Source organism: Argiope bruennichi, chromosome 6 (genome assembly GCF_947563725.1).
Source record: "Argiope bruennichi chromosome 6, qqArgBrue1.1, whole genome shotgun sequence".
In the NCBI taxonomy this organism is placed as follows: domain Eukaryota; kingdom Metazoa; phylum Arthropoda; class Arachnida; order Araneae; family Araneidae; genus Argiope; species Argiope bruennichi.
In genome coordinates, this window is record NC_079156.1 from 97,489,372 (window position 1) to 97,623,455 (window position 134,084).

The 134,084-nt window shown below is 30.1% G+C and overlaps 3 protein-coding genes and 13 non-coding genes across 16 annotated transcripts; 14 read left to right on the forward strand and 2 right to left on the reverse strand.

Annotated features, from left to right (window-relative positions):
• The first annotated feature begins 9,144 nt into the window (after positions 1-9,144).
• Trnastop-uca (transfer RNA opal suppressor (anticodon UCA)) lies at positions 9,145-9,231 on the forward strand. The gene has a single exon. It is a non-coding gene; the product is annotated as a tRNA-Sec (tRNA).
• Positions 9,232-12,013: 2,782 nt separating this feature from the next.
• Positions 12,014-12,100, forward strand: Trnastop-uca (transfer RNA opal suppressor (anticodon UCA)). The gene has a single exon. It is a non-coding gene; the product is annotated as a tRNA-Sec (tRNA).
• Positions 12,101-14,574: 2,474 nt separating this feature from the next.
• Positions 14,575-14,661, forward strand: Trnastop-uca (transfer RNA opal suppressor (anticodon UCA)). Its single transcript has one exon. It is a non-coding gene; the product is annotated as a tRNA-Sec (tRNA).
• A 1,881-nt stretch (positions 14,662-16,542) lies between these two features.
• Trnastop-uca (transfer RNA opal suppressor (anticodon UCA)) lies at positions 16,543-16,629 on the forward strand. Its single transcript has one exon. It is a non-coding gene; the product is annotated as a tRNA-Sec (tRNA).
• A 4,059-nt stretch (positions 16,630-20,688) lies between these two features.
• Trnastop-uca (transfer RNA opal suppressor (anticodon UCA)) lies at positions 20,689-20,774 on the forward strand. Its single transcript has one exon. It is a non-coding gene; the product is annotated as a tRNA-Sec (tRNA).
• A 2,592-nt stretch (positions 20,775-23,366) lies between these two features.
• On the forward strand, positions 23,367-23,453 carry Trnastop-uca (transfer RNA opal suppressor (anticodon UCA)). The gene has a single exon. It is a non-coding gene; the product is annotated as a tRNA-Sec (tRNA).
• A 16,625-nt stretch (positions 23,454-40,078) lies between these two features.
• Trnastop-uca (transfer RNA opal suppressor (anticodon UCA)) lies at positions 40,079-40,165 on the forward strand. The gene has a single exon. It is a non-coding gene; the product is annotated as a tRNA-Sec (tRNA).
• Positions 40,166-42,946: 2,781 nt separating this feature from the next.
• On the forward strand, positions 42,947-43,033 carry Trnastop-uca (transfer RNA opal suppressor (anticodon UCA)). Its single transcript has one exon. It is a non-coding gene; the product is annotated as a tRNA-Sec (tRNA).
• Positions 43,034-45,737: 2,704 nt separating this feature from the next.
• On the forward strand, positions 45,738-45,824 carry Trnastop-uca (transfer RNA opal suppressor (anticodon UCA)). Its single transcript has one exon. It is a non-coding gene; the product is annotated as a tRNA-Sec (tRNA).
• Positions 45,825-48,301: 2,477 nt separating this feature from the next.
• Positions 48,302-48,388, forward strand: Trnastop-uca (transfer RNA opal suppressor (anticodon UCA)). The gene has a single exon. It is a non-coding gene; the product is annotated as a tRNA-Sec (tRNA).
• A 1,882-nt stretch (positions 48,389-50,270) lies between these two features.
• Trnastop-uca (transfer RNA opal suppressor (anticodon UCA)) lies at positions 50,271-50,357 on the forward strand. The gene has a single exon. It is a non-coding gene; the product is annotated as a tRNA-Sec (tRNA).
• Positions 50,358-54,415: 4,058 nt separating this feature from the next.
• Positions 54,416-54,501, forward strand: Trnastop-uca (transfer RNA opal suppressor (anticodon UCA)). Its single transcript has one exon. It is a non-coding gene; the product is annotated as a tRNA-Sec (tRNA).
• A 2,591-nt stretch (positions 54,502-57,092) lies between these two features.
• On the forward strand, positions 57,093-57,179 carry Trnastop-uca (transfer RNA opal suppressor (anticodon UCA)). Its single transcript has one exon. It is a non-coding gene; the product is annotated as a tRNA-Sec (tRNA).
• A 41,239-nt stretch (positions 57,180-98,418) lies between these two features.
• Positions 98,419-100,468, reverse strand: LOC129971850 (adult-specific rigid cuticular protein 15.7-like). Its single transcript, XM_056085825.1, has 3 exons — positions 100,457-100,468; positions 99,035-99,139; positions 98,419-98,880 (listed from the first exon to the last, which is right to left on the reverse strand). The coding sequence occupies exons 1-3, from the start codon at positions 100,466-100,468 to the stop codon at positions 98,419-98,421; spliced, it is 579 nt and encodes a 192-aa protein (XP_055941800.1).
• A 12,907-nt stretch (positions 100,469-113,375) lies between these two features.
• Positions 113,376-118,147, forward strand: LOC129971140 (fibroin heavy chain-like). Its single transcript, XM_056084636.1, has 2 exons — positions 113,376-113,419; positions 117,739-118,147. Exons 1-2 carry the CDS (start codon positions 113,408-113,410, stop codon positions 118,141-118,143), a joined length of 417 nt encoding a protein of 138 aa, XP_055940611.1. The 5' UTR covers positions 113,376-113,407; the 3' UTR covers positions 118,144-118,147.
• A 4,390-nt stretch (positions 118,148-122,537) lies between these two features.
• Positions 122,538-125,438, reverse strand: LOC129971121 (spidroin-1-like). The gene is made up of 2 exons (XM_056084610.1): positions 125,396-125,438; positions 122,538-123,065 (listed from the first exon to the last, which is right to left on the reverse strand). Exons 1-2 carry the CDS (start codon positions 125,405-125,407, stop codon positions 122,625-122,627), a joined length of 453 nt encoding a protein of 150 aa, XP_055940585.1. The 5' UTR covers positions 125,408-125,438; the 3' UTR covers positions 122,538-122,624.
• Between the last annotated feature and the right edge of the window lie 8,646 nt (positions 125,439-134,084).

Below are 134,084 nucleotides of genomic sequence, written 5' to 3' on the forward strand. Positions count from 1 at the left end.
GAATAATAGAAATATATTGAAAAATTCGGCTGGAGTATAAAATTAATATGTACCTACTTTACTTATGAAACTGAATAGAGCAGAACGAATCTTTTGTATAAAGTGTCTGCCTCTATCAAACATAACTGAAACAGTCAAAAGAACTTGAACATTGAGTAAATTAAAAAAAAAATGGTGTGAATAGTATTGCTTTAGATTAAAAGAGATTATTGAGAAGACATAAGTAAAATGTTCTTCCACAATGAAAAAAAAAATTTCAGCATTTAATGGAAGTCAGTGACAAATGAGAACAAATATTCAATAATATCACTCTTCAAATGATAAGTTATAGAAATATTGTGTAGAATTTTTATTAACAATAACAAACTTATACTTGTACTATATTCTTGAAAGGAAAGATAGCCATAATCAGTTCTACTGTTCATCGAAATATCAAATAAAATGCAAAACATCTTCCAGATAAATCCAAAAATTCTTCCAGACATTGAATTGAATTTTTAAATTTAAATATTTTAATAGCAAGGGGATATGAAGAGAGGATATTGAAGAAAAAAGGACGATTTAAAAAAATAAAAAGCTATGGTTTGGTAAGATGAGATAACATATGTTTTTTTTTCCTTATCATCCTTTTTCTTCTCTTTCCTTCAATACACCGGGGTTATCTCAGCTTATCAAACCATAGCTTTTTATTTTTTGAATTGAATTTTTAAATTTAAATATTCTAATAGCAAGGGGATATGAAGAGAGGATATTGAAGAAAAAAGGACGATTTAAAAAAAAATAAAAAGCTGTGGTTTGATAAGCTGAGATAACCCCGGTGTATTGAAGGAAAGAGAACAAAAAGGATGATAAGGAGAAAAAAACCTACGTTTTGCGTCATCAATATTTAGAATGGAATAGAAGACAATTTCAATTAGAGAAATACGGAACAGATGGCAAATGTCAAAATCATGACCCCGGAGCAGTGAAAGAAAGAGAACAAAAAGGATGATAAGAAAAAAAATATTTCTTTTGCGTCATCACTATTTAGAAGAGAATAGAAGAAGACAATTTCACTTAGAGAAATACGGAACAGATGACAGACATCAAGAATCATGACCCCGGTGCAGTGAAGGAAACAGAAAAAAAAAAGATGATAAGAAAAAAAAAACATTTGTTTTGCGTCATCAATATTTGGAAGAGACTGGAAGACAATTTCAATTAGAAAACTAAGGAAGAGACCTGAAAAGGCAAGAAAAATGACCCGTCGAAGTGAAGGAAAGACAAGAAAAAGGATAACAAGAAAAAAAACAGCAACATTTGTTTTGCGTCATCAGTATTTAGAAGGGAATAGAAGAAGACAATTTCACTTAGGAAAGCTTGGAACAGACATAAAAATAGCAAGGAACATGACTCTGGTGCAGTGAAGGAAAGAGAACAATAAGGATGAAAAGAAAAATAGAACGATTTCTTTTGCGTCAGCAGTATTTAGAATGGAACAGAAGAAGACCATTTAACATAGAAAAGTATGGAACATACGTCATTTTGCAGGAAACATGTTCAAAGCGCAGTGATGGAAAGAGAACAAACAGTATGATAAGAAAGAAAAAACAACATTTATTTTGCATCAACAATATTTGAAAGGGAAAAGAGGAAGATTACAATTTAACATAGAAAAGTATCGAATGGACGTCATTTAGCAAGAAGCATGATCTCAGAGCAAAAATGGAAAGAGAACAAAAATGATGATAAGAAAAAAACATTATTTTGCATCATCAACATTTGGAAGCGAATAGAAAGAACCATTTCACATTTTAAATTATGGAACAGACGCCGTGTAGCAGGAAACATGACCCAAGAGCAGCGATAGTAAAAGAACAAAAATGATGATCAGAAAGAAAAACATTTATTTTCAATCATTAATATTTGGAAGGGAACAGATGACTATTTCGCATTGGAAATTCGTCAAGTAGCAGAAATCATGACCTCAATGCAGAAATGGAAAGAGAATAGAAATGATGAGAAGAAAAGAAAAAAAAACCATTTATTTGGCATCAACAATATTTGAAAGGGAACAAAAAAAAACATTTCACATAGAAAAGGTTCGAACGGACGTCATGTAGCAATAAACATGACCTAAGTGCATTGATGAAAAGGGAACAAAACGGATGATAAGCAAAAAACATTTCATTTGCGCCATCAGTATTTACAAGTGAACAGAATAGTCAAATAACAGGAAATATGTCCCCGCCTCAGTGGCAGAAAGTGAACAAAAATGATGATAAAAAAGAGTAAAACACCCATTTATTTTGTATCAACAATATTTGGAATGGAACAGAAGAAGAGTGCAATTCCCATAGAAAATTATCGAACAGACGTCATGTAGCAGGAAACATGTCCCCGGCGCAGTGATGCAAAGAGAACAAAAAGGATGATAAGAGAGGAAAAAAACAAAAAAATTTATTTTGCATCAACAATATTTCGAAGGGGACAGAAGAGGAGTGCATTTCTCATAGAAAAGTATCAAACGGACATCATGTAGCTGGAAACATGACCCAAGTGCATTGATATAAAGGGAAAAAAAAGGATGATAAGCAAAAAACATTTGATTTGCGCCATCAGTATTTAAAAGTGAATAGAAGAAGACAATTTCTCATAGAAATGTACGGAATAGACTTCAAATAGCAGGAAACATGCCTCCACCTCAGTGGTAGAAAAAGAACAAAAAGGATGATAAGAAAGGGGAAAACCCATTTATTTTGTATCAACAATATTTGGAAGGGAGCAGAAGAACAGTGCAATTCCCATAGAAAATAATCGAACGGACGTCATGTAGCAGGAAACATGACTCAAGTGCAGTGATGGAAAGGGAAAAAAAAGGATGATAAGCAAAAAACATTTGACATTATTTGCGTCATCAGTATTTAGAAGGGAATAGAAGAAGGCAATTTCACTTAGAAAGGTACGGAACAAACGTCAAAAGCAGGAAACCTGTCTCGGGCGCATTGACGAAAAGAGGGAAAAAGGGATGATAAGAAAGAAAAAAAACACATTTATTTTGCAACAATTATATTTGGAAGGGAACAGGAGAAGAGTACCATTTCTTATCAAAAAATATCGAACGGACGTTATGTAGCAGGAAACATTACCCAGGAGCAGTGATGGAAAAAGAACAAAAAGACGATAAGAAAAAAAAAAAAAAACACTTTCATTTTGCATCACTAATATTTGGAAGAGAGCAAACATCTATTTCGTATTGGCAACACGCCATGCAGTAGGAAACATGACCTCAGTGCAGTAATGGAAAGAGAACAAAAAGGACAATAAGAAAAATTCATTATTTTGCATCATCAACCTTTGGAAGGGAATAGGAGAATCATTTCTTATTGGAAATTACGGAACATGTAATCATGTAGCATGTAGCAGGAAACATGAAACAAGTGCCGTGATGGAAAGGGAAAAAAAGGACAATAAGAAAAATTCATTATTTTGCATCATCAAACTTTGGAAGGGAATAGGAGAATCATTTCTTATTGGAAATTACGGAACATGTAGTCATGTAGCATGTAGCAGGAAACATGAAAACAAGTGCCGTGATGGAAAGAGAACAAAAAGGATAATAAGAAAAATTCATTATTTTGCATCATCAACCTTTGGAAGGGAATAGGAGAATCATTTCTTATTGGAAATTACGGAACATGTAGTCATGTAGCATGTAGCAGGAAACATGAAACAAGTGCAGTAATGGAAAGAGAACAAAAAGGACAATAAGAAAAATTCATTATTTTGCATCATCAACCTTTGGAAGGGAATAGGAGAATCATTTCTTATTGGAAATTACGGAACATGTAGTCATGTAGCATGTAGCAGGAAACATGAAACAAGTGCCGTGATGGAAAGAGAACAAAAAGGACAATAAGAAAAATTCATTATTTTGCATCATCAACCTTTGGAAGGGAATAGGAGAATCATTTCTTATTGGAAATTACGGAACATGTAGTCATGTAGCATGTAGCAGGAAACATGAAAACAAGTGCCGTGATGGAAAGAGAACAAAAAGGACAATAAGAAAAATTCATTATTTTGCGTCATCAACCTTTGGAAGGGAATAGGAGAATCATTTCTTATTGGAAATTACGGAACATGTAGTCATGTAGCATGTAGCAGGAAACATGAAACAAGTGCAGTAATGGAAAGAGAACAAAAAGGACAATAAGAAAAATTCATTATTTTGCATCATCAACCTTTGGAAGGGAATAGGAGAATCATTTCTTATTGGAAATTACGGAACATGTAGTCATGTAGCATGTAGCAGGAAACATGAAACAAGTGCCGTGATGAAAGAGAACAAAAAGGACAATAAGAAAAATTCATTATTTTGCATCATCAACCTTTGGAAGGGAATAGGAGAATCATTTCTTATTGGAAATTACGGAACATGTAGTCATGTAGCATGTAGCAGGAAACATGAAACAAGTGCCGTGATGGAAAGAGAACAAAAAGGACAATAAGAAAAATTCATTATTTTGCATCATCAACCTTTGGAAGGGAATAGGAGAATCATTTCTTATTGGAAATTACGGAACATGTAGTCATGTAGCATGTAGCAGGAAACATGAAACAAGTGCAGTAATGGAAAGAGAAAAAAAGGACAATAAGAAAAATTCATTATTTTGCATCATCAACCTTTGGAAGGGAATAGGAGATCCTTTCCTGTTGGAAATTACGGAACATGTAGTCATGTAGCATGTAGCAGGAAACATGAAACAAGTGCCGTGATGGAAAGAGAACAAAAAGGACAATAAGAAAAATTCATTATTTTGCATCATCAACCTTTGGAAGGGAATAGGAGAATCATTTCTTATTGGAAATTACGGAACATGTAGTCATGTAGCATGTAGCAGGAAACATGAAACAAGTGCAGTAATGGAAAGAGAACAAAAAGGACAATAAGAAAAATTCATTATTTTGCATCATCAACCTTTGGAAGGGAATAGGAGAATCATTTCTTATTGGAAATTACGGAACATGTAGTCATGTAGCATGTAGCAGGAAACATGAAACAAGTGCCGTGATGGAAAGAGAACAAAAAGGATGATTAGCAAAAAACATTTGATTTGCGCCATCAGTTTTTAAAAGTGAAGTGACAGAAAGAGGACAAAAAGGATGATAAGAAAGGAAAAAAACCCCATTTATTTTGCAACAATTATATTTGGGAGGGAACAGAAGAAGAGTACCATTTCCCGTAAAAAAAATATCGAACGGACGTTATATAGCAGGAAACATGATCCAGGAGTAGAGATGGAAAGAAAAGAAAAAGGCGATAAGAAAAATAACTCATTTATTTTGCATCATCAATATTTGAAAGGGAACAATAGACTATTTCTCATTGGAAAGACATCATGTAGCAGAAAACATGACCTAGGAAACATGACCCATGTAGCAGGAAACATGTAGCAGGAAACATGACCCATGCATTAATGGAAAGAGAACAAGAATGATGATAGGAAAAAATCATCATTTTGCATCATCAACATTTGGAAGGGTATAGGAAAAACCTTTTCACATTAGAAATTGCAGAAGAGACATCATGTAGCATGAAACATGACCCATGTGCCATGATGGAAGGAGAACAAAAAGGATGATAAGAAAAATACATTTGTTAATTATTTGGAGAGGAACAGAAGAAGAGATCCATTTAAGATAGAAAGTATCGAAAATACGTCATGTAGCAGGAAACATGACCCAAGTGCAGTGATGGAAAGAGAACAAAAAGGATGATATGAAAAAAAACCCCATTTATTTTGCATCATCAAATTTTTAGGGAATGGAAGAAGACAAACATTTTACATAGAAATTTAAGAAAGACATATCACGTAACAGGACATTTGTAGAGCAGTGTTGGAAAGAGAACAAAAAAAAAAAAAAAAAAAAAAAAGATGATTTGAAGAAAAAAAAAGAAAGAAAGAAATTTATTTCTTATCATAGATATTTGGTTGGGAATAGAAGAAGTATTGAGCAGGCGTCTTGAAACAGGTAACATGCTCCTAGTGCAATGAGGGAAAGATATTATAAGAACAAAAACTTTTACTTTGCATCATCAATATTTGAAATGGAATAAAAGAAGACCATTTCACATAGAAAGGTGCGGAAAAGACTCCAAGTAGTAGGAAACATGACACCGATGCAGTGATGGAAAAAGAACAAAGAGGATGGTAAGAAAAATGAAACATGTAATTTGCACCATTAATATTTCGAAGGGAAAAGAAGAAGACAATTTCACATAGGGAAGTACAGAAGAGACGTCTTGTAGAAGGAAGCATGTCCCAGGAACTGTGATGGAAAGAAAAAAACAATGGATAGTATGGGAGGTTTTTTTTTGCATTATCAATATTTGTTGGGGATAGATTAAGAAGACTATTTCACATAGGAAATTACTGGACAGATATCATATATGAAGAGAGCATGAGTTTGGTTCAAGGATGGACAGAAAACAACAGAGTGGTTGGTAAGGAACTAATGACATTTATTTTCAAACATTTATTCAGACTTATAAGAGGTGATTAAAATTCCGAACTTTTGCAGACCAAGCGTCTCAAACAACGTTGCATGAACAACTGAAGTTTGTGGATGGCGCCAGGAATTTCCTGAATGTTTGCACTGGCACTCAGTATCCTTGCTATGAAATCCACTACAGTGGAAATTGGAGTTCCGTATTCCATGTTTTCCGTATATACTTTACATAGAGGAATCGAATGTAGATAAATTTTGCGACCATGGTTTATAACAAATGATTTCAAAATGACCAGTCCATGGAATTCCAAATTTGCTGATGAAATAACCACGCATATCTTGAACAAATTCTGCTGGAACGTCATCATATTGAAACCATATTTATCGGAGAAGAACAGCAAGAACCTCGTTCATAATATCCGATAACATAGTCTGAAGAGACATGAGTTAGTTGCTTCGTTCAAACTGGGATGGCAGAAAATACGACCCTAGCAAACAGCTACCGACGATCTGAATCAATACATTGACAGAAAAACTTTGTTGCTTTTCTCCACTTTTCATATTGTGTGGGTTGCAATTAGCCTTCGCTAATGGTGTGTGTTGAAGATACCTTCATGAGAAGAACGATTTATCGTTGGAAATGATACATGCTATTAAATTAGGATCAATGGCTGTCCTGTTAAGGAACCACTGGCAAAAAGTAACAAATTTTAGCTGATCATCTGCTTCCAGTAACTGCTATCTTTTCAAATGAAAAAGTTATAAACTTTCCTTGTTTAATATCAACCACATTGTGGCGAAAGTCCAAACTGACTATCTGTACCTCATGTGCTATATATTAGTTATTTTTCGATACAACTTAGGTCTACTTCCTCTACTGAAACTGTCCGTGCCGATTGGCGCAATTTTCGATAAACATGAACACCAGAAAATGATCCTCAGTTGCACGATTGACAATGCACAAGTAAAAACATTTAATGCTGCGTCACGAGCCGTTTGGGGTAACACTCTGCATACATTTACGTTAATAGAAAACATTATTTTCCTACGGCACCTTAAGTTAGATGCATATACGCACCGTAAGTTAGATGCATATACTGCCAGATGACGACCGTCTGCACACGTCAAACAGCCTTTGGAGAGAATGGAATTTGTGATCACAAAGCACACCCAACTTCGTCATGTATTCTTTGATTTTCAGTGCGAAATATTCTTCTTTTCCTATTCCCCAACAAATACTGATGATGAATTCAGATATAACCTGTAGATACTAATGCTGAATTTAGTTGGAGTTCAAAGAGATGACTGTTTTATGAAAGAAAAACATATTGTTAATCAACATAAGTTATACAGAAGAGTTTCGGAATCGCTACTAAAAAGTATTTCTTATTCAAACTAAAATAAAAAAAAGGAACAGGAAAAACTTCAAAGTATTTAGAGAGCGCTAATGCAGCTACTTCTAAAACAAGATAAATAGAGACAAAAATAATAAAAACTAGTTAATAGGAAAATCAAATTAAACCAAATAAAAATTAAACAACAAAAAAAAAAGAAATCTTCCTGAAGACTTTTTCAAGGGTCACCCTCAGCCAGGGATTCAAAAACAGGGATTTGTTTTTTTTCTATGAAGGAATGTAGACTAGGACGACACTTGAGCAGGCATCTCCTCTCCAAACTCCCGCACCACAGAAGCAGGAGACCCCCACGAATTTGACGTGGACCAAGCCCGCTTACACGGCGGTTCTTCGGTGGAATCGTATCTCGACTTCGGAACCGTTTCGTCAAGGTCGAGACCTTACCACCAGGGCACCATGGTCCTTTCAGTACAAATATAATCTTGCATTAAAATCATAAGCATCTCACTTCTGTGCAAACTTTAATTCTATATACCTACATAATAAAACAGTGGTCTATTACTTCAAGTGGTCTAAAGCAAACACTAATATTTTATTTTGTTTCATTCTATAAATTTATATCAAAAATTTATGATTCCATCCTTTCATAGTTGCATTCTGTTCTGCCTGCTTAGCATATAAATTTTTCTAATTACTAATTATTAAAAACAACAGAAATTGGACAACTTTATACATACATTTTCAATATAGCTTCTGTTATTTAAATCATGCCGTTTAATCTTAAAAATTATAACATTAGAATTGGGTAACAAGCATACAACATGAAAGTATTTGAATTATTTTATTTTTAATGCTTATTTATTATGTCTTTCACCCTATACATATCAAACTATCGTTTCTTTAACTTATAAAAATGTTATCTAAATATCTTTGAGACATTTAATTTTATTATAAAATTATGTGAAGATAAATATATATTATAAATTTATAATAATAAATATACTTATTCGCATAATACGCAAAAATCTCACGTAATCTGTCGATTCCAAGCTGATTTAATAGGACAATACATTTCCTGAACGGGAGATGTAAATTGATTACATAATAGAGAAAGCAAAAAAGTTATGATGTTTAAAATCATATAAAATATGATTATAGTATTTATTTTTAGAAATATTGAGGTATTTATCATAGCTGGGAAGTCAGTTACACTTAAGAATTGTCATCAGAGTACCACTTTTTTTGTTTCCCAAGCTAACAAGTACTATATATAGCTCTCTTCTGTAACGTTAATATTGCCCAGATGAGCATCGGTGGTGCGATGTGCGGGCTTCAAACCCGTAGCTGATGAGAATCAGAGTGGTTCAATTCCACCTTCTGGGCAACAGCTAGCGTTTTTACATTTTTGTTAGTTAGATTTCGATTTTTAAAATCAAATAATAATAAAAAAATACTCTTCTTCCTGAATTCATTCAATTTTATTTGATTTAACCGTTTGATCCAGTGTAATGATCAATTAATTAGCCAATGATTTACGCAGTTACATATTTTTTTTGTACGCCAACATGATAATCATTCAATTTTGTATTAACATGTTTTGTATGCATATCATTTGGATTCTTGTAATTTAATTTATTAAAATATCATACTTACGTCTACAGTTTAGACTCCCTCATTAAAATGAAACAATCTTCCCAGTATGAATCTTTATTTTTAAAACTTCTTTCCAAATTGACAATAGATCATCTAAAGTGACCAAATTAATTAGGAGAAAAATTACTTATTAATTAATAACGAGTAGTGCAAAATATTTTTCATCACAAGGGAAGAAAGGAAATATATCGAATTGTTTGAATATTATTTATGCATAAATGGTTGAATTGAAAGTCCTATGCATATTATCGTCATTAATTTAAATAATATATTCAGATTTAATAAACTCCATGTTTTGCAAATGAGGATCATTTTATGGAATACTTTAAAAATTTGATAAAAAATTCGTTTGCTGATAAACAATAAATATTTACCATTTTACCAAGTTTCTTTACAATAAGAAGGTCTCAGATGAGGCAATGATTAATTTATTGATCTAGGCTGCTTTGTCTTTGAGGCGAAGGTACATTTTGGTTTTAATTCGAAAGTCAGTTTTACTAAACATATATATATGTTTATAAATTATAAATTTTAATTACTTACAATATAAGCAAGACATAATTTTCCCATTTCGACAGACTTTAAAATACGTTTAAACGACCAAAATAGGATGGAATTTTGATTACAGATCATTCAGATGACAATTATCAATATTTTTAGATATAAAAAAGACCGAAAAATTATTTCTTTGCACATTGTGTTCATGTTGCACCAAAAAGCATTATTAGCAAAATTTTTCAATCAGAAACTACAGAACCACGGCTCTTTGACTACAGTGTATTGTTAAAGATGATGTGAAATATATTGAACAGATTTAATGCTACTCTTTTACATTATTTATCATTTATAAAGCATATTAAATGTTATACCAGAATTACAGAGCACCTATCGGCGGATATTTCTATGAAAATTTTTATGTTAATAAATGTCAAGCGCTTTATTTTACTTTTCTTTAACTAAAATATTTTCTCATTTTGAAACCAAAGAATGCTTGTTAAAGAGGAAACTTATTTTTTACCAACTACTCAAATTTCGCTGATACAAATTTTCATTTTCGAAAATGCATAAACACGCCTAGGAGCATATTGTTGCCCGAACAAACATCTTATTTTAAATTATAAAGCAAGATTAAACAACTTGCTTCTGCTCAAAAAGGATTCTAAAAAGGAATACCAAAATTTACCACTAAAGGGTTGAAGATTTTTCAAATTCTATAAACCGAATTGGACATAGTTAAAAGTGGTACAAAATTTGCTTCCATATTTAATGTGTTTTGTTAAATAAAATTCAATCACTGTTACTGTTATTAATTCTTTCATTTTTCTATTTTATCACAGTGCTAAATAGAAACTAATTAAGAAATAACTCAAAATTTAAACCAATTAAGTATTTTACCTATTTTTTCCATTTTCCAACATTTTCTTAGTGATAAACAAGAGCAGATAATAAATTATTTCAACATAATGGAAATCAACAACAACTAGTGATTGATTCTGTAATAGCATTGTTTTAAAATTGTGTTATTTAATTAAAGAATATTCGAGAATTGCATAATTTTTGCAATGTAATTTCTGTAGTCGAAATTCAAATTCATAACCGTGAGCTCGTGTTGTAAATCGCGCTTATTTTTTATTTCAACAGTATCTCGCAATTTTGTAATTCATATAAACTATTGCCTCAAACATTGAGCATTAAAATAATCTGATAAAAATAGAAGAAAAATATTAAAATACTCTATAAAATATTGAAAGGTTGTTGTAAACAAAAAAATGTATATTACAATAATCTAATGATAAAACAGCGTTTTCAGTTGATCATAATTTTTCCTAAAACAGTTACTAATCAGATCTTTTCAACTTCAAGAAAAAAAAGGGGTTTTAAAATGTTGAAACCGTAAAAGAATTTTTTTTTTTTTGCTGAAAAGAGTATGGAATTTGATTTTAAAACTTTGGGAATTTTTAATAACACTGTAGCTTTAATTTGTAAATAAATGTATTATGAAAATTCTCATATATAACTTTTGATTACTGTTTTTTATAAATATGTTAAACTTTTTTTAACAAACTTTTTACAGCAGTACAAATAATTTTTTCTACGTTGTTTAGTTGATCCCTACCACCTTTCTTCCAGTACTTTCCTAAATTTTGTTATAAGGAATTATAATATCTTGGAAGTCAGAAAGTGAGGAACATTAAAAATTATGTCAAAAAGAAAAACTAAAAAAGAAAAATTAGTTACTTTTCTGTCAATCAAATAAATTCAACAGCCTTTGATTTTTTATGCCTTCAAAGAAAATTAATAAAATTGTTTGAAAATTTGAAAATTTTTAATTATATACTTCATGAAAATTTATTATTTAATAACTGGGAATATTTAAACAGCACAATGAAGAAATACCTTTATATATTTTGCTATGAAATAGAGAAAAAATTTCATTTATAAAAAAATACCACTTTTTTATTTCCTTAGCAAATAAGTGCTATATATATAGCTAAGTTCTTTAAACAACCGTTACCAAGATGAGCATCGGTGGTCCGGTGCGCAGGCTTCAAACCCGTAGCCGATGAGAGTCAGAGTGGTTCAATTCCACCTTCTAGGCAACAGCTAGCATTTTTAATTTTTTGTTAGTTAGATTTGGATTTTTAAAATCAAATAATAATAAAAAATGCTCTTCTTCCTCAATTCATTCCTTTTTATTTGATTTAACTATTTGATACAGTGTAATGATCAATTAAATAATCAATGACTTACGCAGGTATATTTTTTTTGTAAACCAACATGATAATCATTCAATTTTGTATTAACATGTTTTGTATGATTATCATTTGGATTCTTGTAATTTAATTTATTAAAGTATCATACTTACGTCTACTGTTTATACTCCCTGCTTAAAATGAAACTATTTTTTGAAAAATACAAAAAAAAAAGACTTTTTTTAAAAAAAATATTTGCAATATACTATAAGAGTTTATAAGAAAGATTCACGAGATTATAATTAAATTTTGAGTTGACTGATGAATTACTTATCTAATTTTTTTCTAAGAGCTTTTTAAATAGGGGTGTTCCTTGTGTTTTACTGATTTTTAAAGTCATTGAAATGTTTGAAGAATACTTTAAAAATTTGATAACAAATTCGGTTGCTGATAAACAATTAATTTTTACCATTTTTCCAAACTTCTTTACAATAAGAAGGTCTCAGATGAGGCAATGATTAATTTATTGATCTAGGCTGCTTTGCCATTGTGGCGAGGTACATTTTGGCATAGATTCGAAAGTCAGCTTTACTTAACAGATATAAATTTATGAATAATAAATTTTAATTACTTACAATATTAGCAAGAAATAACTTTCCCATTACAGAATCATTCAGAGGACAATTGGCATTTTTTTTAGATATAAAAAAGATAGAAAAGTTAGTTCTTTGCTAATTGTGTCCATGTTGCAACAAAAAGCATTATTAGAAAAATTGTTTCAGAAACAGCAGAACCACGACTTATTAACGAAAATGACTCGACCAATTACTCCGACACAACTCCTCTGCTCCATATTTTTATTTCCAAAATTACACAAACATGCCAAGGTGCATATTGTTACAGGTGGTAAACCACCGACTTAAAATTATGAAGCAAGGTTCAACAACTTGCTAATGCTCCGAAATTATACAAAAAGGGCTGTTCAAAGTTACCAGTAAACGGTTAAAGATTTTTGAAATTATATAAATCAAACTGGACTTATGTAAAAGTGGTACATAATTTGCTTCCATATTTATAGTGTTTGATTTAATAAAATTCAATCACTGTTACTTTTATTAATGCTTTAATTTTCGTATTTTATCGCAGTGCTAAAAAGAAGCTTATTAAGAAACAGGACATAATTTAAACCAATTCAATATTTTACCTATATTTTTTTTTCCATTTCACAATTTTTTCTTAGTGATAAACATGAACGCATAATAAATTATTTTCACATAATGAAAAAAAAATAACAACAACTTATGATTGATTCTGTAATGGCATTGTTTTAAAATTACATTATTTAATTAAAGAATTGACATTGTTTTAAAATTACATTATTTAATTAAAGAATAGGCGTAAATTTCATAATTTTTTGCATTGATCTAATTTCCTTAGTCGAAATTCAAATTCATACCGGGAGCTCCTTTTGCAAATCTCTCTTATTTTTATTTCAAGAGTCTCCCACAATTTTTTTATTGTCATAAACTATTGCCTCAAACTTTTGCATTAAGATATTTTAGTAAAAATAAAAGAAAAACTATTCTATAAAACATTAAAATATTCTAATAAACGAAAAAAAGTATATTAATATAAAAAGAAAACAGCGTTTTCACTTGATCATACTTTTTCCCGAAATAGTTAATAATTAGATTTTATCAACTAAGTGAACTAAAGTAATGTGGTGTTAAAATGTTGAGGCAGTGAACGAAAATTTGGAAATTTTTTTGCTCAATAGAGTATGAAATTTGATTCTAAAACTTTGGGAATTTTTAATAACACTGTAGCTTAATTTGTGAATAAATGTATTATGAAAATTCTCATATATAACTTTTGGTAACTGTTTTTTATAAATATATTAAACGTTTGTTTAACAAAATTTTGACAACAGTACAAATAATGCTTTCTGCGCTGTTTTGTTGATTCCTGCCACCTTTCTTCCAGTATACGTTCCCAAGTTTTGTTAGAAGGAATTGTAATATCTTGGATCCCAGAAAGGTTGGAACATCAAAAATTATGTAAATCAGAAAAACTGAAAAAGAAAAATGAGTTACTTTTCTGTCATGGAAATAAATTCAGCAAGCCGTGTACATTTTCGTTGATTCTTTGTGTCTGCAAAGAAAATTAATAAAATTCTTTTAAAATTTGAAAATTATTCACTATAAAATTCATGAAAATTTATTATTTAATCACTGGGAATATTTAAGCTGCACAATGAAAAAATACCTTTATATATTTTGATATCAAAGAAAAAAAAATTATCAATTATAATAAAAAATTACCACTCTTTTATTTCCCTAGCAAATAAGTGATATACATAGCTAGGTTCTTTAACGCGCGTTGCCCTGATGAGCATCGGTGGTTCGGTGTGCGGGCTTCAAACCCGTAGCTGATGACAGTCAGCGTGGTTCAATTCCACCTTCTGGGCGAATCTCCACGCTAATTATCCCAGAACCAGATACATTATATTCTTTTAATCTATCTTATTGAACAGTGTAGAAATTATCTTTTTTTGAGCTAATGGCCTGCAGTGTCCCAATGGCCTGCAGTTAATATGTGTACTTCAGATTCAAATAGTTGTGTGTCAGGAAATCAGTATATTTCATTAACGGCATTCGTTTAAAACATATTCTCCTGTTGTCTTTTAATGTTTAAATTTAGCGGTCAATATGTTTGTTAAGTTGTTATTATTTAAACAAACCCCTTACGGCTGACCTTCTTTAGGTTGTTACGGGTGTCCCCATTCCGAGGTTTCCTGGGATCTTTACTCTTTTTTTTTCCACTGACCTTTCTCTCTTCTTTACTTCCTTCTCTCTTTAAATTTACTCCCCGCTGCCCGTTCTCTCTGTTTACTACTTCCATCCCTCGACGATAAGCGAAGGAACTCACCATGAGAATCTGACACCACTCTATTTGCTTCTTGCTTCTCATGGACAGTCAAATGTCCCACGTGTTCGCCGTGAGTAGCGACCCATCAGACGGGTGGTACATTTCGGTCTCTGACGCATCAATCGTCCGGTATCCTAGATATTTGACTGGGCTGATCATGGAGATCACGCGAAGGGGTCATTTCTTGGGCTTGGCTTAAGGGTGATCATTATCTCCGGGGGTGACTGGTTATTTTTATAGGTATAGATTATGGGTAGCATTATGGCAAGTGTCGATGTTGCGATTTTCCAGAGCCGGTAGCTGCAATCTCATGTTGGGCTCAGTGGAGACCTTACAACCAGGCCTCCACGTCCCTTTCAATACAAATATAATCGTGCATTAAAATCATAAGCACCTCAATTCTGTGCAAACATTAATCCTATATATCTACATAATAAAACAAGTGGTCTATTAAAATTATTAAAAAAATATTACAAAATCATTTTTTGCTGAACCAAGCATGTTTTTTTAGATAACAATACAGAAAATAGAATAATTTGACATTGAAATCTTATGTGCACTACAGAATAACTTCCGCAATGTATGCAATATTTTTTTAAAAAATCAAATTATTTTTACAAAAATCATTTCCTTATTTTTCATAAAATATAATTTTTTTGTCTTTCTTTCAGAAGTATTTAAAATATATAAAAATTAATATTTTATTCTGTTTCGATCTATAAATTTATTTCAAAAAATTTTGATTCCATCATTTTAAAGTTGCATTCTTAAACTGTTCTGCCTGCTTTGTATATAAATTTGTCTAATTATTAATTATTAAAGAGGACAGAAATTTGACAATTTTGCAGATAATTTTCCAATATAGCTTCTTTTATTTGAATCATGCCATTTAATCTTAAAAATTCTAACATTAGAATTTGATTACTAGTATACAACATGAAAATATTTGATTTATTTCATCTGGATTAATTTATTTTAATTGCTTAGCTATTATGTCTATTCATCCTATACATATCAAACTATCGTTCCTTTAACTTAAAAAAATGATACCTAAATATCTTTGAGAAATGTAATTATATGATAAAATTATGTTAAAATAATGTTATAAATTTATAAAAATAAATATACTTTTTCACATAATTCGCAAAACTCTCATGTAATCTGTAGATTCCAAGCTGATTTAATAGGACAATACATTTCCTGAACGGGGGATGTAAATTGATTACATAATAGAGAAAGCAAAACAGTTATGAGGTTTAAAATCATACAAAATATGATAATAGTATTGATTTTTAAATGTATTGAGGTATTTATCATAGCTGGGAAGTCAGATACACTTAAGAATTGTCATCGGAGTACCACTTTTTTGCTTCCCATGCAAACAATTACTATATATAGCTCTCTGCTGCAGCGTTCATATTGCCCAGATGAGCATCGGTGGTCCGATGTGCGGGCTTCAAACCCGTAGCTGATGAGAATCAGAGTGGCTCAATTCCACCTTCTGGGCGACAGCTAGCGTTTTTACATTTTTGTTAGTTAGATTTCGATTTTTAAAATCAAATAATAATAAAAAATGCTATTCTTCCTCAATTCATTCATTTTTATTTGATTTAACCGTTTGATCTAGTATAATGAACAATTAAATAGTCAATGACTTACGTAGTTATATATTTTTTGTAAGCCAACATGATAGTAATTCAATTTTGTATTAATATGTTTTGTATGCTTATCGCTTGGATTCTTGTAATTTAATTTATTAAAACTTCATACTTACGTCTACTGTTTAGAATTCCTCCTTAAAATGAAACAATCTTCCCAGTATGAATTTTTATTATTAAAACTTCTTTCCGATATGACAATAGCTCATCTAAATTGACCAAATTAATTAGTAGAAAAATTACTCATTAATTAACGACAAGTAGTGCAAAATATTTTTCATCACACGAAAAGAAAGCAAATATATTGAATATGTTTGAATATTATTTATGTGTAAATGGCTGGATTCTAAGTTCTATGCATATTCTCTTCTTTAATTTAATTAATATGCTCAGATTTAATAAACGCCATGTTGGAAATATGAAAAAATCTGAAAAATATCTGAAAAGAGGCTACAATAATTTTTCTGATAATGTTTTATTACTTTCTAATTTACTTCATACTATTTTCTAGTAAAAGAAATCATATAACAAAATTAATTTTCTGAGAGAATTTTATGAAGGCGTGTCGTACCGACACACTTCCATCCATACTGACTCGTCTCTGAACGTAGACTATCTCAATGGTATGCATAATGTACATTTTAATTACTTGTAATGATTCATCCAAATTAAGCTTTATAGCATTATTAATATTTCATAAATACGATTAAATAAAAATTTATATGGACATTATTCCAAAGAAATAATGAGCTGATTTCATCGCTTTTGAATCATTCATAGGAGAGTTTTTGGTGAATAATGAATTTAAATGCGCTATCCAAGTTAAAAATTTGAATAAAATTGCTGTATAATAGTTTTAAAAGGTTAAGGAAATTATTTGAAAGTTTAAAATTCTAATGCACTCCTAATATCTTCTATAACTAATTCAAGACAAACTTTTCTGCTGATCAAAAGGTTTTTGAAATGAGCTTTCTTGCTGAAATAAATGCGACGATTTTCATTATATATTACGTATGTTATCGTCTTTTTGGAATAACTGAATGAGTGAAATTTGAATAGAATGCGGAAAATGAAATAGTTCCGCTAAGCTTACAATCAGCCTTAATAATTTTTGTATGGTAATTTTCGTTTATTAATATTGTGTAATCAACAAAAAAGTCAAATTTAATCTATAGAAATCGTTTGCATTGTGCGTGTGTGTTTTGTAACGTAGACATGCATCATCTTTATAAAAATAAAATTATGGTGATTTTTCTTCAATAAAAATTTATCATATAATTAAGATTAAGTATAAATAAATAATAATTTTAATTTTAACAAAAAAATAAAAAAAAGTAAATGCTAATTTTTACAAGAATAATTTAAGTGCAATTATCTGCAAATTTTGTTTTACTAGTTTATTTGAACAAATTTTGATCTTTATTTAATCATTATTTTATGCCTTGATTGGAAAATTTGATTTTTTTTTCGAACTTGGCTATTGGATATTTTGAAAAATACTATAAAAAAAAGACTTTTTTAAAAAAATTTTTGCTATGTACTGTGAGAGTTTATAAGAAAGATTCACAAGATTATAATTAAGTGGTGAGAGGACAGATGAATTTATTGTCTAATTTCTTTCGAATAGCGTTTTAAATACGGGTGTTCCTTATGTGTTACTGATTTTTAAAGATATTAAAATGTTTGACATATACTTTAAAATTATGATAAAAAATTTGTTTGCTGATAAACAATTAATTTCTACCATTTTTTCAAATTTCTTTACAATAAGAAGGTCTCAGCTGAGACAGTGATTAATTTATTGATCTAGGCTGCTTTGTCTTTGAGGCGAAGGTACATTTTGGTATTGATTCGAAAGTCAGTTTTACTAAACATATATATGTTTATGAATTATAACTTTTAATTACTTATAATATAAGTAAGAGATATTTTTCCCATTTCGACAGATTTTAAAATACGTTTAAACGGCCAAAATGGGATGGAATTTCAATTACAGATCATTCAGTTTACAATTATCAATATTTTTAGATATAAAAAAGACCGAAAAATTATTTCTTTGCACATTGTGTTCATGTTGAACAAAAAGCATTATTAGCAAAAATTGTTCAATCAGAAACTGCAGAACGACGGCTCTTTGACTACAGTGCATTGTTAAAGATGATGGGAAATATATTGAACAGATTTAATGCTACTCTTTTATATTATTTATCATTTATAAAGCATATTAAATGTTATACCAGAATTACAGCGCACCTATCGGGCGGATATTTCTATGAAAATTTGTATATTAATAAATGTTCATCGCTTTATTTTACTTTTCTATAACTAAAATATTATCTCATCTTGGAACCAAGGAATGCATGTTAAAGAGGAAACTTATTTTTTACGAACTACTCAAATTTCGCAAATACAAATTTTTATTTCTGAAAGCGCATAAACACACCCAGGAGCATATCGTTACCCGCACAAGCATCCTACTTTAAATTATGAAGCAAGATTCAACGAATTGCTTCTGATCAGAAATGATTCTACAAACGCATATCAAAATTTACCACAAAAGGATTGAAGATTTTTCAAATTCTATAAACCGAATTGGACATATTTAAAAGTGGTACAAAATTTGCTTCCATATTTATTGTGTTTTATTAAAAAAAATTCAATCATTGTTACTGTTATTAATTCTTTCATTTTTCTATTTTATCGCAGTGCTAAAAAGAAAGTAATTAAGAAATAACTCAAAATTCAAACCAATTAAGTATTTTACCTATTTTTTCCATTTTCCAACATTTTGTTAGTGATAAACATGAGCAGATAATAAATTATTTCAACATAATGGAAAACAACAACAACTAGTGATTGATTCTGTAACGGCATTGTTTTAAAATTTTGTTATTTAATTAAAGAATAGGCGAAAATTTCATAATTTTTTCAATGTAATTTCTGAAGTCGAAATTCAAATTCATAACCGTGAGCTAGTTTTGTAAACCAGTTCAAATTTTTATATCAACAGTCTCTCACAATTTTGTAATTCATATAAACTATTGCCTCAAACTTTGAACATTAAAACATTCTGGTAAAAATTGAAAAATATTAAAATACTCTATAAAATATTGAAAAGTTATGGTAAACAAAAAAATGTGTATTACATTAATTTAATAAAAAAACAGAGTTTTCACTTGATCATATTTTGTCCTGAAACAGTTACTAATCAGATTTTATCAACTAAGTGAAAAAAAGTAATGTGGTGTTAAAATGTTGAAACATTAAAAGAAAATTTGTTTGTTTTTTCGCTGAAAAGAGTATGAAATTTTATTTTAAAAGGTTGGAATTTTTTAATAACACTGTAGCTTAATTTGTGAATAAATGTATTATGAAAATTCTCATATATAACTTTTGGTAACTGATTTTTATAAATATGTTGTTTTTGTATAACTTTTGTTTAACAAAATTTTTTCAGCAGTACAAATAATTTTAATACGTTGTTCAGTTGATCCCTACCACCTTTCTTCCAGTTCTTTCCTAAATTTTGTATAAGGAATTCTAATATCTTGGAGGCCAGAAAGGGCGGAACAACAAATATTATGTAAAGCAGAAAAACTAAAAAAGAATATAAGTTACTTTTGTGTCATACAAATAAATTCAACAGCCTTTCATTTTTTATGTCTTCAAAGAAAATTAATAAATTTTTTTTAATTTAAAATTTTTTAACTATATAATTTATGAAAATTTTTTATTTAATAACTGGGAATATTTAAACGGCACAGTGAAGAAATACCTTTATATATTTTGCTATGAAATAGAGAAAAAATTTTCATTTACAAAAAAAAAAAAAAAAAAAAAAAAAACACTTTTTTATTTCCTTAGCAAATAAGTGCTATATATATAGCTAAGTTCTTTAAACAATGCATTACCTAGATGCGCATCGGTGGTCCAGTGTGCAGGCTTCAAACCCGTAGCTAACCGAGTCAGAGTTAATCAATTCCACCTTCTAGGCGACCGCTAGCATTTTTAATTTTTTGTCAGATTTTGATTTTTAAAACCAAATAATAATAAAAAATGCTCTTCTTCCTCAATTCACTCATTTGTATTTGATTTAACTGTTTGATCCAGTGTAATGATGAATTAAATAGTCAATGACTTACGCAGGTATATATTTTTTGTAAGCCAACATGATAATCATTCAATTTTGTATTAACATGTTTTGTATGCTTATCATTTGGATTCTTGTAATTTAATTTATTAAAACCTCATACTTACGTGTACTGTTTAAAATCCCTCCTTAAAATGAAACAATCTTTTAAAAAATACTAAAAAAAAATAAAATACATTTTTAAAAAAAATATTTGCAATATACTATAAGAGTTTATAAGAAAGATTCACAAGATTATAATTAAACGTTGAGATGACTGATGAATTTATTTTCTAATATTTTTAAAGTGCTTTTTAAATACTGGTGTTCCTTGTGTTTTACTGATTTTTAAGGGCATTTAAATATTTTGAAATATATTTTTTAAAAATTTGATGAAAAATTCGTTAATTTATAAATAATTAATTTTTACTATTTTTCCAAACTTCTTTGCAATAAGAAGGTCTCAGCAGAAGCAATGAGTAATTTATTGATCTAGGCTGCTTTGTCATTGTGGCGAGGTACATTTTGGCATAGATTCGAAAGTCAATTTTACTTAACAGATATAAATTTATGAATAATAAATTTTAATTACTTACAATATTAGCAAGAAATAACTTTCCCATTACAGAATCTTTCAGAGGACAATTAGCATTATTTTTAGATATAAAAAAGATTGAAAAGTTAGTTCTTTACTAATTGTGTCCATGTTGCAAGAAAAGGCATTATTAGCAATATTGTTCGGTTAAAAACAGCAGAACCACGGCTCTTTGACTAAAATGTAATGTTAAATATGATGGGAAATAGATTGAACAGATTTAATGCTAGTTTTTTACATTATTTATCCTGTATAAAGCATATTAAATGATATAATAGTATTACAGCGCAACCTATCGGCGGATAATTCTATGAAATCTTTTAAGTTAATAAATGTCAAGCGCTTTATTTTATATGTCTTTAGATCAATTTTTATCTCACTTGGAACAAAAGAGAGCATTTTAAAGAGGAAAGTTATTTTTTACCAACTACTCCGACAAAATTGCGCTGCTACAAATTTTTATTTCCAAAATTTCACAAACATGCCAAGGTGCATATAGTTACTGGATGCAACTTATGATTGATTCTGTAATGGCATTGTTTTAAAATTGCATTATTTAATTAAAGAATAGGCGAAAATTTCATAATTTTTGGCGATGAAATTTCTGTAATCGAAGTTCAAATTCATACCATGGGCCCATTCTATAAATCTCTCTTATTTTTATTTCAATATTCTCTCACAATTTTGTAATTCTCATAAACTATTGGCTCAAACTTTGAGTATTAGATACTCTAATAAAAATAAAAGAAAAACTATTCTAAAAAACATTAAATTATTCTAGTAAACGAAAAAAGCATATTAATATTATCTAATAAAAAGAAATCAGCGTTTTTACATGGTCATATTTTTTCCTGAAAGAGTTATTATTAAGATTTTATCAACTAAGTGAACTAAAATAATGTGGTGTTAAAATGTTGAAGCAGAGAACGAAAATTAGGAAATTTTTTGCTCAATAGAGTATGAAATTTGATTCTAATTTAGGAATTTTTAATAACACTGTAGCTTAATGTATGAATAAATGTATTATGAAAATGAACATATATAACTTTTAGTAACTGCTTTTTATAAATATGTTAAATTTTGTTTAACAAAATTTTGACAATAGTACAAATAATATTTTCTGCGCTATTTAGTTGATTTCTGCCACCTTTCTTCCAGTATACTTTCCCAAATTTTGTTATAAGGAATTGTAATATCTTGGATCCCAGAAAGGTTGGAACATCAAAAATTATGTAAATCAGAAAAACTAAAAAGGAAAAATGAGTTACTTTTCTGTCATGCAAATAAATTCAGCAAGCCGTGTACATTTTCGTTGATTCTTTGTGTCTGCAAATAAAATTAATAAAATTCTTTTAAAATTTGAAAATTTTTCATTGTATATTCCATGAAAATTTATTATTTAATCACTGGGAATATTTCAACAGCAAAATGAAAAAAAATACCTTTATATATTTTGCTATCAAAGAAAGAAAAATTTATCATGTATAATAAAAAAATTAAGGAATTATAATATCTTGGATCCCAGAAAGGGTGGAACATTAAAAATTATGTAAAGCAGAAAAACTAAAAAAGAAAAATAAGTTACTTTTTTTCCATACAAATAAAATCAACGGCCTTTGATTTTTTATGTCTTCTAAGAAAATTAATAAAATTCTTTTAAAATTTGAAAATTTTTATTTATATAATTCATGAAAATTTATTATTTAACAACAGGGAATATTTAAACACCAGAATGAAGAAATACCTTTATATATTTTGATATTAAATAGAGAAAAAATTTTCATTTATAAAAAAAAAATTACCACTTTTTATTTCTTTAGCAAATAAGTGCTATATATAGCTAGGTTCTTTAAAGGATACATTGCCCAGATGAGCATCGGTGGTCCGGTGTGCGGGCTTCAAACCCGTAGCTGATGAGAGTCAGAGTGGTTCAATTCCACCTTCTGGGCGAACATCTGCGCATTAAGTTTTTGACACGCTAATTATCCCAGAATCAGATACGTTATATTCTTTTAATCTATTTTATTGAATAGTGCTCAAATTACCACTTTTGAGCAATCTTGTGTCCCGATGGCCTGCAGTTAATATGTATACTTCAGATTCAAAAAGTTGTGTGTCAGGAAATCTGTATATTTCATCAACGGCATCCGTAAAAAACATATTCTCCTGTTGTCTTTTAATGTGAAAATTTGGCGATCAATAAGTTTATTAAGTTGTTATTCTTTAAACAACCCCTCAGGGCTCACATTATTTAGGTTGGTACGGGTGTCCCAATCCCGAGGTTTCTAGGGATCTTTACTCTTTTTTTTTTCTTTCCCCTGACCCTTCTCTCTTCTTTATTCCCTTCTCTCTTTAAATTTACACCCCGCTTCCTGTTCTCTCTGTTTAATCCTTCCATCCCTCTACTTATTTTTAAGGATCTCTCCATGAGAAGCTGACACCACTGTATTTGCTTCTTGCTTCTCATGGATAGTCAAAATCCCCACGTGTTCGCCGTGCGTAGCGACCCATCAGACGGATGGTACATTTCAGTCCCTGATGTATCAAACTTCCGGTATCCTAGATATTTGACTGGGCTGCTCAAGCGCATTAAGCGAAGGGGCCACTTTTTGGGTAATGATCTAAGAAATGTTTCCCCAATTTTGATTAACAAAATTGTCATTTCAATTGTGGGTGACGTAAATTCTATTAAAAAGTTAAATAATTCAAAATTACTCATTGAAACTTTGAATGCAAAACAATCTGAAAATATTACTAAACTGGAAAAAATAGGAAACATCGATGTAAAAGTTACTCCACACCATACTTTACATCACTAAAGAGGTGTAGTATCCGAACATGAATTGCAGAGAGATCTCGAAGAAGTTATATTAGATTGTCTTAAAGATCAAAATGTTACTGCAGCCCGCAGAATCACTATAAGAAGAAAAGGTCAAATCTTTCCCACCAAACATTTGACTCTTACATTCAGCACTCTAACACTGCCAAAATCAGTTAAAGTAGCATACATAAACTGTCCTGTAAAGCCATTCATACCAAATCCACTACGGTACTTTATGTATCAAAAATTCGATCACACCATAACAGCTTGTCGAGGTAAACAAATCTGCGCCAGCTGCTCTCTTCCTGATTACGACAAAAATAAATGCGCTTCTACAGAAACAAAATACCTTAATTGAAATAAGGGCCATCCCGCTTATTCCCGCTCATGTCCAAAATATAAACAAGAAATGGAGATCCAAACGGTTAAAGTTACAAGAAATATTTCGTTCCCTTAAGCTTGGAAAATAGTTAGCGACAGAATGACGAAATCAGGGATTAGTTACTCATCAGCACTAAATTCAAGCTGTCCACCTTCAGAACAAAATATGAAAACCCCGCAAGAAATATCCACTGCTAAAAATAATACTCTTGCAGTTGTAATGGTAAATTCTTCAGCAAACCATGAAACAATTACAATTAAAAAACCCGACTGTATCTCACTACTTTTTATTAAGAAAGTTTGGGAAGAAACTTCCACCTCTCCCTCTGTCTCTCCAACTCTTCAAAAATCTCTAACTAGCTCCACAGACATTAGTTCTGAGTCTCTTACAAATGCTGTTATACCTCCCATAGCTAATTCATTTAATACACAATTTTTTAAAACAAAACTGTTTCTCATTCCAGTAGACCGTCTACACAAAGAATACTCCTGCACTAAATTCTAATTCTAAAAGTTCCCGTAACAACAAGAAGCAAATAAAAAATCGGATCAAATCGAGAAAGTAAAAGAATACAAAGCTGCCAAACGTGCTGGTATACTTGCCACCAAAAGAAACCATGATATCTCAAATTCTTCTGATATCGACTTCATTCTAGAAAAGAATTTTTGAAATATTCGATAAAAGGAAAGAATAAGGACAATGATGATGATAGTGACTCTCTTTTGAAGATGCATCCGTCTGTTTTTTGCATTTAAATAAAGATTTATTTTTGCATAAAAAAATAAAAAAGATTTATTAAAAAGCTGTTTGCAAATTGTTTTATTAATTTGAAAGAAATTAATAAAAAAAGCAAAAAAAAAGCCCAGGATCGAACGTGTGTCTTTTTTTTTTGTTACGTCAGTGTCATAGCCACTAAACTATTCAAGCTTCGGCATTAGCGATAAATTATTAGTATATAAACTATGCACAATGTTTGAAGGCCATTTTTTAGAAATGGACTGGCTATTGCGCTTAATTTTTTTCATGAGTGAGCATCCTATATTACCATTATACTAAATCTCATTCAGAACTGAATTTTCAAAACCGTGCCCTCTCCTGGTAAGACCTTTAAATTCGGAATTCATTTCTGCTAATGATCTATCGTAATGTGAGACTATGGCACGTTCAATCTTATATCTTTGGACAGAAGATTCCCAAATAGTGAGGACAAGAAGTATGAAGAAATAGCGGTCATATCAAGTGTCGTCCGCATCCAATAAATAAAGTATAGAATTTCAATGTCCGTTCCAAAATATCCGTAGATTTTTCATGAAATTATTATAATTATATTTCAAACTGTGAATAAGCTAAACTCACCTTTTGCTTACTTTAATCGTTCCTTGAAAATTTTTTTATACGATAAATTATTATATATGATGATTCTTGAATAAAAATTTCAAATTCAGGAAATATTTGTTTTTTTTTATTTTTCATCTGAATACTTCCCTGTTTCGAAAAATTTTGATTATAAAATTCAGCATTGAATCCTTTTGCATTTTTGAGTATGTTTTTCACTGTGCAATGTCTAAATTAATTATTGTCTAAATTATCCCATTCGAAAGCGATATTTACATAGATGTGGCTAATGCAAAGTCTTATAGAATGTATTATTTTTTTTAACATAAAGTATACTATTTGCATATCGGAAGTATTTCTAACAATATTTATGATTTCTTGAAATGTATCCTAATATGAAAGAAATAGTCAAAATTAAATTGGACATTTTTCAGGTTTTAAAATTATTTAGTGCAAAAAGAAGAAGGAAAAAAAATAATATCTGGAAGCAAAATAGAAAAAGGTTTTAAATATACTAAATATATATATTCTAAAATAAGGTTTAAAAATTGAAATAATTTTGAAACAATTGCCTTCTGAAACCTCTGTTGTGCATACAACATTATTCAAATTCTTTTTCCTTTTTTTTGTGTGTGTGTGCTTTTTCTTAGAAACATTCAAGGTAAACAATGTTCTTAAATGAATTGTTTATACTGTGTTAATTATTTTGCATTATTGCAACTAATAAACGAAACCATTATTGAACTAAATTTTTCTCCTCATTGGTTTATTCCATCGCAGCGAATTAAACTGCGATATATTGAGCTATTTTGTGTATTTATATTAACTTTTTAATCTAATAACATCAACAACTTTATCCCTCTCAAGATAAAAATAATATTTTTATCGGAGGAAAAAAAAACAGTTATTTTCAGAACTAAGAATAACTTTTTGACCTTTAAAGAAACATTTTTTGATCTCCCAGTTCAGCAATTTAATATCTCAAGCAGCTATTCGAAATGGCATCCAATTTGTGGTATTATCTGAAACGAAAATTAATTCCTGTTCCAAGCATAAATATACCTGTTGCTGCACAATTCATGGATGTTTTCGCTAAAATCTACGCGGAGCAACTGACTGTATTGACGCCAAAATCTTTCAAAAATTTCGCTCTGCAGAACTACTTTATCCCCCTTTCGGACCAGTTGTCGCAGAATCTAGTGCTCATTTCAATCATGTAAAAATGTGGTGCCAGCGCACAATTCTATACGAAAGCTGCCAAAAACGCCGATAGAAAATTATATGCCATATTATAAAAATTGCAGAGGATCTGCACCAGTTAAAAAATTTTAATTTTATGATTGTAATACTTACAGTTCTAGAAAGCGAACCAATCAAGCGATTAAAAATTACATGGTCACTCCTTTCAAAAAAGCAAAAGCAATCCTATAGCCATCTTTCTGATCTGCTGTCTTGGAAACAAAATTTTAAAAATCTTCGGAACCATACTGCGAAAGTCTCTTGTATACCTTATCTTGGCATTTATATAAATGACATTCTTGATATTGATTCAGAATTTCCATTTAATGAAAACAACAGATAAGATTGTTCAAAATTGAACAAGTAATTAAATCTGTCACTTGTTATAAGGATTCAGATTACAGCCATATTCATATATAGCCAAATTTACAACATCTCTTGGAACCCTACCATTTTTCAAAAAAAGACATTTCGGCTATGGAAAAATTTAATGTGCGCTGGTTCCAATCTCTTGAAGAATAAAAATATATAGAAACTATAAAGAAATGCCAGTTAATGGCGATCCCACCTGGTAGTCTGCATATTTTATGTTCCGATAACAGTCATAAATAATTTGATAAAAATTTCATATAGTAGTTCTGCCTCAATGAAGACAAATATGGGACATTCAGAAGAATAAGAAATTTTAGTTATTAGGTGCACAACTTTGCTTCCACTGTTTTTTCGATAGTTTTCAACAGCGAAAACTGATAGTCGAAACAGGAAGATAAAAATTTCCATTGTAAGCTTGGATATCAGAGAGCGTAATGACAGAAAAACAATTGTAAACTTATTCCCAAACGAAGATATCAGATTCCGAATAATATTCTCATCAGCAGCGGGAAGTTTTTATTATTCTCAACATTTGCGGTTTTCTGCAATTGATGAAAACAGCGACTACGTCGCATCGAATGCTCACTAGGATTTATGGCAAGTCTTCTTTTAGGGACAGAACCTATGAATGTGTTAAATGCTTCGAGAGTGACGATTTGGAGGTGGAAGAGTCGAAATGTGATGAAAGAGACACAATTTTCCGAAATTCAGAATTACTTTGTGAAAACTTGTGCCAAACGGAAGAACAATTTTAAGAATCATTGATAGTGAATCAACATGCCATTTCGAAATGTCTCAAAGCCAAAGAGATGAACCACCTGCAAGAAAACTTGGTTCCGCACGAGTTTAAAACAGGGGATGTTGAATGGCATTTCTTTGCCTGAGGAAAACTACTCCAAACAAAAACAGAAAAGAGTTAACACGTTGCATTGTGAACAGCAACAATAACAGGTTCCATTACGTTAAACTCAAATACAGAATGTAATGTGAAATAATCGGATATGCCTCCACATTCTTGATCAAACCGAATATTCGTAACACCAAAGTGACACTCCATTTGGTGGGATCACATCGGTTTGATATATTATGAGCGATTGAAAATGAATGAAGTTTTATAGAAGATTGGTATCACAAGAAACTTATTGACATATGATGTAAAATGGCGACAGTATCAAGAGAGACACTAAAAAGGAATCTTCCAACACACGTCATGCACCTCATGACCGGTCAATTGCTATATGGAAATGCTTAAACGAAAGGTCTTACCATTCCCCCCAGAATACATTGCAGATGTTGCTTCTTCCATCTACGAATTATTTCGAAAGATGGGACACGTCCTGACTGATCAACCTTTCTACTCTTAATGAAAGAATTCCAAAATTTGATCGATTCATGGATCACATAAAAAGTCACATCGCGTTTTCGAAATGGCACCCCACAATTGCCAAAAAGCTGAGGAAATGTATCAGTTGGCAATGGACATCACTTCGCATTGTGAATATGTCACCACTTTTTTAAGAATAGAGACTCAAATTACGGAAAGAAAAACAGCGGACACAAAGTTGTGGAGCTAATAATTAAATACATCGTTAAACCTGAAAATTTAAAAAAAATCTGGAATCGATAGGGTTCGGAAAAGGATAAAACTCAGGAAAAAATAAAGATTTTTTTGGCAGAAAGAAAAATTATTGCATTCAAAAAAAAAAGATACGCGAAATTATTTCAACAGTCTACAATAAAACTTTTACGCTTAAAATAAAACATGTGAAGCGATTAAAAAATGAAATAAAACAGAAAAATTGGAGAAAAAACAATTAAATCAATAAATAATATTGTCAGAAAAAGGAAAGAATCCGAAGAAATATTGATTAGAGAGGGGAAAATTTAGAATCTATGGCAAGACCGAAACATATAGCTTGGTAAAATGTTTCTGAGAATAGTACATAGCCGAAAATAAAATAACGGATTCTTTAAGTAGAAAGCTTTACTGTGATAATGAAAAGGTAAAATAAAGATGTCGAAATAGAGAGAAATTTTTCTTAATTTGCTGAATCAAAATAAATATATAATAGTGCTCCACAAAAGATCGCGAAGAAATCTGAATAATGGAAATATAATAAAGAATGAAATATAATAAAGATGTTAGCTTTCGAGCAATATTCTTATAAACAGCGGGAAGTGTTCATTATTCCCAACATTGGCGATTTTCTCCATTTCAAGAAAACAGCGACTGCGAAGCATCGAATGGTCGCAAATACTTCCGGCAACTCTGCGTTTAGTGAAAGAATATGTCGAGAGGGGATAAAACATTTCAAGAGTGGAGACTTTGAGATCGAGGTGAGGCATGGCGACGGAATAGAGAAAATTTTCAAACTCCGAGTTGCAGGCACTATTTCATAAAAACTCGTGCTAAATGCGAGACCAATTTACAAAACTACGTGGAATCCATTACTTGAGAAATCCATTCTGAAATGTTTCGAACCAATACGAATGATTCAGAAGAAAAGATAGTTAGTTCAGTGCGAATTAAAGTTCAGAGATTATGAGATTCCTTTGCCTCAGAACGGCATATTCAAAGAAAGAACAGGAAGAAGTTTTTATGTCGCAATGAAACCTGTGATGAAAAACGGGTTCATTGCGATAAACCCAAATATAGAGAGTTATGTAAAATGATCAGACCTGCCTCCATGTCGAAAGCCATACGAAATGGTCATAGTGCCAAAGTGATGCTCCATATGGAGGGAACACTTTGGTGCGATATATTATGAGCTGTAGAAAACAAAGTAAATATTACAGGTTTGAAAAAAACTAATGCGTTTTAGTGGACATTAAAGGATAAATGCCGACAGTACCAAGAGATACAAGAAGAAGTAAACTTGCGGTATGTCAGTGCTTGTCCAAATACCAAATGACAGGCCAAGACATAATTAAAAACGATAGAATGGGAAATCCTATACGTCCAGACCTTATTTAGAGACGTTGGTCCTTTCATTTACTATTTATTTCAAAAGATGGCATAAGTCCTGCCAGCTCAGCATCTTCGCGCTTTTGAGGAAATCCAAAAACGGATTGATTAATGAATCACCTCAAAAAAAGCATCGTTTTTCTTTATTTTCGAGATAGAGCCCAACAATTGCAGAAAAGATGGTGAAAAGTAATGGCTATCGGAGGACATTACTTTGCATCATGAATCGATAATCACTTTCTAAGAATAAAACCTTAAACTTTGGGAAAAACACCGGAAATAAAAAACATGCACCTAATAATTAAATGCATCTCAGAACACGAAAAATTAAATAATCTTCTAAACTATAGGCTCTGAAGGAAGATAGATGCGTGATAAATAAAATATCTTTTGCCAGAGAGGAAAATTAAATCTGCTGTTTTATTTATGAAATAGAAGATATGCAAAAAAAATTTCTACAGAACCTCTACAATAAAGCTCTTCGCAGAAACAAACAAAAAACATGTGAAACAATTTCTAGAAAAGAGAACTGTGAGAGAAGTCTCAAATACATATAAATAATATTTTCCGTGATAGGAATAACTCTGAAGAAACATGAATGAGATTTAGGGAAGTATAGAATTACTGACAGGATTGAAATATACATATTGCAGAAATTTTCCTGAAAGTAATGCATAGCCGAAAATAAAGTAACAATTTTTCTAAGTACAGAGATTAATTATAATAATAATAAAAAAAAATTTAATTGTTTAAAGAAGAAGAAAATTTTCACCAGTTACTGAATCAAAATAAATGAATAATAATGCTCTCGATAGGATTATAATGAATTCTGAATAATAGAAATATATTGAAAAATTCGGCTGGAGTATAAAATTAATATGTACCTACTTTACTTATGAAACTGAATAGAGCAGAACGAATCTTTTGTATAAAGTGTCTGCCTCTATCAAACATAACTGAAACAGTCAAAAGAACTTGAACATTGAGTAAATTAAAAAAAAAATGGTGTGAATAGTATTGCTTTAGATTAAAGGAGATTATTGAGAAGACATAAGTAGTAAATTTAAGTGTGGCGATATTTTTTATTTTAATGTGATTCTGAGAATTGATGACGGCTAAAAATTAATGTGGTAGATTTTGTAAATAAAATGTTCTTCCACAATGAAAAAAAAAATTTCAACATTTAATGGAAGTCAGTGACAAATGAGAACAAATATTCATTAATATCACTCTTCAAATGATAAGTTATAGAAATATTGTGTAGAATTTTTATTAACAATAACAAACTTATACTTGTACTATATTCTTGAAAGGAAAGATAGCCATAATCAGTTCTACTGTTCATCGAAATATCAAATAAAATGCAAAACATCTTCCAGATAAATCCAAAAAATCTTCCAGACATTGAATTGAATTTTTAAATTTAAATATTTTAATAGCAAGGGGATATGAAGAGAGGATATTGAAGAAAAAAGGACGATTTAAAAAAATAAAAAGCTATGGTTTGGTAAGATGAGATAACATATGTTTTTTTTCCTTATCATCCTTTTTGTTCTCTTTCCTTCAATACACCGGGGTTATCTCAGCTTATCAAACCATAGCTTTTTATTTTTTGAATTGAATTTTTAAATTTAAATATTCTAATAGCAAGGGGATATGAAGAGAGGATAATGAAGAAAAAAGGACGATTTAAAAAAAATAAAAAGCTGTGGTTTGATAAGCTGAGATAACCCCGGTGTATTGAAGGAAAGAGAACAAAAAGGATGATAAGGAGAAAAAAAACCTACGTTTTGCGTCATCAATATTTAGAATGGAATAGAAGACAATTTCAATTAGAGAAATACGGAACAGATGGCAAATGTCAAAATCATGACCCCGGAGCAGTGAAAGAAAGAGAACAAAAAGGATGATAAGAAAAAAAATATTTCTTTTGCGTCATCACTATTTAGAAGAGAATAGAAGAAGACAATTTCACTTAGAGAAATACGGAACAGATGACAGACATCAAGAATCATGACCCCGGTGCAGTGAAGGAAACAGAAAAAAAAAAGATGATAAGAAAAAAAAACATTTGTTTTGCGTCATCAATATTTGGAAGAGACTGGAAGACAATTTCAATTAGAAAAGTAAGGAAGAGACGTGAAAAGGCAAGAAAAATGACCCGTCGAAGTGAAGGAAAGACAAGAAAAAGGATGACAAGAAAAAAAACAGCAACATTTGTTTTGCGTCATCAGTATTTAGAAGGGAATAGAAGAAGACAATTTCACTTAGGAAAGCTTGGAACAGACATAAAAATAGCAAGGAACATGACTCCGGTGCAGTGAAGGAAAGAAAACAATAAGGATGAAAAGAAAAATAGAACGATTTCTTTTGCGTCAGCAGTATTTAGAATGGAACAGAAGAAGACCATTTAACATAGAAAAGTATGGAACATACGTCATTTTGCAGGAAACATGCTCAAAGCGCAGTGATGGAAAGAGAACAAACAGTATGATAAGAAAGAAAAAACAACATTTATTTTGCATCAACAATATTTGAAAGGGAAAAGAGGAAGATTACAATTTAACATAGAAAAGTATCGAATGGACGTCATTTAGCAGGAAGCATGATCTCAGAGCAAAAATGGAAAGAGAACAAAAATGATGATAAGAAAAAAACATTATTTTGCATCATCAACATTTGGAAGCGAATAGAAAGAACCATTTCACATTTTAAATTATGGAACAGACGCCGTGTAGCAGGAAACATGACCCAAGAGAAGCGATAGTAAAAGAACAAAAATGATGATCAGAAAGAAAAACATTTATTTTCAATCATTAATATTTGGAAGGGAACAGATGACTATTTCGCATTGGAAATTCGTCAAGTAGCAGAAATCATGACCTCAATGCAGAAATGGAAAGAGAATAGAAATGATGAGAAGAAAAGAAAAAAAACCCATTTATTTGGCATCAACAATATTTGAAAGGGAACAAAAAAAAACATTTCACATAGAAAAGGTTCGAACGGACGTCATGTAGCAATAAACATGACCTAAGTGCATTGATGAAAAGGGAACAAAACGGATGATAAGCAAAAAACATTTCATTTGCGCCATCAGTATTTACAAGTGAACAGAATAGTCAAATAACAGGAAATATGTCCCCGCCTCAGTGGCAGAAAGTGAACAAAAATGATGATAAAAAAGAGTAAAACACCCATTTATTTTGTATCAACAATATTTGGAATGGAACAGAAGAAGAGTGCAATTCCCATAGAAAATTATCGAACGGACGTCATGTAGCAGGAAACATGTCCCCGGCGCAGTGATGCAAAGAGAACAAAAAGGATGATAAGAGAGGAAAAAAACAAAAAAATTTATTTTGCATCAACAATATTTCGAAGGGGACAGAAGAGGAGTGCATTTCTCATAGAAAAGTATCAAACGGACATCATGTAGCTGGAAACATGACCCAAGTGCATTGATATAAAGGGAAAAAAAAGGATGATAAGCAAAAAACATTCGATTTGCGCCATCAGTATTTAAAAGTGAATAGAAGAAGACAATTTCTCATAGAAATGTACGGAATAGACTTCAAATAGCAGGAAACATGCCTCCACCTCAGTGGTAGAAAAAGAACAAAAAGGATGATAAGAAAGGGGAAAACCCATTTATTTTGTATCAACAATATTTGGAAGGGAGCAGAAGAACAGTGCAATTCCCATAGAAAATAATCGAACGGACGTCATGTAGCAGGAAACATGACTCAAGTGCAGTGATGGTAAGGGAAAAAAAAGGATGATAAGCAAAAAACATTTGACATTATTTGCGTCATCAGTATTTAGAAGGGAATAGAAGAAGGCAATTTCACTTAGAAAGGTACGGAACAAACGTCAAAAGCAGGAAACCTGTCTCGGGCGCATTGACGGATAGAGGGCAAAAGGGATGATAAGAAAGAAAAAAAACACATTTATTTTGCAACAATTATATTTGGAAGGGAACAGGAGAAGAGTACCATTTCTTATCAAAAAATATCGAACGGACGTTATGTAGCAGGAAACATTACCCAGGAGCAGTGATGAAAAAAAGAACAAAAAGACGATAAGAAAAAAAAACACTTTCATTTTGCATCACCAATATTTGGAAGAGAACAAACATCTATTTCGTATTGGCAACACGCCATGCAGTAGGAAACATGACCTCAGTGCAGTAATGGAAAGAGAACAAAAAGGACAATAAGAAAAATTCATTATTTTGCATCATCAACCTTTGGAAGGGAATAGGAGAATCATTTCTTATTGGAAATTACGGAACATGTAGTCATGTAGCATGTAGCAGGAAACATGAAACAAGTGCCGTGATGGAAAGAGAACAAAAGGGACAATAAGAAAAATTCATTATTTTGCATCATCAACCTTTGGAAGGGAATAGGAGAATCATTTCTTATTGGAAATTACGGAACATGTAGTCATGTAGCATGTAGCAGGAAACATGAAACAAGTGCCGTGATGGAAAGAGAACAAAAAGGACAATAAGAAAAATTCATTATTTTGCATCATCAACCTTTGGAAGGGAATAGGAGAATCATTTCTTATTGGAAATTACGGAACATGTAGTCATATAGCATGTAGCAGGAAACATGAAAACAAGTGCCGTGATGGAAAGAGAACAAAAAGGACAATAAGAAAAATTCATTATTTTGCGTCATCAACCTTTGGAAGGGAATAGGAGAATCATTTCTTATTGGAAATTACGGAACATGTAGTCATGTAGCATGTAGCAGGAAACATGAAACAAGTGCAGTAATGGAAAGAGAACAAAACGGACAATAAGAAAAATTCATTATTTTGCATCATCAACCTTTGTAAGGGAATAGGAGAATCATTTCTTATTGGAAATTACGGAACATGTAGTCATGTAGCATGTAGCAGGAAACATGAAACAAGTGCAGTAATAGAAAGAGAAAAAAAGGACAATAAGAAAAATTCATTATTTTGCATCATCAACCTTTGGAAGGGAATAGGAGAATCATTTCTTGTTGGAAATTACGGAACATGTAGTCATGTAGCATGTAGCAGGAAACATGAAACAAGTGCCGTGATGGAAAGAGAACAAAAAGGACAATAAGAAAAATTCATTATTTTGCATCATCAACCTTTGGAAGGGAATAGGAGAATCATTTCTTATTGGAAATTACGGAACATGTAGTCATGTAGCATGTAGCAGGAAACATGAAACAAGTGCAGTAATGGAAAGAGAACAAAAAGGACAATAAGAAAAATTCATTATTTTGCATCATCAACCTTTGGAAGGGAATAGGAGAATCATTTCTTATTGGAAATTACGGAACATGTAGTCATGTAGCATGTAGCAGGAAACATGAAACAAGTGCCGTGATGGAAAGAGAACAAAAAGGATGATTAGCAAAAAACATTTGATTTGCGCCATCAGTTTTTAAAAGTGAAGTGACAGAAAGAGGACAAAAAGGATGATAAGAAAGGAAAAAAACCCCATTTATTTTGCAACAATTATATTTGGGAGGGAACAGAAGAAGAGTACCATTTCCCGTAAAAAAAATATCGAACGGACGTTATATAGCAGGAAACATGATCCAGGAGTAGAGATGGAAAGAAAAGAAAAAGGCGATAAGAAAAATAACTCATTTATTTTGCATCATCAATATTTGAAAGGGAACAAAAGACTATTTCTCATTGGAAAGACATCATGTAGCAGAAAACATGACCTCAGTGTGCATTAATGGAAAGAGAACAAGAATGATGATAGGAAAAAATCATCATTTTGCATCATCAACATTTGGAAGGGTATAGGAAAAACCTTTTCACATTAGAAATTGCAGAAGAGACATCATGTAGCATGAAACATGACCCATGTGCCATGATGGAAGGAGAACAAAAAGGATGATAAGAAAAATACATTTGTTAATTATTTGGAGAGGAACAGAAGAAGAGATCCATTTAAGATAGAAAGCATCGAACGTACGTCATGTAGTAGGAAACATGACCCAAGTGCAGTGATGGAAAGAGAACAAAAAGGATGATATGAAAAAAAAAACCCATTTATTTTGCATCATCAAATTTTTAGGGAATGGAAGAAGACAAACATTTTACATAGAAATTTAAGAAAGACATATCACGTAACAGGACATTTGACCCCAGAGCAGTGTTGGAAAGAGAACAAAAAAAAAAAAAAAAAAAAAAAAAAGATGATTTGAAAAAAAAAAAAGAAAGAAAGAAATTTATTTCGTATTATAGATATTTGGTAGGGAATAGAAGAAGTATTGAGCAGGCGTCTTGAAACAGGTAACATGCTCCTAGTGCAATGAGGGAAAGATATTATAAGAACAAAAACTTTTACTTTGCATCATCAATATTTGAAATGGAATAAAAGAAGACCATTTCACATAGAAAGGTGCGGAAAAGACTCCAAGTAGTAGGAAACATGACACCGATGCAGTGATGGAAAAAGAACAAAGAGGATGGTAAGAAAAATGAAACATGTAATTTGCACCATTAATATTTCGAAGGGAAAAGAAGAAGACAATTTCACATAGGGAAGTACAGAAGAGACGTCTTGTAGAAGGAAGCATGTCCCAGGAACTGTGATGGAAAGAAAAAAACAATGGATAGTATGGGAGGTTTTTTTTTTTTTTTGCATTATCAATATTTGTTAAGGATAGATTAAGAAGACTATTTCACATAGGAAATTACTGGACAGATATCATATATGAAGAGAGCATGAGTTTGGTTCAAGGATGGACAGAAAACAACAGAGTGGTTGGTAAGGAACTAATGACATTTATTTTCAAACATTTATTCAGACTTATAAGAGGTGATTAAAATTCCGAACTTTTGCAGACCAAGCGTCTCAAACAACGTTGCATGAACAACTGAAGTTTGTGGATGGCGCCAGGAATTTCCTGAATGTTTGCACTGGCACTCAGTATCCTTGCTATGAAATCCACTACAGTGGAAATTGGAGTTCCGTATTCCATGTTTTCCGTATATACTTTACATAGAGGAATCGAATGTAGATAAATTTTGCGACCATGGTTGATAACAAATGATTTCAAAACGACCAGTCCATGGAATTCCAAATTTGCTGATGAAATAACCACGCATATCTTGAACAAATTCTGCTGAAACGTCATCATATTGAAACCATATTTATCGGAGAAGAACAGCAAGAACCTCGTTCATAATATCCGATAACATAGTCTGAAGAGACATGAGTTAGTTGCTTCGTTCAAACTGGGATGGCAGAAAATACGACCCTAGCAAACAGCTACCGACGATCTGAATCAATACATTGACAGAAAAACTTTGTTGCTTTTCTCCACTTTTCATATTGTGTGGGTTGCAATTAGCCTTCGCTAATGGTGTGTGTTGAAGATACCTTCATGAGAAGAACGATTTATCGTTGGAAATGATACATGCTATTAAATTAGGATCAATGGCTGTCCTGTTAAGGAACCACTGGCAAAAAGTAACAAATTTTAGCTGATCATCTGCTTCCAGTAACTGCTATCTTTTCAAATGAAAAAGTTATAAACTTTCCTTGTTTAATATCAACCACATTGTGGCGAAAGTCCAAACTGACTATCTGTACCTCATGTGCTATATATTAGTTATTTTTCGATACAACTTAGGTCTACTTCCTCTACTGAAACTGTCCGTGCCGATTGGCGCAATTTTCGATAAACATGAACACCAGAAAATGATCCTCAGTTGCACGATTGACAATGCACAAGTAAAAACATTTAATGCTGCGTCACGAGCCGTTTGGGGTAACACTCTGCATACATTTACGTTAATAGAAAACATTATTTTCCTACGGCACCTTAAGTTAGATGCATATACGCACCGTAAGTTAGATGCATATACGCACCGTAAGTTAGAAGCATATACTGCCAGATGACGACCGTCTGCACACGTCAAACAGCCTTTGGAGAGAATGGAATTTGTGATCACAAAGCACACCCAACTTCGTCATGTATTCTTTGATTTTCAGTGCGAAATATTCTTCTTTTCCTATTCCCCAACAAATACTGATGATGAATTCAGATATAACGTGTAGATACTAATGCTGAATTTAGTTGGAGTTCAAAGAGATGACTGTTTTATGAAAGAAAAACATATTGTTAATCAACATAAGTTATACAGAAGAGTTTCGGAATCGCTACTAAAAAGTATTTCTTATTCAAACTAAAATAAAAAAAAGGAACAGGAAAAACTTCAAAGTATTTAGAGAGCGCTAATGCAGCTACTTCTAAAACAAGATAAATAGAGACAAAAATAATAAAAACTAGTTAATAGGAAAATCAAATTAAACCAAATAAAAATTAAACAACAAAAAAAAAAGAAATCTTCCTGAAGACTTTTTCAAGGGTCACCCTCAGCCAGGGATTCAAAAATAGGGATTTGTTTTTTTTTCTATGAAGGAATGTAGACTAGGACGACACTTGAGCAGGCATCTCCTCTCCAAACTCCCGCACCACAGAAGCAGGAGACCCCCACGAATTTGACGTGGACCAAGCCCGCTTACACGTTGGTTCTTTGGTGGAATCGTATCTCGACTTCGGAACCGTTTCGTCAAGGTCGAGACCTTACCACCAGGCCACCATGATCCTTCCAGTACAAATATAATCTTGCATTAAAATCATAAGCATCTCACTTCTGGGCAAACTTTAATTCTATATACCTACATAATAAAAAAAGTGGTCTATTACTTCAAGTGGTCTAAAGCAAACACTAATATTTTATTTTGTTTCATTCTATAAATTTATATCAAAAATTTATGATTCCATCCTTTCATAGTTGCATTCTGTTCTGCCTGCTTAGCATATAAATTTTTCTAATTACTAATTATTAAAAACAACAGAAATTGGACAACTTTATACATACATTTTCAATATAGCTTCTGTTATTTAAATCATGCCGTTTAATCTTAAAAATTATAACATTAGAATTTGGTAACAAGCATACAACATGAAAGTATTTGAATTATTTTATTTTTAATGCTTATTTATTATGTCTTTCACCCTATACATATCAAACTATCGTTTCTTTAACTTATAAAAATGTTATCTAAATATCTTTGAGACATTTAATTATATTATAAAATTATGTGAAGATAAATATATATTATAAATTTATAATAATAAATATACTTATTCGCATAATACGCAAAAATCTCAAGTAATCTGTCGATTCCAAGCTGATTTAATAGGACAATACATTTCCTGAACGGGAGATGTAAATTGATTACATAATAGAGAAAGCAAAAAAGTTATGATGTTTAAAATCATATAAAATATGATTATAGTATTTATTTTTAGAAATATTGAGGTATTTATCATAGCTGGGAAGTCAGTTACACTTAAGAATTGTCATCAGAGTACCACTTTTTTTGTTTCCCAAGCTAACAAGTACTATATATAGCTCTCTTCTGTAACGTTAATATTGCCCAGATGAGCATCGGTGGTGCGATGTGCGGGCTTCAAACCCGTAGCTGATGAGAATCAGAGTGGTTCAATTCCACCTTCTGGGCAACAGCTAGCGTTTTTACATTTTTGTTAGTTAGATTTCGATTTTTAAAATCAAATAATAATAAAAAATACTCTTCTTCCTGAATTCATTCAATTTTATTTGATTTAACCGTTTGATCCAGTGTAATGATCAATTAATTAGCCAATGATTTACGCAGTTACATATTTTTTTTGTACGCCAACATGATAATCATTCAATGTTGTATTAACATGTTTTGTATGCATATCATTTGGATTCTTGTAATTTAATTTATTAAAATATCATACTTACGTCTACAGTTTAGACTCCCTCATTAAAATGAAACAATCTTCCCAGTATGAATCTTTATTTTTAAAACTTCTTTCCAAATTGACAATAGATCATCTAAAGTGACCAAATTAATTAGGAGAAAAATTACTTATTAATTAATAACGAGTAGTGCAAAATATTTTTCATCACAAGGGAAGAAAGGAAATATATCGAATTGTTTGAATATTATTTATGCATAAATGGTTGAATTGAAAGTCCTATGCATATTATCGTCATTAATTTAAATAATATATTCAGATTTAATAAACTCCATGTTTTGCAAATGAGGATCATTTTATGGAATACTTTAAAAATTTGATAAAAAATTCGTTTGCTGATAAACAATAAATATTTACCATTTTACCAAGTTTCTTTACAATAAGAAGGTCTCAGCTGAGGCAATGATTAATTTATTGATCTAGGCTGCTTTGTCTTTGAGGCGAAGGTACATTTTGGTTTTAATTCGAAAGTCAGTTTTACTAAACATATATATATGTTTATAAATTATAAATTTTAATTACTTACAATATAAGCAAGACATAATTTTCCCATTTCGACAGACTTTAAAATACGTTTAAACGACCAAAATAGGATGGAATTTTGATTACAGATCATTCAGATGACAATTATCAATATTTTTAGATATAAAAAAGACCGAAAAATTATTTCTTTGCACATTGTGTTCATGTTGCACCAAAAAGCATTATTAGCAAAATTTTTCAATCAGAAACTACAGAACCACGGCTCTTTGACTACAGTGTATTGTTAAAGATGATGTGAAATATATTGAACAGATTTAATGCTACTCTTTTACATTATTTATCATTTATAAAGCATATTAAATGTTATACCAGAATTACAGAGCACCTATCGGCGGATATTTCTATGAAAAGTTTTATGTTAATAAATGTCAAGCGCTTTATTTTACTTTTCTATAACTAAAATATTTTCTCATTTTGAAACCAAAGAATGCTTGTTAAAGAGGAAACTTATTTTTTACCAACTACTCAAATTTCGCTGATACAAATTTTCATTTTCGAAAATGCATAAACACGCCTAGGAGCATATTGTTGCCCGGACAAACATCTTATTTTAAATTATAAAGCAAGATTAAACAACTTGCTTCTGCTCAAAAAGGATTCTAAAAAGGAATACCAAAATTTACCACTAAAGGGTTGAAGATTTTTCAAATTCTATAAACCGAATTGGACATAGTTAAAAGTGGTACAAAATTTGCTTCCATATTTAATGTGTTTTGTTAAATAAAATTCAATCACTGTTACTGTTATTAATTCTTTCATTTTTCTATTTTATCACAGTGCTAAATAGAAACTAATTAAGAAATAACTCAAAATTTAAACCAATTAAGTATTTTACCTATTTTTTCCATTTTCCAACATTTTCTTAGTGATAAACAAGAGCAGATAATAAATTATTTCAACATAATGGAAATCAACAACAACTAGTGATTGATTCTGTAATAGCATTGTTTTAAAATTGTGTTATTTAATTAAAGAATATTCGAGAATTGCATAATTTTTGCAATGTAATTTCTGTAGTCGAAATTCAAATTCATAACCGTGAGCTCGTGTTGTAAATCGCGCTTATTTTTTATTTCAACAATATCTCGCAATTTTGTAATTCATATAAACTATTGCCTCAAACATTGAGCATTAAAATAATCTGATAAAAATAGAAGAAAAATATTAAAATACTCTATAAAATATTGAAAGGTTGTTGTAAACAAAAAAATGTATATTATAATAATATAATGATAAAACAGCGTTTTCAGTTGATCATAATTTTTCCTAAAATAGTTACTAATCAGATCTTTTCAACTTCGTGAAAAAAAAAGGGGTTTTAAAATGTTGAAACCGTAAAAGAATTTTTTTTTTTGCTGAAAAGAGTATGGAATTTGATTTTAAAACTTTGGGAATTTTTAATAACACTGTAGCTTTAATTTGTAAATAAATGTATTATGAAAACTCTCATATATAACTTTTGATTACTGTTTTTTATAAATATGTTAAACTTTTTTTAACAAACTTTTTACAGCAGTACAAATAATTTTTTCTACGTTGTTTAGTTGATCCCTACCACCTTTCTTCCAGTACTTTCCTAAATTTTGTTATAAGGAATTATAATATCTTGGAAGTCAGAAAGTGCGGAACATTAAAAATTATGTCAAAAAGAAAAACTAAAAAAGAAAAATTAGTTACTTTTCTGTCATACAAATAAATTCAACAGCCTTTGATTTTTTATGCCTTCAAAGAAAATTAATAAAATTGTTTGAAAATTTGAAAATTTTTAATTATATACTTCATGAAAATTTATTATTTAATAACTGGGAATATTTAAACAGCACAATGAAGAAATACCTTTATATATTTTGCTATGAAATAGAGAAAAAATTTCATTTATAAAAAAAATACCACTTTTTTATTTCCTTAGCAAATAAGTGCTATATATATAGCTAAGTTCTTTAAACAACCGTTACCAAGATGAGCATCGGTGGTCCGGTGCGCAGGCTTCAAACCCGTAGCCGATGAGAGTCAGAGTGGTTCAATTCCACCTTCTAGGCAACAGCTAGCATTTTTAATTTTTTGTTAGTTAGATTTGGATTTTTAAAATCAAATAATAATAAAAAATGCTCTTCTTCCTCAATTCATTCCTTTTTATTTGATTTAACTATTTGATACAGTGTAATGATCAATTAAATAATCAATGACTTACGCAGGTATATTTTTTTTGTAAACCAACATGATAATCATTCAATTTTGTATTAACATGTTTTGTATGATTATCATTTGGATTCTTGTAATTTAATTTATTAAAGTATCATACTTACGTCTACTGTTTATACTCCCTGCTTAAAATGAAACTATTTTTTAAAAAATACAAAAAAAAAAAGACTTTTTTTTAAAAAAAAATATTTGCAATATACTATAAGAGTTTATAAGAAAGATTCACGAGATAATAATTAAATTTTGAGTTGACTGATGAATTCCTTATCTAATTTTTTTCTAAGAGCTTTTTAAATAGGGGTGTTCCTTGTGTTTTACTGATTTTTAAAGTCATTGAAATGTTTGAAGAATACTTCAAAAATTTGATAACAAATTCGGTTGCTGATAAACAATTAATTTTTACCATTTTTCCAAACTTCTTTACAATAAGAAGGTCTCAGATGAGGCAATGATTAATTTATTGATCTAGGCTGCTTTGTCTTTGAGGCGAAGGTACATTTTGGTTTTAATTCGAAAGTCAGTTTTACTAAACATATATATATGTTTATAAATTATAAATTTTAATTACTTACAATATAAGCAAGACATAATTTTCCCATTTCGACAGACTTTAAAATACGTTTAAACGACCAAAATAGGATGGAATTTTGATTACAGATCATTCAGATGACAATTATCAATATTTTTAGATATAAAAAAGACCGAAAAATTATTTCTTTGCACATTGTGTTCATGTTGCACCAAAAAGCATTATTAGCAAAATTTTTCAATCAGAAACTACAGAACCACGGCTCTTTGACTACAGTGTATTGTTAAAGATGATGTGAAATATATTGAACAGATTTAATGCTACTCTTTTACATTATTTATCATTTATAAAGCATATTAAATGTTATACCAGAATTACAGAGCACCTATCGGCGGATATTTCTATGAAAAGTTTTATGTTAATAAATGTCAAGCGCTTTATTTTACTTTTCTATAACTAAAATATTTTCTCATTTTGAAACCAAAGAATGCTTGTTAAAGAGGAAACTTATTTTTTACCAACTACTCAAATTTCGCTGATACAAATTTTCATTTTCGAAAATGCATAAACACGCCTAGGAGCATATTGTTGCCCGGACAAACATCTTATTTTAAATTATAAAGCAAGATTAAACAACTTGCTTCTGCTCAAAAAGGATTCTAAAAAGGAATACCAAAATTTACCACTAAAGGGTTGAAGATTTTTCAAATTCTATAAACCGAATTGGACATAGTTAAAAGTGGTACAAAATTTGCTTCCATATTTAATGTGTTTTGTTAAATAAAATTCAATCACTGTTACTGTTATTAATTCTTTCATTTTTCTATTTTATCACAGTGCTAAATAGAAACTAATTAAGAAATAACTCAAAATTTAAACCAATTAAGTATTTTACCTATTTTTTCCATTTTCCAACATTTTCTTAGTGATAAACAAGAGCAGATAATAAATTATTTCAACATAATGGAAATCAACAACAACTAGTGATTGATTCTGTAATAGCATTGTTTTAAAATTGTGTTATTTAATTAAAGAATATTCGAGAATTGCATAATTTTTGCAATGTAATTTCTGTAGTCGAAATTCAAATTCATAACCGTGAGCTCGTGTTGTAAATCGCGCTTATTTTTTATTTCAACAATATCTCGCAATTTTGTAATTCATATAAACTATTGCCTCAAACATTGAGCATTAAAATAATCTGATAAAAATAGAAGAAAAATATTAAAATACTCTATAAAATATTGAAAGGTTGTTGTAAACAAAAAAATGTATATTACAATAATCTAATGATAAAACAGCGTTTTCAGTTGATCATAATTTTTCCTAAAATAGTTACTAATCAGATCTTTTCAACTTCGTGAAAAAAAAAAGGGGTTTTAAAATGTTGAAACCGTAAAAGAATTTTTTTTTTGCTGAAAAGAGTATGGAATTTGATTTTAAAACTTTGGGAATTTTTAATAACACTGTAGCTTTAATTTGTAAATAAATGTATTATGAAAATTCTCATATATAACTTTTGATAACTGTTTTTTATAAATATGTTAAACTTTTTTTAACAAACTTTTTACAGCAGTACAAATAATTTTTTCTACGTTGTTTAGTTGATCCCTACCACCTTTCTTCCAGTACTTTCCTAAATTTTGTTATAAGGAATTATAATATCTTGGAAGTCAGAAAGTGAGGAACATTAAAAATTATGTCAAAAAGAAAAACTAAAAAAGAAAAATTAGTTACTTTTCTGTCATACAAATAAATTCAACAGCCTTTGATTTTTTATGCCTTCAAAGAAAATTAATAAAATTGTTTGAAAATTTGAAAATTTTTAATTATATACTTCATGAAAATTTATTATTTAATAACTGGGAATATTTAAACAGCACAATGAAGAAATACCTTTATATATTTTGCTATGAAATAGAGAAAAAATTTCATTTATAAAAAAAATACCACTTTTTTATTTCCTTAGCAAATAAGTGCTATATATATAGCTAAGTTCTTTAAACAACCGTTACCAAGATGAGCATCGGTGGTCCGGTGCGCAGGCTTCAAACCCGTAGCCGATGAGAGTCAGAGTGGTTCAATTCCACCTTCTAGGCAACAGCTAGCATTTTTAATTTTTTGTTAGTTAGATTTGGATTTTTAAAATCAAATAATAATAAAAAATGCTCTTCTTCCTCAATTCATTCCTTTTTATTTGATTTAACTATTTGATACAGTGTAATGATCAATTAAATAATCAATGACTTACGCAGGTATATTTTTTTTTGTAAACCAACATGATAATCATTCAATTTTGTATTAACATGTTTTGTATGATTATCATTTGGATTCTTGTAATTTAATTTATTAAAGTATCATACTTACGTCTACTGTTTATACTCCCTGCTTAAAATGAAACTATTTTTTAAAAAATACAAAAAAAAAAAGACTTTTTTTAAAAAAAATATTTGCAATATACTATAAGAGTTTATAAGAAAGATTCACGAGATAATAATTAAATTTTGAGTTGACTGATGAATTCCTTATCTAATTTTTTTCTAAGAGCTTTTTAAATAGGGGTGTTCCTTGTGTTTTACTGATTTTTAAAGTCATTGAAATGTTTGAAGAATACTTTAAAAATTTGATAACAAATTCGGTTGCTGATAAACAATTAATTTTTACCATTTTTCCAAACTTCTTTACAATAAGAAGGTCTCAGATGAGGCAATGATTAATTTATTGATCTAGGCTGCTTTGCCATTGTGGCGAGGTACATTTTGGCATAGATTCGAAAGTCAGCTTTACTTAACAGATATAAATTTATGAATAATAAATTTTAATTACTTACAATATTAGCAAGAAATAACTTTCCCATTACAGAATCATTCAGAGGACAATTGGCATTTTTTTTAGATATAAAAAAGATAGAAAAGTTAGTTCTTTGCTAATTGTGTCCATGTTGCAACAAAAAGCATTATTAGAAAAATTGTTTCTGAAACAGCAGAACCACGACTTATTAACGAAACTGACTCGACCAATTACTCCGACACAACTCCTCTGCTCCATATTTTTATTTCCAAAATTACACAAACATGCCAAGGTGCATATTGTTACAGGCGGTAAACCACCGACTTAAAATTATGAAGCAAGGTTCAACAACTTGCTAATGCTCCGAAATTATACAAAAAGGGCTGTTCAAAGTTACCAGTAAACGGTTAAAGATTTTTGAAATTATATAAATCAAACTGGACTTATGTAAAAGTGGTACATAATTTGCTTCCATATTTATAGTGTTTGATTTAATAAAATTCAATCACTGTTACTTTTATTAATGCTTTAATTTTCGTATTTTATCGCAGTGCTAAAAAGAAGCTTATTAAGAAACAGGACATAATTTAAACCAATTCAATATTTTACCTATATTTTTTTTTCCATTTCACAATTTTTTCTTAGTGATAAACATGAACGCATAATAAATTATTTTCACATAATGAAAAAAAAAATAACAACAACTTATGATTGATTCTGTAATGGCATTGTTTTAAAATTACATTATTTAATTAAAGAATTGACATTGTTTTAAAATTACATTATTTAATTAAAGAATAGGCGTAAATTTCATAATTTTTTGCATTGATCTAATTTCTGTAGTCGAAATTCAAATTCATACCGGGAGCTCCTTTTGCAAATCTCTCTTATTTTTATTTCAAGAGTCTCCCACAATTTTTTTATTGTCATAAACTATTGCCTCAAACTTTTGCATTAAGATATTTTAGTAAAAATAAAAGAAAAACTATTCTATAAAACATTAAAATATTCTAATAAACGAAAAAAAGTATATTAATATAAAAAGAAAACAGCGTTTTCACTTGATCATACTTTTTCCCGAAATAGTTAATAATTAGATTTTATCAACTAAGTGAACTAAAGTAATGTGGTGTTAAAATGTTGAGGCAGTGAACAAAAATTTGGAAATTTTTTTGCTCAATAGAGTATGAAATTTGATTCTAAAACTTTGGGAATTTTTAATAACACTGTAGCTTAATTTGTGAATAAATGTATTATGAAAATTCTCATATATAACTTTTGGTAACTGTTTTTTATAAATATATTAAACGTTTGTTTAACAAAATTTTGACAACAGTACAAATAATGCTTTCTGCGCTGTTTTGTTGATTCCTGCCACCTTTCTTCCAGTATACGTTCCCAAGTTTTGTTAGAAGGATTTGTAATATCTTGGATCCCAGAAAGGTTGGAACATCAAAAATTATGTAAATCAGAAAAACTGAAAAAGAAAAATGAGTTACTTTTCTGTCATGGAAATAAATTCAGCAAGCCGTGTACATTTTCGTTGATTCTTTGTGTCTGCAAAGAAAATTAATAAAATTCTTTTAAAATTTGAAAATTATTCACTATAAAATTCATGAAAATTTATTATTTAATCACTGGGAATATTTAAGCTGCACAATGAAAAAATACCTTTATATATTTTGATATCAAAGAAAAAAAAATTATCAATTATAATAAAAAATTACCACTCTTTTATTTCCCTAGCAAATAAGTGATATACATAGCTAGGTTCTTTAACGCGCGTTGCCCTGATGAGCATCGGTGGTTCGGTGTGCGGGCTTCAAACCCGTAGCTGATGACAGTCAGCGTGGTTCAATTCCACCTTCTGGGCGAATCTCCACGCTAATTATCCCAGAACCAGATACATTATATTCTTTTAATCTATCTTATTGAACAGTGTAGAAATTATCTTTTTTTGAGCTAATGGCCTGCAGTGTCCCAATGGCCTGCAGTTAATATGTGTACTTCAGATTCAAATAGTTGTGTGTCAGGAAATCAGTATATTTCATTAACGGCATTCGTTTAAAACATATTCTCCTGTTGTCTTTTAATGTTTAAATTTAGCGGTCAATATGTTTGTTAAGTTGTTATTATTTAAACAAACCCCTTACGGCTGACCTTCTTTAGGTTGTTACGGGTGTCCCCATTCCGAGGTTTCCTGGGATCTTTACTCTTTTTTTTTTCCACTGACCTTTCTCTCTTCTTTACTTCCTTCTCTCTTTAAATTTACTCCCCGCTGCCCGTTCTCTCTGTTTACTACTTCCATCCCTCGACGATAAGCGAAGGAGCTCACCATGAGAATCTGACACCACTCTATTTGCTTCTTGCTTCTCATGGACAGTCAAATGTCCCACGTGTTCGCCGTGAGTAGCGACCCATCAGACGGGTGGTACATTTCGGTCTCTGACGTATCAATCGTCCGGTATCCTAGATATTTGACTGGGCTGATCATGGAGATCACGCGAAGGGGTCATTTCTTGGGCTTGGCTTAAGGGTGATCATTATCTCCGGGGGTGACTGGTTATTTTTATAGGTATAGATTATGGGTAGCATTATGGCAAGTGTCGATGTTGCGATTTTCCAGAGCCGGTAGCTGCAATCTCATGTTGGGCTCAGTGGAGACCTTACAACCAGGCCTCCACGTCCCTTTCAATACAAATATAATCGTGCATTAAAATCATAAGCACCTCAATTCTGTGCAAACATTAATCCTATATATCTACATAATAAAACAAGTGGTCTATTAAAATTATTAAAAAATTATTACAAAATCATTTTTTGCTGAACCAAGCATGTTTTTTTAGATAACAATACAGAAAATAGAATAATTTGACATTGAAATCTTATGTGCACTACAGAATAACTTCCGCAATGTATGCAATATTTTTTTAAAAAATCAAATTATTTTTACAAAAATCATTTCCTTATTTTTCATAAAATATAATTTTTTTGTCTTTCTTTCAGAAGTATTTAAAATATATAAAAATTAATATTTTATTCTGTTTCGATCTATAAATTTATTTCAAAACATTTTGATTCCATCATTTTAAAGTTGCATTCTTAAACTGTTCTGCCTGCTTTGTATATAAATTTGTCTAATTATTAATTATTAAAGAGGACAGAAATTTGACAATTTTGCAGATAATTTTCCAATATAGCTTCTTTTATTTGAATCATGCCATTTAATCTTAAAAATTCTAACATTAGAATTTGATTACTAGTATACAACATGAAAATATTTGATTTATTTCATCTGGATTAATTTATTTTAATTGCTTAGCTATTATGTCTATTCATCCTATACATATCAAACTATCGTTCCTTTAACTTAAAAAAATGATACCTAAATATCTTTGAGAAATGTAATTATATGATAAAATTATGTTAAAATAATGTTATAAATTTATAAAAATAAATATACTTTTTCACATAATTCGCAAAACTCTCATGTAATCTGTAGATTCCAAGCTGATTTAATAGGACAATACATTTCCTGAACGGGGGATGTAAATTGATTACATAATAGAGAAAGCAAAACAGTTATGAGGTTTAAAATCATACAAAATATGATAATAGTATTGATTTTTAAATGTATTGAGGTATTTATCATAGCTGGGAAGTCAGATACACTTAAGAATTGTCATCGGAGTACCACTTTTTTGCTTCCCATGCAAACAATTACTATATATAGCTCTCTGCTGTAGCGTTCATATTGCCCAGATGAGCATCGGTGGTCCGATGTGCGGGCTTCAAACCCGTAGCTGATGAGAATCAGAGTGGTTCAATTCCACCTTCTGGGCGACAGCTAGCGTTTTTACATTTTTGTTAGTTAGATTTCGATTTTTAAAATCAAATAATAATAAAAAATGCTATTCTTCCTCAATTCATTCATTTTTATTTGATTTAACCGTTTGATCTAGTATAATGAACAATTAAATAGTCAATGACTTACGTAGTTATATATTTTTTGTAAGCCAACATGATAGTAATTCAATTTTGTATTAATATGTTTTGTATGCTTATCGCTTGGATTCTTGTAATTTAATTTATTAAAACTTCATACTTACGTCTACTGTTTAGAATTCCTCCTTAAAATGAAACAATCTTCCCAGTATGAATTTTTATTATTAAAACTTCTTTCCGATATGACAATAGCTCATCTAAATTGACCAAATTAATTAGTAGAAAAATTACTCATTAATTAACGACAAGTAGTGCAAAATATTTTTCATCACACGAAAAGAAAGCAAATATATTGAATATGTTTGAATATTATTTATGCGTAAATGGCTGGATTCTAAGTTCTATGCATATTCTCTTCTTTAATTTAATTAATATGCTCAGATTTAATAAACGCCATGTTGGAAATATGAAAAAATCTGAAAAATATCTGAAAAGAGGCTACAATAATTTTTCTGATAATGTTTTATTACTTTCTAATTTACTTCATACTATTTTCTAGTAAAAGAAATCATATAACAAAATTAGTTTTCTGAGAGAATTTTATGAAGGCGTGTCGTACCGACACACTTCCATCCATACTGACTCGTCTCTGAACGTAGACTATCTCAATGGTATGCATAATGTACATTTTAATTACTTGTAATGATTCATCCAAATTAAGCTTTATAGCATTATTAATATTTCATAAATACGATTAAATAAAAATTTATATGGACATTATTCCAAAGAAATAATGAGCTGATTTCATCGCTTTTGAATCATTCATAGGAGAGTTTTTGGTGAATAATGAATTTAAATGCGCTATCCAAGTTAAAAATTTGAATAAAATTGCTGTATAATAGTTTTAAAAGGTTAAGGAAATTATTTGAAAGTTTAAAATTCTAATGCACTCCTAATATCTTCTATAACTAATTCAAGACAAACTTTTCTGCTGATCAAAAGGTTTTTGAAATGAGCTTTCTTGCTGAAATAAATGCGACGATTTTCATTATATATTACGTATGTTATCGTCTTTTTGGAATAACTGAATGAGTGAAATTTGAATAGAATGCGGAAAATGAAATAGTTCAGCTAAGCTTACAATCAGCCTTAATAATTTTTGTATGGTATTTTTCGTTTATTAATATTGTGTAATCAACAAAAAAGTCAAATTTAATCTATAGAAATCGTTTGCATTGTGCGTGTGTGTTTTGTAACGTAGACATGCATCATCTTTATAAAAATAAATATATGGTGATTTTTCTTCAATAAAAATTTATCATATAATTAAGATTAAGTAAAAATAAATAATAATTTTAATTTTAATAAAAAAATAAAAAAAAGTAAATGCTAATTTTTACAAGAATAATTTAAATGCAATTATCTGCAAATTTTGTTTTACTAGTTTATTTGAACAAATTTTGATCTTTATTTAATCATTATTTTATGCCTTGATTGGAAAATTTGATTTTTTTTTCGAACTTGGCTATTGGATATTTTGAAAAATACTATAAAAAAAAGACTTTTTTAAAAAAATTTTTGCTATGTACTGTGAGAGTTTATAAGAAAGATTCACAAGATTATAATTAAGTGGTGAGAGGACAGATGAATATATTGTCTAATTTCTTTCGAATAGCGTTTTAAATACGGGTGTTCCTTATGTGTTACTGATTTTTAAAGATATTAAAATGTTTGACATATACTTTAAAAATATGATAAAAAATTTGTTTGCTGATAAACAATTAATTTCTACCATTTTTTCAAATTTCTTTACAATAAGAAGGTCTCAGCTGAGACAGTGATTAATTTATTGATCTAGGCTGCTTTGTCTTTGAGGCGAAGGTACATTTTGGTATTGATTCGAAAGTCAGTTTTACTAAACATATATATGTTTATGAATTATAACTTTTAATTACTTATAATATAAGTAAGAGATATTTATCCCATTTCGAAAGATTTTAAAATACGTTTAAACGGCCAAAATGGGATGGAATTTCAATTACAGATCATTCAGTTTACAATTATCAATATTTTTAGATATAAAAAAGACCGAAAAATTATTTCTTTGCACATTGTGTTCATGTTGAACAAAAAGCATTATTAGCAAAAATTGTTCAATCAGAAACTGCAGAACCACGGCTCTTTGACTACAGTGCATTGTTAAAGATGATGGGAAATATATTGAACAGATTTAATGCTACTCTTTTATATTATTTATCATTTATAAAGCATATTAAATGTTATACCAGAATTACAGCGCACCTATCGGGCGGATATTTCTATGAAAATTTGTATATTAATAAATGTTCATCGCTTTATTTTACTTTTCTATAACTAAAATATTATCTCATCTTGGAACCAAGGAATGCATGTTAAAGAGGAAACTTATTTTTTACGAACTACTCAAATTTCGCAAATACAAATTTTTATTTCTGAAAGCGCATAAACACACCCAGGAGCATATCGTTACCCGCACAAGCATCCTACTTTAAATTATGAAGCAAGATTCAACGAATTGCTTCTGATCAGAAATGATTCTACAAACGAATATCAAAATTTACCACAAAAGGATTGAAGATTTTTCAAATTCTATAAACCGAATTGGACATATTTAAAAGTGGTACAAAATTTGCTTCCATATTTATTGTGTTTTATTAAAAAAAATTCAATCATTGTTACTGTTATTAATTCTTTGATTTTTCTATTTTATCGCAGTGCTAAAAAGAAAGTAATTAAGAAATAACTCAAAATTCAAACCAATTAAGTATTTTACCTATTTTTTCCATTTTCCAACATTTTGTTAGTCATAAACATGAGCAGATAATAAATTATTTCAACATAATGGAAAACAACAACAACTAGTGATTGATTCTGTAACGGCATTGTTTTAAAAAATTTTTTATTTAATTAAAGAATAGGCGAAAATTTCATAATTTTTTCAATGTAATTTCTGAAGTCGAAATTCAAATTCATAACCGTGAGCTCGTTTTGTAAACCAGTTCAAATTTTTATATCAACAGTCTCTCACAATTTTGTAATTCATATAAACTATTGCCTCAAACTTTGAACATTAAAACATTCTGGTAAAAATTGAAAAATATTAAAATACTCTATAAAATATTGAAAAGTTATGGTAAACAAAAAAATGTGTATTACATTAATTTAATAAAAAAACAGAGTTTTCACTTGATCATATTTTGTCCTGAAACAGTTACTAATCAGATTTTATCAACTAAGTGAAAAAAAGTAATGTGGTGTTAAAATGTTGAAACATTAAAAGAAAATTTGTTTGTTTTTTCGCTGAAAAGAGTATGAAATTTTATTTTAAAAGGTTGGAATTTTTTAATAACACTGTAGCTTAATTTGTGAATAAATGTATTATGAAAATTCTCATATATAACTTTTGGTAACTGATTTTTATAAATATGTTGTTTTTGTATAACTTTTGTTTAACAAAATTTTTTCAGCAGTACAAATAATTTTAATACGTTGTTCAGTTGATCCCTACCACCTTTCTTCCAGTTCTTTCCTAAATTTTGTATAAGGAATTCTAATATCTTGGAGGCCAGAAAGGGCGGAACAACAAATATTATGTAAAGCAGAAAAACTAAAAAAGAATATAAGTTACTTTTGTGTCATACAAATAAATTCAACAGCCTTTCATTTTTTATGTCTTCAAAGAAAATTAATAAATTTTTTTTAATTTAAAATTTTTTAACTATATAATTTATGAAAATTTTTTATTTAATAACTGGGAATATTTAAACGGCACAGTGAAGAAATACCTTTATATATTTTGCTATGAAATAGAGAAAAAATTTTCATTTACAAAAAAAAAAAAAAAAAAAAAAAACACTTTTTTATTTCCTTAGCAAATAAGTGCTATATATATAGCTAAGTTCTTTAAACAATGCATTACCTAGATGCGCATCGGTGGTCCAGTGTGCAGGCTTCAAACCCGTAGCTAACCGAGTCAGAGTTAATCAATTCCACCTTCTAGGCGACCGCTAGCTTTTTTAATTTTTTGTTAGATTTTGATTTTTAAAACCAAATAATAATAAAAAATGCTCTTCTTCCTCAATTCACTCATTTGTATTTGATTTAACTGTTTGATCCAGTGTAATGATGAATTAAATAGTCAATGACTTACGCAGGTATATATTTTTTGTAAGCCAACATGATAATCATTCAATTTTGTATTAACATGTTTTGTATGCTTATCATTTGGATTCTTGTAATTTAATTTATTAAAACCTCATACTTACGTGTACTGTTTAAAATCCCTCCTTAAAATGAAACAATCTTTTAAAAAATACTAAAAAAAAATAAAATACATTTTTAAAAAAAATATTTGCAATATACTATAAGAGTTTATAAGAAAGATTCACAAGATTATAATTAAACGTTGAGATGACTGATGAATTTATTTTCTAATATTTTTAAAGTGCTTTTTAAATACTGGTGTTCCTTGTGTTTTACTGATTTTTAAGGGCATTTAAATATTTTGAAATATATTTTTTAAAAATTTGATGAAAAATTCGTTAATTTATAAATAATTAATTTTTACTATTTTTCCAAACTTCTTTGCAATAAGAAGGTCTCAGCAGAAGCAATGAGTAATTTATTGATCTAGGCTGCTTTGTCATTGTGGCGAGGTACATTTTGGCATAGATTCGAAAGTCAATTTTACTTAACAGATATAAATTTATGAATAATAAATTTTAATTACTTACAATATTAGCAAGAAATAACTTTCCCATTACAGAATCTTTCAGAGGACAATTAGCATTATTTTTAGATATAAAAAAGATTGAAAAGTTAGTTCTTTACTAATTGTGTCCATGTTGCAAGAAAAGGCATTATTAGCAATATTGTTCGGTTAAAAACAGCAGAACCACGGCTCTTTGACTAAAATGTAATGTTAAATATGATGGGAAATAGATTGAACAGATTTAATGCTAGTTTTTTACATTATTTATCCTGTATAAAGCATATTAAATGATATAATAGTATTACAGCGCAACCTATCGGCGGATAATTCTATGAAATCTTTTAAGTTAATAAATGTCAAGCGCTTTATTTTATATGTCTTTAGATCAATTTTTATCTCACTTGGAACAAAAGAGAGCATTTTAAAGAGGAAAGTTATTTTTTACCAACTACTCCGACACAATTGCGCTGCTACAAATTTTTATTTCCAAAATTTCACAAACATGCCAAGGTGCATATAGTTACTGGATGCAACTTATGATTGATTCTGTAATGGCATTGTTTTAAAATTGCATTATTTAATTAAAGAATAGGCGAAAATTTCATAATTTTTGGCGATGAAATTTCTGTAATCGAAGTTCAAATTCATACCATGGGCCCATTCTATAAATCTCTCTTATTTTTATTTCAATATTCTCTCACAATTTTGTAATTCTCATAAACTATTGGCTCAAACTTTGAGTATTAGATACTCTAATAAAAATAAAAGAAAAACTATTCTAAAAAACATTAAATTATTCTAGTAAACGAAAAAAGCATATTAATATTATCTAATAAAAAGAAATCAGCGTTTTTACATGGTCATATTTTTTCCTGAAAGAGTTATTATTAAGATTTTATCAACTAAGTGAACTAAAATAATGTGGTGTTAAAATGTTGAAGCAGAGAACGAAAATTAGGAAATTTTTTGCTCAATAGAGTATGAAATTTGATTCTAATTTAGGAATTTTTAATAACACTGTAGCTTAATGTATGAATAAATGTATTATGAAAATGAACATATATAACTTTTAGTAACTGCTTTTTATAAATATGTTAAATTTTGTTTAACAAAATTTTGACAATAGTACAAATAATATTTTCTGCGCTATTTAGTTGATTTCTGCCACCTTTCTTCCAGTATACTTTCCCAAATTTTGTTATAAGGAATTGTAATATCTTGGATCCCAGAAAGGTTGGAACATCAAAAATTATGTAAATCAGAAAAACTAAAAAGGAAAAATGAGTTACTTTTCTGTCATGCAAATAAATTCAGCAAGCCGTGTACATTTTCGTTGATTCTTTGTGTCTGCAAATAAAATTAATAAAATTCTTTTAAAATTTGAAAATTTTTCATTGTATATTCCATGAAAATTTATTATTTAATCACTGGGAATATTTCAACAGCAAAATGAAAAAAAATACCTTTATATATTTTGCTATCAAAGAAAGAAAAATTTATCATGTATAATAAAAAAATTAAGGAATTATAATATCTTGGATCCCAGAAAGGGTGGAACATTAAAAATTATGTAAAGCAGAAAAACTAAAAAAGAAATATAAGTTACTTTTTTTCCATACAAATAAAATCAACGGCCTTTGATTTTTTATGTCTTCTAAGAAAATTAATAAAATTCTTTTAAAATTTGAAAATTTTTATTTATATAATTCATGAAAATTTATTATTTAACAACAGGGAATATTTAAACACCAGAATGAAGAAATACCTTTATATATTTTGATATTAAATAGAGAAAAAATTTTCATTTATAAAAAAAAATTACCACTTTTTATTTCTTTACCAAATAAGTGCTATATATAGCTAGGTTCTTTAAAGGATACATTGCCCAGATGAGCATCGGTGGTCCGGTGTGCGGGCTTCAAACCCGTAGCTGATGAGAGTCAGAGTGGCTCAATTCCACCTTCTGGGCGAACATCTGCGCATTAAGTTTTTGACACGCTAATTATCCCAGAATCAGATACGTTATATTCTTTTAATCTATTTTATTGAATAGTGCTCAAATTACCACTTTTGAGCAATCTTGTGTCCCGATGGCCTGCAGTTAATATGTATACTTCAGATTCAAAAAGTTGTGTGTCAGGAAATCTGTATATTTCATCAACGGCATCCGTAAAAAACATATTCTCCTGTTGTCTTTTAATGTGAAAATTTGGCGATCAATAAGTTTATTAAGTGTTTATTCTTTAAACAACCCCTCAGGGCTCACATTATTTAGGTTGGTACGGGTGTCCCAATCCCGAGGTTTCTAGGGATCTTTACTCTTTTTTTTTCTTTCCCCTGACCCTTCTCTCTTCTTTATTCCCTTCTCTCTTTAAATTTACACCCCGCTTCCTGTTCTCTCTGTTTAATCCTTCCATCCCTCTACTTATTTTTAAGGATCTCTCCATGAGAAGCTGACACCACTGTATTTGCTTCTTGCTTCTCATGGATAGTCAAAATCCCCACGTGTTCGCCGTGCGTAGCGACCCATCAGACGGATGGTACATTTCAGTCCCTGATGTATCAAACTTCCGGTATCCTAGATATTTGACTGGGCTGCTCAAGCGCATTAAGCGAAGGGGCCACTTTTTGGGTAATGATCTAAGAAATGTTTCCCCAATTTTGATTAACAAAATTGTCATTTCAATTGTGGGTGACGTAAATTCTATTAAAAAGTTAAATAATTCAAAATTACTCATTGAAACTTTGAATGCAAAACAATCTGAAAATATTACTAAACTGGAAAAAATAGGAAACATCGATGTAAAAGTTACTCCACACCATACTTTACATCACTAAAGAGGTGTAGTATCCGAACATGAATTGCAGAGAGATCTCGAAGAAGTTATATTAGATTGTCTTAAAGATCAAAATGTTACTGCAGCCCGCAGAATCACTATAAGAAGAAAAGGTCAAATCTTTCCCACCAAACATTTGACTCTTACATTCAGCACTCTAACACTGCCAAAATCAGTTAAAGTAGCATACATAAACTGTCCTGTAAAGCCATTCATACCAAATCCACTACGGTACTTTATGTATCAAAAATTCGATCACACCATAACAGCTTGTCGAGGTAAACAAATCTGCGCCAGCTGCTCTCTTCCTGATTACGACAAAAATAAATGCGCTTCTACAGAAACAAAATACCTTAATTGAAATAAGGGCCATCCCGCTTATTCCCGCTCATGTCCAAAATATAAACAAGAAATGGAGATCCAAACGGTTAAAGTTACAAGAAATATTTCGTTCCCTTAAGCTTGGAAAATAGTTAGCGACAGAATGACGAAATCAGGGATTAGTTACTCATCAGCACTAAATTCAAGCTGTCCACCTTCAGAACAAAATATGAAAACCCCGCAAGAAATATCCACTGCTAAAAATAATACTCTTGCAGTTGTAATGGTAAATTCTTCAGCAAACCATGAAACAATTACAATTAAAAAACCCGACTGTATCTCACTACTTTTTATTAAGAAAGTTTGGGAAGAAACTTCCACCTCTCCCTCTGTCTCTCCAACTCTTCAAAAATCTCTAACTAGCTCCACAGACATTAGTTCTGAGTCTCTTACAAATGCTGTTATACCTCCCATAGCTAATTCATTTAATACACAATTTTTTAAAACAAAACTGTTTCTCATTCCAGTAGACCGTCTACACAAAGAATACTCCTGCACTAAATTCTAATTCTAAAAGTTCCCGTAACAACAAGAAGCAAATAAAAAATCGGATCAAATCGAGAAAGTAAAAGAATACAAAGCTGCCAAACGTGCTGGTATACTTGCCACCAAAAGAAACCATGATATCTCAAATTCTTCTGATATCGACTTCATTCTAGAAAAGAATTTTTGAAATATTCGATAAAAGGAAAGAATAAGGACAATGATGATGATAGTGACTCTCTTTTGAAGATGCATCCGTCTGTTTTTTGCATTTAAATAAAGATTTATTTTTGCATAAAAAAATAAAAAAGATTTATTAAAAAGCTGTTTGCAAATTGTTTTATTAATTTGAAAGAAATTAATAAAAAAAGCAAAAAAAAAAGCCCAGGATCGAACGTGTGTCTTTTTTTTTGTTACGTCAGTGTCATAGCCACTAAACTATTCAAGCTTCGGCATTAGCGATAAATTATTAGTATATAAACTATGCACAATGTTTGAAGGCCATTTTTTAGAAATGGACTGGCTATTGCGCTTAATTTTTTTCATGAGTGAGCATCCTATATTACCATTATACTAAATCTCATTCAGAACTGAATTTTCAAAAACGTGCCCTCTCCTGGTAAGACCTTTAAATTCGGAATTCATTTCTGCTAATGATCTATCGTAATGTGAGACTATGGCACGTTCAATCTTATATCTTTGGACAGAAGATTCCCAAATAGTGAGGACAAGAAGTATGAAGAAATAGCTGTCATATCAAGTGTCGTCCGCATCCAATAAATAAAGTATAGAATTTCAATGTCCGTTCCAAAATATCCGTAGATTTTTCTTTTAATCATGAAATTATTATAATTATATTTCAAACTGTGAATAAGCTAAACTCACCTTTTGCTTACTTTAATCGTTCCTTGAAAATTTTTTTATACGATAAATTATTATATATGATGATTCTTGAATAAAAATTTCAAATTCAGGAAATATTTGTTTTTTTTTTATTTTTCATCTGAATACTTCCCTGTTTCGAAAAATTTTGATTATAAAATTCAGCATTGAATCCTTTTGCATTTTTGAGTATGTTTTTCACTGTGCAATGTCTAAATTAATTATTGTCTAAATTATCCCATTCGAAAGCGATATTTACATAGATGTGGCTAATGCAAAGTCTTATAGAATGTATTATTTTTTTTAACATAAAGTATACTATTTGCATATCGGAAGTATTTCTAACAATATTTATGATTTCTTGAAATGTATCCTAATATGAAAGAAATAGTCAAAATTAAATTGGACATTTTTCAGGTTTTAAAATTATTTAGTGCAAAAAGAAGAAGGAAAAAAAATAATATCTGGAAGCAAAATAGAAAAAGGTTTTAAATATACTAAATATATATATTCTAAAATAAGGTTTAAAAATTGAAATAATTTTGAAACAATTGCCTTCTGAAACCTCTGTTGTGCATACAACATTATTCAAATTCATTTTTCTTTTTTTTGTGTGTGTGTGCTTTTTCTTAGAAACATTCAAGGTAAACAATGTTCTTAAATGAATTGTTTATACTGTGTTAATTATTTTGCATTATTGCAACTAATAAACGAAACCATTATTGAACTAAATTTTTCTCCTCATTGGTTTATTCCATCGCAGCGAATTAAACTGCGATATATTGAGCTATTTTGTGTATTTATATTAACTTTTTAATCTAATAACATCAACAACTTTATCCCTCTCAAGATAAAAATAATATTTTTATCGGAGGAAAAAAAAACCAGTTATTTTCAGAACTAAGAACAACTTTTTGACCTTTAAAGAAACATTTTTTGATCTCCCAGTTCAGCAATTTAATATCTCAAGCAGCTATTCGAAATGGCATCCAATTTGTGGTATTATCTGAAACGAAAATTAATTCCTGTTCCAAGCATAAATATACCTGTTGCTGCACAATTCATGGATGTTTTCGCTAAAATCTACGCGGAGCAACTGACTGTATTGACGCCAAAATCTTTCAAAAATTTCGCTCTGCAGAACTACTTTATCCCCCTTTCGGACCAGTTGTCGCAGAATCTAGTGCTCATTTCAATCATGTAAAAATGTGGTGCCAGCGCACAATTCTATACGAAAGCTGCCAAAAACGCCGATAGAAAATTATATGCCATATTATAAAAATTGCAGAGGATCTGCACCAGTTAAAAAATTTTAATTTTATGATTGTAATACTTACAGTTCTAGAAAGCGAACCAATCAAGCGATTAAAAATTACATGGTCACTCCTTTCAAAAAAGCAAAAGCAATCCTATAGCCATCTTTCTGATCTGCTGTCTTGGAAACAAAACTTTAAAATTCTTCGGAACCATATGCAGACTGTGAAAGTTACTTGTATACCTTATCTTGGCGTTTATATAAATGCCATTCTTGATATCGATTCAGAATTTCCATTTAATGAAAACAATAACAGCATAAGATTGTTCAAAACTGAACAAATAATAAAATCTGTCCCTTTTTATAAAGATTCAGATTACAGCCATATTCATATATGGCCGAATATACAACATTTCTTGGAACCCTATCATTTTTCAAAAAAAGACATTTCGGCTATGGAAAAATTTAATGTGCGCTGGTCCCACTCTCTTAAAGAATAAAAATTAAAAAAAAAAAAAAAAAAAAAACTACAAAAAAAAATGCCATGTAATGACCATCCTACCTGGTAGTCTGCATATATTAGGTTCCGATAACAGTCATAAATAATTTAATAAAAATTTCATATAGTAGTTCTGCCTCTACGAAAATAAATCTGGGACATTCAGAAGATTTGGTTTGGTTATATTAACGTCCCGTTTGAAGCAACACTAAGGCTATTTGGGACATTCAGAAGAATAAGAAATTTTAGTTATTAGGTGCACAACTTTGCTTCCGCAGTTTTTTCGATAGTTTTCAACAGCGGAAACTGATAGTCGAAACAGGAAGATAAAAATTTCCACCGTAACCTTGGATATCAAATAGCATAATGACAGCACACACAATTGTAAACTTATTCCCAAACGAAGATGTCAGCTTTCGAATAATTCTCATCAACAGCTGGAAGCTTTTATTACTCTCATCATTTGCGGTTTTCTGCAATTGAAGAAAACAGCAACTGCGATGCATCGAATATTCACTAGGACTTATAGCAAGTCTTCTTTTAGGGAGAGAATATGTGAAATTGAAATGTTTCGAGTATTACGATTTGGAGATAGATCAGTCGAATGGCGATGAAAGAGATAAAATTTTCAAAGATTCCGAATTACATTAGACTTGTGCCAAGTGTAAGAACAACTTTCAGAATCATTGATAGTGAATCACCATGCCATTTCGAAATACCCCAAAGCCAAATAAATGAATCACATGAAATGAAACTTGGCTCCGTACGATTTTAGTACAGGAGATGTTGAACGGCATTTCTTTGTTTGAGAAAAACTGCTCCAAACAAAAACAAAAGAGAGTTTCTAGGATGTATTGTGACCAGCAACGAAAACTGGTTCCACTACGATAAACTCAAATACAGAAAGTAATGTGGAATGATCGGATATGCCTCCACGTTGACGGCCATGCCAAATATTCATAACACCAAAGTGACGCCCCATTTAGTGGGATCGCAACGGTGTGATATATTATGAGAGGTTGAAACCGAATGAAATATTATAAAGATTGGTATCACAAGAAAACGATTGACATACTATGCAACATGACGACTGCATCAAGAGAGATACTATAAAGTAATCTTCCAACACACCCCACGCACCTCATGACCGGTCAAGTTCTATATGGAAATGCTAAAACGAGAGGTCTTACCACTGCCCCCTCCCCAGAGTACATTGCAGATGTTGCTTCTTCCATCTACGAATTATTTCGAAAGATGACACACGTCCTGACTGACCAACCTTTCTACTCTTAATGAAAGAATTCCAAAATTTGATCTCTTCGTGGATTCGTCACATAAAAAGTTACATCGTGTTTTTGAAATGGCATCCGTTAATTGCCAAAAAGATGGAAAAATGCCTCAGGTGGCAATGGATGTTACTTAGCATCGTGAATATGTTACCACTTTTTTAATAATAGAGTCTGAAATTACGTAAAGAAAAACATATGATGCAAAGTTGTGCAGCTAATAATTAAATACATCGTCAAACCTGAAAATTGAAAAAAATATCTGCTATCGATAGGATTTTGAAAAGGATAAATGGCAGGAAAAAAATAAAGAGTTTTTTGACAGAAAGAAAAATTGAGTGCTTTGTTGCATTCACAAAACAAAAGATACACAAAATTATTTCAACAGATCTTCTATAATAAAATATTACGCTGAAAATAAAACATGTGAAGAGATTAAAAAAATGAAATAAACCAGAACAACTCGAGAAAAAACATGCGAATCAATAAATAATACTATCAGAGATAGGAAAGACTCCGAAGAAATATTGATTAGAGTGGGAAAAATTTAGAATCTGTGGCAAGACCGAAGCATATAGCTTTTAAACCTTTTCTTGAAATAGTACATAGCCGAAAATAAAATGACGGAACCTTTAAGTAGAAAGCTCTACTGTGATTATGAAAATATAAAATAAAGATGTCCAAATGGCAATAAATTTTTCTGAATTTGCTGAATCAAAATAAATAAATAATAAGGCTCCGCAAAAGATCGCTAAAAAATCTGAATAATGGAAATATAAAAAATATACATATAATGAAGATGTCAGCTTTCGAGCAATATTCTTATAAACAGCGGGGAGTTTTCATTATTCCCAACATTGGCGATTTTTTCCATTGTAGAAACCATCGATTGCGACGCATCAAATGTTCGGAAATACTTACGGCAATACGTGAAAGAATATGTCGTGAGTGGATTAAATATTTCAAGAGTGGAGACTTTGAGATCGAGGTGAGGCGATGGAATAGAGAAAATTTTCAAACTCCGAATTGCAGGCACTATTTCATAAAAACTCGTGCTAAATGCAAGAGCAATTTACAAAGCTAAGAGAAGACATTGAGAAATCCATTCTGAAATGCTTCGAACCCATATGAATGATTCAGAAGTAAAGATATTTAGTTCAATAAGAGTTAAAGTTCAGAGATTGTGTGATTCCTTTGCCTCATGACGGCAGCTTCAAAGAAAGAACAGAAAGAAGTTTATATGTCGCAAAGTAACCTGTGATGAAAAGCGGGTTCATTGCGATAAAACGAAATATAGAGAATTATGTAAAATGATCGTACATGCTTCCACGTCGCAAGACATACGAAATGGTCATGGTGCCAAAGTGACGTACTAGCTCGCTTGATGTTGAGCTGCTTGAGGAATAAATCTTCTATAAAAATTGATAATTTCCAAAAATCTTCTTAGTTGTTTGACTGTTTTGGGTTTCTCGAAATCTTCGATAACTTTGACTTTTTCATTTGTGGTGCGAATTCCATTTGGAGAGACAGTATGGCCTACAAAACTAACTTCAGGTTTTATGAAATTGCTACTGAGATTTAAGATTAATTGAAATTGCTGAAGTCTCTCAAAAACTATTCTTAGATGATGCAATTGCTCTTCTTTAGTGCATGATGCAATTAAAATATCATCTAGATAGACGAAACAGAATTCTAGACCACTTAGAACTGCGTGCATAAATCGTTGAAATGTTTGCGCAGCATTACGAAGTCCAAAAGTCACGAAAAGAAATTCGAAAAGTCCGAATGGGGTAGAAATAGTTGTTTTTTCAATGTCTGCAGGTTCCATGGGAATTTGATGGTAATCCCGATGGAGATCTAATGTAGAATAAATAGCGCAGCCTTCTAATTGATGCGTAAAATCATGCAAGTGGGGTATGGGATATCGATCTGGTAATGTAGCCGAATTTAAAGACCGATAATCCCTGCACAGCCTCCACTCACCATTCTTTTTCTTGACCATGTGTAATGGGCTAGACCAACATCTGCTGGTTGGACGGCATATGCCCTGTTATAGCATGTTGGAGAATTCCGCTTTGGCGATTTTTAATTTATCTGGAGCCAATCTACGAACTTTGGATGCTATAGGTGGACCCTTTGTAATAATAGAGTCGGTGACGTTGTGGCCTACATTAGCTTTATTCTTGACTATATTTTCAGAAGATAAGCTTTTGAATTCTCCTAACAGAGAATGTATATCTGCATCAATATTATTAATATTGAGAGGTGTTAAAAATGAAGACGAGCCTTTAATTAATTTAGTCGGAGCTGATAATGATGTTAATGGATTAATCAGACGCTTTCGCTTAATATCGACCAGCAGTCCATGGGTTTTAAGAAAATCTGGGCCAATTATTGACTTCGAGACCGCTATGATGAAATTCCACTTGAAACATCTTCTCAAGCCTAAATCTAAAGTAATAAGTTGTTTGGCGTAAGTTTTAGTTGAACTTGAATTAGCAGCATAAAGTTTAAAATAAGATGGCGACAATTTATTTGATTTTGGTGGCGAAATAACGGACACATCAGCCCCGGTATCGATAAGATAATGTTTTCTGCTTGATTTATTAAAAAGGAGACGGCAATTTATTTGGCCGTAGTCGTCGGCCTCTTCAATCGACCGGCCCGTTTTCCCCGAAGTATTTTTAGATGTATGAAACTCGCAAGACTTACTACAGTAATGAACATTCTTACCGAATTTATGATGATACCAACATAATCTGTAATGAGAAGAGTTCGACCTTGAACGGCTACGATTTCGGAAATTTCCACATTTCTGTTGAGGCCTACCTCTCGCTATGAAATTGCCAAATTTTTGAGTTAATTCTTCGATGCTAGTTTCCAGAAATTTAATTTTTTCATTCTAAGTGTTATTTGGCTCGGAGGTTCTATTAACAGAGCATATTTCTATCGAACTATAGATTTTGATGATCCTATCAGCCATTTCTGCGATTTTATCTAATGAAGCAGTGCTTATAGATAATATGGCTTGAAGTTGTTGCGGCAAACATTGTAGCCAAAGACATTTTAGCACTGCTTCGGAGCTGGAATTTTCGGCTAAACCTTTCATTTGATGCAATAAATCGGATGGGCGTTTATCTCCGAGGTTAAGATCGGTCAGTACTTTTTTTTTAACCTGGATTCCTCTGTATCGGTTAATCTATTCAGCAATGCATTTTTCAAAGCGTCGTATTTACCATCCATTGGTGGATTTGTTAAAATATCTACGACAAAATCCATCATATTTTCGTCTGATGCAGCAATGACGATTTATATTTGGTTAAATCATGAGTGATATTACTGTTCGAAAACTGTGCCTCAAGTTGAGAAAAAAAAATTTCAGTTTATGTCGCCAAAAAACTGGTGGTTTTACAGTCACTCTGTTTGCAGAGTTTAACTTGTGTTATCGATCATATTTGATAAAAGATATAAATCAGTAGTATTTAAACTGATATGCACATACCTTCGTCGATCGAAATAAAGTAATTCAAACTGAAGAAAAGATCACATCCTAGGTCACCAGTATGTGATAACTAAAGCGAAACTGGAGAAGTCGTGCTGTCATACATTTAAGTGAGTTCTTCGTAAAATAATGCAGTCCAAAGTAAGATGACATAAACATTTAATATTTGCAATTAATTTACATTTTTAACATTTAAATATAACACTCGGCGATTAACAGATGTAACGATAATGCGTATTTCAAATCTTTCGAAAGCACGTAAATCAATAAGGCAGAGTTGAGTTTTCACACAACTTCAATAAAAAAATGTTTTAAGTTGCGCGTGAGTTTATTTTAGCTTCTTCGTTGCACCACACAGTGAAGGAAAGAGAGCAAAAAGGATGATAAGAAAAAAAAGCATTTCTTTTGCGTCATCAGTATTTGGAAGGGAATAGAAGAAAACAATTTCAAATAGAAAAGTATGAACAGACATCAAACAGCAGCAAAAATATACCCGGAGCAGTGAAGGAAAGAGGACAAAAAGGATGATCAGAAAAAAACATTTGTTTAGAGTCATCAGTAATAGAAAAAGACGATTTCACTTAGAAAAGTGCGGAACAGACGTCATATAGTAGGAACATGTCCCCGCGCAGTGAAGGAAAGAAATAAAAGATGGTAAGAAAAAAAAACATTTGTTTTGCGTCGTTAGTATTTAGAAGTTAATAGAAAAAGACAATTTCACTTAGAAAAGTACGGAAAAGACGTCAAATAACAGGAAACATAACCCCAGTGCAGTGAAGGAAAGAGAGCAAAACGGATTATAAGAAAAAAAACATTTGTTTTGCATCATCAGTATTTAGAAGGGAATAGAAGAAGACAATTTCAAATAGAAAAGTACGGAACAGACATCAAATAGCAGCAAAAATGTACCTTGGACAGAGAGGGAAAGAGAACAAAAAGGATGATAAGAAAGAAAATTACATTTCTTTTGCGTCCTCAGTATTTAGAAGGGAATAGAAGAAGACATTTTCATTTAGAAAAGTACGGAGCAGACGTAAAAAAAGCAAGAAACATGACCCCTGTGCGGTGAAGGAAAAAGGACAAAAGTGATAAGAAAGGAAGAAAATACATTTATTTTGCATCAACAATATTTGGAAGGGAACAGAAGAAGAGTACCATTTCACATAGAAAGGTATCGAACGGACGTCATGTAGTAGGAAACATAAACTAAGTGCAGCGATGGAAAGAGAACAAAAAGGATGATAAGAAAAAAAAACACTTTTTTTTTTGTAGCATCAATATTTCGAAGAGAACAGAACACTATTTCGCATTGGAAAGACGTTATATAGCAGGAAACATGACCTGAGTGCAGTAATAGAAAGAGAACAAAAATGATGATAAGAAAAAATCATTATTTTGCATCATCAACATTTGGAAGGGAATAGGAAAATTATTTCACATTGAACATTGCTGAACAGACGTCATGTAGCAGGAAACATGACCCAAGTGCAAATATAACAATGAAATAAAACAAAAATGATGATAAGAAAAAAAAAATTTGTTTTGCATCATCATTTTTTGGAAAGGAACAGAAGAAGAGATCCATTTCACATAGAAAAGTATCGAACGGATGTCATGTAGCAGGAAACATGACCCAAGTATTGTGATGGAAAGGGAAAAAAAACGATAATATGAAAAAAAAACACGTTTATTTTGCATCATTAATATTTTTTTGGGAATGGAAGAAGAGAACCATTTTACATAGAAAATTAACTAACAGATCTCAAGTAGCAGGAAAATTGACCTCAGTGCAGTGTTGGAAAAAAAAACAAAAAAGATGATTTGAAAAAAAAAAAAAAAAAAGAAATTTATTTCGAATCATAGATATTTCGTAGGGAATAGAAGAAGTATGTATCAGGCGTCTTGTAACAGGAAACGCGCTCCTAGTGCAGTGAAGGAAAGAAAACAAAAGGGATGATAAGAAAAAAAGTTTTTATTTTGAATCGTGAACATTTGAAATGGAATAGAAGAAGATCATTTCACATAGAAAAATACGGAGCAGACTCCAAGTAGCAGGAAACATGGCTTCGGGGCAATGATGGAAAAAGAACAAAGAGGATGATAAGAAAAATAAAACATGTAATTTGCACTATTCATATTTCGAAAGGAATAGAAGACAATTTCACATATGGAGTACGGAACAGACGTCATGTAGCAGGAAGCATGTCCCTGGAATTGTGATGGAAAGAGAAAAACAATAGATGGTTAAGGGAAAAAATTTATTTTGCATTATCAATATTTGGTGGGGATAGAGAAATAAGACTATTTCACATAGGAAATTACTGGACAGATATCATGTATCAGGAAAGCATGAGTTTGGTTCAATGATGGAAATAAAACATAACAAAGTGGTTGGTAAGGAAATAAAAACATTTATTCAGACTTATAAGAGGTGATCGGAATTGCGAACATTTGCCAGACCATGCATCTCCAACGACGTTGCATGTACCAATGAAGTTTGTGGATGATGTCTGGAATTTCCTGAATGTTTGCGCTGGCACCCAATATCCTTGCTATGAAGTCCATTACACTGGAAATAGGAGTTCCGTATTCCATGTTTTCCATGGGCACTTTACGTAGAGGAGAGGAATGTAGATAAATTTTGCGACCATGGCAGATAACAAATGAGTTGAACACGACCAGTACATGGAACTCTAAATTTTCTGATGAAATAACCACGCATATCTTTAACAAATTGTGTTAGAATGTCATCATATTGAAACCATATTTATCGGAGAAGAACAGCAAGAACCTCGTTCATGATAACCGATGACATAGTCTGAAGACTCATGAGTTGGTTGCTTCGTTCAAACTGGGATGGCAGAAAATACGACCTTAGCAAACAGCTACCGACGATCTGAATCAATACATTGACAGAAAAACTTTGTTGCTTGGCTCTACTTTTCATATTGTGTATGTTCCAATTAGCCTTCGCGAATTGTGCGTGTTGAAGATTCCTTCATGAGAAGAACGATTTATCGTTGGATACGATATACGCTGGTAAATTAGGATTAATGGCTGTCCTGTTAAGGAACCACTGGCAAAAAGTAACACGCTTTGGCTGATCATCTGCTTACAGCAACAACTTTCTTCGTAAATGAAAAGATATAAACTTTCCTTGTTTAATATTGACCACATTGTTGCGAAACTCCAAACTGACAATCCGTACCTCATGTGCTATAAATTAGTTATTCTTCGATCCAACCTAGATCAATTTCCACTGTAGAAACTGTCCGTGTCGATCGGCGCATTTTTTGATAAACATGAACACCAAAAAATGATCCTCATTTGTACAATTGACAATACACAAGTAAAGACATTTTATGCTGCGTCACGCGCCGTTTGGGGTAACATTCTGCCTACATTTATCTAACTAGAAAGCATTATTTCTCTACAGCATCGTAAGTTAGATGCATTTACGCAAGTTCATTTTACGCATTTCGTTTCATTCATGCTCTGCACTGACAGATGACGAACGGCTGCACACGTCAAACGGCCTTTGGTGTGAATGGAATTTGTGATCACAAAGCACACCGAACTTCGTCATGTATTCTTTGATTTTCAGTGTGAAATATTCTTCTTTTCCTGATCTCCAATAAATATTGATGATGAATTCAAAGATAACCTGTAGATACTAATTCTGAAATTAGTTGGAGTTCAAAGAAATGACTGTTTTATGAAAGAAAAACATATTGTAAAACAATATAAGCTATACAGAAGAGTTTTAAATAAAATTATTTTAAATATACTCTGCTGTGCATTTGTATAATTAGTTTGAACTCTCTTTTAATATGAGAATGTTTTATTTTAGTAGAAATTTTATTTTATCTTTAAATTAAGAGGACACATAATTTTCCATTGTTTTGAAAATACATTTCGAATGGGCAATTTTGATATAAAAGAATGCCCTCAATATCAATACTTTGCCAGAGGGTTAATGACAGAAAAACAAGAGTTGAAAGAATATAAAAGTATCAGGAAATCCACTTATCCATTGTTTTTCCCAGTCTTAGGAAACATAATGGATAAGTGGTTGTGGTTACTTCAATATGAAATGAAATTTAGCAAAATCAGTTAAATGATTGCGAAAAAGGGACATTTATCTCATTAAAAGTATACATAAGGCAGTGAACCTTCATTTTTTCCGATTTATTAGAAAACTAATTGTAGTTGAGAACAGAAAATCATAGTTGCCATATCTAGAAGTCATGATCGTTATTATGAAAGTAAAATTGGCGCAATCATGACAGCATTTTGAATTGGGGCACGATTCTTTACTTTTGATCTGTACTTTGATAATACAGATCAGTTAGGATTTTCATTCTTTATCAAAGATTATATTTGGGTGCCTGCAATAATTGCTTCACTGCATTTCGGTTCATCATAAGACAAAATTATTCTGAGTTCACTGATGAAAGATATTCATCATTTTCTTTTCCAGGCAAAAATGATTCTCTCTTTGGCCATTTTTTTCCTTGCTAAATTGATTTTGTTTCTAGAATTGTTCTTAATAGACTATAAAATAATCACATTATCGAATAGTTCTTACCACAGTATTAGAAAAAGGTGGCATGTCGAGAATCCTTAACCCAGTATGTCATGTGATAAAGTGAACCAGGTTTTCAGCAATTATTCTGTTTATAGAAGTTTTAAAATGCACTCGGCCCATTCCATTTTTGATCTTTCAGTAGAGCGTTCCTATGTTTGTAATAAAAGTTATCTTGATAAATTTTATGCTTAATTAATATACTTAAATATCATCTGATTTTAACTATTCGCTTTATAGATATTAACAAATAAAATTTTTTAAAAAAAATCATATTTTTAAATATAAATAAATGTAATTGTGACTACATGTGTATATAGTATATATATTTTACATATTCCCTTCTAAACGAGTGGCCTGATTTCAACCAAATTTTTGCAAGCATTTTCTTTAAGGAAAGGAAAGAATATTGCCAACATTTTAAAGTTAAAATGCTGATTAAATATTCAATAAATTTGAAACTAACTGAAAACCTTTCGTTATATCCCATATTTTCAGAGTGAATTATCTTATCAGAAAAATATTAATGTATTATAAATTCTACATTTTACATTTTCAGCTATACCAAATTCCTTTATATGCAATTTCATCTTCACTCGTGAACGCAGATGATTTTGAAATATGATAACAATGAGATTTTGATCTTTCCTAACACTATTTTTTTTATTTCTATTTTCCACTTTTTGGAATTTTCTCTTTGGTTAAAAATAATTTTTTAACAATTTCTAAAAGATCTAAAATAAAATATTTAATATGCATTCCTTTTGAAGCAAGTAATAGCAAGTAACTAATCAAAATGTTCGTATTAATAAAACAATTGTGTGCATTATAATAATTTATGCAAAATTGATTTTTGCATAAAAATATTAAATATGAATGTATTTTAATTCTGAGCAATGTCGGATATATCAACTTTTTAATGCAAATCATATTGTATGGACACTACAAAATGTCTAACACCAAGTCACAACTTAATAAGACATTAATAATTCTGAAGTTTTGCTATTTGTTCTTTTAAATGTATAAATTATTTGTAATTTTAAATTTTCTGTGTTCATTTTAAATTAATATTAGCCATATAAGCTATTGATGAAAACAAGACCAGATTCCGAAACGCAAAGCTGACCATATTCTTATACAAAATTCATTGGTTATTAGGATTCGGCATGAATATTTGGAAATTCAAACTGAATTCACATCTAAATTCAATTTTAAATAATCGTTGAGAACAGTAATCGAATTATGAAAGAAAAATCTGTTTATCAATGATGGATTAATTTGTTTAATTTTGAATCTATATATGCTAATTACTGAATTTTTATTTAAAAAAAAGCAGAAGAAAATAATGATTTGTTGTTTCCATAATTGTGAATTAAGAACTAACTTTTAGAAAGTAAGAAAATAAGTAATGATAATTTCTATCTTTCGTAAACTTACAAATGTTTCTAATTAGAAACTAAACTTTTTAAATTATTTCCATAGTTGAGTGTTGTGTTTCAGTTCGCTAGGTAATTAACACACAAGAATTAGATTTTTCTATGATGAATTATGTGTGACTGGTTTACTGAAAACTATTTGTTTTCGAAAAGACCCAAGAGAGTTTAGTTTAGTTATATTAATATCCCGCTTTAAAGGTACACTAGGAATACTATAGGACGGACCCCGTAATTTTGAACCGATCAAATGAGGAGGACGACACCTGAGTTGGCACTCCCCTCTCCACATCATCGGGGAGATGTTTAGCGTGGACAGATTTAACGTGCACCAGACTCTCTTATACGATGGATCTTCGGTAGAATCGGGCCACGAACCCGAAACCCTCCGATTCCGAAGTCGGGACCTTACCATCAGGTCACTGCGGCCAAGACCCAAGAGAGATCTAATTTCAGAGTAGAGATCCAGACATGGGAATATGGCAGTACCATAGTCCTTTCACTAATCCAGCATCAGAGATAGCCCATCATCTTAGCTAAGTTCAGTTATATTAGCGTCATGTTTTAAAGCAGCACTAAGGCTATTTGGGGAAGGACCTCATAATTTTCAACCGCGATCAGAAAACGAGGACGACCCTTTAGCTAGCAACCTCCTCTCAAAAGTTCCGCTCACCACCATCGGGAGGTCGTTTGGCCCCGACGGATTTAAAGTGCACCAGGTTCGCTGACACGACGGTTTTTTGGTGGAATCGGATTTTGAATCTGAAACCCTCCGGTTTGAGAGCCCAAACCTTACCTAAAGCTGGTACTTATTTTATAGTTGTTGCTGTTTCTTATGACACTCGTCATAGACAAGCTCGCTAACGAAGTAGACGATTTTAGCCCGAGAGAACGTCTCTTGTTTCAGTAGCGCCATCTAGGGACATAAGTGCGTCTTAGCTCTCTTGTCCCTAGATGGCTACTCTTGCGTCACACATTCGCTTGCACAACCTCTTTTTACAGAGGATGGGGGCTCTTTCACACACCTCACAGATCGAACACAGGGTAGGGAACACCCATGTCCGAACCAGGACTCCAACCCGGGACGCCCAGAATACGGCGAAAACGTGCTCCCCTATGCCAGGACGCCGGCTTCTTATTTTATAGTAATGTAGTGCTATCAGATTACAAATTTGTTAAATTTTTATAATTTCTTGATGAATGCGACTGCTAATCAGGCAAATGATTGATGTTATTGAATTAGCCTTTACTGAAAATCTTCATGGTTAGGAAATTTCAATTGCTTCAATTATCTTTAATTGAAGCAATCCCTTCACAATAACTCTAGAACTGTATTCAATAATGGAAGTTGCTCACTATAATAGTAAATTTTACCTAAGACGTACTTTAAGCAATGAAAATAAGCTGGAAAGAAGAATTAAGTGTATTAATAATACATTTCAAGGATTTAAATATTCTTTCGTGATTTCTGAATAGCTGACGTGGGAATAGGATCGAATGATCTATATTCTGTTCATAGATCTTATCATTGAAATCATGCCGTTCGGGAGAGATAAAGAAGAGGAAATGGGGTTCGTTTTTTATTCATTTATCTACTATAAAAGTGATATTTTCGCTTATGTGTGCCATTTTCCCTCTTGTGTTGTTGATGTAGTAAGATTTCAAATAGTACAGTGATGGTGCACCATTGTAATTATGAAATGTCATAAAGCCATTACCTATAAAAGAAATACAAGGAATTTTATTACAACTTTGTAATACGTTGGATTCTCTACTTCCTTTCCCTCAACTGGAAAGCTCAATACACGTCTGTGGAATACTTCTGGTAAAGATATTTGATCTGAACCGGCAGAACTGGATAATATACAGTAAGTTAATACAAATATTTGTAATTGAAAAATGGATTGCATTTTAATCTTGAATGTACAGCTAATGCATTCTTCACCTGCGTCATATGAGGGTTCAGTATATATTGTTAAATAGTAATTTTAATTACCTATATTTACTTCTTCAATATAATGAAATATTGAAGCCCTCCAAGAAATTCGAACTCGAGATTTTTACGTATCTCCATGTTTTAGACATTCCCGAGTTGGTTAAGTCCATTTTCGGTATCATCCCCGTCTTTATACAGAGTAAGTGAAAAACGCTCAGACGGGTAGATAATTTCTATCAAACTTTCTAAATATATGCAAGGGCAGTTTTTGTTTAGATGCTGGAATAAAACAAACTGTAGAAAACTAAATACATGAAACTTGGTACGTAGGCTTTGCTTTTTAAATGAATGTCCTTAACAAAATTTGAAGCAAATACAGAAAAGGATTCATCGTCTGTTTCTCCGTACTTTCACCCGCATGTTAACACAATAGATTTCAATAAAATTCGGCATGCAACTGATTACAAATATAGTTCCATACGAAATTTTTGTTTCAATGGATTGCAAAAAAAAGTTCAAAAAATGCATATTTGCATGATTCGGTACGTCACATATGTATATTGACGTCACATATATATTTCTTAACTATTGTTTGTCATGTATTCGTAGCCTTGCTAATGGTTTACAATTTTATGCTGGGAAGGAATATGATGCCTTTATTGGAGAGTTCTCAAGAAATCTTTTGAGACAACTCCCGCTGATTTATTTTTCTATCCGAACTCTTCTATTCGAGATCTTTATTTTATTTACTCTTACTCAAGGTTCGTTTAAATATATATGTAAGTAAACAGAATGTTCATTTAAGAGTAAATATCCGTTCAATACCTTATACTCAGGCTCAAGAACTGGTCTTTTTCTTTTGAAGAATAGTATCAAAGCTCATTCAAATTATTTCAGTTTCTTTCCTTTATCTCATTACTTATGCTAATATTTCGCAAACTTGTATTCATTAATGGAATCTTTTCACCTTCGCTCAAAATTTTGTTTAATGTAAAATGAAATATGACATTAATTTCTTGAGGTTATCGAAAACTCCTATAAATTGTAAGTCCGTAGCAAAAATTAATATAGATTTGGATATATTCTAATATATATTGTTCAATTACTGAATAAATACTTTAATTTTTAAGTATTTTCCCCGATTGTACTCTAGAATATAGTATTCTCGTAACAGTAATACTCTTCAATAGTCATAAAGTTCCAGAAATGGAATAGATATTTCTAGGTTATCTGTAAATGTAACCGACTAGTCATAGTTAACTTAATGATTCTATGGAATGAAAATTTGAAACTAGTAAAGTGAGTGGTTTTCAACTATTACGGATAACCTTAGGTTTGCTATTTAATTCTTGAAAACGTGCTACTGGCAACTATTTTTAAAAAATGCTGGGATATTGTCTATAAATCGTGCAATATGAGTTTTGATATACTTCATGCGTCTTAACGATTGTAAATCAAGCAAGATTCTCTACAGGGCTGATCCTTTGACGGAGTAGGTAACTAATTAGAGTATGTCTTTCAAATAATTTCAAATATTTAACATTGATTAATTTTAATTAAATCGGAACCTTTTCTCGATTTCGAAGAGTATGACACAAAACCCGAGTAATCGTCAACGTATTTGGTTGTGTTTTGGGGGGAAGCGCATTTTAGATTCAAAACATTGTACCAACTCAGATTTCACAGCATGTCATAAAGATTAAGCATATTTCCGCTCATGCTCAGGACATATTTAGTTCTCGTTCGTCTATATTGGAGGAAAAATTGTTTCAAATTCATTGACCTTTGCACTTCATTCTTCGGCGGAGCTGACAACAGTGAATAACGTCTAATTCTTTAAAAAATTTCGGAAAGAAATATTCATAACACCCTTCAATGATATTAACATTACTGCAAGTGTGAATGAATGCATGCTGAAATATAGCGAAAATTCTAGAAGGTATTTTATCATATAGCCGGTTTCGTGGTAGAATGATGCATGAAAGTTTCCTTTAATTGGGGTTTTTAGAGTTGCAGGCATTGTAACTGCAGAGAATAAGACGCGAGAACGCCCTAACTTTTGATGTTCTAGCATTTTGCTTCCCAAAGAGATTTTGAAAATCACGCAAGGCAGTCTTCACTTCCATCGATGCCATAATCAAAAAATAAGTTATTAAAAATACGATGGCAAATGAATTAAACCAAAACACTTATTACACTGTGAGGTTTCGGAGTAGAGGGTCAAATAATTTTTAATTCCTTTTATGAAAGCAGTGATAAAAAAATAGATAAATAATTTAGAGGAAAAAGTGAAAAATAAAACTTTTTTAATTTTAAGGCCTAAAATTAAATTGCAAGTTTAAAAAGATGCAACAATGGTAACTTCATAGTGATTTAATTTAAAATTAGTACATAAAACAGCATTACCATCGCTACTATTTTAGTAAAATTAATGTATTTAAAGTAATTGCTAAAACTAGCGCATTATTTAAGAATATTAATTTAGTATCAGTTTACTTAAAGCAATTCTTTATCATTTTTAATGTACTCCGTAAAATGCATCTAATTACCTAAGTGACATACGTTTAGATTTGGACCAAAATCGGAAAGAGCTGTTTCGACAGGGTTTTGAAATATCTTCTATATTTGCAACACAATAACGATTGCTTAGTTCAAAGTGTTGACTATTCTTTAAATATTTAATCTATTTAAAATGAAATTGGATCATTGAGTAGTTTGAGTATTAAATTTTATGCTTGTTTTTATGCCATGTAAAGGATTATCAAATCATTGTATAATTAATCTGCTTGTAGTTTTTATAAACAATGCTTCATCGTTTTGCTTTCTCCAAGACTAATTATTTAAATTCACTGTAATGTACATAAGTGTACTGTATCGCTTGAGCCATATTAAAATATCAATATCTGCCTTTACAGGGTTTGTTGCCTTGCCTATTATAATTCCTGACGTTCTTCGTAAGAATATGCCACTCTAGATATATTATGGAAACTCCCATTGATCTGAAGCAAATACATGAATGGTCCTCACTCACCTTGTGCAATTTACAACCCGAAATCAGTTTGAATTAATAAGGGGTAAGTGAAAACTTCTTTTCTGTGTTTATTTCATTACGTCATCATATATTTAAACTATATTTCAACTTGATATTTCAGTCAAAACATAGTATTAAATTCGTATTTTATTGCACGTAGATGCCGAACCAATTAGAACTAATTTTTAAGTTCTTCATTTGAGTCAAATGAATTCGTGCGATTCTAATCTATGCATAGTATAAAATGAAATCTCCTGAAAGCGTCTGTTAGTTTGAAAGAGAAACTAGAGAAATACTTAACTGATATTGATACCATTTTGTAGCACATTTATTGGTGAAGGTTTTAGTATATTGAAGTCGTATCAAAATAGTTTTATAATTGCAATTTTAATTATTTTCCTATTAAGATTTGCGCATGCGTAAAACAGCAGCATCTGCGCTTTGCACTTATCCATGCATGCGCGCAAACCTCATACTGCGCATGCGCAAATAGCAAGAGCTGTGGTATGCATATGCGATACGTTTCTTTGTTTATGTCTGATTTTAAACAGCGATTCAAAACTCATTATGCTCTCAAAGGAAATCCAACCTTGGTCGGAACACATTAAATGTCAAAATGTTCGTTGAGTGATAATTAAAATGTAAAGAAACGTTCGCTTAGCGAATACCAGAGTAAGAATATCTACACTAAGGGAAGGAGTCATCTGTTGAGCGAAGTAACCGTGTTTCTTTTTAAATCGCACTGCATCTGAATTACAGAATGAATCACTTAAATTTAAAGCTAATTTCTCCCCTTCGATGTTATGCCATGGGCAACGATGTGCTGGTACTGCTAGTGTGTGTGACAAAATTTTAATTTAATTGCAAGTTTCAATTGTTAGTCTATTCTATTTAAACCTGAAATTCTTCTATTCAACTCTTAAACAAAATACTGATTATAAATTTGTGAAATCATCAGGTTCAATCACCCCAGTACATGAAATATTCCAAATTTGTCGACAACGAATGACAAGTACACAGGGTTTCTTGCCATCTATCAATACAAATCATTAGATCTAAACCTTGAGCTTCCCGAAATATAAATTCTTTATCTTATGAATGCATATTTTCAAATGGAATAATATTAGACTTCAATATCCAACATAATTGATTTTCATTCATATGGGAAGGATAGATTTTTGAGCTGTCATTTCAAAGCGAAACCATTTTTGTGGGGCAAGACTTGATGACTGTTTAATAAGATAAATTTATCAATTATCAAATTCTAAATTAAGGAACTTATTTCATTTCTTGTACGAAATTGTTAGCACCAGATATTTAATTTTTAAAAGGAATGTTTACTTTAAAGTATGGAAACGCATGGATAAAGTATTTGTAAATTTCTTCAAGTATCTGAACCGAGTTTCATTAAATTGAAGATTTTAATCGAAAATAGGCCAACCCTGAAGACGCTTGAATTCTTTGTTTGAAATTTGATTGAATTACTATTTAATATTTCTCTTATGGGTCATGTAATCTTGCAATTTGGAACTAAATTTTAATTACTAACCTATTGTCAAGATCTTCACATTTTATTTCGTCCTTGGCGTATAAATATACATATTAAAATATGTTAGCATTCTTTATCGCATCTCGAAATAATGATACAAATTCTTAATTTATTAACTTTTCATGAAGATTAGCCTGACTTTATAGCAGCTTTTAAATACAGGTTTGAAGTTTCCATTAGCCTTACGACATGCTTGCATTGAACTTGCATTCTTCCTTTTTAATTCATAAATGCCTTTAAACCAATCATAATATTTATTTAATACTCTATGGAACATACATAAATCACATGTATCCTAAAATCCCATTTCAATATTTTCTAGTAAAGAGTGCATAGTTAAGAAAGAGAACCTATTAAAGAAGTTAAAACCCAATTCCTTGGAGTAAAATTTAGATTAATCCTCTGATTGTTGACTTTTAAAATCACTTTATATTCCTTCTCAAACATGTTCAAATGATACAAACTATTATGCTATCAGACAACATGATAAAAATCAAATCTATACTCGTAAAATAAACATTAGCATGTGAAAATAGCGTGATACTGCTCAAGCTTTTCAATCGGCAGAAATTGTGATACAAGTTAAAGGGAGAATCGTATTAGAGTCCAGTTTTCTTTAATTGCGTTTAGTAAAGTTTAATGGGGGTTATATCATCTCAAAATATAAATTTCACGCATTTGTAAAAACAAACTCGTCGATTTTAACTGAAAATATATAAGCATCGAATAACGTATACTTTGTGCAGGAAAGTTTTGTACAGACTGTTTTTTTAATTGACATTTTCGCAATTGTTTCTGCTTTACTTTTTTATCGGTAAAGGGCTGCTGAGGCCTTTAGGTTCAATCTTAATGATTAGATGTCAATCTTGAGCGAAAATAATAAACGTGTTAGTTTCCATGATTTTAATTCTATCATAGGACAAAAGTTGAATTCTATGATCTCGTCAAGTTAGCAATGTTCAAAATGCATTGTTAGTTTCAAGATGTGCAAAAACGTAAATGGAATAGAGTAATCGCATAATTTATATAAGAGAATAAAATATAAATGTCCTTGAAAAGTAATCTTGGATTACTGTCAGAATTTATATCTGGATACGTGTTCACCCAAGTGCCCTTAGATTTTCTGTGCTTCCTAGCGGTAGGCCGACTGAGTGGTGCAATCGGTATTTGGAGCTTTTTAATAAAGCCCCCATGGTCTCGGTCTAATTAGCATTACTCTCATTGCTAGTAATCTTAATACAATACGAATAGGTTATTTTACAGTACTGTTTTGCAATTTCTCAACGTATATTGTTTTGCTGGAATCTCAACTAATTTTAAATTTTTGAACAGTTAATAAAAATTATCTAATTCATGTGAAATGTCAAATAAAATTCATCAAAATTATTTCCTTTTTTATTAAAGAAAACGAATTTTATTAAATGAAGTCATTTTTATTAAATGACTTTAAAAAAAGTTTAGTTACAGTTAAATTCTTATCAGATACCAAACTGTTCCCATTCGATGTATGAATATTGAATTTAAGAAATTTAATATTGTTTTGTATAGTGCCGTTTTATTGATGTGCAAATAGGAACAAAGGATGCAGATGTAATCATAATAGTAAACTGCATTGTACTAGTCAATGTACAGTTCAAAATCTGTCCGAAAAATCTTTTTAGACTTGAAAATTTCAATTATTCAATCTCTTGTTTAATATTAAGAACGAGAAGCTGCTTTTACTTATTTAATTTTACATGGATTTGTTTTTCTTTCCAATATGTCTTCATATTGCTTAATGAATTTAAATTCGTTTCAGGTTCCTATGGGAAAAGGTCTTCGTGTATCAACTACATTAAGTAATCTATGAAGCTGTGCCAAGAATGAATTTTCACAAACGAATGCTGCAATAATGCACTGCTCTTCTTGGATACAGCTAGTCAAATTCGGCTGGGAATGATTGACACTCCATATGTTTAATCTAAGAAGACTTGGAAAATACTCTGCGAACTGATATTCGTCCTTCCGTCTTGGGTGATATATTTCTATTTAAGATTATTTTTAAGCAGTTTGAATATTCTAGGACAAGATCACTAGCATTATGTTAAAATTGATCTTAATACGAAATGAAGAGCTTGCCTACATTTAACGAGAAATGAGTTTGTATTTAAGTTATCTGTATTTTAGTTAAAGCAACTGTTATGTGAGGCTTGCAATACAAATTGACACAGGCGGCGTTAAACAGACGAACTTAAAATTAAAATTGGAACTTAACATAAGTCCAGAACTATGTATTAAGGTTTTAGTTCAAACCCCATGAATCTGCACCATCTCTAGATATTTCAAATGTAAGGAAAGAACATTTACGGAAGAATTCAGATTCGATGAATAGGATACAATATAAAAACATTCTTTTTGTAGAATGTACACTTTTGAAATGGTCACTAATTTCACTAAAGGGTCACTAAACAGTTCAAATGAACCGTTTGAAGTCTCAATGTTCTTCCATCAATAAAACCATTGGATTGCACTGTAGATTCTAAATGTTTCATTAGATCAAGTTAATTTACTATGCAAACAATTGCAGTGAAATTTATCTTAAATAACAATGAAATATTTTAAGAAATTCAGCACCATAATAGTACTTGTGTACTATTTTGACCGATTCGGTGATCTTTCACTTTAGCTATAAATGAATCTTAAAATGTCGCAAATCTAAAGAAATTAAAAATTTATAAACTGCTGTATTCAAGGAAACTTTTAGCCATTAAAGATCACTCCAGTCATCTTATTTTGTAACTCGGTGAAATCGATTCCTGTAGAAGACACTGTTGGCATCCTGTTGGTGTTAGTCTGATCGAATAATTCACGAGGAGTTCCAATAAGGCCAAGATATGGTCGTACTGCGCAAGGTGGCGATTTGACTTCAAACATGAATATTTAGAAATTTCACTGACACGTTTAGGTTTTAAACTTCTCCGATCGTCTTATTATAAATCGTAGTGTTGATAAAGTTGCCAACATTTGAAGATTTGTATAAAATTTAAATAAGTTAAAGTTTCAACAATAAATTTTTACTTTTTTAATGATTAGGGCCATAATTCATACTACTGTGGAATATTAAATTGAGCTTAAATTGTCTAATGCTAAGATAGGGATCGTTTCAGACTTCAGATTTCTTTACCATCCTGGTGTTAAAAATATAAATTTAAGCTTTAGAAGCAGGGAATGCGTAAACAGAATATTATATTAAGGGATCTATAGAAAAATTCGTAAAATGGATAACAGATAATAATCCAATTCTTCTACAGGAAGAAAAAAGGGATGGGTTAGGGACCAGCCGGCTGGTGAGGGTAGGGAATAACTGTAACTGGAAGTTGAAATATTAGTTTTGGTTACTACAAACAGAATGGAGTCTAATAACTTATAAATTAACAAACTAGTTACTAACCGACGGGTAATTTAGAAGTTTAATTTATATTTTTTAACTTCGGAAAAGTGGAGGAATCTGAAGTTTTTCGAAAGGAGGCGGTGCTTTGAATCGGTTCTGCTTTTTAATCGCGATTAATCATGAGAAATTAAAAACATCGAATCTTTTATTTGCGAAAAGTACAGGCCAGATTAGATACTCCTTCGATACAAAGTTAGAATAAAATTAGAGTTCAAACAATGCGGAGAAACATAAATTTCATTCTAACTTTGATTATTCAGGTTTGAATTCGAATCGTTACTTTGTGCAGTATCGATCAGTTTAAGATTTTATCAACTGTACATGGCCTTGTGTACAGCCCTCCCACGACTGAACGAGGCAGTATCGACAGGATTTGTTGTCTGACTGCTGTCTTTAACATAATCCATCCATATTACTGGCAAATTCTCCAAACTGACTGTACATGGCCTATTCGGGATAGGAAATAGACGCCAAGTTGAGAACTTTACATCTCGTATTTGTTCTATGCAGATGTCATACGGAGGAATTTCATACACCCTTTAGTTTGTATTAAGACCAATAACATACAGTTGGATACAAGTATTGATACAAACAGTTCGATAAATTAAACTATTAAGATATCGCACGAATTTTATTGCAAATAAAAATTTGTGCAACGTAACTTACCAGAAATTTCTTCCTAGCGAGCTCCTGTTGCTCAAAAGGACTTTAGTATAAGTAATGTGGATTAAATATTTCAGTAGTCTTAATCGAGCAAACATAACATTATTTTTAAATTTTCATTTGTCATAAAATTATTTAGCTGTATACCTCTATTTTCACGAGTATAAAAAATGATTTGACATCTGAAATACTTGATTATTAGTTTCAGATAACTTAAAGAACTTTAAACTTGTACTAAATATAAAACGCAAGACCAAAGGCAGCAATAACTTCATCTGCATGTTGATTATCATATTATATACAGTGTTGTGCGTCTTTAATAAATTAGAATAAAAGTGAAATCTAGAAATCCATAATTTCTAATGTCTTGCTTTATCTAGAAAAATTGTTAAATCTGCATGAAAATAATTAAAAAGTATAAAAAAATATCAGATATCGAATCATATCTTGAATCAAATCGCTATTTCCAATATCTACCGAAGGAAAAAGCAAATTATATGCAAATCTCAATTGTACTCTAGGTCAAAGGTAATTGGAATTCTCGTATTTTGTTTACATCGCCATTGTTATCTGAATTTTAGTTGATAGAAAAATTTTCAAATGCCTTTACATACTAGTTGATCTATTGATATTAAGTTACAAGATGAGAACTGGGTTGTAATGTTAGCATACAATATCAATTTCGAAACTAATTGACTTAAGTATGTGTAACATTAAATATTGTTCAAATGTCTTAACTATATTTGAATGCTTCAAATTTTAAAAAAGAGCTACAATTTTAGTGCACATTGCGATTCAGGCACTTCATGTTATCTGTAATCAATCTAGCAAAAGCATGTCATAGTTGCTGGTTATTTTATTTCTGCAAGTCTTTACAGCCAGTATGACAGTTTATCTCTCATTAAAGATTTGGAAACGCTTTCTATAAACCTTGACTCTGCATTTTGTTGTGCAATCGTGAATTAAGACTATTGAATTGAAAATATTTTATTTCCAAAAATGAACTTCTTTATTTTCCTCCCAATTGCATTCTTCCAAAATTTTCTTAGGAATGTCTATATGAACTTGAATTTATTTGATTTGAATTAGCTCTACTTCCATTTGCTTGCTTAAAATGCGATATAATTTGTATTGTGTTGTGAAATAATTTTGAATTGTTATATCAATGTAATCTGAGAAAATACTGTATATGTAATGTCTCTTGTTATTTTATAGATATGCAATGAATAAGTATTAATCGTATTAGATGCTTATATTTTATTAAGGCTGGGTGATGCTTGTTTTGCTATTTGATGCCTTTTTCATAAAATAAAAATTTAGTACAATATTAATGCTTATATCCAATATTAATGCATGTTTCCAATTAGTGCAGTATCAATGCCAGTTAAAGAATTTAGTATCAAATCCCTTTAACAAAGGCTTGAGTTGCTGGATTTGATCAGTATACGATTACTTACCAAACCACTGACAATGATTTCACATTCATCTTAGTACGCTATTAGTTAATTTACTTACTTAAAAAAAACGATTAGCTGTAAATTAGCTATATTCTAACGGAAGTGACTTGCTGAATATTTTTTACATTTGGAAACTTAAAATGAGATGGGAAACTTGCCATTGTACGGATTTTCAATTTTTTAATTGTTGATAACACTACTCGAAATGCTGCCTTTTCTCCAAGATTAATATCCAGAGGTTATGAGCTTTCACCCTCGGTATCGATAACTTATTGAGCATCACATTTTTCAAGTTTTCATAAATCTGTAGAAACTCCTGAATTGTTTCTTCTAACGATTGTTTATCATATTGAACTGCAAATTGTTAATCGGTTTCAGATTTGCAATGAGAAACGAAAGCATTTTAAGTTGATTGCTTCATTCAAATGACATATATTTGTTTATGTATTATAGCTGATGATCCTCTAGCTCAGTGTTGTTCAAATCATACAATATCTATTAGATTAGAATATTCAGTTTTTAGAAATGTATTTTTCGTATCTTGGCATATTCTCAAAGAAAAGTGTTGTCGATTTTCTACCCTTGTCATCAGTCAATCATTGATTTGTTAATTTCTATCAAATAATTTAAAGTATTGAACTAATACTTCATTATTTCGTATGTTGCTACACTTATTTCTTTTTGCCTTTCTTTGATTTTTTTTTCTCTTGGGAAAAAAAATCATAAAATTAGCCAGGAAATATAAAATTAAATAACTTATAGAAATGTTTGAATTTAAATGTTATGTCGAATTCGTGCTTCTTAGATTTCAATGTGGTAAGCATCTTTTCAAATTTATATCGAATTTTAGATGAGAGTATTAAAGCAAATGCATGTAATTTGCTATTCTTCACCCATACGAAGTTTTTGTTCAAATCTGAAAAAAGTAATCGATTTTACCTGAAAAGAATTTATTTGCATTAGATTTTTTGTGCTATTCAAGCTAATATATTAATGAAATATATGATGACAAAATTCTGATTTTTATTATACCATTTGCAGCAGTAGTTTGTCGGGTTTGGAGTTGGCCGCAATTCATGACTCGCCACTTTAAATTGGATTTGGAAGAAAAGTCAAATATTTACTTAAAATTTTTAATAAAACAGCATTGTAAGAATAATTTAAATGCCGACTAACCCTCCTTTCATGCAGGAACGACTAAAACATAAGTTTCTTCTACTTTAAATTTAGAGAAGCTTTCATCCGTTAGACCAAACAGCCGTCCTTCGCAATTCATCGAAATCTGCTTTACTGACAACTTGGAAAAGAAAGCAAAACAAGCTTGCATTACTGACGCGAAAGAGTCTGCTTCGCGGCTGCAAACGCAAGAAGATATGATCTGAATATGATCTTTCCGTATTTGAGCTTTAACTTTGTAATATAGCTGCTGCAAAAAATTTTCAAATTTGTTTTCGTTTTTCAATTTTTTTCTGAGGAGAGTTTTATCACAATATACAAGCTAGTATGACTGTCGTTTCGTTTCGTGTTTTAGATTTTCAGTTAAATTTCCATTGTAGAGTCAATGAATTGCTCGTCTCATGATTGCTTTGTAGACCTTTAAATTATTTGAACTTTTATGTAGGAACTTAGTGTCATATCGTTGGGAGCCATAAATGACATGTACAGCAATTACGATCATTTTAAAATTTGCTGAAGTTAAAGGAAGCATTTCACAATAAATATTGTAAATATTGGCACTTAAATCATCTTTATTAAATGATTATTTACAAACTATATTAATACCAAACTTTGAATTAACTTTTAACAGTTTTTGCAACAAATATTTCCTGTTATATTGCTTAATACTTAAATCAATTTTGCTGTCCAAACGTCTCGTTCTTTTTAAGACTACGGTGAAATTAAGAATAAATTTTCTATGAAGTATCGTTGCAATTCGACATGTTCATGTTTTTCACTTTGAGTGCAAAACAAATTTTAGAATTTTAACATTAGCGACATGTTTCGAATCATAATTCAAAGTTTTATTTAGTTGTAAAGAGCCTGGCAGAAGTCACTGAAAATGGGGGTAACTATTATGCTTTCTGCTGTGAAGAGTTGGTAAAATAGCCTTGGCATTTCAATTTCGTGCCCCTTTTCTTTAATTGTTTGCTACGTCTTTGCAGTGATCCAATATACTTTATTTTGAAAAAAACTGAATAGCTTTAATTGATTTTAATGTTAATTATGCAGAGTGAAATTATGCTCGAACCAATTTGATAATTCTAAATTCATCCCAACTATATAAAACTTTATAGAACTCTATAAAGAGGAATTTTTGTTCCAAAGTAATTTTAAATGTTCAAATTTTGTGTAAGATATTTATCCAGTTTCAATAATGCATAAAACGTTTAAAAGAACCTATTAAAATTGCCTTTAAAGATATATTCATCGTGCAAATCATGGATAATTACAGTAGCCCCTTTAGCAGGGAAATAATAATGCAAAAGAATTCTGAGATTAGAACTACTAAAAAACTTAATCTCAGCAGTTTTGATTTCTACGGCAACACAGGAACAGAACATTTTAGAACTTTAGTTTGCTTCTCCTGTCTTAGGCCTGAGTAATCAAATGTTTCGAAACTGCAGTTTAGGAAGTAAATTTTAGACAATATAGTCTTTTCTTTTAGAATAAAATGGAATCCAATAAACATATGCTTCCCAATTGTCCCATTCTTAAACAATTTAAACTTAGCTGGAACTTTGTCATTTTAGTTTGAGTAAAGTTATCTTAAACACTCCCAAATTAACAATGAGATGTTGTCTAATCTTTAAGATTCTTCGAAAGGAAAGATCCTGCAATGATTAGTGAAATTTATTTTGGATGTTCTTCCTTAACCTCGCAAAGTAGTTTAATTTAACACTGAGCATGATTAACAGAGTTTAGTTTTAGGGATGAATTTTATTGAAAGGGGAAGTAGAATAGCCTTTTTTTCTTTGTTTTTATCGCTATTAATCTCATTCATTCCGTCAACTCTTTAGGGGAAACTGAGAATTCATTTACTACTGTCCCTCTGCTATTTAATTGCATGTATATTCCATTAATGTACAAAAATTCTTGTTGCAGTAAATACCTGCAATCTTAGAATTTGCGGTTAATGTAAGAGCAGAAAGCAGTGTATGCCATTTTCCCCATGATTCTGTTGTACTCCTCATCGAATGACAATTTCTGTTGAGAATCACACTATAGAATTAGCTTTTCCGTCGCTTAGAATATTTCACTCGGTCCCTTAAGGCTTCCTCCTTATGGAATAAAGAAAATATTCTATTTTCATTTTGATTTTGTTAACTAGTCTTCAAAGAAAATAGAATTGTTAATTCAAGAGGTGTTTTTCTGATATTTGAAGTAAAGTGTCCCTTTAAAAATTGGCTATGATTTGGCTTTTTACGAATTTGCAATAAATTTGACCATTCCATTTAAAAGCTCTAACACTATTAGGCTTAAGCAGTCTTAAAACAAGAATTTTAAAGTTCGGAACTTGCATTATAGTGTGTGTGCGTTTCCCTGCCCCGGAGTGTGTGTGTGCGTTTCCCTGCCCCGGAGTGTGTGTGTGCGTTTCCCTGCCCCGGAGTGTGTGTGTGCGCGTTTCCCTGCCCCGGAGTGTGTGTGTGCGCGTTTCCCTGCCCCGGAGTGTGTGTGTGCGCGTTTCCCTGCCCCGGAGTGTGTGTGTGCGCGTTTCCCTGCCCCGGAGTGTGTGTGTGCGCGTTTCCCTGCCCCGGAGTGTGTGTGTGCGCGTTTCCCTGCCCCGGAGTGTGTGTGTGCGCGTTTCCCTGCCCCGGAGTGTGTGTGTGCGTTTCCCTGCCCCGGAGTGTGTGTGTGCGTTTCCCTGCCCCGGAGTGTGTGTGTGCGTTTCCCTGCCCCGGAGTGTGTGTGTGCGTTTCCCTGCCCCGGAGTGTGTGTGTGCGTTTCCCTGCCCCGGAGTGTGTGTGTGCGTTTCCCTGCCCCGGAGTGTGTGTGTGCGTTTCCCTGCCCCGGAGTGTGTGTGTGCGTTTCCCTGCCCCGGAGTGTGTGTGTGCGTTTCCCTGCCCCGGAGTGTGTGTGTGCGTTTCCCTGCCCCGGAGTGTGTGTGTGCGTTTCCCTGCCCCGGAGTGTGTGTGTGCGTTTCCCTGCCCCGGAGTGTGTGTGTGCGTTTCCCTGCCCCGGAGTGTGTGTGTGCGTTTCCCTGCCCCGGAGTGTGTGTGTGCGTTTCCCTGCCCCGGAGTGTGTGTGTGCGTTTCCCTGCCCCGGAGTGTGTGTGTGCGTTTCCCTGCCCCGGAGTGTGTGTGTGCGTTTCCCTGCCCCGGAGTGTGTGTGTGCGTTTCCCTGCCCCGGAGTGTGTGTGTGCGTTTCCCTGCCCCGGAGTGTGTGTGTGCGTTTCCCTGCCCCGGAGTGTGTGCATAGAAGCCTGCTACTAAATTTTGCTAGCGAATTTAGCAGTTGGTTCCTATGCGTTTAGAAAGTGAGATTTAAAGTTATTTAATTGTCGAAATAGTAGGCGACTTTAGTCCTTAAGGATGAATGTTATTGCAGAGTAAAAATTACGATAAAGAAACTAATGCATAAGGTTTAATAGTTCTCTGCGGAAACAGTTATTCAACAGGAATACAACAGAAGCCTATGGGATAAAGAATGACATACGCAGCTTTTTGTTCCACGTTAGATTACGCCTAAATTCTTAAGATATTTTCAGAAACTCTATTAGATCTTTTGCTGCAGTAATGGACTATTTATGCAATGAATGAGCAGATGAATAGTAAAGTTCTCATCTCATTTTTTTGAGAATTTGTGATGTAATAAATAGGTTTGGTCCTGGGATATGCGATCAAAGATATAAAAAAAATCCTTTCGATAGAGTTCATTCTAATGCTGAATTCTGCTAATCATGTTCAATGCTAAATTGAGCATTTTTAGGACACATAGGAAGATGAGAAGCAATCAAAAATGGGTTACTTCTTATTTCAAAATGATCCATTCCTTTTGGAACCCCAATTTCTTTCTAGTTCCATGTCTCTAAATCTGTGGGCGCGCAATTTCCATTACCAATGGTTGAAAATAGTGATATTACAATAAATAGTGAAAAATAACTTATTTAACATTAGTTATTTTTTAGAATTTAAGAAATTTCTAAGTTCATTTAAATGGCGTTTTCATTGAATTCATTTTATTCTAAAAAGGGCGATATCTAAAATTGACTTTGTGACCTGCAATTTCGGGGCCTTTGATCACTCAGGCCATTCATGAGAAACAAAAAAATAAACTGAATTCTTAGGTTAATAGCTTCTGTTCTTATGAAATCTTGAATCCAAAAACACTGATAGGAAGTTCCTCGGAGTATTATTGCAGCTTTAGATGTTTTGGAAGTCTATCTGGATTTTGCTATTAAAGATAAACCAAAATATTTTTGACAAACAAGCCTCCCAGTCGACGATAAAATTTTGAAGTTGATACTTGGCTTTCGTGTAATAAATATTACCACTGGAATATTGATCTTTTTAAAGAAACATTGATCATCTGATAATTTATTTTAATAGCTTTAAGAAATTTTTTGCTCCTTTTCAGAATTTCACTCAGTCTGTTCCAAAATTATATATACCATTAAAATTAGATGGCTTATGTCATACGTTTTTTCTAAAAGCCAATCAAATATACTTGAACACAAATATTAATGGTTATTTAGTTTTAGCGAGATAAAATGTAAGCGTTGAAGCACGTACAGTGAAGTTTATCATAGTACTATCGTTTGAAATACTCAATTTGACGAGTACATAATTCGCTTATTTATAAATCTAGATATTTATGGGAACATCAGCTGGGTCCATCTGTTTGGATTTCATGAGAAGTAATTTCCTAAATTATATCATTCTTGTCAACTGCTTTCAGTGTTTAAATTTGCAATTTCCTTTTATTTAAATTTTCTATTTCGTTTAAATTTTAAATTTAAATTTTACTTGCAACAATTTATAAAATAGCATTTTGTACAATTTTCGATAGAATTCATAGATCTTTGAAGTGATATTACCTATTGTAATGGTTCTCATGGCCCGATGTTTTGATATTTTTTGTAGATACTCTCCAATTATTGCCCCTAAAATAGAAAGTACCCATAATACAAGTTTTAAGTATTTTTGTTCTGTTTTGTGAGCGCAATTAGAATAATTCAAATTGGATTTGAGTTAAGATTGATGTGGTGCAGATAAGGTAAATCTTGGCCAAGTTTTTAACTGCGTCTCCAATTCCGAGGGATAAGTTGAAAGAGTAGAAATTTTAATTTTCTTCAAGTTCTTGCGATTGCTGATGAGAATCGTTAATATTAGGCATGTTTTGACCTCATCATTTTAATTTGTGCCAGAAGATTTTAGATTGCTACTGTTGATTTTAGATTTTAAGGATTGAAAACCACATCGGAGGATACAATTTCTGGCTATTAATTTGTACATGCGATACCAGCTTCCAAATTTTTTCTATTTTACCTTTCCACCCGACCTCATAGTTCCAAACTTCTTCAATTTGTTTTCTGAAATGTAGACATGAAATACTTGTTTACAGCATCTAAAATTTCTTTGACTGGATTTCCATAAATCCAGTATCATCCATCTCTTAGAGATGAAATTCTTCATACGAAATTCATTTTCTATGAGGAAATTAAGCGAATTTGTTGCATGGAGCCATTTTTAATAAGGCAAAGGAACAAATTCATTTTGGTGATGACTCAGAAAGTTTCCCTGATTCTCAGTGTAAATATTTCCAAGTAATTTTTGTATTTTTTCTGTGCTTTTATCCAAAATCTTTTTAAAATGAATATGAAAGCTATTAATGCGAATTCATTGCGACAGGTTGAAAGAAAAGATGCTCATTCTTTGTTGTATGATGTTTTGTAGTTGGCCTACATCATCAGCTGATGCATCCCTTGAGAATTTTGCCATTTAATACATCTTTTCAACTAGATTTCGCCTTGTACAAACAAGTTATACGCATAAATATTTGTTCGTTCCCAAGTCTTCTCCAACATGTATCACTGTGGAAACGTTTTTATACAAACTCATTTTAATAGGATGTGCAACTTTAAATCGATATACCTTGAAATAATTTCGTTCTTTTCTCATTTTGCGTTTTGCTTTAGTCTTTATTTTTTCACATCTACGTGCAACTGAAAGACGCAAATGGCTTTTATAGGATTAAATTTTCCTCTCCTTTAGTCGTATTCAGTTTCTCGCTTTATAACATTTCCAAATTATTGCTGCATTTGTTTAGATTTTAACAACAAGTAAGTTCTAATTCTCATTCTAATATAAATTCTATGTCAAGCCGCATATGCCACTTGAGAATTTGGGTCAGGAAAGTCAAAGTAGAGCTGAAATATTTCCTGATATTCAAGTTTGAAAATGTTATATTACGTTAATATTTGGATCATTGTTTATAGTCATTTAAATGTTAAACATCAACGTAACTCGAAGCGTGTATACAAATACAAATCTATTGAGCAAAGAATGCAATCATTATGTCGTGTATTTCTGTTATTTCAAATCCTGAAAATGACGAAGAAAAATTCATTATTAAATAAAATGCGACAAATAATTTACGAATTAATATTAAGGAATTAGGCATAAAAACTTTACGTCTTAGACTCAGGAGAATATATGAAAATGCTTTGAAATCTTATTAAAAATAGTAATGTTGAAACACTTATAAATTTTCGAACTTCATAATTTCCCTGATAAATTTTATTCACTGCAAAAAATTTGTTGTATTGCTCTTAAATGGCAGTATTGTTTGGGAAGTATGTTGGTACACAGTAACAAATGATTACAAATATACATCTTGAAATTGGTTGGCAGCTTTTTACATAATGTTGTTGAAATTTGAAGCCAACTCTTCATTTCTCTCGAAAAAGTTGCATTCTTTTTGTGCCAATTGTTATATGCCTATCTATAGATGATCTGCTGTTGATCCGTAATGAACTTTTTCTACAAATCTTTAAAGTTTGTCGTTTCCATCGCATTTTAGCGCATTAATTTCGTGACGTTTATTCTAGAAAATGTGACAGTAAGAATCCCATCAAAATTGAGTAAATTAACAGTGTTACTGTGACAGGGCAAATGTCTTCTAACATCTGTGGCATTGTTTGCGTCGTGCTGTGGAGAATCATCAAAATTAATGCAAAATATTCAATCAATTTCAAAACAATCAATGCGCTATTAATGTGCTCCTAGCAATCAATTATTGCTACATCAGCCTAAATATCAAATAAGTAATATTGCTTGCTATTTATTGAATGGGAAATAGATCTAAAAAAAGATCGCTAATTTATTTATAATTTCCATTAACTAAGAAACAAATAAAGAATTTCAAAATATTTTGTAGTATTGAAATACTTGAATTGTGAATTAGAAGAATTCTAATAATCTGCTTGGACATTTTATTAGGCTAAATAAAGTTTCGATAACTTGAATTTTCTTATGATTTTTGATCATGACTCTAATGTAAAATTTTCTTGTTGCATTTCGTGGTCTGTCTTAAGGCACGATTGATGATTCCTCTCGTCTTCTCAGAAAAATTGTTTCAACAGTTGAGAAAAATCTAGTGTCCGTTTTTGTTATTGCTGTTAGTACCAATATAATTTAATGTTTTACATTATTGATGTGTATTAAAAGCATAAATTATTACTGGGAAATGAAAAAACGTTTCATGAAAGATTAATTCGAAACTGTCAAAGTATTGATATATTTCCAAGTCGAAAGATTTCACATCAGAAGGTAATTCTTAATTCATATGCGGGAAACGCTTTCCTGTTTGGCTTATTAACAAGTGTTGCATTTAATCTTTTTTCACGGGCTCTGCGATATTGGCAGATTCAAATTTGTAGATCAACACTTCTGCTGTGCAATTTTTGCGCCATACGAATGCAGACTTTTTCAAAATGATAGCAAATGTTGAAGTAGATTGTATTACTAATTCGAGGTGAATATTGCAACAATTCCATTAATTTCTTTTAGATTTCCTTGCGAGTTTTCAATCGTGATTTAGTGTGTAACTGTTTAGGGTTGATTTTATTCATCAGTCGATGTCCTGTTTGTTGGTTGGTGATCTTGACTTTGAGATTATTGAATCATAGTTACACGATTGAACTGAAATTTTGCACTGCATGCTATTCTAGAACACTTGTACAACTGCAATCTTCAATAGAGTGATGCAGATATTTAATCGATTAAGTACCAGTTTATGCTTTGTCTTCGAGTTTTGAACATCCTAAGTTAGGAAGCGCATTCCATTGCTACAGTGCCATTGCTTGGTTTTCAAATGATACTTTAGAATAAGATATGTCTGATTGTTCAAACAATGCTTTTATCTAGATCAATTACTTTAATGGAATTCTCTAATAACAGAATATTTCTGGTTGCTGCTTTCTGCAATAGAATACTGGAAAAAGTAGGTGCAAATTAATGGACGAAAATTTTAACCATAAAATAACTTGTAATGTCTTTATGTTCATGGAAATAATTATCTTTGTAATCAAGAAACTAATAAGGCATCTTTGTCTAATATCGCATTTTAAATGGATTCATTATCTTTGTTCATGTTGTGATTATGGTGCAAAACTAATCAAAGTTCAAAATTATGCTTGTCCATTATAATTCAAAATTAAAATTAGTTTTTTACGTCACCCGGCCAATTAATCGTTTTGTACTGATTACGAATCTTCCATTAAACTACATTAAAGGAATTTCTGTACACGTAATATATACAAAAAGACTGTACATTTGTTATAGTTTCTTGCATGCTTTTAAAAATTTAATTGTAAAATGCATACTTTGTAATGTATGTTTATATTTGAATGTATTATTAATGAGTTAAACTTTCAAGAGCTTATTTAAAATGTTCAATATTTGAGATTTACTCTATACGGATTCTAAATATTTGTTCTTCAGAATTGATTATATTTGTAATTGTTCTAATAAAATACATATTTACAAAATTCTGGCTTTCTGATGACATTCTTGATTTTTTTTCTTTTATCCGATTTTGTAATTACTTCCAATTAAAATTTTATAAATTTATAAATATTAAGATGCAATTCTTTTTCATGGGTTAATATAAAATTTTCTGCAACTTTCTAAAGATCTTTAATTTTCTTTGCAGCATAGATATTTTAAAATGATGTCTTGTGTTTTTAAAAGAAAATTCTTAATTTTTTTTTAATAGAGGAATTTTTTATACTTATTCTCTAACATTAATACTGTTTCTAGGGGAAGAATGATTAAAACGTGAGTAAAATTGTATCGAGGAACAACTTACTGTTTAACTAAAAATTACTGTCTTAAATTTAAATTTAATTTAGAATACTGTCTTGCATGCAGAAGGAAAACTCTGTTTGAAATTTCCTCTTTTTTCTTCCTGTATTTTTTGATTAGCGAATTCAATATAAATGAGCCTTTTTCCGAATCTTGAGGTCAAGAATTTTTCCTAATTGTTTCGAAGGCTTTCATATATGCAAAAATCTTTCCAAGTCGGCTAAATCAAAAGAAATTCACGATTAATCTTATCTGGTAAATATCAGTAGGTGATAAATATGCGGATGATTGGAGATATTTACACTAGGCATTATATATATATATATAATATATATATATATATATATATAATATTAAAGTGGTTATTATAACAATTAAAGCATGTATTTACAATATTAAAATTTATAAAGATGCAGTAATGCTTGTCTAATTTGGTATTTATGAGACACGAGTCACTTTTGGTTAAACTGAATCAAACTGAGAATTGAAGTTTTTCAAAATCTTCATTCAGAGAATGTCTGTTTAGATGGCCAAACAATGTTAACCTTCATTCCATTGAATGAACTATCAATTCAGGTGACTAAGTTTTGGGATGATTTTTTTTCGAAAAATATTATGTAAAAATTCAAAAATATAAATAATATAAGGTAAAATTGAAAAAATTATGAAGCAAAATTGCATAAGAAAAACACGTTTTAAAACAATTAAAATATATGCTTTATGTTGGCTAAAAAGTATAAAGCAAAATTATTCTAATTCAGAAAGTTGTCTGGCGATTTATTCAAATTTGGGCTGATAGCATTATATACAGAGTCTTTGAACTAGTAAATACGTTAAATCATATTTAAAAACTAGATATAAATTTAACTGATAAATAAACTTAGATTAACTGATAAATTTAACTTTATATTCATTTCTCATTTTGAAAATTTAAAGAAACAAAACTTTTTAAATAAGCATATTGCTTATTCTGCAATTCAGGAAATGCAATATATAACGAGAAATTATATCAAGTTTTAATAAGAGATACTAATTTATAAAATTTTCCTTTAAAGTTTTTCAAGCATTTAGAATTTTGGAAAATAGCATTTAAAAATAGTTAAAAACGTAAAATTATGCAAAAGTCTCAGGAAATGTAACTTTTCAAAGAAGGAGCATGGAAATTCGAACGACTTTATAAAGAAACCTGTTCAAGTGTTAAACACACTGAAAAAAATATTCAATACTATCACGAAAATTCGTCTTTAACATAGTTACCTATGTTATTAAAGCAAAGTCCGAAGGAAAATTAATAAAACATGTTTTTTTATTGACGCAACAGTGCATCATTTTTTAATATGTAATAAGGCAAATAATTATAATAAGTAAAAACTAAGTGTTGTTCAAAATTAAAAAGTTGATATATTTTATGGAATTTTTGAAAAAATGAACACTTTTAATAAAATTTTCTGACTGCACATTTATAGAGTAGTGAAGACATGCAACAATCATAGATTAAAATTATCATTGTTAGTAAAATTATCTGTGCATGAATATTCAAAACCCAAATTTCGAATTACGATCAAGCATAAATCTATTATTGATATAGTATTTTTAGTTTTAAGAGCTGAAAAATGAGATGACCAATAAGAACAATTTAGACAGTTAATTTGATTGGTTTGTAGGTTTTGGCAAGTCGGGCTATTCTGAAGAGATACAGGAATAAGTATATAAGATCGTAGTAGTGAGTCTGCTGGCGCTCTCGAGTCCAACAGACATAGCACTACTACAGTACATACGATGTAATATTTTAGAATTTCAAATTAGCCTTGCATATGTGACATATAGCGAGATCAAAGAATGTTTTTATTGAAAACCTTCAATATTAAAAAATTTACTATTCTTAAATTAAAACACTTAAAGCAATAACATTAAAAGTTTATTTTGTCAAAAATTGAAATGTGAAAAACGATATATCCCGTGTATTATTTTAAGGATAACATTACACTATTATATATAGATTCTAGAACCTAAAACACTCTTAATTTAAATTTCTCGAATTAATTTCTTAGAATAGCGAACATAGAAAAAACACTTAAAAGTAGCTCTAATAAACTTGCACAGAAAAAAAATCAATTTTAAATAAAGGGAAAATTATTCTAAAATCTGAATAAAATGTAGGCCCTAATGTTGAAAACCTTCAAGGCGTTAAACTGTTTACAATTTAAGTAATTAATAAAAGGCTTCTGAGATTCTGCGAATGAAATGCAAATTTGAATCTGCTTATTTCTATTTTTTATTTCATTTCCACCTATAAGACAGAAACTGATTCATCGACAACTTACATTAAATGGTTTGCTTTTCAGTAAAAAAACAAATTTATTTTCATAAATTTGCCAATATTAGCATCACTATTATATAACATTGTGTTCACTTCTTGGTGATTACAATTCGGTAACGGTGTTTAAAAAGCTGAAATAGAAACTTAACCTTTGTTTCATGTATTGGCAATGAGTTAAATAGAAAACAGAATACTTATTAAAAATGATCATAATTTAAATTCGTCGAAAATCTTTGAATAATATTCTACATCTTTACATATTTCAATCATTTACATTTAAAAATTAGAGCTTTCGGTTTATTTTTTCAAACATGAGCAAACATGAATAAAGCTTGGTTTTAATTTATTCTTTGAAGCAAATTGGAATGTGAGCAATGAGACCTATAATATAACACAGAACGTAGAAAAATATATCTCGTCAATTGTTACAACAAAGAAAAATGAATGATTCTTCAAAATTTAGCTTTAAATAATATTGTTTAATAAAAATATAACCAAAACATTTTTGGTATTTTATTTTTCCTTAATGAATTAATATTTAAGTAGTTTTTTTATACAAAAGATTCAATTCCGCATAAAAATTAAACATACATACGAATTCTAGCTACTGTTACAATGCCTGAAATGAATTTGTTTCCAATTGTATATTAGGTGAATAATCGGAGAAAACAGGCAGTAAACAAATAATAAATTGCAAGCCATAGATTCTATTTTTTCAAATATTTGTTTTTAAGTTAAACTAAACAACTCAACACAGAATATAGATAAATATTTTTCTATAAAATATTAATTTAATAAAGATAAATTAATCATCCTGAATTATTACATATATGTTCTGGGTGAAATGGTAAATTCTTAATTATGAAATTCCTATTAATAGATGAATGCCTTGCCGTATTCTAATCCATAACCCAGACTAAAAGCAAACTAATATCCAATACCAAGGGCGGCTCCATGTCCAAGAAAACCGCCATAAGCAACAGACGCTACAAGAAGGGGGATTTTAATGGCAGGAAAAAATTTATACCTCAGTGATAAAATATGTAGGTAAAATATCTAACTTCTTAGGATATTAAATATGATACCCTATAAAAAGAAAAGATTAGATTATTCTGAACAATTGGCAATTATAAGCACTTCATTAATCAAAATAAAAGGACGATAAAAGTTTTAAAAATAAAAATACAGACACATTATCCTATTTCCAAAAACCTTTATTTGACAGGAATAACATCAATTTAATAAATATAAATAAGTTAATCATCTTATTGAAAATTGTTACGGTGTGTCAAATATCAGTATTCTCAGGAGATGCTCGGAATATTAAAATTCAGTGCTATATGATCTAAAACACTTTTGATATTACTAAAGTCTTTTTAATGAATGAGAGCCTTTCCAAGTCCCAAACCATATCCAAGAGCAGATCCATATCCCAAACTAAGAGGTGCAGCAACACCTAAAGCAGCTCCATGTCCAAGAACACCGCCATAAGCAACAGGGGCTCCAAGAGCTGGGGCTGCGTAGGATACAGCGTGACCAACAACAGCGGGTGCTACTGGGGCTACGTGGTTGACGACAGGAGCGACGGGTCCGGCGTAGGGGCTGGCCACGAGGGCAGCTGCTGGGGCACTGGCGGCGGTTCCTGGTTCGTTGGTCTTGACAACGGCTCGGAATCCGTGTCCGTCAGCAACGTAGTCGACTCGTCGGACTCGTCCGTCGATGTCAGCGAGGGTGTAGGTTCCTTTCTTGTTTCCGTGGGCATCACCTACTTCAGATCGTGAGTTGGTAGCACCAAGACCATCCTTGATGTCATAACCGAAAGCATAGTTTCCATATGCCTAAATAAGTGAATTAATCGTTACAAAACGCATTTGAAGAACATTTTAAAGAAATCAACTTTCATAATATATTAATGAACTTGCGCTTTAATATTTTGATCTAGTAACTGATTGACATTGAATTCTTGGTCTGAGTAATCGATAATATACTTACATCTTGAGTTTGAGATCTGGTACTGACTCCAGTGTTGACCAGGGCGCCATGTCCCAAGAGAGCACTAACGTTTACTGCTGCGAGTACAGCAAAAAGGATAGCAACCTGAAAGAAGTGAATATCTGCATTAATTTCGTATTAGGTTCTAGTTGCAGCACCTTTGATCATGATATTCCTCAATATAATTTCTTAATTCAAATATTTGACTTCACTTTTGTTGAATATTAGTTTTTTTTTACATTCTATATATTATATACACGCTCAGTTATTAAGGTTTGTTTAACCCTTTCTAGGGCCGTGGAAAGTATGCTTCCCACCAAACTTATCAATCTTTGTATGAAATTATGTAGGTTGGCATAAGTTATGACAAATTTTTTTTAGTAAGTCAGAAACTTAGATGCTTCAGTTTTTTATCTCAGACAAAATGATGTGTCTTGATTTGTTACTTAATTATTAATTAACCAAATTAATTAATCAAATTAAATTTATCTAATAAGCTAAATGAATCCCTTTTCTTATTCTAATTTCAAGCCTAAAAATATTTTAACATAATATGACTAGAAAAAAAATGGCCCTTTAAAGGGTTAACATATAGAGCAACAAGATATACAAATCATAATAGAATATTAATGACACTTTATAAGTTAATAAAAGATTATGGGAAACAAATACAACACAATATACACAACAAAATTACCTAGCAGATATCATTAATGTTTAATAATGTTAATTTCCGATACAACTTAAATTTCGTTTCTATAACTTGCGTTATTTTAACTATGTATAATTTTCCGAATTTGATTTCAGGTAAATTTCTTGACTTCGCAAAAATTTAATAAAAAGATAAAACCTGATTTTACATTTTCATTTCTTTTAAATACGGATTTGTTTATACTTAAAAGTTAAACATAAATTAACATTCATTAAATTTTGTCATATATTTCACGCATAATGACTTCATGGTGTACTTGTGGTATAAAACTTGAACCAAATAATAAAACCATCTAATAGTTACATTTTATTTTATTTTTTGCATCGGGCACAACTTTTTATATATGACATTTTTAGAAAACTTTAAAAAGTCTAAGTGTCTAAAAGTTTTTTGTGAGTAATTTGTTTATTTTTTCAACACATATCCAACGATGAAAAATGTTCTCACTTCAACCATCTACCATGTAATTGAGACATCAAAATCCCACTTTCGAAATTATTTGAACTGTGATTTAGAATTCTGACAATAAACAAATTTGAAATAGAATATAAGAATTTAAAAAATAATACAGATATTGTTAAAATACTTCACTTACTGTTTAACTAAAGAATTATGAAATCAGATTTGTTTAAGACTTTTTGAATTTTAGATAACAAGGAAATATAACTGAAATGGAAAAAAATTTAACTGAAATGGAAGATATTTCTTACCTTAGCGATCATGTTGGTAGAGCTTGTCACTCGAAATACTGAATTTGAACAATATTTGACTAATATTTATATGAATGTGTAACAAGGTCGGTTGCTTTCGAACTGGTGATATATTAGTTAAAAAATGCGAAATCGAGTCTTGATTATGAACCGGTCGTCGCACCCAAGGATGTCTGTTGCGGTCATTTCGAGTCTTTTTAACCTCGGGAAATCCCTTGAAGTGGAGAAAGATATTTGTCCATTATGAGATTATTTGTTCTTTGTATTATAAGCTTTTGTACTTTCCTTCATGAATTTCTGTTCAATTCTTTATAATAATTAAGCTTAGGTAAAGATAAAGCATTGAAAATTTAAATTCATTTGCTTAATCGAATGAAATTTTTATTCAAATATAGAATATCAAATAAAATCTTTTTATTTCAAATGCAATATGAAGTCTGAATGCATAAATTAATGTTATTTTTTTGTTGATAATGAACTAGATTATTGCTTACAATCATATGAATACGGAAACTTTAGTATTTCCAAAGCTTGATGACATTTTTAATAATTAAAATGTGATGTCCTCGAAGCATATCCTTGAAAGAATAAATATTTTCATTTCATTTAAAGACTGGAGTGTTGTCTTTTATATTTCCACTCTATTGATTGCTTTTAGATTAATTTTCATAAAGAACAGTACATTTTGTTTCTTCTATTTGGTCTATACCTTGATTAAAATCAATAATTTTAGTGCAAACTCTACCTACCAAACTTCGCTTTTCTATATATATTTTCTATCATTCTATTTCTATATCATTCATTTCTATATCACTGAGTTCTAATTTCTATATAGTTAAATAAACAGAAAGTTTATTCTTACTTTCTCGTGTTTGAAGTACAGAGGAAGTATTGCAATCTTCAAAAAACTCGAACTCATGATTTTTTTCGGAATTTCGGTCTGTGAACACGATGAAAAAAAAAATAGACAGGATGGTTGAAATTTAGTATATATATTTATCACCAAATTTATGAATTTTTATAAAATTTTGTACCAAATTCAACAGGTAACTTTCTGACTTTCTGTTCAAGAACAAGTTTACTCGATAATTACAAAAAGCAGAAAGCTAGGTAGATAAAATTTAGTAAACATATTAAGCCTCTCAAGTATAGTTTCTTATCAAATTTTGAACCAAATTTGATAAGATCAAAAGATGACTCGTCTTGCGGTCATTACTTTCCCTGCATGTAAACGCAATGCCTTAAATCAATGAAATTCGTTATGTTATCATGCGACTACAACTGCAATTCCAAGTCAAAATTTTACATTCATCAATTGTCGGAAATACATATTTTTGTAAAAGATTCAATAAAAATACAAGCTTCAAGAAAAAAGATCAATATTTTGCAAATATTACTCATCTAAGCCATGTATTTCTTGGCCTTAACTGAGGTTCACAATTTTATGCAGATGGAGGGGGTAAGTCAGCCATCTTCCAGACCAGACCAGACTCTCCGACCCGCCAAGAAGGCACACGGATTTAAACCATAAGGCTGAATGACTGGACCGCCACAATAGCAACACTGGCGGGAACTGTGGTTGAGTCCTAAGAGTCATCACCGGCCACGGTACAACCCTCCCCGAAGGAAATATGTCCCGTCATCATCAGATCCCCCACCTATTTGTGTACCCACTAGAGTGGCGAGATCTAAACCACCATGCCGGAAGCCTCTCATCCTCATTTCGAGGTGCCCCCCGGAGGTTGTTGGAGGGGGGAGGATAAAAAATTATTGGAGAAAATTTCTCGGGGATCCCTCCGGCTGGTTTCACGGATGGAATCGAAGTTTGATGAGCATTTGAAATTTGATGCCAACATTATATTTCAAATTTCATCCATCGGTTATTTTGTTATTGAGTAACTGCGTTTACAAATACTTGATCGTATGTCTACCAGTATTCCTTAAGCAATTACTATTATTTATTTCAAATTAATTGATTCGGTGTATATTTTAAAGTTCATAATCTTTTATTGAGGTTGTATAAAGTCTTTTAATAATCCGCTTAAAGTATATTGACAGCTTTTTCCGAATTTGTGTCTCGTCAATCATTTGCTTACCTTCATAAGTTTCAAAGTTGATAGTAATCGCTAGTAGGCAAACCCCATGACCACATGGGCAATACTTATAAGCAATATATGGTGTGAAAGATTATATATATATATCAATATTTATTTATTATTTTTACAAGTTGTCTTCGATAATCAGCTATTTATCCACCATTTATATGTTCAAAAAATGATAAAATTAAGAACCAGCCTCCCAGGCACAACCAGTGTTTTAATTTCATGACATTTTCCCCCAAATAAAATTAATGATACTTAACTACGTCGTAAATTATCTTTATCATAACCCACTGAAAACGGGAAAAGGTGGATGGCAGGTAATTATTGAAAAAAATTAATCCTTTTGAAATAGGTTCAATGATTGAGCTGGTGAATTCTGTCGCGAAGTTTCCCCATAGAAACTGAGCAGTTAAATTTTATTTATCCCGAATATGGTGAGTTATGGATGGCAGTCGGTTCTTGATGAAATATATATAGGTTATTATAATCTTTGATGTGAAATAATAATTAGCGAAATCGGATCAGTGGTTGAAGCTGCGAGACTGGTTTGTTTCCCTTATTATTTTAAACATATAGATAAATAACTACAAGCTAATATCACTGGAAAATATACGTGTACTGCAATCTATAAAGTACTCTTGGAGCATGAATGAAATTATTGCATCCAAAATATTAGGCATATTGAGAATACTTATCTAATAACAGTCGCTGCCACTCATAAATATAATAAATCTACGTTTGGTTTTTCATATGTAACAGCAATTACTTTTTTGAAAGAAGTGGTAGAATGATGGTATGTAAGCTAATGTCACGATATATGAGTTATGTCCGAAAATATTAGGAAGATTGTATAATATCAATAAGCTCCCAAATTAGCAACATAATTATAAATAAGTAATAGCAACGTAATAATAAATAAATATGATACGGATTAATAAATGAGTATTATTTACTGTGTTATTTACGAGTAATTATTTAATAAAATGTTGCGATTTGTATATTATTACTGAAATATGCAACAAAAGACTCTTCTAATTATAAAAGACCATTTAATAATTAGAAGTATATGTCTAAGTACCATATTTAAGGAAATGACTACTTCTTTATATTTCATTTTTTGGGGGCATGCTTTATATAATGTTAAGAATTTCATCATACACTATTTAGAATATTTTAAAATGTTGGATATATCTAGAACTTTCAATTTATAAATTTAAATTTAAATTATTTATTTTTCAAAAGTATTATTTTATTGGTTTTATAGTTTTAATTAGTTGAGCGAAAGAACCTATCACTACTCTCTTGCCCCTTCCCCAAAAAGAAGAATCCAGTAGGGCGGTGGGAAACATCTCACGGGAATATTTAATTGTCAGATATCAGGATAATGTTCTTAGTTTCTCTTTTTTACTAAAAAGATATTTTTAAAAAATTAAATCAAATTTGTATTAAATTCAGGTATATCGAGTTTTTTAAACCTTTTAGCGCATTTTTTTTCATTATAGACGCTGTTACAATTCCAGCTATTATGAATTGCTCATTAATTCTATAAACATATATTTTTATGTCATTGTTACTTTATATGATGATATCACTGAATAATTTTATTCCAAATGTATTTTATGTAAATAATCAATTTATTTTACAATAAAAGATGGCGACACGTTACGAAACATGCAGTTCGCATTTCAAACACATTTGATTTCATCTTTATGAAAACACCACATTTCATTTAGAAATTCTTTTCTCTGAATTAAATAATGGCATATAAATTGGGTGAAAAAAACATTTTTTTGTTTGCAAAAATAAATAAAATGCAATTTTCATTTATTATTAATTTAAATTATTTTATCAAGCAATAAATAAAGATATTAACTTGGATCACCACGATAAAATGAAATAAAAACATCAAATAATTCTTGTTTATTATATTTAGCTATTATAAGGTTGAATAATTTCTGAAAATGACACATTAAGAAAAATGCTTTTAAGTAAACAAGGTGATAAATATTGTTTATGCAGTAACTAAAAGAATACTAAAAGGAAAGGTTCATAAAACTGTTAGAAAAATTGAACAAAAAAAAAACTGTTATTAATTTATTGAATTTTCAAAAAAAAAAAAATGTCAGCAGAATATGTGTGTCATGGTACATTTATAACAATTTCTAAAACCTAACATAATTATATTCTGATTGTATACTAAATTTATGTAACAATTACACTTTTTCTCTTTCCTTTATGTCTGAAAAGAAGAAGAAAAAAAAAACTGTTTACAAAAAGCTCACTGATTTTTTAAAAATTTATATAATGTAATTTCCATCTATAAAATCGATTTGAAAATTTTTAAAAAATCCGTGGTGCCAGTGTTACCAGGTTTCCGAATGGCGATTTTGGAGCCAGAAAAATTCAAAAAATCTGCCGGGCATATTTTGGTCATAGCAGAATCATATTTTGTAAAATGCCTTCATAAGAACTGTCAGTTTAACAGCTAAGTCTTTGAAAGCTTATAAAAAAAAATTGAAACATTTTTTTCCAACGTGAAAAATGCAAAAATAATGATGCATGGATTTCACATTTGTTGGAAATGCAGATTCGTTGAAAAATAATTTTAAATCTTCAAGCGATGAAATCTAAGAATTTTTTAATGAGGTGAATTACTTTTAAGAATTTTTTTGTCTCTGATTTGTATAAACGCAATCTTTGAAATTTTTAATAAATTTGATTAATTCAATAAATAAACTTTTAAAAACTTATACCTGAACGATTAAAGAGAAATTTAAGAGCTCATTTTGTAATTCTACTTTTAACATTCTTCAAGAGTGTCACCTCAAAAGAAATGTTTCTAAAATGATATCTCTTTTAGAACCGTACAGATAAATATTTTTATCTTTAAACTTTTAAGGAATTGAGTGAAATTCGATCTTATTTTTTATTTAATCAAAAATAATATGTATTTTTATTAATTCTTGTAGTAATATTAATGCCTTCGAGCAAATGTAACTAGAATTTTCAGTCATACATGCTTGGAGGAACCGAAAATAGTACTCAATATACTTTTATTGATTCTTACATTATTTATTTGCCTTTTTTTTAATGCACAGAAATTTGTTTAGTTAGATTAGCGCCCCCATTATTTGCTCGGAGATAGTTTTATTATAGTTCTTATCATTTCGAGCCGTAGATAGATGACTTGAAAAATAGCTGGGTTAGAAACTGCCAAAAAGGACGATCTAATTCAGATCATTTAACATATATCCGTGTAGTATCAAAGCACATTTATTAGTGGAGTGTTAGCGGAGTCCATCAGTAGAAATTCTGAGATGAGGACATTTCTGTCAAATAGGTTCAAAGACAGACCTTTTAGGTTCAAGTCATTTCAGAACAATAATAATGGATCAATATTAAATCTGGAATAGTAACAGATTTCGCGTAAACGAAGAAACAGTATTCATAAATTCCAATAAAGTTTATTTATTGTTTTTATTTCTACAATATACAGAATTTTCGGTTATTGTAAACTTATTTGTTTCATGCTAAAGAGTATAATAATCATTTGAATTGCAGTTTACAGAAAAGGAAACCAAATCTTATTTTCTTTATTAGACAATAATAATAGTCGTAATATTCTTAAGATATTAAAAAAAATGTAATTTTTCAGAAACTGATTTTTTTTTCTTTTGTCTTTTTTCGAGTAAAGAGAACTGTATGCGTGATTGTATGAAAAATAAACTTAACTTGCAATTTAATGAAAATTTAATTCATTATTTGAAGGAAATTTCTCTAAAATAAAATGTTAATCTTCATAAATTAATAGTGATATTAAAAAATTATAAAATCTATTATAAATTGCGACATCTCATATTTGTCTGTGCATTGCCAATAGAAAAGAATGCCTGTAAAAAAGAATGCTTAAAATTTAACAAAAAAAATGTAGATATGTATAATTTTCGATTGGTCATAATATTTATCATGAAGAAAAGCTCTGAAATAATTACGGAGGAAAATTATATTCAAACAATTTAATACAAATTTGAAATATAGATGGCGTTCGGCAGTTATCGAAAATATTGCAAATGTAAATAAATTGATAAAATTCTTCCGTTAATTTTCTTGTATTTAAATGCTTTCCATTTAAAAATATCATTCCATTTAAAATACATAAATATTTATAATATAAGATTTCAGTTAATAAGATTTAAATTAAGAGATTTCAAAATACAACAGTATTATTTTAAAGAAATAATATTTATTCTGTTAGTATACTGATTTATAACTATAGTGAAGGTAAAGCAAAATTAAAGCTTTTCTTTAAATCTCTTCTTCTAATAGTGATAGTGTTGTTGTTTTTTCTTATGGCACTGGCCAAGGACAAACCTGCGGTTACGAATGCAGCGATTTTAAGTCGGTGGGGAGTGTCTCTTGTTTTTTAGTAGCGCCAACTAGGGCCAAGAGTACGACTTTGCTACTCACGCATCCCTCATTCGCTTGCACAACCCTTTTTTACAGGAGGGCACATTCACACATCTCACAGATAGAACAACGGAAGAACAACCATGCCCAAACCTGGACTCGAACCCAGGCCGCCCCAATCATGGGGAAGCTGCGTTACCCTTATGCCAGGACGCCGGCTGTAATAGTGATAGTTTTTCTGAGTTAACAATTTGACATTTCTTGATTCTATATTACCCAATTATTATAGAGTTTAAAACTGACTTATAATAATAATTTAACGAATATATATAATTATTACGCGAAAAATATTTAAGCCTTTTAAAAAGCATATTATTGCTCATTATCGAATGAATTGAAAAAAAATATGGTGTTTGTAATATAAATCCAGCGGAGTGGTTCTCCCCAAAATTTCTCGCATTTTCTGTAATAAATATACTTGTGTATTATTAACCATATGCCGATGGCAAACAATAGTTAGGGAACAACTTAATAGAGTGCGATTTTTTGGCTTTTATTTTTTGAGGTTAATTGCTGCTATTGGGTTAATACACAGAACCGAATGTTCATTTGGAGAGCTTTTTTTTCTAACTGATTAATACCAAAAATTTATGTAAAATTACAGTTCTAGGCATGAAAACAGATACCAAATTTTATATATTTAAATCACTGTATCTTTCAGTAATAGTATTTACATGCTTGTGAAAGCATAAAACAATACACGGTCCATTCTTTGTAGGATTTGGCTCAACATTTATAAATATGTGTAGCAAATTTTATCCAATTCTCTTCTTTTTGTAATCATCTTATTAAATTACATTCAGGCAGCTGGACAGACTGATTAATTCTCAATGGGTTTCGTTCAGGATTTGGCAGATTTATACAAATTTAGAGTAGAGAATATATACCAAATTTTATCCATCTAGCCCAAAGAGATTTTAGTAATATTATTCACATACAAACATATATAATTCCTGTTATGTTTTTTTTATTCAGGGTGGTTTAAAACATGGAGATAAATCACAATCTAAAATTTGAATTTTTTGACTGGGAGTAACTACGTTCACATTCACTATGTGGAAAAACGAAATAATATGAAGGAATTAATAATCAAACATTTAATGCTTGTTTCAATTTTAGTATTGTAGTACTCATAGTGATCGAAGACATTGTAGATGCTAATCAGCAAATGCATTGTAAAAATTCTAAATCTGGCTTTTATCCTTTAATTTTATGATATACGTTCATTTAAATTTTCTGCAGTTACTGAAAAACTATTTCCATAATAGAGAGACGGCCATCTAATTCAGAAGATTTATTATAAAAATTATTATTATTTGTCAAGTGATTGTTCTAACATATTGTAAAGAGAGTTATAAAGCTCTTAATAAAGTCTCTTATGCCAGTAAATTTTAAGGTGAGAGCCACAGTAGTTAGAAGATTGTCAAGGCGATAATTCGATTGCCGCCAAATATTCCTCACATTTCGGTTTAGACACAACAGCTCTGATGCTAATTTGAGTAAATCAATATCTTCAACGAAAAATGCAAACATTCTGTAATTTATGTAAAGCTAAAATTTATATAGCACAGTAATTACCGATGAATTCATAGAGCCAAAGAACTCAAACAACGTTTTTCTTTGTTGACACCATTGTGATAACATTCGATTGTAAATTCACTATTTTCACTATTTTTGCATTGTACTACTTACTGCCCCATTGGAGGATGGCGCCTCATAATTTAGGATGAGAAGCTTCCGGCTTTGGGGTTCATTCTCTCCACCTATGTGAGTATACAAAAAGGTGTGGGTCTGATTCCTCCAATCGATGAGGGGACTTACTTCCTTAGAGAGGGGTTGTACCGTGACCGATGGACTCAACCACAGTTTCTGCCAGTATAGCTATTGCGGCGGTCCGGTTGTTCAAGTTTTTCCGTGTGCGGGTCGCAGTATCTACAGTTTGTTGAACTAAATGAAATTTAAGAACTGGACAATTCCGTAACAAAAATTTTACAATGTTGTATTCAATGAATTTATCGTAGTAATTTTTGTTATCAGGGAAAGATTTTATGACCATGCATTTATTACGATTTATGACTCTATTACGATTTTATGACTATATATTTATATGCATTTATTACGATTTAAATTGCTATAAATTTATGCATCTCCTATGAACAAAAACTAATAATGATTGTTTTCAAGAATGTTTTTATATGCATTTATTATAAAGAATGTAAATTCGCAATACTAACTGAATTCTGAGGTTCAATGAAGGTGACGCAAAATTAAAAATTCTTATTTAGAATTACAAAGTCTATTACTAGTCTTAACCCTTTCAAGGGCCATGAGAAATATGCTTCCCACCAAATGTATCAATCTTCGAATGAAGTTATATAAATTGGGATAAGTTCTGAAGCATTTTTCAACAAGACGATAGCTTAGATGCTTCAGTTCCTTATCTCACACAAAATGCCGTGTTTTTATTTGCTGCTTAATTATTAATTAACTTAATTAATGTATCAATCAAATTAAATTTATTTAATAAGTTAAATGAATCACTTTTCTTATGCCAATCTAATCCTAAAAAATATTTAATATACAATGATCAGAAAAAAAATGACCTTTTAAAGGATTAAGCAGTAATAATCTAGTAAATAAATTATTCTAATATAATTATCATTGTACTACTACTAAAAGTTGGCACCAAATCGTATTAACTAAAATATGTAATATGTGTCTTTTGTAAAGAAGCGTAACGTTTATATCAGAAAACTTCTTCAATATCCTTCCTTTTTTAGTCATTAGTTTTAGTACAATTAAAAACAATTGAAGGCGTGTTTATATTAGGAAGTTCCTCGATTTGGATTCATTAAAATCTGTAATCTTAATTGAAGGTTCGCATATCATATTTCTTACTTATATATAAAAGTTGTTCCAATCGCATGCGAGATATAGATTACAATGGGTATATAGGTTTTGATTGTACGTCTGAATTACATCAAATGTTAGCACAGATACCAACTATTTTATTTAATAAAAAAATCTCAATATGTTTATTATAATTCTATCTAAATTTATTCTCTTCAAATAAAGATGAACTATTTTACTCACCCACAAAAGATCACGTCTTGTTGGTAAAGAAACATTCGTTTAATATTTATTATTTTAAATTTATTCTGTATAAATGGTATTATAAAATGTTCCTGGATGAGGTATTTCAATCTGTTTGCAATACTATTATGTTTTAACTAATAATCATATAATTTTCGATCAAAAGTATTTGAAAAGTCATTTTGGGTACAGTATAACTAACAAAAGGTTTAAGAATAAAATATTTAATATTAACAAATATTGTTAGGATATCTATTTATTTCTTTTACAGAACTGTAATTTTTTTTGTTTGCTACTCTACATTTTTCTGTTTCATAATTTACAATCAAAGCTGTACAAAATTTCATTCAATTAAAGTTATTATTGTTTTTATAAAATTTCTCAGAATTATTTGTCGCAAGTATATTTCATTTTAATCTACGTCACTTAAAATGCCATGACTATATAAGTGAGCCTTAAAAATTACTTTTCATAATGCTTTTTTATATTGTGAAATTTTCATAATATTGTACTAAACTGCTCATTCTGATAGCGAAATATGTGAAGGAAAAATGTTATTATGATGCATAAAATAAAAATTTACAGTAAATTGCAATACCATTTGAATAAAATAAGAATTTTTTAGTTATTATTCCACCTGATTTATTATTTTATACACTTTCTGAAGTAATTATGTTTATCCAATTAATTCTTTGCATTGTTTCAAACTGGATGAATGGGATGAAAAAAAAGGAAATCCCTAATTAAAGCTTAATGAAATTATATTCATGTTCGGAGTCTTCTGTTTAAAATTGTTATTCTAGTTTATGTTTAATTTTGTATATTTTCTGAATGGCTATTGAGATGGTTGCCTGAAGAAATTTTTTATGAGGAAATAAACTTTATATGAAATTGTTTCTATGCTCTTAATTTATGATGAAATGCATTTTATTTATGAATTCTTTTGAGAATCTCTACGTTTTAATCGGTTTAAAATGGCTTTTATTACATTCATTGTCTACGGTAGCACTAAATGATTTGCAAATCTTTCTCACTTTCAGATTTATTTATTTTCTTGTTTATACAAAGAGAAAGAAAGGAAATCATTAAAAAAATTGAATTTGTAATTTTGACGAATCTCCAAGTTTCAGATTTCACTATCTGGAAAACACATTTTTTTAAAAATTATGTCTGTCCGTCTATATACAAGTGAATATGATAACAGAATATAAACCAATATATCGATATAAACGATGGATGAAATTCGTATGTAATTTTTACATTGAATTTCTAGATTCCGACCAAATTTTCAAAGTTATTTATTCCCAAAAAATTTGCCTGCTTATCCAAATACAAATGATACGATATTTACAAAACACAAATATTTAGATAGATAACATTTGGTGAACCAAAAATTGAAAAAATCGATCTGAATGTCTGTATATTCATATAGATATAAACGGTATGTCTCAAAAATGTTGAGCTGTTGTTACAAAAAATTATAATTTTATGTCAAATTTTGTTTTTAATCAGGTAAAAAAGTCTTCAAAAATGCATATTTGGTTTTCTTCGCTATAATAAAGAGCACAATTCACTCCTGAGTGGGACTCTGAAAATAAAAATCAGAAGACTTCGTGGCTTGAGCAACTAATATCTACAGTTCTTATTAAGGAAAGAGTATAAAACCTTTATGGAGAAAGATGTGAGAAAGTTTCAGAGAGACTATTTCCACTAGTTTTATATATTTTTTTCCCCTGCATGATTTTTTTCTTTTTGGAAGAAGCGGGGGTGTTTTTCCTGAGACTTTCTTGAGTAGGCATCTCTTTTGTAATATTAAATCCATGAAACTACGTCAATTTGAGAGTGATCAGGGATAATTTTTTTTTTAGCGATTAATCACTGGGATGTAATTGATGCACACATTCCAGAAAATTCGCTCTGTATTTTGGACACTTTTTTTCCGAACGATGAAAACCAATATTTGGCATAAAACTGCAACTGTGATAAAAAAAAATCACAACCCAAATTTCATATATTTGTGCCATAGCTCTTTGCAGTAATATCGTTTACATGCTTATAAAAATACAGTTCAACAGACAATCAATTCCTGGACTTATTAGTTCCTTTAGATGTTACTTCTGTGTTCAAATTTTATCTATTTAGCTCCCCATTTTTTTAACTACCGTTTCTTCTCATTGTTTAGCTATCTCATTTACTTAGCTATTTTTAGCTATATTCGGAAAATCGATCAGACAAACTTCATCTGCATGGATTTCGTTAAAAGTTTGATAGATATCTACAAATGAGTGCACACTGTATTGCAAAAATTATTCTTCTAGTTCATATAGTTTTGAATTATCGTATTCACACATAGAAAGACAGACAGATATAATTCCAAAAAGGTGTTTTTTGAAGTCTGAGGGGTCTGAGACGTGGAGATTCGTCAAACTCTTTAGACCTAATTATTTTGACGATTTTAATATTTTTATCTTTGAATATTTCTTACTTGAGAAAGTAAAAATGACCTAATTTATTTATTATTAAATAGCGGACTTTTGCATTCCTCATTTAAATCTTTTGTTTACTCAAAAATATTTACTATTGATCAGTTTTTCGCAAATCGTGCAAGATTAGGAAATCGATTGTTTACAAAAGTAAATTGTTATTAACTTTGGATAGTCGTGCTGTCTCAAATATATATGTCACAACCTATTTTCCTACTTCTTCAGTTCATTTTTATTTGTAATTCATAAATTATTATGGCTATTACTTTTAAATCCTTTAGGCATGTAAACCACAAATTTCATTATCTTTTATGAGCCAAATATGGCAGTGAAATAAAAAGAAATTATTTATTCTGTTTAACAAATGCAGTTGAAGAAAATTCATAAATCGTTACCAATCCTTGAATATTCAAACATTAAAAGGGACATTTTTTTTTATATATTGGAAAAAATGGGTGACAGGCGAATTGGTGAACATTGAATTAACTAATATAAACAACCTTAGAAATGGCCAGAAGGGAATTATGTTCATTGATATAAATCTAGATTTATTGTCTTAATCCATGCAGGGCAATCATATAAAATATAAATATTCTTTACGTTGATTATTATTATTGAAAACGATAGTTAAGAATACACCACCTTTTTCTTTTCTTTTTTTAAACTTTTCTTTTTAAGACCATTAAGTCAAATATCGTTTTGAAATGAAATAATTTTTTATTCCGTTTTCGTCGATATAAAAGCAGCAATTTTTGCGAGTTGGAACCATTGGCAACTAAAGCTAAGCAGTTGTAACAGTTATCAACATGTTTGCAAAGGTAAGTAGCGTTTCTGAATATTGCAGCAACTTCATCAACTCGTTTTACTTGATATTGCAAAGAACCTAACATTATAAGGTTCAAAAATGAAATAGAAAGTTGCATTTTCGTATCTAAAGAAATTATAAAAATAAATTAATATTTTAAAATTGATATATTGATTAAAAAAATCATATATAAAAGGCGAAAATTATCTAGAACTTACTGAAATGAAAATTTATTATTATTTTTTAATTTTTGAAATTCTTTTAACTTAAATTAGCCCTTAAATTTAAACTTCAAACTCAACTTTGCGATTAAATCAGTTTTAAGCTATACTAAATGCTTCAAACCTAATTTTCATCTAATGAAACTAACTTGTACTATTTTGACTACTACATTCTTCGATGTTAATTGTTTTATTGATCCCTATGTGTTTGTCAGGAATTATATGAAAAGTAAGACCAGATTTAATGCACAAGCTCTGAAATAGTGGCTCCAATATTTTATGGCAGAGTGTTTATTCAAACATGTAGGCCTACCAATTTCAGGAATTTCTATGTGCGTCTAACGGCTTATTAACCTCGTTGTTGTCGATTCCCAAATGTAATTCCTTAGCCTATCAAGGGCTCTCCTCTTTTAGGTGAATACAGGTGTCCCGATTCCGAGGTACCCAGGGATCTTTCCTTTTCTCTTCTTTTGAAAGGTGTTTGGTAGAAAACACCAACTCGTGAGGATTTCAAAGCCTCATAGTGATGACAAAAGTGAATTTTTGACCGAGTATGGGGTATGTTGTTAATTTGTGAGCGGCAGATGTTGCAAACAGGTGGCGACTGAAATTTTTAATATAAGCTGTGGAGCAGTGTGTGTGTGGGGGGGGGGTCAGATTTAAGCAAGACATAAAGGAGTTTTTACCCTGCTGCGGCAGTAAAGAACATTGGTCGAGGTTTGTTGCTTTTCTGGCAAATAAGTGAATCCTCTCTTCCCACAGAAAATGACACAAAGGCCAGTGAGTATGTGTAAAGTATGGCTGTATCACATAAGTGGAAAATGAATTCAAAGTTTGTTCTCAAATTCGGCATGAGTTTCCTACAGAATGCAGGGTTGAAAATTATGATTGAGGAGGGCCACTAAATCTTCTGTTTAGATAAATATGGACATTTGCATTATATTTAGTTTGGTAAATTGATTGATTTGGTTGGAGAATTTGTTAACTTAGTTTGAAGAGTTGATTGTATTGAATAACAAAGAGGTAAATTATATCAACTGATTGTTAGTAAATTTTTAAGAACATTTTGTACGAAGATAAATAAAAGTTAGATTGGAAATAAGATCCATCCACAGGAAAGGATTCAAAGACCCATGAAGATGGGTAAAATATATTTGTACCAATTAAGTGGAAAGTTATTTAAAAGGTTGATTTTAACTTTGGTGTGTGGTTCTTGTGTGAAACAGCGTTAAAATTGTGGTTGTTTATAGCTGCAGCCTCATGTTTTGACAGGCATGAAAAATTTGATAAAACTTTTTTTGGCGGGTAGAATGAATTATTTGGATTAGTGTAATTAAATAATATTTAATTTGGTGGATTGATTGTGTCGATCAATAAAGGAGAAAAGTGAAACGTCAGGTTTAAAGTGACTTAAATAATGGATACATCTAATCAGTTAACAAGTAGGAGAAATTTTTCGGTATTTTGGTTTTCCGAGATGCCAGGTGAAAGGAAGATATTGGTAGTCGGTTTTCGCTTGACGCTTCGCCTTCGGAGTGGTTGAACCCCACCCCACCCCGAACAAGAAAACAGCCAGCAGAATATGATGACTGCAGACATGCGATTTTTTCGATATAGTTTATCTATGGGGAAGGGGAGGAATCTGACCTGAAATCTGAAAACGGGAGAAATAATTTTTCTTTGCTAATGGAAAATGCACACTAAAATAAGGCAGTCATTTATCATTAAAACATGCAAATGCATTTGGAATGATTTTTTGTTTTTGGAAAACGCTTTGAAATATTTATATTTTTGAATTTTAGCTTAAAAAGGATTAATAAAATGTGTATAAAGTCGAAATGTATTAGTTAAATAACAAAAACTTTTAAAAATAATGGAACAAAGAGGACATTTTGGATTAAAAAAGTATTAAACCAAAATCTTTTAATTTAGGGGTATATCAAATAATTTGTGAAATATATTGCGGGTTTCCTAAACAAAAAATAGAATATATTTCTATCCACTGTTTAAATGTTGAGCGTTCCACTAATAAATAACATGACATTTTCCCATTTCTTTCTATATTGTGAAGCATTAAAACAATTATAAAATACTTCTAAATGAATAGATTACTTATAAACAAAAATATGCTTTAAATTTTTATTAATGATGTCTCTCGCACGAAAGGACGAAGGATTAGAATTTGAGAAAATTACTGTTTTAAGATGTAAAACAGCATAAAAAACATATAAACGCAAAAATAAAAATCAGTGCAACTTCCTAAAAATAGATCTGGAAAAAAAATTTCAAAGGATTTTACAAAAAAAAAAAAGTTTAAATTTTACGAATATTAAAATTTTTAAGAAATTCCTTTTTTCAGAAAAAAAAATCGACTTTACAACATAGTTACTTGCCTTAAGACTTTCATAATTGAAATTTATTAAGCAAGAATTGTTATCTTTGGGGAATGGGTGGTAATGGGCAGAAACAAGCTGGAGAAAATTTTGAACACCAACTTTTATTGATAATTATTTCTGTAATAAATATATATTCATACACAATTACATTTTTTTAATCCACAATCCAAACACCTTCAACTATATATAAATAACTTATAAACTAAAAGGACATTGCAATAGGTAATCGCACTGATTGTGCAAATCATTCAGTTGAAACAGGTCTTTGTCAACTAAATTTTTGGAAATTATCAAAACGAAAGAAACCTCCTTTTACAAATGTTTGTGTATTTGTTGATTAGAAAGTGGAAATGTACATAAGTGAGTAATATTTCTTAAAATCTATGCGTTATTAATATATTATATTAAATATGATCTATTTAATATGTACCTCTTTTGGAAGCAAAAACATTCACTCTATGAGTTTTTAATGTCAGGTATTTCTACTCAATAAAATATCTGATTTAATCCATTATATGTATATGATAAGTATAAACAACTTATGGGAAATCATTCGATGTGACAACTAAATTTGAATTTGAATTTTTAAATTTTTTTCTCATAATTATGTAATTTCTATGAAGGGAAATAGTTTACCTAGGACAGAACCATACATTCTATCTCGGTTGTACAGTTAACAGCTTAATTCTAAGCCAATAAACTGAGTAGCGTCTTATGAGATAATTTTTATTTACAATCAGACGTGCACACTATATTTTCATTGAAGAAAAAAACAGCTTCACTTGTAACCTCGAGCTAAAGTTCTTTTTATATATTTCAAGTGAAAAATAGGGACATCAAAGTAATTTTGAACTACATAGACTGTCACACTTTCGGTTTAATATGAGTCATTGGCTCATGGACTAGCGTAGATTACAAGCTAGATTAAGTCGAAGCAGTTAGCAAAAAATGATAAAATATAAAATAAAATTAATTTCAAATAAAAATGAGTTTCCTTTTTTTAGTAAGCTGTCATGCAGCCAATAATTCGATGTGATCCAAATTTTATAAAAATACAGACCCTTATTTGTTTTCCTTAACATTTTGCAGTTATCAGATCAAATATTGACTAACGACATTATCATGTGGAGACATAATTACGTTGAATATGTTTTAAAATATTTTAAGATTTAAAAAAAATATTTTTGAAATATTTTGAAATATTTTTAAGATTAATAAAACATTTTCCAGCAATTGATTCAGAGGCATAGAACACTAAATATGTATAAATACATCTCAAATTTAGTAATTTTTGGGATTTTGTGCTTATACTTCAAAAGAAATTTCTAAATTAATATTACAAAATATTTAAATTTTATTTTAAATCTTTCAAAAAATTCTTCGTTTAAAATTTAGCAATCGAATATTTATTTTCCTCTTTTTGTAATTATGAAGAAAAAAAAATTGAAGAACAAATAAATAGTTAAAAATTATTGAAATTGAGAAGAAAATATGTTAAGTTTTGTTACAATAAAAAATTTTTTTAATTAATTTTTGGACCAAAAATTTGAATAACAATTTTTAATGGCCAGGTTTTTAGTGAATTTAGAATAAAATTCACTAGAAATATTTTCATATTATGTCAACTTCCATGTTTATTAATTTTTTTTAATATTTCACATTCACTTATTGCATTTTTAAAAATAATAATTTATTATTTATTTTTATCATTCCAGATCGTCATCTTGTGCGTTGCTTTGGCAGCTGTTCATGCATGGTCTGCACCAGCAGCTACAGCTGGAGCCTATGGTGTATCCGGGAGGGAATCATTTGCCCCAGCTGCTGCAGCTTCGGTTGGATATGCTAACCATGGAGCAGTTATTGGTAGAGGAATTAGTAGCTATAGAAATGGTGCCTCTGCTGGATATACTGATCATGGAGCAATCGCTGGTAGAGGAATCAATGGCTATGGAGCTGTCGCTGCTGCCAGCTATCCCACTCATGGAGCGATCGCTGGTAGAGGAATCAGTGGCTATGGAGCTGGCGCTGCTGCCAGATATCTCACTCATGGAGCATTCGCTGAAAGAGGATATGATGGATTTAGAGCTGGCGCTCATATTGGCAATGGCAAAGTTTATTAAACGCTTTGTGAATATGTTTTTATTATATCAGGAATAAATTCTTCCAGATAATTTTATTTCACTTTTATTTCTTATCTCATAATCTTGAAATCTTTGGGAAATTTTAATGTAGTTAGTAATTGCAATGAAAATGTTCCCTTCTTAATAAATTAATTACATTAAAATTAAATTAAATCAATTGAATTGATAAAGTATGGGTCTTCGGGATATTAATTTTCGGTATACAAATTTAGCTTAGTTTGAAGTGTATTAATTGGCCCTCAAACAAAAATTTATAGATAAGCTTTTAAAAATAATTTTATAAATTGCTTACTATACGTGATTCGATAACTTCTAGTTGGAAAAAGCAAATATCAGTTTTTTCACAAATGAAACAAATACTATTTTGAAATGAAACAAATACAAAATATCACCTTCTATTTTTAAAGTTCCATGATTTTTATACAATATGCAATTTTCTCACTTTATCTACACATTCTAACCTTTAAAGATACTCTAAATTCAAATAAATGCAAAACTGGATGTGTAAGATACTTTCATTTCTATACAATTCACTTAAAGTTGAAAGATATTTCTAAATATGTCAATATTAAAATTTTTTTTTACCAGTAGTTAATTTTATAACATGATTTCGAGTGATCTAGAGATAAATATTATCACAAATGCCGTAAAAGAATTTTATTCTACATTCATTGCACCTATTCTTGTTATTCACTTTTTTAGGTTGCACATTACTGATTGCACTCAATTATTAAATTCTGCTCCTCTTAACATATCAGTTTTCATTTAATACATTTTATGCTTCAAATAATTGAATTATTGCTGAATATGAAGGTGCCTTCAATTAATTGAAATTATACAACATAATTTTATACAACATAAATTTCTCTTCTATTGTTTAAATAAAATATCCCATCATTAAAAATAAATTAAAAGAAAGAGATGAAATTTCAAATATTTCTTGAACTTGTCAATAAAAATAAAATAAAATATTTTAAACAAACATTTTGAATATTTATTCATTTAAAGGAAATTCATTGAGAATATAATACAAATGGTGGGAATTGTCTATCCGAAGATTGTCGCACACTCTTTAATTAAGGTCAAATTAATGCTTTTCCCCAACATTAAACTTAGTCAAGGCTATGAATATAAAGAGTTCTTAGATTTTTATATTCAGCTGAGAGCTATATCTTTCAGATAATAGTATGTAAAAACCAGTGCCTTTATATTATATTCAGGCTACTAGTGATCAATAATTACAAAGGATTGTTCCCTGGCGCGCATTTAACATTTTTACTTAAAAACTCTTACGATATTTGGCGATTATTTTGGCAAATAATCACTGAAATGAGGTTAATATGTAATTACCACTAAACCCAATGTGTATTTTGAAAGCCTTTTCTGTAGCCAAATGAAATCAAACTTGTCATGGAACTATGATTGTAAGGCCAAAACCAAATACTAACTTTCATTTATTTAAGTTATTGCATCGTTGAGTTATCGCGTTTAACCTGCATGAGAAACTATGGACTCACAGACGGGGATCCCTTTGGCATATTTGGTGAAAAATTTGGCGAAAATATAGACTTTAGATGCTAGAACTATGAACCTAATTTCATTTACATAAGGTGATACGTTTTAGAATTATAACGATTCAGTCAAGCAAAAATGTAAAACGAAAGACGGTCAACAGCTTGACGGATTTGTTCAAAACCTGATAAGAACCTACATTTTAATGCTAAACTATTGTGTTCACTTGTACTAAGATTGTTGGATATACAAGTTTTCTGAGTTCAGATTTTGTTAAATTGATGGAAAACTACAAATGTTGTGTAAAGATTATAAAGCAAATTTCATATATCTAGATAAAGTGTTTTTGATTCATCCTGTTCACAGTCAAAAATAGAGAGGTAGACAGACTGTTTTAAAAATGTATTTTTCAAATGGGAAGTCACTATATTTTCTCTTGATTTCCTTAGCATATGAGAAAATGAAAAAAAGAAGACAATACCAAGAATAAAATTGAAATCATTCATTGGATTAATCAGTTAATTTCACCTGCTACGTTTATTGAAATTTTAAAAGCATTAATTCATTTAAAGGAATGTTTGATTTGCATTTTGTTTCATGCTTATAAAGATGAAATATTGTAACAAATTTTCTCTCATTTCTTGATGTACTGTGTTTTTGAAATACTCTACAGTAGTGTGCCTAATAAAATTATGATATTTTTCAAAAAAAAAAAAAAAAAATCTGCTTAAAATATTTTCAAAATTGAATTATCAGACAATCGCTTTATTTTATTAGGTTTTAATTGTAATCTAAAGGTACCCTCTGGTTCATATATTCGAGGAAACATCTGTTCCGATATCCATTATTAATTACAATAATTTATTATGAAATATTTTAAAGACTAAGAAGCAGAAAATAATAAAACGTTTTTAGTAAACTCTCTTTTATTAAGGTAATGAAATGTAGAAAAAGATTTTATTCATAAATCTGGAATTCAAAGGAAAAAAAAATCTCAAAATCGTTTGGCAATAAATAGATTATAACAATATTTAAAAGAGAGAATAAGAAAGATGTACCAAAGAAAATAAAAGAAAATTCTTAAATATTTATTAGAAATCAAAACATATTACAATTGCTATTAAAACGTTCGAATTTATGAAAAGTTTTTATAACCCGGCCTTATTCTTTTATAATTTTTTACTTGAACATTCAGGATTTTGATAAAAATCTTTTGTACATTTGGATAAATAAACAAAAACGATGAAGTCCTATTTAAAGTTTTTAAAAATCATAATACATTTTTCTGTTTCTTGAAATGGCATCAAATAACTTTCACTATCAGAGAATAAGATGCCGATTTTTAGGAGCTAAGTTGGTGGATAATGAATTATCGAAAATAACTGCAGAAAATCAAATAAATCTAGTAAATTAAATTAAATAATTATGTCCAAATTACCCGATGAGTCATTTCTCTTAGTGTTATTATGTCTTCGATACCATAAGTATGATGTTTAAAAGACAGTACTACAGTAAGAAGCATATACATATTCTTAATTATAATATCTTAATTATAATCTCCCAGTTACATAAATTTCTTTCACATGTTTTTATATCAGCCCGGCAATATCAAAATTTCGAATGTCAACTAAAACATTTTATTGATACAAAATACTGTGCTATGTTATGACAAAATGTCATATGTTGCCAGTAGATTTGAGTGAATATGTTGCCAGTGGACCAGATTATTATCACAGATATCTCAAAATTCATATGTCATATTATCCAAAATGTTTTATTGATACATAAAATACTGATATCAAAGTTCTAAGCCACAATATCATAAAATAGCGTATAATGCCATTGGTTCATGAATTACTATTGCCTTTTCCAGTAAAGTCAACATTTCGGGAGGTTTCTTTGTCACGGTTTTAGGCTTATTGTTTTAGACTTACAATATTTTTATGTAATAGCGATGATATTAATTATTTCTTTAAAGCGAAATAATATTCTTTAATTGCAGATAAGAGCGGCTCATTAATAAGCACTCCTCCACATTTTCCGAAAATGAGACACACCTTCAAATTTTCGGTGAATAGAATACATTTATTAATTTATTTAGTGCTATAAATTTTTTAATGCAAAATCCAAGAAATATTTAAATTTATCAACAATCAATCAAAATTTTTCATTAGTCCTTTCAGTTTTTAGATTACATTTTGCATTTTACTTTCGTTGAGAATTCTTTTTTCTTTTTCAAATGTACACAAAAGTGCTCGATTATTTTCTATCACATAGGCTGAAGTAAAGACGGGACTATGGCAGAAAATATTCTAAAATTTGAAAGTAATGTAAATTGGTCCAACGTAGGAATCAAAATAACATTTGAGAGTGTTTTTTTTTAGTATTTTTTTAGGAAGCTCACAAAAAATATGCACATTTAGGAAGCTTTTATGTTATTTGTCTATATATTTTGCAAAAAAAATATTTTGATTTCGTATCTTTAAAATTAATTCTTAATTCCTTGTTGATCTATAATAATTATTACAATCGTACTGTTATAATTACAGCTTAATCTTTGATTTCCACTTAGAATTTAAATTGCAACTAATTCACTGTTATTCACAATTATAAATGTATATCAGCAATACTTTCAATCCAAAACTATTACTTTTTCTTAAAGAAGTTGCAGTTGAAACTATTCTTTTTATTCGCCAAATTTTAGATATTTTAAAATAAAATTTGAAAAAAAAAATCACCAAAAACCACTTGAGTATGTCTCAAATTCATAGAGAATTCACAAATAAAGACAATATTTTCGATGCAATAGTATTCTGTTTATTATGAACTACATATTTCAAACATTAAAATAAAATTTCCAGATTAATCCTTATATATTAAAACATAACAATGAAAACGAAATGCCAAATAAAGTTATTCGAAATTAATGTATTGCACTGATGAACCTTTTAGTAGCCATTTCCAATGCCCATGCCGATGCTCCCAAGGGCACCAATTCCATAACCACCGATTCCTCTTCCAGCAATGCCTCCATGACCACCATATCCGGTAGCAGCTGCACCGACAGGGGCGCCAATTCCATACCCATCAATACCTCTACCGACAATGGCTCCATGACCTCCATACCCAATAGGGGCACCAATTCCATAACCACCAATACCTCTATTGGCAATGGCTTCATGACCACCATAACCTAAAGGGGCTCCAATTCCATAACCACCAGTAAGAGCTCCAAGACTAGTATATCCAGCAAGAGCCGCAGAAACAGGGCCAATCATAGCTCTTCTATCTATTCCATGGCCACCAGCTGCAATTGCGGATGGTCCCAATCTTCCTTGTCCCAAAATAACAGCGTGAGCAGCTGCCAAAACTACACAAATAATGACGATCTGAAATAAAAATGAAGAGAAATCATTAGAGTTGTATGAAAGCTAGTTATGTACTTTTGAATGTTCAAAAACCTGGCAGATCGCTGACTTTAAGGAGTGTAGTTATCTAATAAGTTAATCCTACATTTATCTTGTACAACCATTTCCTAAATAATCTCATTGCCATATCGTAACTATGTGCACCTGTTATACCAGGAGATTAAGAACCTTGAGTTCAAGCACTCCGTGACACTCCATTCAAATCGGCAAAGCGAGCGATGCCGAATATTCGATGATTATGTTTACTATATTTATTTATTTCTAACCTATAAACAGTCTTAAAAAAGAAAATTAATGCTAAACTTAAATATCAACATTCTTAATCTAAATAAAGTAGCTTTACGGAATTTTAGTTCAATTGAATAAATTAGTTGTGCGAAATTCTAATGTAAGGAATAAATCCTTAGCTTTTTAACTGAACTTTGACTTAACTTAATTATTTGAATTTAGCAGAACCATATGAACAAATTTTTTTACTTGCCAAGGAAATTTTTTTTTCCTAGGATGACACTGCTGGCAAAATCTGAATTCCAACATATACTATCAACTGCGGTGCCATTCGAAGCATAAATAAAACTTTCAAAAATCGATTATTATAAAATTAAAAATCGCATATCATAAAAATATCCAAAAACAATCAATGATAGTAAAGGAATACAAAATGAAACCACTTACAATTCTAAACTGAAAATCTTCTGTGGAAATTGAATTTTTATTTTATTAATTATATAAAACATTTTCAAAACATAATTTATTATTTTTCAATTTTGTTTAGCTTTAATCATTAATCTTCATTTAACCTTTTTATGTAATTTAAATTATAAAAAAAAATGTTATTTTCTATTAAATAAAATTGTTTTATAGAATTTTTAGAATTGGTGCCATCTTATAGATGGCGAACTTTCCTTTTGGATGGATATAGATTTGCTTAGTTAATAAAAATTGATCTGTAGGAAAAATTCTAATAGAAAAGCGATTTCAACTGTCCTTTCAATGTGGAAGACAAGATTACCTTCCTCATGAAAGATATTTTTGTGCAGTAACAAAAATATCTTTTACCGAAATAATGTGCAATTTAACATTATTTCGGTTTTAGGACCTGATCATTTCAGGATTGAAACCAAATCGATCAAACATTCGTTTAATATATGAACTAGTTGCATTTTTCGATCTAAATTTGAATTTAAAATGTAGCAAAAGGGAACGCCGACTCTGATGTCCATCAAAATGCAATTCAACATTACACGATTGGTGAGCAAATAGCTTTTGTATTTCTTCAAAACCAAACGTTAATGTAATTAAACTAGAAAAATAAAAAAGCTCAATTTTTCTTCTTTGTGCCATTAGTTCAAGTTAAAGGGGGAAAAACCAATACACTTTGACATACACACACAAAAAAAATTATTTGATGCATTTAGCTTTGATCATTATTTGCGATTAATACGTCGATTATTTTGTTTTTTCAATATTTTTTGGTATAAAAATTATTTTTATTTATGCAATGACAGATTAATACCAGAAAATACCTTGATATTAAGACTTTTTTTAAAAAAAATTATTTAAATACATAGCTGTAGTTAAAAAAAATAAGCGTATAAGGTAAAAATAATGAGAAGAAATAAAGAAAGTAACTTTTGGAAAAATTATGTTAGTGACACCGATACACTTTCCAGGTATACTTTGATTTGTTTACAACTGATGATTAAAAAACTAAAAGCTAAGCAACATTTATCTATGCAATAAATATTCATGAACTTAAGAAAGCTACAAGCTTCAGCATGAAAAATTTTTGAAAGAAAATCCGTCAAATGAGTATAAAATCTTTCGAAATAATATTTGGCGTCGGGAAGCAAAGCATGATCGCTCTGCAAAAATATGTGCAAAAGACGATGAACAATTGCACATTTGTGCAGATTCTCCTAGTAGGTTATCCTTATGGGTAAGCTGAGTGCATTCAATTTAAAATATCTATAGAAGGCAAATGAAAGTTGAAATGAAAGGGCAATGTGTCATTTACATGAAATGCAAAAATTTGCACATTTGGAAAATTAACGCATCCATTTTATAAAAGAATTTAATATTTTTTAGTTATTTATATTATGGTAAAAAATTAGAAAATTCTAAATGAAAAAATAAATTTTGAATCGAAAACGAAATCTTGAATTTTATCATTAAATATTTTAATGTAAACTATTATGTCAAGCTCATTCATTTTCTATTAAAATTCTACATGATACAGATTATAATTTTGCTCAAAAAAATTTAATACAATATTTCTAACAATAGCTTACCTTTGCGAACATTTTGATGGTTCTTATGATTCCTCAGCCTGAGTTGCTAATGCTTCAACAGCTAACCGATCGCCGCTTTTATACTGACCAGGCCAAATGAAAAATCTGGCATTTCAAATATTTTCGACAGAATAAATGGAACAAACTTCAATATTAGAAAATAAGAAAAAAAGCATTGTTAATAGCATTATTTACTAACCTTCTAAAGAAAAATGAATTAAAAAAAACCGTAATATGATGTTTATGGAATTGCAATGCTGACATTAAAATCAGAATTTAATTAGAATTTTTTAATTCACAAAAGGTTATTTTGAAAGTCATTCATTCGATACTGATTACTTTCAAGTCGCATCAGGTCACCTACTTTCACTTGGATTCTGCGTTTTATCTTTGACCTTAGTAAATTTTAATTTATTTTGGTTGTTAATTATTGAAAGGGTTATGATTTCATTCTATTATTTATCTATCATTCTATTCATTTCTATTATTTATCAAAAAAAGATGATGCAATTTTTAGTTGAAATGACAATAGGAATAATTAAAATTCGGAAGATAATTATTAGTGAAATTTGGGTCACAACCATGTATTGAAATTTTAGGGATCATCTTATATAGATGATCCAAAATATGTCCGTCTTATATAGATACTATGTATTATTTTTTGTATTCTTTTAATCAAATATGTAAGCAACCGTTTTTCTAAAAACAATTCTCTAAATAGAGATATTAAAACTCTAAATTGTTGTCTGATATTATATAATTCTCTTTTACTTTCTCTACATTCTAACTGAAGAATTTTTTGCTCACAAATTATAACTAAGCAATGTAAATAATACTATGTTTTCTTCTTTTATCAGAAAGAAATATTCCTATTCCATTAGTAAGTAATTTTAAAAAGCCATAACGCCAGTTTGTATAGCTACAACACGCATGCGTTTCATTTTACTATGAAGATTTGCTATCAATTGAGAAAAAAATCCAAATAATACTAATAAATACGGATACCTGAGAGTATTTCTAAGTTAAAAATATCTTATTTTAAAAGAAAAAAAAATCAATAATTGCAAGAATTTTTAAAATGTTTTAAATTCAGCTTTAACTTAAATAAAATAAATCGTAATTAAGAATTTTAAACTAGAATTGCAATTTTATTTTAATGTAACATATAATTTTAAACAAGAAATATAGTGATATTTTAATCTTATACAAATTGCTAAATGTGGAGTTCGATTAAGAATTGTATTTGCTGCAATATTTATCTGCAGACATTTTTTTAATCTCAAAACTTGTATTTATATAAAAATGAATTTTGTTATTTTAGTGAATGATATACTGATAAATACAGAAATATATAATTGATATATTTAAAGAATCATGAAGAAAGTAAAATATATAAGAAAATTTTTTAATCTTGGTCACTCCAAACCATTTGAATAAATATTTCAAACCTTTAGTAAAAGATTTATGATTATTTTCGGTATCGTATAAAATTAAAAATAAGAAGACTGATAAAAATATATAAAAGTATAAAAAAAGGATTTTTAAACTATCAAAATATTTTTTTATTGGCAATATATAAGAAAATAATATAGTGATTTTTCTTCACACTTTTCAAATCTATAGTATTATATCAAGTCAAAACAACTCACCGTATTTAAATCTATTATTAAAATATGGACAAAAAATTACTTTTCTATAAAATAGAATTACTTTATATAGTTGTTAGAATAGATCGCCTATTATATATCTTAGAAGAGACCTCGCCTTTTGGAGACTTATAGTTTTTGTTTGGTTAATTTAAGTTGATCTGAAGAAAAAATTTTAACAGAAAATTTTTATGCAGTAACATGATGTTAACATTATTTTGGTTTCATAACATGAGCCGTAGCCATCAAATATTCATGCAATGTGTGAACCAAGTACAACTTAAATCTTCTATCTAAATCTGAAGTGTCGGGTCTGTCGTTCATCATATGCGGTAGACAGAATATTTGAAGGGGGAATGCCGACTCAGACGCACATCAAAATGCAGTGAAATGAGAAATTGGTAACAATGCAATACCTTTATGCAAATTCCTGCTAAATAATCAGATTATTCATCCATGGAGTCAATGTAGATTGGATTATCAAGTAAATCAAGGAACAATCGTTGATCAAAAACCATTAAAGTGTTGTTGAAATATATAGAAGCGGTTGGAATTACCACCTAGTTTGATTTTCCATTATTATCATAGAAATTAAGATTTAAAAGGATAACAAGGGTTCTCAAGTAGGTCATTTAAAGAATAATTATAAACGACTACGCCGATCCGCCCTGAGCATATGAAAAAATCTGAATAACCGGATACCGCGACTGAATTGACTGGAACTGTGATTGATACAACCTCTCAAGTTGGAGGCCCGTCAGCTAACCATACACCATATCTGTACCCACCAGGGCAGCAAGAATCAACCACCATATACGCTTCTCATCCCCATATCTGAGGTGCTTCCCGGGAGGGTATCCATTTATAGAATGAGAATTTTCGTTAACATTCTGATTTATATTACATCAAAATCTTTCGAAATTAGAATCGATTGATTGGAACTCAAGAAATTGACGAATACGAATCTACATATTTAAGACCTCCCATAAGCCAAAAAACACATTTTTTGAATTATATCTGTTTGTCTGTGAATACAATTACTAAAAAACGCTTTGAGCTAGAAGGACGAAATTTGTCATTATCTTTACACCAAATTTGTAAATTTCTATCAAAGTTTGAATAAAATCTATTCAGAGGAAGTCTAAATATAAATTGGCATTTACGAAATGAAGAGAAGTAGATGAATAAAATTTGGCACACAGATTTAACATCGAAATTGTAAATACCTATTGAAATTTGAACAAAATCCGTGTCATATTGTTCGGATTTGTTCTTCATACCTATTGAGTTAGAACCAAATTCATATATTCACAACCGTGTAAAAGCGATAGTTCAAAAAGAAAATATTTTAAATGCACGAAATTTTGCATGTGATTTTCTGACTATAATTGTATATTTATGTCAAATTTTGGTTTTAATCGACTAGAAAAAAATTAATCCAAAATATTCATTTGGTATTTTGTTTGTTGTTTATTAATCTCATTCTAGCGATTAATCGCCAAATAATTATCAAAAATTGCTTGCTTATAACTCTTTCGCAGCTGTTGTACGCCAACAACAATTAGCAATGCACAAGCACATTTATTAGAAGAAATTTTCAAGGAGACCACTCAGACTGGTTCTTCTAAGGCAAAATAAAATAAAGGCCTAATTTCAATTTTCTGAATTTAATCTAACAAAAATAAAAGAAAACGAAAAAAAGAGCTTTACAAAACCATGAATGAACATGGATGAAAGTGAATAAGTTATGCACTTGGGAGAAAGTGGGTAACCTATAGCTCTTTTGTGTAAATAACCTTTGCACAAACCAGATGTGAACAGTTAATATCCGTATAAGAAACCTGAGTTATTTATTTAATCCAAGCAATGAAACTCTGAAATTAATGTTTACTATTTTGAAGTTGTTTTCTTTAATGACAGGTTAAAATAAGGTGTATCATATTTTGATCGTTATTTTCTTTAACTTGAAACTATCCTGATTATTCTGCCAATCATTTTTTTTTTATTAAAATGAGATTGGTTTCTTAGTCTAGTTCATATAAAAGCAATAATCGTAGAATTCTGTAAGCATAAGAAATTTAGGATATTCTTGGATATTATTAGAAATTTAGGATTATTCTTTTAGGTTTTCTATAGTATTTTTTAAGACAGATATTCTGAAAAATATAGAAATGAATCAATAATTGCTAATGTCTAGTTAAATATAATGACCATTTTAAAATAGGATGTTATGTATTAATAACAGTTTTCCCGAACATTCTTCAGTTTTTTTTTTCCATAATATATACAATCAGAAAAAAAAAAGAAATTTGAATAATCTTGAAATAGAATTATATTTTCATAATGCAATTTCACGTTTTTGAGACTTTGTCGTGATTTTAATAATAATTTTTCGTTTTTAGGAGTTCCTCACGACTTTGATAATAATAAGGCAATTAAAATATTGTATAAATGAGCATAGATGTATTTTGAAAAAAAAAAAATAGAATATTGGAATTTTTAATATTTGAACAAAAATTTCACACATGAGCAGAATAGGAATTGTAATAAATGTTTTGTGTCGGATGATGATTAATGATTTGATCATTCACCAGATAAATAAAAATTACTTCGATACCAAAAAACAGGTTAAAAAATTAACATTATAATGAAAAATGCGGAAGATTTTAATTGGAACACTAAATTAAACATCAATTACGATAGAACTAAAATTTTTTGAAAACGATTTAAAAGTTATGCTTTTTTATAAACTTTTTTAAAAGGGAAATAAAAACCTATTATAATCAGGGTAAATATTTTAATTTCTTTTAATAAATTAATTTAAAATATCCCAATGTATCCATCAAAGAGAATTGCTATTCAGTATCGTAAGGCATCGCTATAACCTGGCAAAAAACCCAACTTAAATGGAAAGAAAGAAGTGAGAGAAAGAGACGGTAAAATGGATTTCGACAGAGAATCTAATAGCATGAGATACAAAAAAAATACAAACAAAGGTGATCTGATATTTTTTATTTGTTTATATGTGTTATTTTCTTGTGTCTCATTGCTAAATGTGTAGATAAATAATGTCGGGGTAAAAATCGTCATGCCTAATCTCCGATCATTGGTCACACGTTTTCAAAAATTGCTTTAACCCTTTCTAGGGCCGTGGGAAGTATGCTTCCCACCAATCTTTGTATGAAATTATGTAGTTTGGCATAAGTTCTGACAAATTTTTTTAGTAAAACAGAAACTAAGATACTTCAGTTTCTTTTCTCCCACAAAATAATGTGTCTTGATTTGTACTTAATTATTAATTAACCAAATTAATTAATTAACCAAATTAAATTTATCTAATAAGCTAAATGAATCCCTTTTCTTATTCTAATTTCAAGCCTAAAAATGTTTTAACATAATATGACTAGAAAAAAATGGCCCCTTAAAGGGTTAAGTAAAAGAATCCTCATTACAGTGTCCTCAATACTTACCTCCTCTTTTGGCTAATTTCCAATGAATATTGGTTAATTCCAATTAAGTTTCCATGCCTAATTCCGCTGTCATGGTCATTTTAAATATGAAGAGTATTACAAACAACAAAGGAACTTACAAACAGAGGAAGAATGTGTTTCCTGTTACTTTTAAGAATTAATTTTTGGAAAATTGTTGTTATGAGAGCGATGAAATATTGTAGCAATAAAACCTGATATTATTTAAAAACATAAATTGTTTTTAAGTCAATTTTCAAAACCCTGGGAAATTTTTATGAGGTCAAATATCTTTTTTTTAAATTAAGATATTGAACAAAAATTGGTACCATTGAAAAGATACTATTTTGGGTGCAAATAACTATTTTCAATAATAAATAAATACATGTTTTCAAATAACATACAGTATGTTAATATAACCAAACTATGTTATGAACACATAGAAAGAAATATTTATTATATAAAACTTTAATTGTTGCAGAAAGTAACTAATGCCTGTCTGAATGCAGCCTTCAGTTTTATTACATTCTGATAATAGATTAGGGGGATTTAGAGATTAATTGGATGGTGTCTCAAAATTTGAGGTAGTTATTTTGAACAACAATCTTATGTAAATGCCACATGATACGTAATTATTGAGACTTCGTGTTTATATTAAAGCTTCTTTTTCTTATGTTGAATGTATTTAATTTTTATGCTTAATTTTTCTCAAAAATTATACGGGTTGCGCAGATTTATAGTTCTTAGCAAATATTATATCTTCAAAGCTAGTTTTTTTTCTTGTTGCATCTGAAAACCTTGGATATTGAACAGTGGCGTAGCGTACGGGTGGCAATGGAAGGTATAGATAGATGCTCCGAGTATCAAACTTAGGGGACGCTATGGAAAAAACACTATAGTGTGATGAGATATTTTTTGAAAAATCAAATATCTTGTAAGGACGAAAAACCAAATGCCATGCCCCACTGCTATTTGCTTTTGTTATACAATTAATAATAAAAGAAGGTGAAAACAACGTTTCCTACTCCTGGAGAAACTTACACTCACTGCGCCATTGATATTGAATTTATTTATGATGCCAATATTTTTATACAATTAGTATTAATTAACAATGCACTGTATTTCATTTGAAAAATTAATCAAAATAAAAGTGTTCGTTAGACATGTGAAAACATTTCACTTGAAAATTAAGCTAAGCTACGCTTTAAAACAAACCGCCGTCTGCATTTGCAAATACTAATCTAAATCGTGTTTCGACTAATTGTAAATAACTGAAACCAAGGAAAGCTTGAATTAATCAACAGACATAGTTCTGTTCTGAAGTATCAGCATTAAAAATGCTTTGAGTATAATTTGAAGGCTATCCCCTATTCAAAACTTTTATATATCATATTATATGCAATACTAATATACTATATGTAATAACGATACTAATACAATTAGATAAAAAAAAATCTGTTTGCTGTTAATCTACGGAATGCTCGTTTTCTTTCAAATTTAAATTATTTAAAAATTATATCAAGTTATAATCTTGTTAATTATAGTACCTCCAATAACTTCTGAAAAAAGTTTCACTCCAAAATGAATTTATATCCTTTTAAAGTGCGAAGTTTTAAGTTTCTATGATGTTAGTTTAAATTTATAGACTAATTTGCCAGTTCTTTTTTTTAATTTTTTTTTTTAATATTAGAAAGCACGGCATACTACTCCTAATTCAACGAAAGTTAAGAACGAAGTTTAGTACCTACAAAAAATGAATTTTGTTTAAAAGAAAGCTGAAATTTATATACTTTTAAAAGTATTTTTATCTTAAAACACTTTAATATAAAATATACACAGTGCATTGTTTTAATACAGTGCATTGTTACAGTGCATTTAATACAGTGAAATACAGTGCATTGTTTTAATTATGTATGTCGAACATACATAATTAAAACACTTCCTAAATATTTTGAAATAGTAATCTTTTCCTTGATATCATAACTTTACAATTTTTTTAATCAAATATTAGATTTTATTTGTAATTATGTATGTCGAACACATCTTTAAAAAACCCAATTAAAAACTACGAACAGAACGGAAGATGAATAGCAGTTTGGAAAAACATTTAAATGAATTTTCATTCGTAGAAATTTCTTTTATAAATATAAAAAAATTATAATTGTTTTCTTATTGCAGACTATGTTTTAAATATTGACTTCAATCATAAAAATTAATTGTATTTTTATCTTATAAAAGTCTTGCATGATTAGACATTTTTTATCTGCAATTAAAAGACCTTTTTAATTGTTTCAGTAAAATAGAAAATAGCTGAAATTAAGATTTGAGAAGTGTTAAATAACAACTGACTCCATTTGTTATTCTAGTAAATTTGATTTACTAACAAATACAATTTAAAGATATGATGTACCTAAAGATTATCTATTGTATTGCTATTTTTACAACTTGATAGTTATTGAATCTGATTTTCTATTGAATATTGGATCTAATTTTTCATGATAAAAAAATCAATTGAATCAATCATTTGAACATTTCGCTTCATATATAACAGTCATTTATATGATTCACATTTTTATCTATCAATTATCAAAAATGACACTTTTTTTTACATTCAAAAATTTCAGACGGATATGAAACAATAATTCCAAATTATTAACATAAAATACAATAATAACAATTTTGCAAGCAACTGCGCATTTAAAATTATTTTGTTTTTATACTTGGATCATTATAAGTGATGATTAAATGAGTTGCCCTTCTGATACAAGAAATTGATTACCATTGACAAAAATTTGTTAATGCGATATTTTTGTTGTTGGAACATAAAAAATTAAAATTGAAATCATTTTCTTCGTAGAGTCCATTTTTTAATTCGAGATATTTATACTTTTTTAAATACACTATTTAAAAATTATTTTGTGAATTGAAAACTATTTTATTCATGTACACGCAATCACTGAAAATAAAATAATTTTAAATTTCAATGCATTCTCTTTCGTAGAGTTTTCATGATTTTTCAATCATCCCATTTTGTTAATACACTGAGTAGTTAAGAAAAATCAGTAAAAACTTCTTATTGATTTTTCTATGAGCTTATATTGATTTTTCTATGAATATTATAAACCTATATGAAACTTTTAGTAAAATTTCAAATAGTTTTGTAAGATTGTATATATGGGTAAAATTAATTGTTAAAAATTTAGCTTTCTTTTAGATAAGCAGGCTTCCATTAAAAAGAATGAAATAGTTTTTTCCCTCCCTTTTTTGCCAAAATGCATTTTCCTAAAATTAATTAAAAAGGAAAATATCTAGAATCATTTTTTAAATGCACAAACAACTTTTTAATATCATAAAAATTCTAAATTCGTAGGTCACTTTTGTCTTAATTACAGTTATATTGAATTACTCATCTTTTAATAATACTGGTAATTTTTTATCGGCGTCCTTTAATCCTTATGTAAAATTACCCAAAAGTTGCATCAGCTTTTATCTTACAGAACAAAGTGAAATTGATGGTTAATTAATCCTTTTAATCAAGGTTAAATGATTAAAATAGAAAAACTTTCCTTGCAAAAA

What these genes read in the sequence shown, in the direction of transcription:
- LOC129971850 (XM_056085825.1), bottom strand. An exon ending in CCAGATCTCAAACTCAAGAT is followed by an intron (nt 98,881 to 99,034) that starts GTAAGTATATTA and finishes TCACTTATTTAG; the next exon opens with GCATATGGAAACTATGCTTT.